Source organism: Zea mays, chromosome 1, assembly GCF_902167145.1.
Source record: "Zea mays cultivar B73 chromosome 1, Zm-B73-REFERENCE-NAM-5.0, whole genome shotgun sequence".
Taxonomy (NCBI): domain Eukaryota; kingdom Viridiplantae; phylum Streptophyta; class Magnoliopsida; order Poales; family Poaceae; genus Zea; species Zea mays.
The window spans coordinates 208,578,151-208,710,828 of record NC_050096.1 but is presented as its reverse complement, the minus strand read 5'-3'; the positions used below and the strand labels follow the sequence as shown (position 1 = coordinate 208,710,828).

At 48.7% G+C, this 132,678-nt stretch overlaps 1 protein-coding gene and 1 pseudogene across 1 annotated transcript; both read left to right on the top strand.

Moving 5' to 3' along the window:
- The first annotated feature begins 42,104 nt into the window (after positions 1-42,104).
- LOC100276784 (polcalcin Phl p 7) lies at positions 42,105-42,904 on the top strand. Its single transcript, XM_008666338.2, has one exon. It carries the CDS (start codon positions 42,295-42,297, stop codon positions 42,535-42,537), a length of 243 nt encoding a protein of 80 aa, XP_008664560.1. The 5' UTR covers positions 42,105-42,294; the 3' UTR covers positions 42,538-42,904.
- A 796-nt stretch (positions 42,905-43,700) lies between these two features.
- Positions 43,701-123,980, top strand: LOC103645227 (uncharacterized; annotated as a pseudogene).
- Positions 123,981-132,678: the final 8,698 nt, after the last annotated feature.

Genomic DNA, 132,678 nt, shown 5'->3' with positions numbered 1-132,678 from the left:
GTATTAAAAAGATAATAAAATTTTGACATATACTTACCCTTAAACAGATATCAAGATAGCTAAACCATTCTGGTTTGGACAGCAGCACAGCTGACTTTGAAATTCCATAGCTCCCAAATGACGCGACCGAAATCGGAGTATAAAGCACCCTATAGAAAGCTCATATATATGTACTACAAGAGACTCCATGGTGACTAGAAAAGATTAGGTCCCTAAGACATGTAAAAATAGGCCACAAAATTATAACTTGTCATTGTAAAATTTTAATCTAACGAATCTGACAGCAAAATTTAGATGAGCATAACTTGAGCTATACATTCACGAAATAGAATGTTTAAATATTCGCTGGAAATATAATGAAAAGTTATTCAAATCCTTCAAGTACGTTGTTTCCAGATTTTTGCTTCAAAAGCCATCAACAACCTCGACCTACTACTGTAGAAAACTGAAACTCAAAACTAGTCCGAGCTGAACCGGTCATCCAACTTCAGAACCTGATAACATTCTGTGTATTCAACGAAAAAACTGCAAGTGAACACTCAGTAGAAAGGTCATGAAATTATCTACAACCGTTGAGCATGGTCTAAATCTGGACCAATTGACACCAGATCAAACATGAATAACAAAGTTGTTGTATAGTTAAGCTGACAACCTAGCACAACAACACTAATTTGATGATATCTCCCTAACCAATCATCGGAATCGAGTGAAATCAAAACTGCTTGAAAGATAAGAACTACGTATACAACTTTTGTATTCAAACCAGAACCAAAATTCACACATCTATCTTGCTTATTCTTCAGAAAAAGATGATAGGTCCATCCTGCTATTACTAACAACTATGTTGTAATAGAAAGTCTTCCAGACCACTTATCCAAACATGGGGCTTAAGCCATCCTTGGAAAGGCCAAAAATCCCACTACACAACACTCCATAAGAGTCAGGATCGAGTCTGCCTCTAAGAAATTTTAAATTGTGTCGCAAAACTCGAAGTGATGCTGCAATACAGGCTGAAACTAATTTTTTGACAGGATGAGACACCCAAATTCAGAATCCCATAACTTCCACAAATTTCAATGAAAATCTGTAAATAGATACTCATTGTAAAGCTCATGAAATCCTCTACATCCTTTTCAGTTATGGGTTCCCCTGAATCGGATTCTAAAACACTCAAAAGAGCTCCACATTGCAGCTGCTCAATTGAAATTTCTGTTAAACCGAACTGTGACAGAAACTGCTGTTGAATTCGAAATTTCATAACTCAAGATTTACAGAACGAAAAAGTTATGTAGATATTAATTCGAAAGATATTGAAGAGCTCTACAGCTTTCGTTATAGCGAGATTATTGCTACTAGTAAGATAAAGGTTATGGCAAACGAACAAAACACAAAGATGTTCGCGTAATTGTGTACCAATTGAAATCGGAAACTGCTATCTCCCATGGATACGATCAGAATCCCCATGCCCTAGCCCTCTGCCGCACTAGGGCACCAAGCCAGTGGTGACCCTGCCAGCTCGCAACAACATATCAGGTGAGGTGTGCAGTCACACATCCACACACAAGCGACACAAGACAAGATAGTGATCCCTACCCACTATTATATGGCCATAGAATGATATGGATCACTAGGCACAATCATACAGGGGGGCACGAGCAGAGCAGAGGTGGGATTAGCTCCGATAAACTCACGTGGTTTCCCAAGACATGTAGAAGATCTTCCACACCAGCAAATAGAGAACCAGGGAGAAATGGCAGCGACAGGATAAACAAAATAACAATCCGGGAATTAGGGCTAGGAAGCCCCGACACCCTTTTGTATTGTGACCTAATATAGCAATCCAATGATCCCAAAAGAAACACACAAACGTGACATGTTCGTACACTAAATCAAACATATGAATAGCCAAACACATGTGTCTCGACGAGATCTACGCATCCACGGTCCTCGATCAGTCATCGGAGCAATGGTTAAAGAAGTCAATTTTTGTCCACTTCAGCCATTTTAAAATATGTTTTAAAATTTTTTTGGGATATTACACGAGGAATCTACTCGAGTGGATTCCCTCGGTTCGCCCGGCCCCGCCTCTTTAGCTCCACCTCGCCCGACCCTGGGCTTGGTTCCTCAGGGTTCATTCGGGGGTAGGTGCTACTAGGGTAGATAGTTCCATTACCCTCCTACTGACCGGTGGTCCCCGGTAGTCTAGAGGTCTTTCTCCCATGCTCTCTCTAATCGGTGAGCCTCAGGGTCTAGGGATATTTTCCTCGACAGTAGCCCTCGAGCCCCCTAGGGGGGAGTGTCTCTCCTTGGGGGCTTTTTCAGGTCAGGCGAAGTTCATGCTTTTGCCCCTTGATTTTTGCACTTTCAGGTGCGTCGGGCCTGAGCCCCGAGGGATGGTAAGATTCATAAGGCTCGTCATTGGGCTTCCAAGGGCCAGTTGGGTGTTATAAGTAGAGGCTTCATTCACTTTCTTTCTTCATTGACATCGTCATGCGCCTCTTTATTTTTCTCGAAACGGCACCCTATCGGAAGGCTGTCCTGCCCAAACCCTTTGGCGATCCTCAGCTCGTCATGGATCCCGTCAAGCGTCCTGCCACAGAGTGTCCTCACTAGGGCTGGCCCAAGAGCCGTCCAACACGAGAAGGGTAGACAGTTTCTTGGGAGCTTCAATTTTTTTCATTGTCTTTTCCGAGGATGGGTAGTGTTTTCCTATGACTTTTTTCGATCAACGTACTTCAGGGTGCACCGGGTCTATCGCCCATTAACATTATAAACGGTTCCTACGGGTGGCCTTGCCATACCATGCTCTATCACTTTTGTCAAAAGTCGAGTGATCTCCTTTCGGCTCCTCATGGATGCAAGCAAACGTCCAGTGGGGAACCTTCCCCAGCGCTAAGACCTCTTAGGCAGCGCTAAGACGGAGTTCAAGAACTGTCAAATAGAAGGCTTTCTTGAGGATGTGGGCGTCAAGCATGAGTTCTCTTCTCCCTACACACCTCAACAAAATGGTGTAGTGGAGAGGAAGAATAGAACTCTATTGGACATGGCGAGGACCATGCTTGATGAGTACAAGACTCCGGACCGGTTTTGGCCTGAGGCGATTAACCCCGCCTGCTACTCCAACAACCGGCTCTACCTTCACCGAATCCTCAAGAAAACATCAAACGAACTCCTCACCGGTAAAAAGCCCAATGTTTCATATTTTAGAGTCTTTGGTAGCAAATGTTTTATTCTTGTTAAAAGAGGTAGAAAATCTAAATTTGCTCCTAAGGCTGTAGAAGGTTTTACTTGGTTATGACTCAAACACAAGGGCATATAGAGTCTTCAACAAATCCACTGGATTAGTTGAGGTTTCTTGTGACATTGTGTTTGATGAGATTAATGGCTCCCAAATGGAGCAAGTTGATCTTGATGAGCTAGATGATGAAGAGGCTCCATGCGTCGCGCTAAGGAACATGTCCATTGGGGATGTGTGTCCTAAGGAATCCGAAGAGCCTACACAAGCATAAGATCAATCGTCATCTTCCATGCAAGCATCTCCACCAACTCAAGATGAGGACCAGGCTCAAGATGATGAAAATGAAGATCAAGAGGATGAGCCACCTCAAGAGGAGGACAATGATCAAGGGGGAGATGAAGTTGATCAAGACAAGGAAGATGATCAAGAAGTTTAGGGTCAAAGACCGCCACACCTAAGAGTCCACCAAGCAATTCAAAGAGATCAACCTGTCAACTCCATCCTTGGTGACATACATAAGGGGGTAACTACCAGATCTTGAGTTGCTCATTTTTGTGAACATTACTCTTTTGTCTCCTCTATTGAGCCATACAGGGTAGAGGATGCACTAAGAGATTCGGATTGGGTGTTGGCAATGCAAGAGGAGCTCAACAACTTCACGAGGAATGAGGTATGACATTTAGTTCAATGTCCTAATCAAAATGTTGTAGGTACCAAGTGGGTATTCCGCAACAAGCAAGATGAGCATGGTGTGGTGACAAGGAACAAAGCCTGACTTGTGGCCAAAGGTTATTCACAAGTCGAAGGTTTGGACTTTGGTGAAACCTATGCACCCGTAGCTAGGCTTGAGTCAATTCGTATATTACTTGCCTATGCTACTTACCATGGCTTTAAGCTTTATCAAATAGATGTGAAAAGTGTCTTCCTCAATGGACCAATCAAGGAAGAGGTCTATGTTGAGCAACCTCCCGGCTTTGAAGATAGTGGGTACCCTAACCATGTGTATAAACTCTCAAAGGCGCTTTATTGGCTTAAGCAAGCCCCAAGAGCATGGTATAAATGCCTGCGAAATTTTCTTATCACTAATGGCTTTAAAGTCGGAAAAGCCGATCCTACTCTCTTTACTAAAACTGTTTCAAAAGATTTGTTTGTATGCCAAATTTATGTTGATGATATCATATTTGGGTCTACTAACAAATCTACTTGTGAAGAGTTTAGTAGGATCATGATTCAGAAATTCGAGATGTCTATGATGGGGGAGTTGAAGTATTTCCTAGGATTTCAAGTCAAACAACTCCAAGACGGCACCTTCATCAGCCAAACAAAGTACATTCAAGACATACTTAACAAGTTTGGAATGAAGGATGCCAAGCCCATCAAGACACCCATGGGATCAAACGGGCATCTCGACCTCGACACGGGAGGTAAGTCCGTAGATCAAAAGGTATACCGGTTGATGATAGGATCTTTACTCTACTTATGTGCATCTCGACCGGATATTATGCTTTCAGTATGCATGTGTGCAAGGTTCCAAGCCGATCCTATGGAAGTTCACCTTAGGACCGTAAAAAGAATCATGAGATATTTAGTTTACACTCCTAAGTTTGGACTTTGGTACCCCAAGGGATCCACTTTTGATTTAATAGGATATTCCGATGCCGATTGGGCAGGGTGTAAAATTGATAGGAAGAGCACACCAGAGACTTGTCAGTTTCTGGGAAGATCCCTGGTGTCTTGGGCTTTTGAGAGCACCTAGAGGGGGGGGGGTGAATAGGTGATCCTATAAAATTCAACACTAAATTCCAACAACCTTGATTATAAAAATATTAGTGTGGGTTAATCAAGTCAATGAGACAAGCTCTTGCGAACACAGACAATTAAAGGAGGAACAATCACAAGGGACACGCGATTTTATCCAGTGGTTCGGCCAAGTAACACTTGCCTACTTCCACGTTGTGGCGTCCCAATGGACGAGGGTTGCACTCAACCCCTTTCAGGTGATCCAATGATCGACTTGAATACCACGACTTTTCTTCCTTATATCTTTTCCCGTTTGTGAGGAATCTCCACAAGTTGGAGCCTCTCGCCCTTACAAGATTGATCACAAAGAAAGCACAAGAGTAAGGTTGGGAAGAGCAACGCACACAAGACTAAAAATGCAGCACACCAACGCACACAAGTGAAGACTTGAGCTCAAATGACACATAGGGAGTTCTCGACTCGAATGGAGCTCAAATCTCTAACACAACAAAGCGAATGCGCGGGAGCAGAGTCTGGATGCCTTAGAATGATTAGTGAAAGCTTGGTTGACTCCTCCATGCGCCTAGGGGTCCCTTATATAGCCCCAAGGCAGCTAGGAGTCGTTGGAGGCCAACAAGGAAGGCCACCTTGCCTTCTATCGGGTGGCGCACCGGACAGTCTGGTGCACCACCGAACAGTCACTGTAGTCACTGTAGATTCGTGGCAGTTGGCGCACCGGACACTGTCCGGTGCACACCGGACAGTCCGGTGCCTCTTGTCGACCGTTGGCGCGGGCCACGCGTCGCCCACGGATTGCGAGGCCGACCGTTGCGCTGGCGACCGTTGGCTCACCGGACAGTCTGGTGCACCACCGAACAGTCCGGTGAATTATAGCCGTACGCGCACCGATTTTTCCCGAGAGTGGCCTGTTCGCCCGATGCCAGCCTGGCGCACCGGACACTGTCCAGTGTGCCAGACTGAGCTGGACTTTGGCTGCACCAAGCCAAGTCATTTGCAATTCTTTTCTTCTCACTGTTTCTAGCACTTAGATAAAACATATTAGTACTTAAAAACTATGTACTAAGTCTAGAAACATACCTTCTCTTTGATTTGCACTTCTCTCTTCATTTAGCACATAAGAACTTATTTAAATGAGTTGGGCACTTAATCACCAAAACATAATAGAAATTTCCCAAGGGCACATTTCCCTTTCAATCTCCCCCTTTTTGGTGATTTATGCCAACACATCCAAAAGCAACTAAAAGAAGTGCAACATCATTGCAATTGAGAACAAAATTGTATTTGCACAAATTTTGACATATTTGGATCATTCTTTGCCACCACTTGGTTTGTTTTTGCAAATCAAATTCATTTTCCTATCTCTAAGTCAAACACACTTGTTTAGGCACAAAGAGAGATATTCCAATGGAAAAATTTGACCAAGTGCCAAAAACTCCCCCTTTTTACCATAATCATAAATTCTCCCACACAAGAGACTAAATTTTGCAATAAGAGTATTTTGGACAAATCAAAAATTCTAACTCTACTATTTTCAAAATTCTCAAGTGGTAGCTGATCCATTTGCTTTGGCCTTAATTTCTCCCCCTTTGGCATCAAGCACCAAAACGGGATCATTTTTGGCCCTTTAACCCCATTGCCTCACCAAAAATGTCAATTAAGAACAAAATGCAATAAGAGCATAAGAATGAACTTGGAGGTGAGTACACTAATACCGGAGTGTAGTGGAAGTCTTTGCATGGTCCAAGTTCACCTTTCTCTTTCAATGCACCTTTGAGACTACATCAAGTAACTCAAACACAAGGGTTAGTCTCAAAGGGTCAAGTTGTAGCACTTCTCCCCCTAAATATGTGCATCATTCACACATGGACTTGTGAGGTCCGAGGATCCCTTGCACAACTTGAGCACCATAAATAAGCAACAAATTTAATAGATGCATAAAGTAACATGATCAAAGGCATAAAACACATGTATGTTATAGATCAATCCAAGTTACGCGAATATAAGACATTTAGCTCACTACGCAACCTACAAAAGGTTTTCTCATCTAATGGCTTGGTAAAGATATCAGCTAGCTGGTTCTCGGTGCTAATATGGAAAACCTCGATATCTCCCTTTTGCTGGTGGTCTCTCAGAAAGTGATGTCGGATGTCTATGTGCTTAGTGCGGCTGTGTTCAACAGGATTATCTGTCATGCGGATTGCACTCTCATTGTCACATAGGAGTGGGACTTTGCTCTGATTGTAGCCAAAGTCTCAGAGGGTTTGCCTCATCCAAAGTAGTTGCGCGCAACACTGTCCTGCGACAACATACTCGGCCTCAGCGGTGGATAGGGCAATGAAGGTTTGTTTCTTTGAGCTCCAAGACACCAGGGACCTTCCTATGAATTAGCACGTCCCTGATGTACTCTTCCTATCAACCTTGCATCCAGCATAATCGGAGTCTAAATATCCAATTAAGTAAAAGGTAGACCCCTTTGGATACCAGATCCCAAAGCAAGGCATAGAAACTAAATATCTAAGAATCCGCTTAACGGCCACAAGGTGACATTCCCTTGGGTCGGATTGATATCTAGCACACATGCATACGCTAAGCATAATATCTGGTCTACTAGCACATAAATAAAGTAATGACCCTATCATAGACCGGTATGCCTTTTGATCAACAGACTTACCTCCTTTGTTGAGGTCGACATGTCCATCGATTCCCATAGGTGTCTTCCCGGGCTTGGCGTCCTTCATCCCAAACCGCTTGAGAAGATCTTGAGTGTACTTCGTTTGGGAGATGAAGGTGCCATCCTTGAGTTGCTTCACTTGGAACCCAAGGAAGTAGTTCAACTCGCCCATCATTGACATTTCAAACTTTTGAGTCATCACCCTGCTAAACTCCTCACAAGACTTTTGGTTAGTAGAACCAAATATTATGTCATCGACATAAATTTGGCACACAAAAATATCACCGTCACAAGTCTTAGTGAAAAGAGTGGGATCGGCTTTCCCAACCTTGAAAGAATTAGCAATTAAGAAATCTCTAAGGCATTCATACCATGCTCTTGGGGCTTGCTTAAGTCCATAGAGCACCTTAGAGAGCTTAAACACTTGGTTAGGGTACCTGTCATCCTCAAAGCCAGGGAGTTGTTCCCCGTACACCTCCTCCTTGATTGGCCCGTTGAGGAAAGCGCTCTTCACATCCATTTGAAACAACCTGAAAGAGTGGTGAGCGGTATAGGCTAATAATATTCTAATAGACTCTACCCTAGCCACAGGAGCAAAAGTCTCCTCGAAATCCAAACCTGCGACTTGGGCATAACCTTTTGCCACAAGTCGAGCCTTATTTCTTGTCACCACCCCATGCTCGTCTTGTTTGTTGCGGAACACCCACTTGGTTCCCACAACGTTTTGCTTAGGACGCGGCACCAGGCTCCAAACTTCATTTCTCTTGAAGTTGTTGAGCTCTTCCTGCATGGCCAACACCCAGTCCGGATCTTGCAAGGCCTCTTCTACCCTGAAAGGCTCAATAGAAGAGACAAACGAGTAATGCTCACAAAAGTTAGCTAATCTTGAGCGAGTAGTTACTCCCTTGCTTATGTCACCCAGAATTTGGTCATCGGGGTGATTCCTTTGAATCGTTGCTTGGACTTGAGTTGGAGGGGCCAGTGGTGCTTCTTCCTCCAAAACTTGTTCTTCTTGTGCTCCCCCTTGATCACACGCCTCTTCTTGAGGAACCTGTCCATCATCTTGAGTAGGGGGATGCACCATTGTTGAGGAAGAAGGTTGATCTTGCTCTTGTTGTTCCTGTGGTCGCACATCTCTAATCGCCATGGTGCGTATTGCGGCCGTTGGAACATCATCTTCATCTATGTCATCAAGATCAACTTGCTCTCTTGGAGAGCCATTAGTCTCATGAAATACAACGTCGCTAGAGACTTCAACCAAACCCGATGATTTGTTGAAGACTCTATACGCCTTTGTATTTGAGTCATACCCTAGTAAAAACCCTTCTACAGCTTTGGGGGCAAATTTGGAATGTCTACCTTTCTTCACCAAAATGTAGCATTTGCTCCCAAATACACGAAAGTAAGAGACATTGGGTTTGTTACCGGTAAGGAGTTCATAGGAGGTCTTCTTGAGGAGACGATGCAGATAGAGCCGGTTTATGGCGTGGCAAGCTGTGTTCACAGCTTCCGACCAAAACCGCTCGGGCATCTTGAACTCTCCAAGCATCGTCCTCGCCATGTTGATAAGCGTCCTGTTCTTCCTTTCTACCACATCGTTTTGCTGTGGTGTGTTGGGAGCGAAGAACTCATGCTTGACACCTTCCTCCTCAAGATACTCCTCAACTTGTAAGTTCTTGAACTCGGACCCGTTGTCGCTCCTTATCTTTTTCACCTTGAGCTCAAATTCGTTTTGAGCCCTCCTTAGAAAGCGCTTTAGGGTCCCTTGGGTTTCTGATTTATCCTGTAAAAAGAACACCCAAGTGAAGCGGGAAAAGTCATCTACAATTACAAGACCATACTTACTTCCCCCGATGCTAAGGTAGGCGACGGGTCCGAAGAGGTCCATGTGAAGAAGCTCCAGAGGTCTTGATGTTGTCATCACATTCTTGTTGTGATGAGTGCTTCCCACATGTTTCCCTGCCTGACAAGCTGCACAAGGTCTGTCTTTCTCGAAACAGACATTGGTTAGTCCTAACACATGTTCTCCCTTTAGAAGTTTATGAAGGTTCTTCATCCCAACATGTGCTAGACGGCGATGCCACAACCAGCCCATGCTAGTCTTAACTATTAAGCATGCATCTAGATCGGCCTCCTCCTTCGAAAAATCAACTAAGTAGAGTTTGTCGTCTAATACACCCTTAAACGCTAATGAACCATCACTCCTTCTAAAGATAGAGACATCTATATTTGTAAATAGACAATTATAACCCATGTTACATAATTGACTCACAGACAATAAGTTGTACCCGAGCGATTCAACAAAGAACACATTGGAGATAGAATGCTCGAATGTAATGGCTATCTTTCCCAATCCTTTAACCTTGCCTTGGTTCCCATCTCCAAAGATGATCGAATCCTGGGAATCCTTGTTCTTGACGTAGGAGGTGAACATCTTCTTCTCCCCCATCATGTGGTTTGTGCATCCGCTGTCGATAATCCAGCTTGAGCCCCCGGATGCATAAACCTGCAAGGTAATTTACACTTGGGTTTTAGGTACCCAACTCTTGTTGGGTCCTACAAGGTTAGTCATAATAGCCTTTGGAACCCAAATACAAGTCTTATCTCCCTTGCATTTGGATCCCAACTTCCTAGCAACTACTTTTTCATTCTTACAAAAAATTGCAAAAGAAGTATTGCAAGCATGGTAAATAGTAGAAGGTTCATTACATACTCTCCTAGGCACATGATGCACAATATGATTTCTCCTAGGCTTACTTCTACCATGCACAAAAGTAGAGCTAGAAGCAAACATAGCATGTGAATTAAACGCATCATAACTCCTATTATCATGAGCATTTCTAGAAAATTTTCTATCATAAATGTAAGCATGACATTTTTTAGGACTACTAGTCATAGGAGCCTTCCCTTTCTCCTTGTTGAGAACCGGAGCCTTTTGGCTTGTTAAGTTCTTGGTTTCCTTTCGAAAACCAAGTCCATTCTTAATAAAGGGGTGTCTACCAACAGTATAGGCATCCCTAGCAAATTTTAATTGATCAAAATTATTTTTGCAAGTCTTAAGTTGAGCATTAAGACTTGCCACCTCATCATTTAATTTTATAATAGACATAAGGTGTTCATCACAAGCATCAACATCAAAATCCTTACATCTATTACAAATACTAATATGCTCTACACATGAACTAGATTTATTTGCTTCCTCTAGCTTAGCATTTAAATCATCATTTACATTCTTTAAACTAGACACAGTTTCATGGCAAGCAGATAACTCAGAAGATAGCATTTCATTTCTCTTAATTTCTAGAGCAAGAGATTTTTGAACACTAATAACCTTATCATGCTCTTCATACAAAATATCCTCTTTCTTTTCTAAAAGTCTATCCTTTTCATTTAAAGCATCAATTAATTTATTGATCTTTTCTACCTTAGCTCTATCTAAACCTTTGAACAAGCTAGAGTAATCTACTTCATCATCACTAGAAGTAGAGTACTTGGGGGAATCTCGACCACTTACCTTCTTCTCCTTGGCCATGAGGCAAGTGTGGCGTTCGTTAGGGAAGAGCGAAGACTTGTTGAAGGCCGAGGTTGCCAGTCCTTCATCGTCGGAGTCGGATGAAGAGCAGTCTGAATCTCATTCTTTGCCAAGATGAGCCTCGCCTTTCGCCTTCTTATAGCTTTTCTTCTTCTCCTTCTTCCCATGTCTTTCTTCCCCTGGTCATTTTCATTATCGGGACATTGAGCAATAAAATGACCGGTCTTACCGCATTTGAAGCAGGAGCGCTTTCCCTTTGTCTTATTCTTGTTGGGGTACTCCTTGCGTCCTTTTAGTGCGGTCTTGAAGCGCTTGATGATAAGCGCCATCTCATCTTCATTGAGGCCCGCAGCCTCCACTTGTGCCACCTTGCTTGGTCGTCTCCCTGTTGCTGGTTGCTTTAAGGGCAATGGTTTGAGGCTCGTGGACGGGTAGAGGACCGTTTAGAGCATCGTCCACATATCGAGCCTCCTTCGCCATCATGCGCCCGCTCACAAACTTCCCAAGGATCTCCTCGAGCGTCATCTTGGTGTACCTGGGATTCTCACGAATAAGGTTGACAAGATGGGGGTCAATTACCATAAATGACCTTAGCATTAGTCGGACGACGTCGTGGTCCGTCCATCTTGTGCTTCCATAGCTCCTAATCTTGTTGACCAAGGTCTTGAGCCTGTTGTATGTTTGTGTTGGCTCCTCTCCCCTAATCATCGCGAACCTTCCCAGCTCGCCTTCCACCAACTCCATTTTGGTGATCATGGTGGCATCGTTTCCCTCATGTGATATCTTGAGGGTATCCCAAATTTGCTTGGCATTGTCCAAGCCGCTCACCTTGTTGTATTCATCTCTGCATAAAGATGCTAGCAAAACAGTGGTAGCTTGTGCATTCTTATAAATGTGCTCATTAATAAACACAGGGTTATCGGTACTGTCGAAATGCATTCCATTTTCAACTATCTCCCAAATACTAGGATGGAGAGAAAATAAGTGACTACGCATTTTGTGACTCCAAAAAGAGTAGTCCTCTCCATCAAAGTGTGGAGGTTTACCAAGAGGAATTGAAAGCAAATGAGCATTGGAATTGAAAGGAATACGGGAATAATCAAATGAATAATTTTGATTAACCGTTTTCTTCTTTGAAGAGGAGTCGTCGTCGTCGTGTGGTGAAGAAGACAAGGCATCACTGTCGTAGTAGATGATCTTCTTGATGCGCCTCTTCTTCTTTCCATCTCTTTTCTTATGACTCAAGCATGAGTCGGTTGGCTTGTTGTCTCTAGGCTCGTTGAGGAAGGACTCATTTTTCCTTGTCGTTGACCACCATCCTCTTTCCCTTAGGATCCATCTCTTCGGGCGATTAGTCCCTTACGTGAAGAGAACGGCTCCGATACCAATTGAGAGCACCTAGAGGGGGGGTGAATAGGTGATCCTGTAAAATTCAACACTAAATTCCAACAACCTTGATTATAAAAATATTAGTGCGGGTTAATCAAGTCAATGAGACGAGCTCTTGCGAACACAGACAATTAAAGGAGGAACAATCACAAGAGACACGCGATTTTATCCCGTGGTTCAGCCAAGTAACACTTGTCTACTTCCACGTCGTGGTGTCCCAATGGACGAGGGTTGCACTCAACCCCTTTCAAGTGATCCAATGGTCGACTTGAATACCACGACTTTTCTTCCTTATATCTTTTCCCGTTTGCGAGGAATCTCCACAAGTTGGAGCCTCTCGCTCTTACAAGATTGATCACAAAGAAAGCACAAGAGTAAGGTTGGGAAGAGCAACGCACACAAGACTCAAAAATGCAGCACACCAACGCACACAAGTGAAGACTTGAGCTCAAATGACACATAGGGAGTTCTTGACTCGAATGGAGCTCAAATCTCTAACACAACAAAGCGAATGCGCGGGAGCAGAGTCTGGATGCCTTAGAATGATTAGTGAAAGCTTGGTTGACTCCTCCATGCGCCTAGGGGTCCCTTATATAGCCCCAAGGCAGCTAGGAGCCGTTGGAGGCCAACAAGGAAGGCCATCCTTGCCTTCTGTCGGGTGGCGCACCGGACAGTCACTATAGACGGTCCGGTGCCGATCTCCTTCCTATTCTTGCGCAGACGACCGTTGTAGATTCATGGCAGTTGGCGCACCGGACACTGTCTGGTGCCTCCTGTCGACCGTTAGCACGGGCCACGCGTCGCCCGCGGATTGCGCGGCCGACCGTTGCGCTGGCGACCGTTGGCTCACCGGACAGTCCAGTGCACCACCGGACAGTCCGGTGAATTATAGCCGTACGCCGCCGATTTTTCCCGAGAGTGGCCTATTCGCCGGTTGCTGGCCTGGCGCACCGGACACTGTCCGGTGCACCACCGGATAGTCCGGTGTGCCAGACCGAGCTGGACTTTGGCTGCACCAAGCCAAGTCATTTTCAATTCTTTTCTTCTTTTCTTCTCACTGTTTCTAGCACTTAGATAAAACATATTAGTACTTAAAAACTATGTACTAAGTCTAGAAACATACCTTGTCTTTGATTTGCACTTCTCTCTTCATTTAGCACATAAGAACTTATTTAAATGAGTTGGGCACTTAATCACCAAAACATAATAGAAATTGCCCAAGGGCACATTTCCCTTTTAGCTTCAAAGAAACAAAACTCCGTAGCTCTTTCTACCGTCGAAGCCGAGTACATTGCCGCAGGCCATTGCTGTGCGCAAGTACTTTGGATGAGGCAAACCCTCAGGGACTATGGCTACAAATTGAGTAAAGTCCCTCTCTTATGTGATAATGAGAGTGCAATCCGCATGGCGGATAATCCCGTTGAACACAGCCGCACTAAGCACATAGACATTCGGTATCACTTTCTGAGGGATCACCAACAAAGAGGGAATATCAAGATCACTTATGTTAGCACCAAAGAACAATTAGCCGATATCTTTACCAAACCATTAGATGAGAAAACCTTTAGCAAACTTAGGAATGAGCTAAATATACTTGATTCTCAGAACTTTGATTGAAACTTTGCACAAATAGCTCATTTATATACCTTTGATCAATCTCTTTCACGACTACGACTAATGTATTTTCAAGTGTATTTCTATGCTAAGTCGTAGATTGAAAGGGAAATGGAGTGTCCGACGAAGACAAGGCTTCCACTCCACTCTACCGGTATCTTTTATCCTTCGTCATCACTCCACACCTCTCTTCGATTGGTATAATCCTTCACTCTTATTTACTTGTACCAATGGGGAGAAAAGTTTAAAGGGCTCTCAAAAGTCTCCGTTTTTGGCGACTAATGCCAAAGGGGGAGAAATATTAAGCCCAAAGCAAAAGGACCGCACCACCACCTTTCGAAAATTTGTAATTGATATATTTCAAAATGTTATGTTTACCTTCAATTGGTATATTTTCAAAATTAGCATCTAAGCTACATACTTCCAATCAATATCTATTAAAACCCTCTGAAAGATAAGAGGAGAATTTCATTCAGGGGGAGTTTTGTTTAGTCAAAGGAAAAGCATTTGAAACAAGGGGAGAAAATTTCAAATCTTGAAAATGCTTCTCGCAATCTTATTCATATACCATTGACTATTTGCAAAAAGATTTTGAAAAGACTTTCCAAAAGAATTTGCGAAAAAAAACAAGTGGTGCAAGCGTGGTCCAAAATGTTAAATGAAAGAAAGCAATCCATGCATATCTAGTGAAAGCATAAATTGGTTTAATTCTAAGTAACCTATGCACTTACCTTATGCAAACTAGTTCAATTCTGCACTTATATATTTGCTTTGGTTTGTGTTGGCATCAATCACTAAAAAGGGGGAGATTGAAAGGGAAATAGGGTTAACCTTTTCCAGTATTAATTTTGGTGGTTGAATGCCCAACACAAATATTGGACTAACTAGTGTGTTCTAGATTATATATTCTATAAAGGTTCAACACAAACCAATAAAAGATCAAAGTTAGAGTTCAAATACAAAGGAGAGCAAAGGAATTGAGAGTGCCCTAGTCTGGCGCACCGGACTGTCCGGTGCACCAGAACCGTACAATAATGAACCAGCCACTCTCGGGTTTCAACCAGCGCGCTCCGCTATAATTCACCGGAACACCAGCGGAGCAACGGCTACTTCGCATAACGATCGCCTGCAAAAGCTGAAGATTCAGATGAACAGTGCGCAACAGTGCGCGACAGGTCACAGCCGCCCGTCAGAGGCGCACCGGACTGTCCGGTGCCACTAGAGGACAAAGCCTCCAACGGTCAGATGCTCCCGAACCCTAACGGTTGGGTGATGTGGCTGGCACACCGGACTGTCTGGTGCGCCCATCGATAGTAGCCTGCCCCAACGGTCCTTTAGTGGTTGAGGGCTATAAATACCCCCCAACCACCTCCACTCCAAGGATCCAAGTTTCCAGCACTTCACATTCAATACAAGAGCTAGTGCATTCACTCCTAGACACAAATCAAAAGAATCAAAGCCTCTCAAGTGCCAAAATTCATTCCACTCACCTAGTGACTTGAGAGAGAGTTTGTTCATGTTCTTTGCACTCTTGTTTCTTGGATCGCTTTCTTCTTCCTCATTGTTGTTCTCAAGTGACTTGTAATCAAGGCAAGAGACACCAAGTGTGTGGAGGTCCTTGCGGGGTCTAAGTGACCCGTTTGATTAAGGAGAAAGCTCACTCAGTCTATGTGACCGTTTGAGAGAGGGAAAGGGTTGAAAGAGACCCGGTCTTTGTGACCACCTCAACGGGGACTAGGTTCTTTAGAACCGAACCTCAGTAAAACAAATCACCGTGTTCATCCACTTTATTTCTTGGTTGTTTTGTTTTCCCCTCTCTTTCGGACTCGGATTTAATTCTAACGCTAACCCCGGCTTGTAGTGTGTGCTTAAGTTTATAATTTTCAGATTTCGCCTATCCACCCCCCTCTAGGCGACTTTCAGCGGGTTAGTGGTGTATTTCTCCTTTTGGAGATTTCTCTTGGCTATTTTGACCCCCTCAATTTTCTACATTTTTCCCAAAGTTGGAGCTAGAGGTGTCGGGCCTTCGTGAGGGTGCGGATAGGGTCACTGCCCTTGTCCATGCCCAAGGCGCTGACCGAGAAGAGCACCTTCTCGACGTCTCAAATCGGGTTCGTCAAGCTGTCCACCGTGGTGTTCGTCGTGGCATTGCCGGTGCCCTGGTTTTCGTCCATTTTATGTTGGGCCTAGCTTGGCGTCGGCGACCTATCAGAGGATGTCACTAGTGATGCTCTAGAGGACATGGAGGATGATTTCGGTATATCCACATGGTCGTTGTTGACCTCCTTCCGTTGAAGGATGATATCAACGGTTCCCCTTAGTCAGGGCGTGACCATAGGTCACCATGATTGCAGGATTACCCGGACATGTCCTCGGTCTTGAGCCTTGTAATGCCTAAGTGCCTTTTGTCACTTATTTTGGCTATATATCGGGGGACCCACCCTTTCCCTTTCCCCTTTGAAAGATACAGGTGACGCCTAAGAGGGGCGGGGGTGAATTAGTACTTCTAAAACTTTCTCTAAACTAGGCCACAAATAAATCCCTAGAGTAAAACTATGCAATTAATCAAACTGGAATGTGCAAACTAGGTTTTGTCTAAGTGTTTGCTATCTCTACCGTAATGGCTAAGTTTCAATCTACAACAATATAAGTATAAAATACAAATGCGGAAGCTAAAGAGCGAGGTAGAGATGCAAACTCTCGTGGATGACGCTAGTATTTTTACCAAGGTATCCGGAACCACGCAAGGTCCCGATTAATCCTCGTTGGTGCCCCTATGCAAAGGGAAGCCCACTCGAGGGCCAAGCACCTCGGTTGAGTAACTCTGTAGAGAGTTGCGGGCGTTCTCCACGCGCAAGTGGTGCTCCCCTTCCGGCGCCTCTCAGACACTCCCTGCTGTCTCCACTATTGAGCTTCCGGCCAAAACACCGCGGGCCTCGTTCCCTCCGGTACACGGTGGCGGCCGTGACACAAACGCGGTTGTCACGGTCTCGCAAGACTCTCGCCCCACTGGTTACAATTACAATGGCTTGCGCAAGAGCTGAGGGGTTGTGTGGTTTATCTAAACTCACTCAACTAACTAGGGTTCACCTAGAGCAAGCGCTAAAGTGGTCTAACTAACCTAAGCACTTCACAAACCACATACGCTAATCACCGAGTGATTCTATTAAGCACTTGGGTGTATGAGCACTTGAGAATGTCTACTATATCCCTTAGTATGTTGCGTGGGCTCCCACACCTTGGAATGGCCGGTTGGGGGTGTATTTATAGCCCCAACACAAAACTAGTCGTTGGAGAAAAGTTGCTGCTTTCTGCGGCACAACGGACCGTCCAGTGCCCCTGTCTGGTGCTCCTAGCCGTTGGACTGATAGGGTAGGTGACCGTTGGCGCGCAGGCTTTTTACACCAGACAGTCTGGTGCCTTCTCTCCACCAATGCACCTGGAACTAGCCATTGGGTTACTATTCCCTAGTGCACCGGACAGTCTGGCATGTGGCACCGGACAGTCCGATGCCTTCGCACGGACAGTTTGCCTGGCAACACTTGCTTCGTTTCTTGGACTTCAGGTGATCTTCATAATGTCTTCTTTTGAGGTGTTGCTTTCCTCAATGACTTGGTCCAAGTAACTTTAGCATCCTATGAACTACAAACATAAACACTAGCAAACACATTAGTCCATAGGTTATGTTGATCATCAAACACCAAAACACCTCTTTGTTTACCCTCCTACAGAACGGTGGTCCCAGGTAGTTCGGAGGTCTTTCTCCCATGCTCTCTCTAACCGGTGGGCATCAAGGGCCTGAGGATCTTTTCCATAGAGTGGCGTCATCGTTGTGAGTCTAGTATTCACTCTTGGCACACTGTTGCAAGCTAGAGCATACCCTAAGGCTATGGATACCACACCAAGGTGGCCCCTCGACGTCATCCTCTATGGCCAATACCTTTGGAGGCTAGCAACAGAATTGAAGTCAAGTTGGAGGCCCATTCTATGTCAAGTTCGAGTTATTCCCAAAATCTAGGATCAACCTACAATAAAATGGATTGCCCAAATTCATATGTGATAGTCACCTAGAGGGGGTGAATAGGTGACGCCTGAAAATCACAGCTTAAATAAATACTTGTTCCAAATTATTAAGTGTTAGTACAAAACTAGATCAAGTCAGAGTGAGAAGGAGGAGAGGTAGAGCACTTGATTTCTATCACAAGATTGTGGAATTAGCTTGAGCAATATCACAAGTGAAAACTAGAGAATAGAGAGGAAGAATAAATCACAAAAAATCAAGCACAAGAGACAAGGTGATTTTATCATGTGGTTCGATCAAGCCTCAAATGCTTGCCTACTCCATGTTGTGGTGTCCCAATAGACAAGGGTTGCACTCAATCCCTCTCAAGCGATCCAATGATCAACTTGAGTGTCACGGTTCTTCCTTATATCTTTCTGTTTGCAAGGATCTCCATAACTTGGAGTCTCTTGTGGGCGTACACAGTTTGATGAGAGTTACACTCTAGAACAACAAGTGGGAGAGTAAGAACACAAACAAGAGTAGCAAAACAACAACACAAAGCCACAACACGAACGCAAAATAGCAGAATAACACTATCTCTCTAAAATTGTTGCTCAGATTGCTTCGATGTGTCTCTCAAATGCATATGAGTGAAGTACTAGTTCTTGATATACTTGGTTTTCCTTGGAGGTCGAAATGGAGGTATATTTATAGCCTTAAGGGTCCATATGGTCGTTGTACCATCCTCTAGAAAGTTGTTGAAGTTCTGCTCTCGGCTAGCGCACCGGACCGGAAACATGGATAGGTCCTCCGAGATCCTGACTGACGACTCCAAAACGAGCTAGCACTGAACCTGTCCAATCCACCACTGGACCTCCACGTGTCCGCCTCCCATTGAAGTAACCGTTGGGCACCGAAGTAGCCATTACCGCATGGTCCGGTGGTGCACCGGACCACTACTGTAGATAGTTTAGTGAAATTTATAATTAAAATTCCTAATACCCAGCAGTTCATCATACGGGCGGTCCGGTGCACACGGAGCCGGTCTGGTGTGCCAAGCTACAGAAGCCTCCTATAACCTTCTTTGGCAAAGCGGTTCGGTGGCACACGAACCCGGTCCGGTGCACCACAGAACCCTGAGTTGAAGTCCTTTTTGGACCAAACTTGTCCAAATCGACTTAGATTTTCTTAGGAGCTATTCTATGACTTAGACAAACATATTTAGAATATATTTGACATGCTTAGTCATAAGTCCATACCTTTAGCTCATCTCCCTTGTAATTTTCCGTTTCGAATCAAACTCAAGCCAAATCCACTTTTTGCTAGAAACTGAGTTAGTGGTCAAATCAAAGTGCTAGAAACATCCAAATAGGTAAATGCAACATATTTAGAGGTTCAAACCTCATAGTTTTACCCTTTTACCAAATATTGCACTTCCAGATCTTCGCTAAGCTCAGTTGAACTTTCCTTCACTCAATTTGCTTCAATTAAACCTCTGCTCATTGACTTATCCAGTAGTTAGTCCAAAGTGTTGTGTTGGAAATCACCAAAACAATATGGAAATGACTTATTTGTCCATTCCCCTTTCAATATGAACTCCATTTCTAACGACCAACCTATAGATGGAAAGATAATTTCATAAGCTAATTGATGTCTTTGACAATTCCTTAGACTATTTAATCAGTATTAGTGATCCATGTTAGGATTTGGGTTTTGGTTAAGACCAATCAATTTTTGAACAATTGCCATAATCATACTATCGGCGTTTCGACCCCGGGGGGTCCCTGCACCGACGAGTAAATTTGTCGTTGCACGTCCCAGTCCAGATGGGTTGGCGCGAGATGGAACACAAGGGAGAAACGTGGCTCGTGTTATCCCGCGCCAGGGGGGTGTGCTCGTAGTAGGGGTTACAAGCGTTCGCAAGAGAGAGAGAGTGAGCCTGTTCGTTAGCTCGTTCTCCCGCGCGACACCCTCGCATGAAGGCCCTGGACCTCCCTTTTATAGATGCAAGGAGAGGGTCCAGATGTACAGGGGGGTGTAGCTAGGCACTAACGTGTCTGGTAGGGAAGTGCCTGAGCCCTGTGTACATGCCAACGTGGATGTCGGAGAAGTGCTTGAGCCCTGCGTAGGCGATAACGTGGCCGTCGGAGAAGTGCTTGAGCCCTATAGAAGCACATCTGTCGGTGCTGCTGGGATCTTGCTCACGTCTCCTTGCTTCCGTAGGGGGCTGAGAACCACCGTCCTCACGGACGCATGCGGGGAGCCATCATTACTTGTCACCGGGGCGAGCCAGATGGGACGTCGGTCTTGTTCCCCCGTAGCCTGAGCTAGCTAGGGGTAGGGTAATGATGTATCCCCCGTGGCGCGGTCGGTCCGAGCCCAAGGTCGGGCGAGGCGGAGACTTCTCCTGAGGCCGAGGCCGGGGTTGGGTGAGGACGCGATTCCTCCCGAGGCCAAGGTTGAGGCTAAGCCCTGGGGTTGGGCGAGGCGGAGACCACCTTCCAAGGCTGAGGTTGAGGCCGAGCCCTAGGTCGGGCGAGGCGGAGACCACCTTCCGAGGCCGAGGTTGAGGCCGAGCCCTGGGGTCAGGCGAGGCGGAGACCACCTTCCGAGGCTGAGGCCTAAGGTCGGGCGAGGCGGAGCTTCCTATTGCGCCCGAGGCTGAACTTGGCTGTTGTCAGCCTCACCCTAGTGGGTGGCACAGCAGTCGAAGCGGGGCGAGCGGCACTGTTTTCCTGTCAGGTCGATCAGCGAAAGGGCGAAGTGACTGCGGTCACTTCGACCTTGCCGACTGAGGCACGTGTGTCAGGATAAGGTGTCAGGCGATCCTCGCATTGAATGCGCCTACGATACGGTCGGCTGGAGAGGCGATTTGGCCAAGGTTGCTTCTCGATGAAGCCTGCTCGAGTTGGTCCTCGGGCGTGCCGAGGGTGCGCCCACTGCCTGAGGAGGCCCTCGGGCGAGACGTAACTTCGTCCAGGACTACAATTCCCGCCCGAGGCTAGGCTCGGGCGAGGCGAGATCGTGTCCCTTGGGTAGACGAAGACTTGACCTGAATCGTGCCCATCAGTCTCTGCAGCTTGTGCTGATGGCGGTTACCAGCCGTGTTTAGGAGTGTTGGGGGTACCCCTAATTACGGTACCCGACAGTAGCCCCGAGCCTCAAAGGTAGTGTTGGTACTCGCTTGGAGGCTTTGCCGCACTTTTTTGCAAGGGGACCGACCTTTCTTGGTTATACTTTGTTCCGGTGGGTGCGCGCGAGCGCACCCGCCGGGTGTAGCCCCTGAGGCCTCGGAGGAGTGGTTTGACTCCTCTAAGGTCTTAATGCCTGTCGTCATGCCTTGGCCGGCCTGGTTGTTCCCTCATGCGACCTGATTGTAGCTCGGGTGCATGGTCAGGTTCCAAGTTTTTAGGCTGGTTTGTTGACGCTGTCAACGGTTTGGCCGTAGCCGGGTTGCGAGAGCAGCCCCCGAGCCTCTGCACGGAGCGAGAGGATGATCAAGGACTGTCTCGACTTTTATTATACGCCCCTTTGTCGCCTTTCTGCAAGGAGGAAGGGGGGAAAGCGCCATGTTGCCCTCGGAGGGCGTCGAACATGGTGTCTCCAGTGAGTTGCTAACGGGTGATCCGAGTGGACGCCCATGCCCTGTTCGATAAGGGTCGGCTAGTGGCCCAGAGGCGCGCTCCAAAAGTACATGCAGGTGATTTGTCGGACCCGGACCCGTTCGATAGGGTCCGAGGGCTCGATGCCTACCTCTGGTGGGATTCCGTTACAAAATCGCTCCTGCTGGTCTCGGAAATGTCCTAGGGTACCTCGGGAGCGTAGCCCGAGCCTCGGCCATGTAACGGACGTACCCAGAGTCATCCCTCACTCTGCGTGCTCTGGGGCGGCTGTCGAACCCTTTCGAGGGGCCAGCCTTCGAACCCCTGATCAGTAGTGAGCGCGGAGCCCGAGTGCTCTGAGGCGGCTGTCGAACCCTTCCGAGGGGCTAGCCTTCGAACCCCTGATCAGTAGTGGGCACGGAGCCCGAGCGCTGCGGCTGTCGAACCCTTCCGAGGGGCCAGCCTTCAAACCCCTGATCAATAATGAGCTTGAAGCCCGAGTGCTCTGGGGCGGCTGTCGAACCCTTCCGAGGGGCCAGCCTTCGAACCCCTGATCAGTAGGAGGGCTCGGGGCCCGCTTCCTTCGTGGAGAAGGATCCCTTTCAAAATATCCCCTTTTCCAGTCCCTGTAGCAAGAGAGAGAAAGGGGAAGAGGAAAAGGATATGAATTTAAACAGTGTAACACACCTTTTTTGATGCGGTCATCATGGCGGAGGTGAAATGACGCCCGCTTCGCCTGCCAAAGGTGTTGCTTGCCCTGCCGAGAAGTTAATGCGACGAGACGGGCGATTCGCGGGGCGGCCGCATGCGCGGGCCGTTCGAGGAACGGAACATGGGTGCGTCGTCTTCACGCTGCGGGAGAGGGCTCCCCTGCCGCTTCAGGAGGGGACGCAAGCCTACACGCGATTTGACCACTGCTTCCGCTCGTCTGCTGCCGCCATTACTGCCGGTCCACTTTTGGCCACATCAACCGCCGCGCCTCCTCCCACCGCTGACTGACCCGTGATCGTTGTGCTCGATTGGCGCTGTTGGGCCACCCGGAGTTTGTTGTCCCCCAGGCCCTCTGGTGTGGAGGTTGTTCACACCCGCGGGAATGGAACCGGAGTCCCGTTTGTAATGGCACCCTGAACATGGGTGTTTGTTCATTGTGGCTGTCGAGGCCTGAACATCTGGGTATTTGAGTGTAATACCATGTTTCTTCCTCATTTCGAGCACTAGGACTCGCCTGTCGGCTAGCTGAACCGCTTAACCGAGCATGAGTTGCCTCGCGTGGAAGGTGACGAGTGAGGTATCCGTATCCCGGAGGCGTAGGAGTCCCTCGGCTTGGTCGGCCTTACCGCTCAAGGCTTCTCCTGCTCAGTTTTAGAACCTTCGGAGGCTCTACGATGAGCCGAAGCTGGAGGCAGCGGTGCCGGCGTGGACAGAGGCGGAGTTGGCTTCGAAAAGAGGCTTCGTCGACCCGGGAGCATGTGGCTTCCCTGGCCGAGGAGGTGCAGCAGCGGCAGCTGGAGCTTGGCCAGGTCGTCCACTAGCGAGACCAACCCCGGAGTCACGCTGCCGAGGCCGTGAGCCGGGCTGAGGTCCTCGGGGGACAACTGGCTGAGGCTACGGAGCGGCCAGCCGAGGCGTCCGCTCGGGCCGGAACCCTAGCGGAGAACTTTGACCGTGAGGGCCCGAGCGTGGTGCTGGCGTCCTCCCTTGGGGTGGAAATCCTTCCGCCCGTATCGCCGTCCGAGGCTGGGCCAGGTTCCGCCGAGGGTGGAAACGACGCTGAGGGTGCTGCTGCTCCCTCTGCCGACGTCTGAACCTACAGGAACGGTTTGTCTGTAGTATGCGTATGTTTTTTACGGCCGCTGGGGCCTAAACATTTTAACGCCGGATTATAAAGCTGCGTTTTCTTTCCTCTTGCTTCGAGTATCAGGACTTGTTCATCGGTAGCAGAATCGCTTATCCGAGCGAGAGTTACTTTTTGCGGAAGGTGATGAGTGTGGTATCCGTATCCCGGAGGCATAGGAGTCCCTCGGCTCGGTCGGCCTTGCCGCTTACGTGCACTCTTACTCGTTCGCAGGATTCTGTTATCGATATAGTCGTGAAGGCACGAAAGTCGTTCTGGCAGAAAAGTTTTCAAGCATTAGGACTTGTTCGGCAGCACGATCCCTCGTTCGAGCGTGAGTTACTTTTCGCGGAAGGTGATGAGTGAGGTATCCGTATCCCGGAGGCGTAGGAGTACCTCGGCTCGGTCGGCCTTGCCGCTTACGTGTACTCTCGTTGTTTTTAGGACCCCGCTATCGAAGCAGCTGAAACGGTACGAAAGACGTTCTGGCAAAAGACTTTTTCGAGGAAAATTTTAACGCAGAGGGGGTTCCCCCCTTCTAGCCCCCGAGGGAGGGTCGGGCTTTGCCGAGGCAAGGCTGACCCTTCCTTGACGATTAGACTTTATTTGTGTATGTAAAGAGAACGAGGAATATGAATGGCTTGAAACATCTTAAGGGTAGAAGCGACGTAGCTTTTGGATGCTCCAAGCGTTGCTGTAGACCTCGCCTTGATCGTTGGCCAGCTTGTATGTTCTGGGCTTCAAAATCTTGGCGATGATGAACGGCCCTTCCCAGGGAGGGGTAAGCTTGTGGCGCCCTCGGGCGTCTTGCGCAGCCGAAGTACCAAGTCTCCCACCTGGAAGCCTCGGGGCCGAACCCCTCGGGCGTGGTAGTGTCGCAGAGACTGCTGATATCGCGCCGAGTGTAGTAAGGCCACGTCCCGAGCCTCTTCCAGCTGGTCCAGTGAATCTTCTCGGGTGGTCTGGTTGCTTCGGTCGTCGTACACCTTTGTCCTCGGGGAACCGTATTCTAAGTCTGTGGGTAAGATAGCCTCGGCCCCATAGACTAGAAAGAAACAACGAGAAACCCGTGGCTCGGCTCGGCGTCATCCTCAGACTCCAGACCACCGAGGGTAGCTCCTTCATCCACCGCTTGCCAAACTTGTTGAGGTCGTTGTAGATCTTCGGTTTAAGTCCCTGCAGAATCATACCGTTGGCACGCTCCACCTGCCCATTCGTCATGGGGTGAGCTACGGCGGCCCAGTACACACGGATGTGGTGGTCCTCGCAGAAGTCTAGGAACTTCTTCCTAGTGAACTGTGTGCCATTGTCGGTGATGATGGAGTTTGGGACCCCAAAGCAATGGATGATGTTTGTGAAGAACGCCACCGCCTGCTCGGACCTGATGCTGGTTAGGGGTCGGACCTCGATCCACTTGGAGAATTTGTCGATGGCAACCAGCAGGTGCGAGAAGCCCCTAGGTGCCTTCTGCAAGGGACCGACGAGGTCCAGACCCCATACTGCAAACGGCCAGGTGATGGGTATTGTCTGCAGGGCCTGAGCGGGCAGGTGCGTCTGTCTCGCGTAGAATTGACACCCTTGGCAAGAGCGTACAATCCTAGTGGCGTTGGCCACCGCGGTCGGCCAGTAGAAACCTTGTTGGAAGGCGTTTCCCACGAGGGCTCGAGGTGCTGCATGGTGACCGCAAGCCCCCGAGTGTATTTCTTGCAACAGCCCCTGTCCTTCGGCGATGGATATGCATCGTTGGAGGATGCCTGAGGGGCTGTGGTGGTAGAGCTCCTTTTCATCACCCAGTAAGACAAACGACTTGGCGCGCCGCGCCAGTTGCCGAGCTTCGGCCTTGTCGAGGGGTAGCTTTCCTTGGAGGAGATATTCCAGGTACGAGGTCTGCCATTTCGGGTTTGGCGTGACCCCATTCCGCTCCCCCTCGACACGCAGGGCCTCACCTTCGTCGGCCGAGGGTACCTCAGGCGTGTCGTCGATCTTGACGGAGGGTTGATGTATGTCTCTGTAGAAGACGTCAGGGGGAACCGTTGTCCGCCCCGAGGCTATTTTCGCCAGCTCATCCGCAGTCTCGTTGTACCATCGAGTGATGTGGTTGAGCTCTAGCCCGTAGAACTTGTCTTCCAGGCGTCGAACTTCGTCGCAGTAGGCCTCCATCTTCCGGTCGCGGCAGTGGGAGTTCTTCATGACTTGGTCAATGACAAGCTGTGAGTCGCCGCGAGCGTCGAGGCGCCGAACCTCTACCTCGACGGCGATGCGCAACCCATTAACCAGAGCCTCGTACTCGGCCACGTTGTTTGACGCTGGGAAATGGAGGCGCAGCACGTAGCGGAGATGTTTCCCGAGGGGTGAGATGTAGAGCAGGCCAGCACCTGCTCCCGTTTTCATCAGCGACCCATCGAAGTACATGGTCCAAAGTTCCGGTTGGATCGGAGCTGTTGGCAATTGGGTGTCGACCCATTCAGCCACGAAGTCCGCCAAGACTTGGGACTTTATGGCCTTCCGAGGAGCGAACGAGATTGTCTCGCCCATGAGCTCCACTGCCCACTTTGCTATCCTACCCGAGGCCTCTCGGCACTGGATGATCTCCCCCAGGGGGAAGGATGACACCACAGTCACCGGATGAGACTCAAAGTAGTGTCGCAACTTTCGCCGCGTCAGAATTACCGCGTACAGTAGCTTCTGAATTTGCGGGTAGCGGAACTTGGTCTCGGATAGCACTTCACTGATGAAGTAGACTGGCCTCTGGACGAGCAGCGCATGCCCTTCTTCTCGTCTCTCAACTACAATCGCGGCGCTGACCACCTGAGTGGTTGCGGCTACGTAGATCAAGAGGGCTTCTCCCGCAGCGGGGGGCACCAAGATGGGCGCATTTGTAAGGAGCGCCTTTAAGTTTTTGAGGGCTTCCTCGGCCTCGGGGGTCCAAGTGAAGCGCTCGGCCTTCCTTAAGAGGTGGTACAAGGGTAGGCCTTTTTCGCCGAGGCGCGAGATGAAGCGGCTCAGAGCCGCCAGGCATCCCATGACCCTTTGTACTCCTTTCGAATCTTTGATAGGCCCCATGTTGGTGATGGCCGCGATTTTCTCCAGGTTGGCCTCGATGCCCCGCTCGGAGACGATGAACCCCAGGAGCATGCCTCGGGGGACTCCGAAGACACACTTCTCGGGATTGAGCTTCACGCCCTTCGCTATCAGACACTTGAATGTCGTTTCAAGGTCGGAGAGGAGGTCGGAGGCTTTCCTCGTCTTGACAACGATGTCATCGACATAAGCCTCCACCGTTCGGCCGATGTGCTCTCCGAACACGTGGTTCATGCACCTTTGGTATGTTGCACCTGCATTCCTCAAGCCAAATGGCATAGTAGTATAACAGTACATGCCAAAAGGTGTGATGAAAGAAGTCGCGAGCTGGTCGGACTCTTTCATCTTGATTTGGTGATAACCTGAATAGGCGTCGAGGAATGACAGGGTTTCGCACCCAGCAGTGGAGTCCACAATTTGATCGATGCGAGGCAGAGGGTAGGGAACCTTCGGACATGCTTTGTTTAGACCAGTGTAGTCTACGCACATCCTCCACTTCCCACCTTTCTTTTTCACAAGCACAGGGTTAGCTAACCATTCGGGATGGAATACCTCTTTGATGAACCCTGCAGCCATGAGCTTGTGGATCTCCACGCCTATGGCTCTGCGCTTTTCTTCGTCGAAACGGCACAGAGGCTGTTTCACGGGTCGGGCACCGGCTCGGATATCCAGTGAGTGCTCGGCAACATCCCTCGGTATGCCGGGCATGTCCGAGGGACTCCACGCAAAAACTTCGGCGTTTGCGCGGAGAAAGTCGATGAGCACTGCTTCCTATTTGGGGTCGAGCTCGGAGCCGATCCGGACTTGCTTGCAGGCGTCGTTGCTGGGTCAAGAGGGCCGGACTTAACCGCCTCAGCCGGTTCGAAGTTGCCGCCGTGGCGCTTCGCATCAGGCACCTCCTTGGAGAGGCACTCCAGGTCGGCGATGAGGGCCTCGGACTCGACGAGGGCCTCAGCATACTCCACGCACTCCATGTCGCATTCGTACGCGTGTCGGTACGTGGATCCAACGGTGATGACCCCGTTGGGGCCTGGCATCTTGAGCTTGAGGTACGTGTAGTTGGGGACGGCCATGAACTTGGCGTAGCACGGTCTCCCCAGCACCGCGTGGTAGGTCCCTCGGAACCCGACCACCTCGAACGTGAGGGTTTCCTTTCAGAAGTTGGAGGGAGTTCCGAAGTAGACAGGCAGATCGAGTTGTCCAAGGGGGAGTACACGCTTCCCGGGGATGATCCCGTGAAAGGGCGCCGCACCAGCCCGGATCGTGGACAGATCGATCCCCAAGAGCCCGAGGGTCTCGGCGTAGATGATGTTGAGGCTGCTGCCTCCGTCCATGAGGACCTTGGTGAGCCTGGCGTTGCCGATGACAGGATCGACAATGAGCGGGTACCTTCCTGGGCTCGGCACGCAGTCGGGGTGGTCGCCTTGGTCGAAGGTGATGGGCTTGTCGGACCAGTCTAGGTAGACTGGTGCCGCCACCTTCACCGAGCAGACCTCCCGGCGCTCCTGCTTTTGGTGCCGAGTCGAGGCGTTCGCCACTTGCCCACCGTAGATCATGAAGCAGCCGTGGACCTCGGGGAACTCCTCTTCCTTGTCGCCCTCTTTCTTGTTGTTGCCTTGGCCTTTGCCGTCTTCCGCCGGGGGCCCGACCTTATGGAAGTAGTGCCGAAGCATGACGCATTCCTCAAGGGTGTGCTTGACGGGACCCTGGTGATAGGGGCACAACTCCTTGAGCATCTTGTCGAACAGGTTGGCCCCTCTAGGAGGCCTCCGAGGGTTCCTATGCCCGGCAGCAGCGACAAGATCTGCGTCGGCGGCGTCGCGCTTCGCTTGCGACTTCTTCTTGGCCTTCTTCTTCGTGCCCCGCTGGGCGGACGCCTCGGGGACGTCTTCCTGCTGCCGTCCCTGAGGCTGCTTGTCCTTCCGAAAGATGGCTTCGACCGCCTCCTGACCAGAGGCGAACTTGGTGGCGATGTCCATCAACTCGCTCGCCTTGGTGGGAGTCTTGCGGTCCAGTTTGCTCACCAGGTCGCGGCAAGTGGTGCCGGCGAGGAACGCCCCAATGACATCCGAGTTAGTGATGTTGGGCAGCTCGGTGCGCAGCTTCGAAAACCGCCGGATGTACTCTCGCAGGGATTCCCCTGGCTACTGGCGGCAGCTTCGGAGATCCCAGGAGTTCCCAAGGCGCACGTTGAAAGTCGCCTAGAGGGGGGGTGAATAGGGCGAAACTGAAATTTACAAATATAAACACAACTACAAGCCGGGTTAGCGTTAGAAATATAATCGAGTCCGCAAGAGAGGGTGCAAAACAAATCGCGAGCGAATAAGGAGTGTGACACGCGGATTTGTTTTACCAAGGTTCGGTTCTCGCAAACCTACTCCCCGTTGAGGAGGCCACAAAGGCCGGGTCTCTTTCAACCCTTCCCTCTCTCAAACGGTCCCTCGGACCGAGTGAGCTTCTTCTTCTCAAATCACTTGGGAATCAAACTTCCCGCAAGGACCACCACACGATTGGTGTCTCTTGCCTCAATTACAAGTGAGTGTTTGATCACAAGAAAGAATGTCAAAGAAAAGAAGCGATCCAAGCGCAAGAGCTCAAATGAACACTACAAATCACTCTCTCTAGTCACTAAGGCTTTGTGTGGAGTTGGGAGAGGATTTGATCTCTTTTGGTGTGCTTTGCAATGAATGCTAGCTCTTGTATAGTGGTTGGAAGCTGGAAAACTTGGATGTCTTGAATGTGGGGTGGTTGGGGGTATTTATAGCCCCAACCACCAAACTAGCCGTTTGGTGAGGCTGTCTGTTCGATGGCGCACCGGACAGTCCGGTGCACACCGGACATGTCTGGTGCGACAGCCACGTCACCAAAGCCGTTGGGATTCGACCGTTGGAGCTCTGACACTGGGCCCGCCTTGATGTCCGGTGGCGCACCGGACATGAACTGTAGATTGTCCGGTGCGCCTGTTCCCGCGTGCCTGACGACTGTGCGCTTCTGGCGCGCATTAAATGCGTCGCAGGTAGCCGTTGGCGCCGAAATAGTCGTTGCCTCGCTGTTGCACCGGACAGTCCGGTGTACACCGGACAGTCCGGTGAATTTTAGCAAAGCAGCTGAAGTGAATTCCCGAGGCTGGCGAGTTCCGGAGGCCGCTCTTCCTTGGAGCACCGGACATGTCCGGTGTAAACCGGACAGTCCGGTGAATTATAGTGGAGTTGCCTCTGGAATTTCCCGAAGGTGACGAGTTTGAAGTTGGAGTCCTCTGGTGCACCGGACATGTCCGGTGGCACACCGGACAGTCCGGTGCGCCAAACCAGAGGTGCCTTCGGTTGTCCCTTGGCTCTTTTGTCGAACCCAACACTTGGTCCTTTTTATTGGCTAAGTATGAACCTTTGGCACCTGTATAACTTATACACTAGAGCAAACTAGTTAGTCCAATATTTGTGTTGGGCAATTCAACCACCAAAATTAATTAGGGACTAGGTGTAAGCCTAATTCCCTTTCAATCTCCCCCTTTTTGGTGATTGATGCCAACACAAACCAAAGCAAATATAAAAGTGCATAATTGAACTAGTTTGCATAATGTAAGTGCAAAGGTTGCTTGGAATTGAGCCAATATAAATACTTACAAGATATGCATGGATTGTTTCTTTATAATTAACATTTTGGACCACGCTTGCACCACATGTTTTGTTTTTGCAAATTCTTTTTGTAAATTCTTTTCAAAGTCCTTTTGCGAATAGTCAAAGGTAAATGAATAAGATTTTGCTAAGCATTTTCAAGTTTTGAAATTTTCTCCCCTTTTTCAAATGCTTTTCCTTTGACTAAACAAAACTCCCCCTCAATCAATTCTCCTCTTAGTGTTCAAGAGGGTTCTAAGATATCAAGTTTTGAAAATACTACTTGCTCCCCCTTTAGAACACAAAGAGATACCAATTTGAAATTTACCAATTGAAAATCATTAATTTGAAAAATTAGGGTGGTGGTGCGGTCCTTTTGCTTTGGGCTCATACTTTCTCCCCCTTTGGCATGAATCGCCAAAAACGGAATCATTAGAGCCCATCGAAGTACTTTCTCCTCCTTTGGTCATAAATGAGTGAAGATTATAACCAAGACGGAGAGTGATGTGGAGCGACGGTGAAGGATGATTAGTAGAGTGGAGTGGAAGCCTTCGTCTTTGCCGAAGACTTCAATTCCCTTTCAAAGGTTATATACACTTGATTTGAAATACACTTGAAAACACATTAGTCATAGCATATATAAAAGAGACATGATCAAAGGTATACTTGTGTGCTATGTGTGCAAGCTAGCAAAAGAAATTCCTAGAATCAAGAATATTGAGCTCATGCCTAAGTTTGGTAAAAGATTGTTCATCAAGTGGCTTGGTAAACATATCGGCTAATTGATCTTTAGTATTAATATATGAAATCTCGATATCCCCCTTTTGTTGGTGATCTCTAAGAAAATGATACCGAATGGCTATGTGTTTAGTGCGGCTATGCTCAACGGGATTATCCGCCATGCGGATTGCACTCTCATTATCACATAGAAGAGGAACTTTGGTTAATTTGTAACCATAGTCCCGCAGGGTTTGCCTCATCCAAAGTAATTGCGCGCAACAATGGCCTGCGGCAATGTACTCGGCTTCGGCGGTAGAAAGAGCGACCGAATTTTGCTTCTTTGAAGCCCAAGACACCAAGGATCTTCCCAAGAACTGGCAAGTCCCCGATGTGCTCTTCCTATTGATTTTACACCCCGCCCAATCGGCATCCGAATAACCAATCAAATCAAATGTGGATCCCCGAGGGTACCAAAGCCCAAACTTAGGAGTATAAGCCAAATATCTCAAGATTCGTTTTACGGCCGTAAGGTGTGATTCCTTAGGGTCGGCTTGGAATCTTGCACACATGCATACGGAAAGCATAATGTCTGGTCGAGATGCACATAAATAAAGCAATGAACCAATCATTGACCGGTATACCTTTTGATCCACGGACTTACCTCCCGTGTCGAGGTCGAGATGCCCATTTGTTCCCATGGGTGTTTTGATGGGCTTGGCATCCTTCATTCCAAACTTGGTTAGAATATCTTGAGTGTACTTCGTTTGGCAAATGAATGTGCCCTCTTGGAGTTGCTTGACTTGGAATCCTAGAAAAATACTTCAACTCCCCCATCATAGACATCTCGAATTTCTGTGTCATGATCCTACTAAATTCTTCACAAGTAGATTCGTTAGTAGACCCAAATATGATATCATCAACATAAATTTGGCATACAAACAAATCATTGTCAAGAGTCTTAGTGAATAAAGTAGGATCGGCCTTGCCGACTTTGAAGCCATTAGTAATGAGGAAATCTCTAAGGCATTCATACCATGCTCTTGGGGCTTGCTTGAGCCCATAAAGCGCCTTAGAGAGCCTATAGACATGGTTAGGGTACTCACTATCTTCAAAGCCGGGAGGTTGCTCAACATAGACTTCCTCCTTGATTGGTCCGTTGAGGAAGGCACTCTTCACGTCCATTTGATAAAGCTTGAAGCCATGGTAAGTAGCATAGGCCAATAATATACGAATTGACTCAAGCCTAGCTACGGGTGCATAGGTTTCACCAAAATCCAAACCTTCGACTTGTGAATACCCCTTGGCCACGAGTCGAGCTTTGTTCCTAGTCACCACACCATGCTCATCTTGCTTGTTGCGGAAGACCCACTTGGTTCCTACAACATTTTGGTTAGGACGTGGAACTAAATGTCATACCTCGTTCCTCGTGAAGTTGTTGAGCTCCTCTTGCATCGCCATCACCCAATCCGAATCTTGGAGTGCTTCCTCTACCCTGTGTGGCTCAATAGAGGAAACAAAAGAGTAAGGTTCACAAAAATGTGCAACACGAGATCTAGTGGTTACCCCCTTATGAATGTCGCCGAGGATGGTGTCGACGGGGTGATCTCTTTGAATTGCTTGGTGGACTCTTGGGTGTGGCGGTCTTGGTTGATCATCCCCCTTGTCTTGATCATTTGCATCTCCCCCTTGATCATTGATGTCATCTTGAGATGGCTCATTTCTTTGATCTTCTCCTTCATCAACTTGAGCCTCGTCCTTATTTTGGGTTGGTGGAGATGCTTGCGTGGAGGAGGATGGTTGATCTTGTGCATGTGGAGGCTCTTCGGATTCTTTAGGACACACATCCCCAATAGACATGTTCCTTAGCGCGATGCACAGAGCCTGTTCTTCACCTATCTCATCAAGATCAACTTGCTCTACTTGAGAGCCGTTAGTCTCATCAAACACAACGTCACAAGAAACTTCAACTAGTCCTAAGGACTTGTTAAAGACTCTATATGCCATTGTGTTTGAATCATATCCTAGTAAAAAGCCTTCTACAGTTTTAGGAGCAAATTTAGATTTTCTACCTCTCTTAACAAGAATAAAGCATTTGCTACCAAAAACTCTAAAATATGAAATATTTGGCTTTTTACCGGTTAGGAGTTCATAGGATGTCTTCTTGAGGATTCGGTGTAGATATAACCGGTTGATGGCGTAGCAGGCGGTGTTGACCGCCTCGGCCCAAAACCGATCCGATGTCTTGTACTCATCAAGCATGGTTCTTGCCATGTCCAATAGAGTTCGATTCTTCCTCTCCACTACACCATTTTGTTGTGGCGTGTAGGGAGAAGAGAACTCATGCTTGATGCCCTCCTCCTCAAGGAAGCCTTCAATTTGAGAGTTCTTGAACTCCGTCACGTTGTCGCTTCTAATTTTCTTGATCCTTAAGTCAAACTCATTTTGAGCCCGTCTCAAGAATCCCTTTAGGGTCTCTTGGGTATGAGATTTTTCCTGCAAAAAGAACACCCAAGTGAAGCGAGAATAATCATCCACAATAACTAGACAGTACTTACTCCCGCTGATGCTTATATAAGCGATCGGGCCGAATAGGTCCATGTGTAGGAGCTCCAGTGGCCTGTCACTAGTCATGATGTTCTTGTGTGGATGATGAGTGCCAACTTGCTTCCCGGCTTGGCATGCGCTACAAATCCTGTCTTTCTCAAAATGAACATCTGTTAGTCCCAAAATGTGCTCTCCCTTTAGAAGCTTATGAAGATTCTTCATTCTAACATGGGCTAGTCGGCGGTGCCAGAGCCAACCCAAGTTAGTCTTAGCAACCAAGCAAGTGTTGAGTTCAGCTCTATCAAAATCTACCAAGTATAGCTGACCCTCTAACACTCCCTTGAATGCTATTGAATCATCACTTCTTCTAAAGACAGTAACACCTACATCAGTAAATAGACAGTTGTAACCCATTTGACATAATTGAGATACGGAAAGCAAATTGTAATCCAAAGAATCTACAAGAAAAACATTGGAAATAGTATGGTCAGGTGATATAGCAATTTTACCCAATCCTTTGACCAAACCTTGATTTCCATCCCCGAATGTGATAGCTCGTTGGGGATCTTGGTTTTTCTTATATGAGGAGAACATCTTCTTCTCCCCTGTCATGTGATTTGTGCACCCGCTGTCGAGTATCCAACTTGAGCCCCCGGATGCATAAACCTACAAAACAATTTTAGTTCTTGATTTTAGGTACCCAAACGGTTTTGGGTCCTTTGGCATTAGAAACAAGAACTTTGGGTACCCAAACACAAGTCTTGGAGCCCTTGTGTTTGCCCCCAACAAACTTGGCAACTACCTTGCCGGATTTGTTAGTAAGCACATAAGATGCATCAAAAGTTTTAAATGAAATAGCATGATCATTTGATGCATTAGGAGTTTTCTTTCTAGGCAACTTGGCACGGGTTGGTTGCCTAGAGCTAGATGTCTCACCCTTATACATAAAAGCATGGTTAGGGCCAGAGTGAGACTTCCTAGAATGAGTTCTCCTAATTTTGCTCTCGGGATAACCGGCAGGGTACAAAATGTAACCCTCGTTATCCTGAGGCATGGGAGCCTTGCCCTTAACAAAATTAGACAATCTTTTAGGAGGGGCACTAAGTTTGACATTGTCTCCCCTTTGGTAGCCAATGCCATCCTTGATGCCAGGGCGTCTCCCATTATAGAGCATACTTCTAGCAAATTTAAACTTTTCATTTTCTAAGTTATGCTCGGCAATTTTAGCATCTAATTTTGCTATATGATCATTTTGTTGTTTAATTAAGACCATGTGATCATGAATAGCATTGATATCAACATCTCTACATCTATCACAAATAGACATATGCTCAACGGTAGATGTAGAGGGTTTGCAAGAATTAAGTTCAACAATCTTAGCATGTAATATATCATTTTTATCTCTAAGATCGGAAATTGTAACATTGCAAACATCAAAATCTTTAGCCTTAGCAATCAATTTCTCATTCTCATTTCTAAGGCTAGCAAGAGAGATATTCAATTCATCAATCCTAGCAAGTAAATCAACATTATCACTTCTAGGATTGGAAATTGAAACATTACAAACATGTGAATCAACCTTAGCCAACAAATTTGCATTCTCATTTCTAAGGTTGTCAATGGTCTCATGGCAAGTGCTTAGCTCACTAGACAATTTTTCACATTTTTCAATTTCAAGAGCGTAAGCATTTTTAACCTTAACATGCTTCTTATTTTCCTTGATTAGGAAGTCCTCTTGGGAGTCCAAGAGATCATCCTTTTCATGGATGGCACTAATTAGCTCATTTAGTTTTTCTTTTTGTTGCATGTTTAGGTCGGCAAAAAGGGTACGCAAATTATTCTCCTCATCACTAGCATTATCATCACTAGAGGATTCATATTTAGTGGAGGATTTAGATTTAACCTTCTTCCTTTTGCCGTCCTTTGCCATGAGGCACTTGTGGCCGACGTTGGGGAAGAGGAGTCCCTTGGTGACGGCGATGTTGGCGGCGTCCTCGTCAGAGGAGGACTCGGTGGAGCTCTCGTCGGAGTCCCACTCCCGGCAAACATGGGCATCGCCGCCCTTCTTCTTGTAGTACTTCTTCTTTTCTCTCCTCTTTCCCTTCTTGTCATCGCCCCTGTCACTGTCACTAGACATAGGACATTTTGCAATAAAATGACCGGGCTTACCACACTTGTAGCAAACCTTCTTGGAACGGGATTTGTAATCCTTCCCCTTCTGTTGCTTGAGGATTTGCCGAAAGCTTTTGATGATTAAGGCCATCTCCTCATTGTCGAGCTTGGAGGCGTCAATTGGTTGTCTACTCGGTGTAGACTCCTCCTTCTTCTCCTCCGTCGCCTTAAAGGCCACCGGTTGTGCCTCGGACGTGGAGGGTTCATCAAGCTCGTTGATCTTCTTTGAGCCTTTAATCATACATTCAAAGCTCACAAAATTCCCGATTACTTCCTCGGGAGTCATTAGTGTATATCTAGGATTACCACGAATTAATTGAACTTGAGTAGGGTTAAGAAAAATAAGTGATCTCAAAATAACCTTAACCACCTCGTGGTCGTCCCACTTCTTGCTCCCGAGGTTGCGCACTTGGTTCACCAAGGTTTTGAGCCGGTTGTACATATCTTGTGGCTCCTCCCCTTGGCGAAGACGAAAACGACCGAGCTCCCCCTCGATCGTTTCCCGCTTGGTGATCTTGGTGAGTTCATCACCCTCGTGCGCGGTCTTGAGTAGGTCCCAAATCTCCTTTGCATTCTTCAACCCTTGCACTTTGTTGTATTCCTCCTTGCTTAGAGAGGCGAGGAGTATGGTTGTAGCTTGAGAGTTGAAGTGCTCGATTTGGGCCACTTCGTCCGTATCGTAGTCTTCATCCCCTACGGATGGTACCTGTGCTCCCAACTCAACAACATTCCATATACTTTTGTGGAGTGAGGTTAGATGAAATTTCATTAAATCACTCCACCTTGCATAATCTTCGCCATCAAAGGTTAGCGGTTTGCCTAATGGAACGGAAAGTAATGGAGTAGGTCTAGATGTACGAGGATAGTTTAAGGGGATCTTACTAAACTTCTTGCGCTCTTGGCGCTTAGAAGTTACGGACGGCGCATCGGAGTCGGAGGTGGATGTTGATGAAGTGTCGGTCTCGTAGTAGACCACCTTCCTCATCCTCTTGTGATTGTCGCCTTTCCGATGTGGCTTGTGGGAAGAAGATTTCTCCTTCTTCTCCCTGTGGTGAGAAGAGGAGGATCTTTTCTCCTTCCGTTTGGAGGAGTCCTTTTTCTTCTCCTTCCTCTTGGTGCGGGACTCTTCCGTTGAAGTGCTCCCTTGGCTCGTAGTGGGCTTGTCGCCGGTCTCCATCTCCCTCTTGGTGTGATCTCCCGACATCACTTCGAGCGGTTAGGCTCTAATGAAGCATCATGCTCTGATACCAATTGAAAGTCGCCTAAAGGGGGGGGGTGAATAGGGCGAAACTGAAATTTACAAATATAAACACAACTACAAGCCGGGTTAGCGTTAGAAATATAATCGAGTCCGCAAGAGAGGGTGCAAAACAAATCGCGAGCGAATAAGGAGTGTGACACGCGGATTTGTTTTACCGAGGTTCGGTTCTCGCAAACCTACTCCCCGTTGAGGAGGCCACAAAGGCCGGGTCTCTTTCAACCCTTCCCTCTCTCAAACGGTCCCTCGGACCGAGTGAGCTTCTTCTTCTCAAATCACTTGGGAATCAAACTTCCCGCAAGGACCACCACACGATTGGTGTCTCTTGCCTCAATTACAAGTGAGTGTTTGATCACAAGAAAGAATGTCAAAGAAAAGAAGCGATCCAAGCGCAAGAGCTCAAATGAACACTACAAATCACTCTCTCTAGTCACTAAGGCTTTGTGTGGAGTTGGGAGAGGATTTGATCTCTTTTGGTGTGCTTTGCAATGAATGCTAGCTCTTGTATAGTGGTTGGAAGCTGGAAAACTTGGATGTCTTGAATGTGGGGTGGTTGGGGGTATTTATAGCCCCAACCACCAAACTAGCCGTTTGGTGAGGCTGTCTGTTCGATGGCGCACCGGACAGTCCGGTGCACACCGGACATGTCCGGTGCGACAGCCACGTCACCAAAGCCGTTGGGATTCGACCGTTGGAGCTCTGACACTGGGCCCGCCTTGATGTCCGGTGGCGCACCGGACATGAACTGTAGATTGTCCGGTGCGCCTGTTCCCGCGTGCCTGACGACTGTGCGCTTCTGGCGCGCATTAAATGCGTCGCAGGTAGCCGTTGGCGCCGAAATAGCCGTTGCCTCGCTGTTGCACCGGATAGTCCGGTGTACACCGGACAGTCCGGTGAATTTTAGCGAAGCAGCTGAAGTGAATTCCCGAGGCTGGCGAGTTCTGGAGGCCGCTCTTCCTTGGAGCACCGGACATGTCCGGTGTACACCGGACAGTCCGGTGAATTATAGTGGAGTTGCCTCTGGAATTTCCCGAAGGTGACGAGTTTGAAGTTGGAGTCCTCTGGTGCACCGGACATGTCCGGTGGCACACCGGACAGTCCGGTGCGCCAAACCAGAGGTGCCTTCGGTTGTCCCTTGGCTCTTTTGTCGAACCCAACACTTGGTCCTTTTTATTGGCTAAGTATGAACCTTTGGCACCTGTATAACTTATACACTAGAGCAAACTAGTTAGTCCAATATTTGTGTTGGGCAATTCAGCCACCAAAATTAATTAGGGACTAGGTGTAAGCCCTGGGGTTGGGTGAGGACGCGATTCCTCCCGAGGCCAAGGTTGAGGCTAAGCCCTGGGGTCGGGCGAGGCGGAGACCACCTTCCAAGGCTGAGGTTGAGGCCGAGCCCTGGGTCGGGCGAGGCGGAGACCACCTTCCGAGGCCGAGGTTGAGGCCGAGCCCTGGGGTCAGGCGAGGCGGAGACCACCTTCCGAGGCCGAGGCCTAAGGTCGGGCGAGGCGGAGCTTCCTGTTGCGCCCGAGGCTGAACTTGGATGTTGCAACTTCTAAGTAATCTGTATTTGTTTCATTGTTGTTGCAATTTATATATTTATTTCTAAATTGTATTGTGCTTGCAGGACTTGGATCAACAAATCATTCACAGGCACATGACACTCCATTCACCGGGAGGTGAAAGGGGTTCTTGGTAATCTTGTTTGTCTCCACATGACACTCAATGGCGAGTATGTCCCCGACACCACTTGGGAGAACTACCGTTATGGTGTCCGTAGAGAGTTTGGCAGCACACAGACATTAATTTGAATGCGATTTGCGACTATGAATTTAAATGTGGGAGCACTATATGTGAATAGGAATGTGGTTTGTGAATGTGAATGTAAATGTGGGTTGTGAATGCGAATGTGAATTAATTATATGTGGATGTGGTTGGTATGTATTGATTTTCTATATAAACCTGATATGAATATAATCTCTTATGTTTTGAATTGTAAGAATTAAAAATAAACAGAGAGGATGTTGACCTTTCTGCTAGTTTTTATTTCCCAGAGCCTTCTTATTTCCAACGGCTTGCCACGGGGTTGTCGGACATATCTGTGTAATGTCTGACAACTCTCTAGTAGCCGTCGGATTTAAAGCTACCCTATTTTTCGAAGGCCACAAAGAAACCATCAGACGTTATGTAGTTATGTTCGACGACCCTGAGGCAGGTCACGAAAATATGTGAGGTGGGACCCACATAAGACTGTCCGAGTCGTTAACCATATTAATTGACAACAATTGCTAACGACCCTTGGGATTTATTTATTTCCAATGGCGATTGTCGGAAATAAAACTATTTTCGATCGTCTGAGGGGTGGCTACCATCGGAATTAAGCCCTTGACCATCAAAAATAAACTATTTCTGATGATTGAAGATTTATTTTCGATGGCTTTGACCGTTGGAAATTTTATGGTTTCCTATTGTTCTAGGTGTCAATCGTGGTGAACAGACTCGGACATGGTATGGGGGTTGACCAAATTGCTTATTTGGGTATTTTGGCGAGCAACAATATAGGGACCTAAGAATCTCCAATAGTTCCCAATAAAAAGGTTCCTAAATACAACACTCGGCAGAGGGCTCTTTGCCGAGTGTCACAAATACAACGCTCGGCAAAGAGCTCTTTGCCGAGTGTTTTTTCTCCAACACTAGGCAAAGACAATTTAAAAATCATATTTTAAAGTAGTAAATTAATTCAAATGAAAAAGTTTTTAACTACAAATTTGTATAACTCATCATGATGTACAATTTATATATTGAATATTTCTTCATATGACAAAATAAAAATAAATTTGTTCATAAAACCTATATCTCTCTCGTAGTTTATGAAACTACGAGAGAGACGTATAGAATTTGTGCATATTGTTAGAACCATCATGTGAGATAAACAAATGACCAAACAACTAAAATAAACTTTGTAGATTTTGAGAAGTTATAGAAGATTATAGTTGACAACTTTTTCATTTGAAGTCATATTGTCAACGAAAACTACGTCTGAATTAAAAAATTTAAAAGTTGAATTTTGAAAACGACTTCGAAAGAAAAAACCACCAACATGAAAGTTGTAGGTATTGAAGAGTTATGAAACTTTGTAGTTGACAATGTTTTGGTTTGAAATCATCTTGTTATGCAAAACTATGTTTGAATTTTAAAATTTGAATTTTTCAAACTATCTCTGATGGAAAAACCACCAAAATAAAAGTTGTAGGTCTTGAAATGTAATGAAACTTTGTAGTTGATAATTTTTTGATTTGAAATCATCTTATCATTGAAAAACTCGTGTGAAGTTTTTAAATTTAAAATTCAAATTTTGTAAACGTCTCGGATGTAGAAACTATTAAAATAAAACTTGTAGATCTCAAAAAGTTATGCAACTTTATAGTTGGTCACATTTTCAAATGAACTCATTTAGTTCCTTAAATAATCAAATTACTCTCGATTTGTTATAATACATGGGGAATGAAAACGTAATATAGACATAATTGATGTAGTAGTGTAATGGTATAGGAGGGTATGCGTCAGAGAGAGATTGCGAGTTCAAATCTCACCATTTACAAAACATATAAATTTGATTTAATTTAAAATAATAGTGAAAAATGAAAGGGTTGGAGAGTTGTTCCTAAAATTTTAAAAAATGTTTTGCTGTTTTTTTTTAATTTTTTCGATTCTTAATTTGCCGAGGGTTTTTCTTTGCCGAGTGCTTTTTGACACTCGGCAAAGATGTGTCCGAAAAAAGTACTCGGCAAAGAACCCTTTGCCGATGAAATATTTGTCGAGTGTTTTTTGCCGAGTGTCACTCGGCAAAGACTTTGCCGAGTGTCACTCGGCAAAGACTTTGCCGAGTGTAAAATAGTCTTTGCCGAGTGTCTTAGACACTCGGCAAAGAGTGCGATTCCAGTAGTGATTATTGGAGTTTGTTAATATTTCCTAAACCAAAATATAGGATACATTTTTGGCAACATTCGAGATATTATGAATAAACATTTTTATTGTCTAAAGGCTTGTTTGATTAGAGTTGGATTAAAGGGAATTGGAGAAGATTAAACCCTTTACTATTCAAAATTATATAGGAAAGAATTTAATCCCCTAAACCCCTCCGACCTCGAGAAATTTGCTATTTTGCCACTCTCAAATTTGGTTGCCTGTTATTATGCCATCCCGTGTCTATGACTGGTGGGACCGTCTATGTCTATGATTTGTGGGTCCGATGGCATACTGGCGAAGCCCACAAATGATAATGGCAAAATTGCCAATGGCTCTCCGACCTCCCTACAATCGAACAAACAATTTTGCCGGGTGGGCGTGCACGACTTGATGGAGTCGGAGCCTCGGTGGGCTGCAAGTGAGTCATGGGCCTCTTGTGCGTTTGCGCTTCTCGCTTCATGGTCCGTGACTTTCCACGGGTACACATATGGGCCCTACCATGGCTCTCTTATCAACTGGGCCTCGAAGCCTAGTTAGTTGATGGCTTGCATAATTGCATTGCATAATTGCGCTTCTCCCTACCATGTGCCTGTTTGTTTCGGCTTCTGACAGCTTCTGGCCACCAAAAGCTGCTGCGGACTGCCAAACGCTCTGCTTTTCAGTCAGCTTCTATAAAATTCGTTGGGGCAAAAACCATCCAAAATCAATATAAACACATAATCGGTTGAGTCGTTGTAATAGTTGGAATCCGTCACTTTCTAGATATTGAACCCTATGAACAACTTTATCTTCCTCCACACGTAATCGTAATGATACTCAGATTCTTTCCACAGCCAAATTCCCCCACAGCCAAATTTTCAGAAAAGCTGGTCAGAAAAAAGCTGAACCAAACAGGCCCATGGTCTCCTCTGCTCCGTCCGGCTGAGCGATTCTTCCGGTGGGAGAGCTGCAGCTGTTGCATGGCGATGGATGGCAGCGAGGTGGTCCAAGAATTTCTCCCCGGCATGTCCTCTCCTCCAGACCTCCACCGATGCAGCAGGCTCCTGGTAGAGCTAACTAAATCGGGGACCCCTTCTCAAGTTTTCATCACTATATATGCAGCAGATACCTAGAAGAGCACGACCGAGCTAGGAGAAGCGCGAACGCCGTGCATGCGCAGACGTTGAGGTCGAGGGACACGGTATCTCTGAGCTTCATCGGAGAGCGACCCGCCACCGCCACGCTTGGCCGCAAGCCGAGAAGAGTGCCGGGCCGGGAGACCGGACGATTATTGATCCGTAGCAGATTCGCTAATGGCGGAGACGGCGGACATGGAGCGGATCTTCAAGCGGTTCGACACCAACGGCGACGGTAAGATCTCGCTGTCGGAGCTGACGGAGGCGCTACGGACGCTGGGGTCCACCTCTGCCGACGAGGTGCAGCGCATGATGGCCGAGATCGACACCGACGGCGACGGCTGTATCGACTTCAACGAGTTCATCACCTTCTGCAACGCCAACCCGGGGCTCATGAAGGACGTCGCAAAGGTCTTCTGATCCATTACATCTTCGTCCAACCTGCTTATATATACACACACACGTACCATTCAGCTCCAACATATGATTTCGATCGGCTTGCCTGCCTCGCCGGGCTTAATGCTGTCTTTCGCCTTCCTATAAGCACTAAGCTACTATTAGGATTTTGTTTTATTTAACTTTTTTTTGTCTCCAATCTAATATATGTGGACTTCTTTTTTTATTCATTTTTCCCTATTTTGGTTCGATCGGATAAGTATTTCTATGTAATTAATTAATTCATTGGAGATAAGCGATCCATCTCCTTGTAATTCGTAAACGAAGTACTGTATTTCAAGGGGAATGGTGTGCTTATTTTTACAATCAATTAATTTACTACTTCCTCTCATATATACTAGCAAAGTGTTCATACACAGTTGTTTGAGTATATAGTATAAAAACACAAAGACATAATTGTTCTGTTATGAATATGGTTTTGAGGCAAACAACCACGGTTTGACAATTTAAAATGTTTCTGTTGAGGCACAACGAGGGTGGAAACTAGAAAACATGTTTTTTTATTTTCTTATTTTGTTTCTGATTCGATGATTAGGAAACATTTCTTATATGATATGAAGTCATTGCTCGATCCCACCAAATGGCATTTGCTGGCTTGAGCCGCTCGCGTCGTCCCGCAGTGGCGACTCGGGCGGAACCCGCGCCCATGTCGCCCAAACCCGCCGGCCCCCTCCGCCACCCTCGCTGCCGCCTAAGCACGCTGCCGGGAAGCCCACACCGGTGAAGGCGGCGACGGGGCTCACGTCAGTATCCCTTCATCAGTCACTGGAGGTCAGGCAGAGCATGTTCGAGGAGATGCAGCAGACAATGAAGCTACAAGAGTCGCAAGCCAAGCACCAGGATTTATGGGCCAAAATGAGCTAAATAGTTGCTAGGCCGGCCTGTGTGCCGTGAGTATAATATATAAGCCAAACTTGGCGCAGAGAAGGGACATGAATGAACCAGACTCTGAACACTACAATCCACTATCGTCTACCTATTCTTCGCCTCTATTCCTCTTCTCTGTGTTGTCTCTCTGTATCTCTCCACTCCTGCTATTCTATTAGTGATCTGTGAGAATCGCTAATAATTGGTATCAGAGCTCCACCGATTCTCGTATCCCATCGTTCCTCAGCCGAAAAACATCCATGGCGTCTCCTTCATCTGTCAATACTCAACTCATTCAAGCGCTGGCGCTTCAGACACGTGCCCTCCTCTCGGAGTTGGACAAGCGTCTCGACTCCAAGTGGGGGACCAAATGGGAATCCCGTGTTGGAGCGATCGAATCGCGTTCCGCCGATTCGACTCATGCCATGTCCGATTTCTCCTCTGCTCTTCGATCCAACGTGGAATCACACCTCATAGCAGCTGACGCCGCCACCAACTCTAAGCTTCTCCAGATCGAAGCTGAGCTGGACCCTTGCGTGTCGGCGCTTGAATCCTCAGAGCATGCCCTCGATCTGTGGTGTCCTCGCGTGGATTCATCGATCGAGGGGTCCATGCTTCGGTGGATTTTATCCGCACTGAGGTGTCCAAGATGGGGATCCTGTGGAACCGCGACGTGCGCGTCGACAGCTTCGCCAAGCCGGGCATGCTCGGAGCACACGGATCGGTGGGGTGCTTCGACGCGTCCGCCAGCGCGCCGTCCATCTCAGCCTCGGTCATCGCCGACAACTGGGGCAGGTTCTTCGACGACGGCGAGCAGTACTGCGCGGCGCTGGACGTGCTGCCCAACAACATCCACCCGGACCTCCTCAACTCATCCGCGCGTCACAGCCACAACCATCTCTTCGTCCTCAACCCCGTGGCCACCCAGGATTCCTATGTCGAGGAGGCCATGTCCGCGATGGAAGCAGCCGCGGACGCGGGGGATCCCGCGAGGCTCGACCAGCCCTCGCCGTCCCCTTCCCTACTCATCACCGGGAACCTGCTGCCGCCCTCCCTCGCGATACCGCTGCTGCAAGCTGAGGTCGTGGACAAGCAGTACCGCGCCGCGATGAGTCCAGCGCCTCCTCTTCCCGTCGTCGACGAGCTGTACTGCGACGACGCTGCGGGGGTGATGTCCTTGGGCTCGAGCTCGTTCAAGGTGCTCAACCGAATGGCCGAGAGCGCGAGAGCCGATGATCTGGTGGTGAACACGTTAGAGGAGATGGAAAGCGGCTCGACGACACTTCTCGCAGAGGCGACGGGCAAAAAGGTGATCACCGTCAGGTCCGTCTCGCTCTGCCGCTCACCAAGTCTCGACCCTCAGTCCATGTCGTGTGATGCGAGGCGATGCATGGCGTGGCTAGATGCCAAGGCGCCCAAGTCTGTGGTGTACGTGAGCTTCGGCAGTGCCAGGCTCATGCCACCCATTCAGCTCGTGCAGCTCGGCATGGCGTTTGCCTCATGCCCCTCGCCTGTGCTCTGGCTCATTAAGGACACTGACTCCTTGCCCAACAACGTCAAGGATTGGATACGGGAGAACATCGATGCACACGACATCGCAGGAAGCAAGTGCCTGGTGGTGCGCGGTTGGGCGCTACAGGTGGCCATCCTGGCCCATTTAGCCAGTGGCGGCTTCATGGCGCTCTGTGGATGGGGCTCCACTCTGGAGGCTGTTGCAGCCGGTCTGCCCATGGCTACCTGGCCCTTTTTCGCTGAGCAATTTATCAACGTGCATCTCATCGTGGACGTGCTTGGTATTGGATTGTCCGTCGGTGTGATGAAGCCAACTGAAAATGTTTTGACTGCCAGTAACATGGGTGGTGCTGTTGTGACAATATATGCTCCTGCTTTTTGGTCCTGCCTAAGAAGCTTCACACTTGGAATCCATGGTCAGATAGTTGGGGTTCTATGTTTTCCATTTCTGGTTATTCAACTGAATAGCAGTATAGCTGTCCAGCAAAGGTTCTTGTGGGATCCAGTGGTGATCAGTGTTGCTTACTGAATCTGTTTATTCATGGCTTGGGGGACTTGCAGATGCAACAAGCTAGTCTGTCTTTTGTCACGAAGACAGGATGGCAGGTGATTATCCTTTCCTTGCTGCTACTCCAATGGGACAAGCCAAACCTTCAGGGTCTTAACAAACCCAAGTGCATTCAGCGTGGCTTCCGTCGATGCTATGTACATGCTTGTCCAAGCAGGCGGTCTGACTGGCTTCCATCGGCCGAGTTTTGGTATAATAACTCATTCCATTCTGCTATCGGTCGATCTCCTTTTGAGGCCTTATATGGTTATGCACCTCGCCATTTCGATATTACTTCATGTGATGGTCCATCCGCTGACCTAAATGCATTCTTGCAAGAAAAACTGGTTATGACCAAACTGTTACAACATCTTTTGCGCATCAAGCAACGGATGAAGCCTATGGCTGATAAGCACTGCACTGAGTGTGAATTTGCTATTGGAGATCTGAAGGCCGTGGGTGCTAACGTCCAGGTATCTCCGTTGCTGCCTGCCACTGACTCTGCTTGGCACATTCCTGAACAGATATTGGAGCGGCATCTGGTCGTCCCAACCTTCCTCGTTGGTGACATGGGAAGACTTGGAAGCACTCAAGCACACCTTTCCTCAGACTCCAGCTTGGGGGCAAGCTGGTTCTCATGGAGGGGGGAATGTCAGTATCCCTTCATCAGTCACTGGAGGTCAGGCAGAGCATGTTCGAGGAGATGCAGCAGACAATGAAGCTACAAGAGTCGCAAACCAAGCACTAGGGTTTATGGGCCAAAATGAGCTAAATAGTTGCTAGGCCGGCCTGCGTGCCGTGAGTATAATATATAAGCCAAACTTGGCGCAGAGAAGGGACATGAATGTACCAGACTCTGAACACTACTATCCACTATCGTCTACCTGTTCTTCGCCTCTATTCCTCTTCTCTGTGTTGTCTCTTTGTATCTCTCCACTCCTACTATTCTATTAGTGATCTGTGAGAATCGCTAACAACTCAGCTCAGTTCTCTCATGCCGCTTCGCTCCTCCACCTCTCTCTCTTCCATTCTTGCTCTGGTCTGTCATTCCCCGTCGCCAGGGCCTCGCCGACGGCCAGATCAGGCGACCGTAGGGTGGGTCCGACTCGGCCGTGGGTGGATTTGGTGTGCCGCCGCTGAAAGGGAATTAGGGTTACACCTTTTTCCTAATTGATTTTGGTGATTGAATTGCCCAACACAAATAATTGGACTAACTAGTTTGCTCCCCAGTTTATAAGTTTTACAGGTGCCAAAGGTTCACAATAAGCCAATAAAAAGACCAAGAAAGGGTTCAAACAATAAGAGCAAAAGACATCCCAAAAGGCACCCTGGTCTGGCGCACCGGACTGTCCGGTGTGCCACCGGACAGTGTCCGGTGCACTAGGGAACTCGAAGCTGAACTTGCCACCTTCGGGAAAATGGGAGGCCGCTCCGCTATAATTCACCGGACTGTCCGGTGTGTCAGCGGAGCAACGACTACTTCACGCCAACAGTCGACTGCAACCGCATTCAATGCGCTACAGTGCGCGCCAGAGTCAGAGCACACGCAGTTGGTGCACCGGACAGTCTACAGGACCTGTCCGGTGCACCACCGGACAGCCCAGAGGCCCCTCCAGTCAGAGCTCCAACGGTCAGAACCCAATTGTCGGCTGACGTGGCTGGCGCACCGGACAGTGTCCGGTGGCGCACCGGACTGTCCGGTGCGCCATGCGACAGCAGCCTTCCAACGACCACTTTTTGGTGGTTGGGGCTATAAATACCCCAACCACCCCACATTCAATGGCATCCAAGTTTTCCACCTTAAACACATTACAAGAGCTATAGCATTCAATTCTAGACACAACCAAAGAGATCAAATCCTCTCCCAAGTCCGGAATCACTCCAAATCAAATAGTGACTAGAGAGAATGTCATTTGTGTTCATTTGAGCTCTTGCACTTGGATTGCTTCTTTTCTTTCTAATTCTTCTTCTGATCAAACTCAATTGTAACCAAGGCAAGAGACACCAATTGTGTGGTGGTCCTTGCGGGAACTTTGTGTTCCGTTTGATTGAGAAGAGAAGCTCACTCGGTCTAAGTGATCGTTTGAGAGAGGGAAAGGGTTGAAAGAGACCCGGTCTTTGTGACCACCTCAACGGGGAGTAGGTTTGCAAGAACCGAACCTCGGTAAAACAAATCCTTGTGTCTCACTCTTTATATGCTTAAGATTTGTTTTTCACCCTCTCTCTTGGACTCGTTCTTATTTCTAACGCTAACCCGGCTTGTAGTTGTGCTTAAGTTTATAAATTTTAGATTCGCCCTATTCACCCCCCCTCTAGGCGACTTTCAATTGGTATCAGAGCCTGGTGCTTCATTAGAGTCTAACCGCTCGAAGTGATGTCGGGAGCATCCACCAAGAGGGATCTCGGGACTGGCGACAAGTCCGCAAGCTCGGGGAGAACACACTCAAGGGAGTCCGCCCACAAGCACAAGGAGGAATCCTCTTCCTCCATCAAGTCCCATCGGATGGGTGACAAGAAGAAGAAGATGAAGAAGGTGGTCTACTACGAGACCGACTCTTCGTCACCCTCCACCTCCGGCTCGGAATCGGCCTCCACTACTTCAAAGTGCCATGAGCGCAAGAAGTATAGTAAGATGCCCCTTCGCTATCCTCGCATTTCTAGACACACTCCATTACTTTCCGTTCCATTAGGCAAACCACCTATGTTTGAAGGTGAATATTATTCTATGTGGAGTGATAAAATGAGGCATCACCTAACCTCACTCCACAAAAGCATATGAGATATTGTTGAGTATGGAGTGCAGGTACCAAAGAAGGGAGATAAGGATTACGACTCGGAGGAGGTCGAACAAATCCATCACTTCAACTCCCAAGCCACAACTATACTCCTCGCCTCTCTAAGTCGAGAGGATTATAATAAGGTGCAAGGGCTGAAGAGCGCAAAGGAGATTTGGGACGTGCTAAAGACCGCGCACGAAGGAGACGAGGTGACCAAGATCACCAAGCGGGAGACGATCGAGGGGGAGCTCGGTCGCTTCCGGCTTCGCCAAGGGGAAGAGCCACAAGAAATGTACAACCGACTCAAGACCTTGGTAAACCAAGTGCGCAACCTCGGGAGCAAAAAATGGAATGACCATGAAATGGTTAAGGTTATTCTAAGATCACTCGTTTTCCTTAACCCTACGCAAGTTCAATTAATTCATGGTAATCCTAGATATACACTAATGTCTCCCGAGGAAGTAATAGGAAACTTTGTGAGCTTTGAGTTGATGATCAAAGGCTCAAAGAAAATTATCGAGCACGACAGCCCCTCCACGCCCGAAGCACAACCGGTCGCATTCAAGGCGACGACGGAGAAGAAGGAGGAATCTACATCAAGTAGACTACCCATCGACGCCTCCAAGCTCGACAATGAGGAAATGGCGCTCATCATCAAGAGCTTCCGCCAAATCCTCAAGCAAAGGAGGGGGAAGGATTACAAGCCCCGCTCCAAGAAAGTTTGCTACAAGTGTGGTAAGCCCGATCATTTTATTGCAAAATGTCCACTATCTAGTGACAGTGACAGGGGCGACGACAAGAAGGGAAAGAGGAGAGAAAAGAAGAGGTACCGCAAGAAGAGGGGCGGCGATGCTCATGTGTGCCGCGAGTGGAACTCCGACGAGAGCTCCTCCGACTCCTCCTCCGACGAGGACGCCGCCAACATTGCCGTCACCAAAGGGCTCCTCTTCCCCAACGTCGGCCACAAGTGCCTCATGGCGAAGGACGGCAAAAGGAAGAAGGTAAAATCAAGATCCTCCACTAAATATGCTTCCTCTAGTGATGAAGATAATTCTAGTGAAAATGAGGAGGATAACTTGCGCACCCTTTTTGCCAACCTAAATATGCAACAAAAAGAAAAATTAAATGAATTAATTAGTGCTATTCATGAGAAGGATGAACTCTTGGACACCCAAGAGGACTTCCTAATTAAGGAAAATAACAAGCATGTTAAAGTTAAAAATGCTTACGCTCTAGAAGTAGAAAAATGTGAAAAACTATCTAGTGAGCTAAGCACTTGCCATGATACTATTGTCAACCTTAGAAATGAGAATGCTAAATTAATTGCTAAGGTTGATTCAAATGCTTGTAATGATTCAATTCTCAATCTTAGTGATGATAATGCTAATTTGCTTGCTAAGATTGAAAAGTTGAATGACTCACTTGCTAGCCTTAGGATTGAAAATTAAGAATTGATTGCTAAGGCTAAAGAATTAGATGTTTGCAATTCCGATCTTAGAGATAAGAATGAAATTCTACGTGCTAAGATTGTTGAACTTAATTCTTGCAAACCCTCTACATCTACCATTGAGCATGTTACTATTTGCACTATATGTAGAGATGTTAATATTGATGCTATTCATGATCACATGACTTTAATTAAACAACAAAACGATCATATAGCAAAATTAGATGCTAAAATTGTCGAGCATGAGATAGATAATGAAAAATTTAAATTTGCTCGTAGTATACTCTATAGTGGGAGACGCCCTGGCATCAAGGATGGCATTGGATTCCAAAAGGGAGACAATGTAATACTCAAATTTGTAAATCATATGATAAGAGAATAATTTCTGTATCTATATGTGCGTACCATCTCTAGTTACTATCACATGTGAATAAACACCATCAAAAGGGGATTAAATCACCAATAATCCCTAAATAAATCATGCATCATGCTGAGTTTTATATGTTTGTGCATTAAATAAAACAATAAGGATAACAATAATAAGATAATAATTACTAGAAGTTGAATTAAACCCTAAATTGAAATTAGGGTTTGAAAATAAGAAAAAAAGAGAAGGGATATGAAAATATAAATAATAAATTTAAATAAATATCCTCAAACTTATTACTTTTATTGCACAAATATAGTTTGTGAATGAAGAGCCACCAAGTTTGAATTTAAATTTGAATTTAACTTGAGATTCAAATAAAAGAAAAAAATAGAAATGAAAAAGAAAAGAAAGGAAAATGGGAAAACGCCGCTTGGGCCAAATCACCACACTCGGGCCCATTTCTCCTGCGTGGCCCAGTTCACCATTTGGCGTGCTCGGCCCACAACTGGCGTCCGCATGATGGTGCCGACACAAAGGGCCCACCAGACAGCCAACTTGGGGATCTCGCTTCTCGCTGCGACCACTGATCCGCTGGCCCCACTTGCAGACTTTCACCCGCTCACTACCTCTCCGCTGTCACTGGCGCGCGGGACCGCATTGACTGGGCGACTTCTTCCCACAACGGCGTCGCCACAGATCGGGGGAAACCGGCCAAGAACCTCGGCAACAACCCCGTGAACCCGCCGCCGAATTCTGCGGGAAGCCAACCCACGTTACCCCTCGCCCTCCTCTATAACCCTGTCGCGTTTGCATAGGAAAACTCCTTGCGGTCACCGCGTATGCCTAGAAGCTCCAAAGCACTAGGGAAGAAAGCCGACCACGGGTGCTGCTGCGCAAGCAACTCGGCGGGGGAAGGAAAGTGAGGCGGGGTTCACCGTCGCCCTCAGTGCGTGGGCGCCGTTTGTGCGTGGCCGATTCCAGTGGCGGAGGACACCGAAGAATCAAGATATGACTGCTAGCTGCTGGCCGTGCTGGAACTTGATGCAATGCGCGCGCATGTGTGCGATGCGATACACATGTGGAGGCGGTGAGCGCAATTTAGGTGGCGATGCGCTGGTGGCGGCGCGTTGCGGATGCAATGGCGGCGAGCACAAGCGTGGCGCGGAGGCAGAGGGTGGCTGATAGCCTAGTATGCAATACGATGTAGAGGCGTGTAGGGTTCTTCACTTGTTTTGCTGGATTAGACCATGTAATTTAGGTATGGCTTAGGCCATAGTGAGCCATAATAGGCGCTTTGTCACTGGCTGATTCCTCACCAGGCAGGGACTTCGCCACCGAAACAGATCACGACGCTGGGTCCTCGGGTGAGTAGCCACCTCGGACTCACCTCCTTTTCTCCATTCTGTGGTTTTTGTGCGGTCCGTCGAGGAGCGGTAGCCTGAGCGGAGTTTAGGTGCGGACCGAGATTGGTGCGCCGCCGGAGAACGGCGGTGCCGTGTACTGGTCCGGGCGGTGTGCTCGCCGGTTGACCAACTGGAGAGAGAGAGTACTGGGGTGGGCACGGCGTATGTACATGGGCGGCGTGAGGTTGAAGACGCCAGGGCGTCCGTGGATTAGAAAATAGACGGTCGAGATCAGATACCTCTTCGCCAGCGCGATCCGTGCCGTTGGCGTTAGATCAAAGGGTGGCGATTAGATCGCGGACTCGGTGAATGTGGATCGTGGATCACGGATCCAACTGCCCAGATTGCGTGCAGGTTCAATGTAATGTAGGTCTACGCTGGGTCGTCGAGTCCCGATCGGACGGTCCTGGGCCCGCGATACCCCTTCGGCCGATACAAATTGCATATGAGCCCCTGCCTTCTTGTTTAAACAACCCGCGGTCCGGGGGAACAGTACACTGTGTCTAGGGAATTCTTGTAGAACAGTCCCTACACTTTACAGAAAACAGAGCGCAGTCCAGAGAATGTTAAAGTCTGGAAAAGAAATTGGAAATGAGTTTTTAATATGAAAACAATTCCTAGAATTGGTATAATTCATATAAAATGCATATTAGCTCCAAATTGACCCATTCCAATTTCTGTAATTTTATAATATTATTGTTATCCATTAGTGCCTCTGTTTTGGCATGAAAGACTCATTTAAATTTATCTAATACTTAATCTTGTATTAAATACGCAAAACCTTGGAAAATTCATAACTTAAAATCTATAACTCCAAAATTAATGATTCTAGTTCCTATGAGTTTATTTTAATGTCTAGATTTTTATTGTGTATTTTATTTATAGGTTTGGTGTGATGTTAATTTTTGATATACTATGTATGTATTGTGTTGATGGGAGTAGACGAGCAAGCTACTGCGGACCCTGAGGTTCAGCAAGTAGAAGTAGCTGAGCAGGAGCTCATTGAAGGCAAGTTGTGCCCTTGATCACTTCTTTTACCTAGTCATGTTCTTATTAATCATAATGATCTACATAGGTTAATTTTGATGGGACCCAATAGGTTACCCTAGATTTTGACTATCTTTATACCTTGTTTCACCACTGGTTTTACTACTAATTTTTTGGGTAGTATATGCTATCGCTTTATGTGGATTTGGGTATAAAGATATTTATCACTCATTGTTATACCTTTTTATTATCTGTTTATTATTATTATTCATGATAAGATCATTATGTTAATGGGAACATGGAGAACCACCCGGGAAAACAGTGCTACCACAAGGGTATAATGGGACGCCCTTGGCTGATTAACTAGGAAAGCTAGTGGATGACTACCTTACCCGAAAGGGGCAAGGGTAGTAGGGGAGTGGTCAGTGTAGGGAGGTCCTTGGGTTGATTTTGCTGCGATGGCGGTCAGGCGAGGGATTCCTGCTCTGGAGCTTCCTATAAACTGTAGCGGGTTTTCTGAAGCTAGTGGAACTTTGTAAAGGCCTCGTAGTGGTACCCTGCCTCGCTTCCTTGGTAGAGGTGTATGGGGTCTGATCAACTCCGTGGCAAATGGGTAACATGACTTGTGGGTAAAGATGCGCAACCTCTGCAGAGTGTAAAACTGGTATACTAGCCGTGCTCACGGTCATGAGCGGCTCAGACACTCACATGATTAATTTATGGAACTTAAACTTAATCTGTCATTTCATTGCATTTGGGATTATTTTATTATTACTTTTACTTATTATTATAATGGTTTGGTATTTACTTACACTTAGTAACTGCTAATAAAATTTTGACCAACTTAAAAGCAATGCTCAGCTTCAGCCTTATATCATTGATCAGCCTTACACTTCATGAACTCCCACCTTTGGTGAGTTTATGCCACATTATTCCCCATAACTTGTTGAGCGATGAACATGTGTGAGCTCACTCTTGCTGCCTCACACCCCCCCCACAGGAGAAGAACATGTGGTAGAAGAGGAGCAGCCTAACTCGGAGGCTTTCGACTTGATCTAGGTGGCGTCTCCCAGTCAGCTTTCTGGCGCCAAGGATAGATTTTAGATCCTGCGATATTTATCTCTTATTTTGTAAGACTTCCGCTATGTAATAAAGTACTCTGATTATATTGTGACATTTATCTCTGTACACTCTGTTATTATATATGTTGTCTTCTTTGGCGCATGTATGAGATGCACCCGGCTTTGTCCCTTAAAGCCCGGGTGTGACAGAAGTGGTATCAGAGGAAATATTGACTGTAGGACAAAACCTAGATAGAAATGGACAAAATCCTTACCTCCTTACCTTATTCTGATTCTTTCTATACTTATCTTGATCCTGTCTCACCTTCTACTGTTCTACTCTGATCATTCTTACCTTTTCGACTCTGAGACAAGATGGATTTCACACCTTGGAATCCTACACTTATGATCTTTTTAAGAGATAGGAGACCTAAGACAAAAATTAAAACTATTTTCTTTATTTAAAAATGTTGGTTGATTGTTCTGATGATCAATGCCTGATTTGTTTCTTTGATTGATTGAAATAGTATAGACGGGCATCTTAGCATGTACCACCATAAGGTAATGAATTAGCTTTAGTAGGCGACACACTTAGCTAATAAATCCCCCAAAGTAACATGCTTCATAATTACATGCCTTGTCTACAATCCTTTCTTTCTTACCCTATGTGAAAGGGAAATGTGCCCTTGGGCCATTTCTAAGTATTTTGGTGATTGAGTGCCAACACAAGTACTTAAATGTGAATTCATGCTTATGGATGGACAAAGTGCAAAACAAGAGCAAAGGTATGTTTCTAAGTCTTAGTACATTGGTTTTGTGTACTAATATACTTGTCTAAGTATTAGAAACAGAAAGAAGAAGAAAAGAGAAGAGTTGGCTGTGTACAGCCAAAAGGCTGTTTCGGTCTGGGGCACCGGACTGTCCGGTGGTGCACCGGACAGTGTCCGGTGCGCCAGGCTGCCTCGAGCGAAGTGACCGCTCTCGGGAATTTGCCGACGGCGTACGGCTAAAATTCACCGGACTGTCCGGTGTGCACCGGACTGTCCGATGAGCCAACGGTCGGCCGGGCCAATGGTCGGCCGCGGAATCTGCGCGCGACACGTGGCCGGGCCAACGGTCGGAAGGGGGCACCGGACTGTCCGGTGTGCATCGGACATGTCCGGTGCGCCAACGGCTCCCAGATCTGCAACGGTCGGCTGCGCCATTTTGGGAAAGAAATCGGGCACCGGACTGTCCGGTACGCCCGATGACAGAAGGCAAGAATGGCCTTCCAGAATTGCTCTCAACGGCTCCTAGCTGCCTTGGGACTATAAAAGGGACCCCTAGGCGCATGGAGGAGTACACCAAGCAACCTAAGAGCATTCTTGATCATCCACACTCAGTCTTTGCGCATTCGTTTGTCATTCTCAGTGATTCGAGCTCCGTTCTAGTGAGAACCTTGAGATAGTCTTTTGAGCTCGATTCTTGGCCGTGTGTGTGCGCATTTTGTTGTGGATTTGTGTGTGTTGCTTCCCTTCCTTACTCCGTGATTCTTTGTGAACATCAAAAGTGTAAGGGCGAGAGGCTCCAAGTTGTGGAGATTCCTCGCAAACGCGATAAGAAAAGAAAAGCATAACACTGTGGTATTCAAGTTGATCATTGGATCACTTGAGAGGAGTTGAGTGCAACTCTCGTCCGTTGGGACGCCACAACGTGGAGTAGGCAAGTTTTGTACTTGGCCGAACCACGGGATAAACCACTGTGTCTTCTCTGTGTTGAACTCCTTGTGGTTATCGTATTGTGCAAGATCTTCTCTTTAGCCACTTGGCATTAACTGTGCTAACGCTTAATCAAAGTTTTGTGGCTTAAGTTTTTAAGTTTTACAGGATCACCTATTCACCCCCCTCTAGGTGCTCTCAATTGGTATCAGAGCCATTCTCTTCAAGAAGAGGGACTAACCGCCCGAAGAGATGGATCCTAAGGGCAAGGGGATAGTGATCAACGATAAGGAGAAGCAGTCTTTCATCAACGAGCCCAAAGATGACAAGCCTACCGACTCCGGCTCGGGTCATAGACGAAAGGAAGGGAAGAAGAAGAAGACAAGGCGCATCAAGGAGATCGTCTACTACAACGACAGCGATGAGTCTACTTCTTCCCAAAAGGACGACGACCACAACGACTACGAGAGAAGGAAACCGGTTAATTCGAACTTTTCCTTTGACTACTCTCGTATTCCGCAAAGTTCAAATTCACATTTGCTCTCCATTCCACTCGGCAAGCCCCCACACTTTGATGGGGAGGACTACGGATTTTGGAGCCACAAAATGCGTAGTCACCTATTCTCTCTCCATCCTAGTATATGGGAGATTGTAGATAGTGGAATGCACTTTGATAGTTCGGATAGTCCTATATTCATTAATGAGCAAATCCATAAGAATGCACAAGCTACTACTGTTCTTCTAGCTTCATTGTGCAGGGATGAATATAACAAAGTGAGCGGCTTGGATAACGCCAAGCAGATCTGGGACACCCTCAAGATTTCTCATGAGGGAAATGACGTTACCTTGCTCACCAAAATGGAGTTGGTGGAGGGCGAGCTTGGACGGTTCGCGATGATAAGGGGCAAGGAGCCGACCCAAACATACAACCGGCTCAAGACCCTTATCAACAAAATAAGGAGCTACGGGAGCACGCGATGGACGGACCACGACGTCGTCCGCCTAATGCTAAGGTCATTTACCGTTCTTGATCCTCATTTGGTGAACAATATTCGTGAAAATCCCAGGTACACCAAGATGTCGCCCGAAGGAGTTCTTGGGAAATTCGTTAGCGGGCGAATGATGATCAAGGAGGCAAGGTACGTGGACGACGCCTTGAATGGTCCGATCAACGAGCCGCAACCCCTTGCTCTCAAGGCAACACGAAGCAAGGAGGCGCTACCTAGCAAGGTGGCACAGATTGAGGCGGCCAGACTTAATGATGAAGAGATGGCTCTCATCATCAAAAGATTCAAGACGGTGCTTAAAGGTCGCAAGGGACAGCCAAGCAAGACCAAAGCCAAGGGGAAGCGCTCATGCTTCAAATGCGGTAAGCTTGGTCATTTTATTGCTAACTGTCCCGACAATGATAGTGATCAGGATCAAGGAAACAAGAGGGAGAAAAAGAAGAACTACAAGAAGGCAAAAGGCGAGGCTCATCTTGGCAAGGAGTGGGATTCGGACTGCTCTTCGTCCGACTCCGACAATGAAGGACTCGCCGCCACCGCCTTCAACAAGTCATCCCTCTTCCCCAACGAGCGTCACACTTGCCTCATGGCAAGGGAGAAGAAAGTAAGCACTCACAATACTAGTACTTATGCTTCTTCAAGTGAGGATGAGTCTAGTGATGATGATGAGATAGATTACTCATGCTTATTCAAGGGATTAGATAGAACCAAGGTAGACAAAATTAATGAATTAATTGATGCCTTGAATGATAGGAATATACTTTTAGAAAAGCAAGAGGATTTGTTGTATGAAGAACATGATAAATTTGTAGAAGCACAGAAATCTCTTGCTCTAGAAATTAAGAGGAATGAAATGCTCTCTAGTGAATTATCTTCTTATCATGAAACTATTGCTAAGTTAAAAGGTTTTAATGATGATTTAAATGCTAAACTAGAAGTAGCTAGTAAATCTAAGTCTTGTGTAGAAATTGTTGAAACTTGTAATAGGTGTAAAGATTTTGACTTTGATGCTTGTAGTGATCATTTAGTTTCAATTTCCAAATTAAATGAGGAATTAGCTAGTCTTAATGCCCAACTTAAGACTAGCAAGAATGAATTTGACAAGCTAAAATTTGCAAGGGATGCCTACACGATTGGTAGACACCCCTCAATTAAGGATGGACTTGGCTACAAGAGGGAAGCCAAGAACTTGACAAGCCATAAGGCTCCCATCTCCGCCAAGGAGAAAGGGAAGGCCCCTATGGCTAGTAGTGTGCAAAAGAATCATGCTTTTATGTACCATGATAGGAGACAATCTAGAAATGCTTATAGGAGTTGTAATGCATATAATGCCTTTGATTCTCATGCCATGTTTGCTTCTAGTTCTTCTTATGTGCATGAGAGAAATGTTGGTAGGAGAAATATTGTTCATAATATGTCTAGGAGAAATGCTATTCATCATGTGCCTAGAAAGAATATTATTCATGCTCCTAGGAAAGTAGTGAATGAACCTTCTACAATTTATTGTGCTTTAAATGCTTCCTTTGCTATTTGTAGAAAGGATAGGAAAATAGTTGCTAGGAAGTTAGGGGCAAAATGCAAGGGAGACAAAACTTGCATTTGGGTCCCTAAGGATATTTGCACTAACCTTGTAGGACCCAACATGAGTTGGGTACCTAAGACCCAAGCCTAAATTTGCCTTGCAGGTTTATGCATCTGGGGGTTCAAGCTGGATTATCGACAGCGGATGCACAAACCATATGACGGGGAAGAAGAAGATGTTCACCTCCTACGTCAAGAATAAGGATTCCCAAGATTCAATTATATTCGGTGATGGGAATCAAGGCAAGGTAAAAGGGTTAGGTAAAATTGCAATTTCTAATGAACACTCTATCTCCAATGTGTTTTTAGTTGAGTCTCTTGGTTACAATTTGCTATCTGTTAGTCAACTATGCAATATGGGATATAATTGTCTTTTTACAAATGTAGATGTGTCTGTCTTTAGAAGAAGTGATGGTTCACTAGCCTTTAAGGGTGTATTAGACGGCAAGCTTTACTTAGTTGATTTTGCAAAAGAAGAGGCCGGTCTGGATGCATGCTTAATTGCTAAGACTAGCATGGGCTGGCTGTGGCATCGCCGCTTAGCACATGTGGGGATGAAGAACCTTCACAAGCTTCTAAAGGGAGAACACGTGATAGGTTTGGCTAACGTACAATTCGAAAAAGATAGACCTTGTGCAACTTGTCAGGCAGGTAAACAGGTGGGAGGAGCGCATCATAGCAAGAATGTGATGACCACATCAAGACCCCTGGAGCTGCTACATATGGACCTCTTCGGACCCGTCGCCTATCTAAGCATAGGAGGAAGTAAGTATGGTTTAGTTATTGTTGATGACTTTTCCCGCTTCACTTGGGTGTTCTTTTTGCAGGATAAGTCTGAAACCCAAGGGACCCTCAAGCGCTTCCTCAAGAAAGCTCAAAATGAGTTTGAGCTCAAGGTGAAGAAGATAAGGAGCGACAACGGGTCTGAGTTCAAGAACCTTCAAGTGGAGGAGTTCCTTGAGGAGGAAGGGATCAAGCACGAGTTCTCCGCTCCCTACACACCACAGCAAAATGGTGTGGTAGAGAGGAAGAATAGGACGCTAATCGATATGGCGAGGACGATGCTTGGAGAATTCAAGACCCCCGAGCGTTTTTGGTCGGAAGCCGTGAACACGGCTTGCCACGCCATCAACAGGGTCTACCTTCATCGCCTCCTCAAGAAGACTTCGTATGAGCTACTAACCGGTAACAAACCCAATGTATCTTACTTTCGTGTATTTGGGAGCAGGTGCTACATTCTAGTGAAGAAGGGTAGAAATTCTAAATTTGCTCCCAAAGCTGTAGAAGGGTTTTTGTTAGGTTATGACTCAAATACAAAGGCGTATAGAGTCTTCAACAAATCATCGGGTTTGGTTGAAGTCTCTAGCGACGTTGTATTTGATGAGACTAATGCCTCTCCAAGAGAGCAAGTTGTTGATTATGATGATGTAGATGAAGAAGATGTTCCGACGGTCGCTATACGAACCATGGCGATTGGAGAAGTGCGGCCACAGGAACAAGATGAACGAGATCAACCTTCTTCCTCAACAACGGTGCATCCCCCAACTCAAGACGATGAACAGGTTCATCAAAAGGAGGCGTGTGATCAAGGGGGAGGACAAGATGATCACGTGATGGAGGAAGAAGCGCAACCGGCACCTCCAACCCAAGTTCGAGCGGTGATTCAAAGGGATCATCCCGTCGACCAAATTTTGGGTGACATTAGCAAGGGAGTAACTACTCGATCTCGAATAGTTAATTTTTGTGAGCATTACTCCTTTGTCTCTTCTATTGAGCCTTTCAGGGTAGAGGAGGCCTTGCTAGATCCGGATTGGGTATTGGCCATGCAGGAGGAACTCAACAACTTCAAGCGCAATGAAGTTTGGACACTGGTGCCTCGTCCCAAGCAAAATGTTGTGGGAACCAAGTGGGTGTTCCGCAACAAACAGTACGAGCACGGGGTGGTGACGAGGAACAAGGCTCGACTTGTGGCAAAAGGTTATGCCCAAGTCGCAGGTTTGGACTTTGAGGAGACGTTTGCTCCTATGGCTAGGCTAGAATCAATTCGTATCTTGCTAGCATATGCCGCTCACCATTCTTTCAGGTTGTACCAAATGGATGTGAAGAGCGCTTTCCTCAATGGGCCAATCAAGGAGGAGGTGTACGTGGAGCAACCCCCTGGCTTCGAGGATGAACGGTACCCCGACCACGTGTGTAAGCTCTTTAAGGCGCTCTATGGACTTAAGCAAGCCCCAAGAGCATGGTATGAATGCCTTAGAGACTTCTTAATTGCTAATGCTTTCAATGTTGGGAAAGCCGATCCAACTCTTTTTACTAAGACTTGCGACAGTGATCTTTTTGTGTGCCAAATTTATGTCGATGACATAATATTTGGTTCTACTAACCAAAAGTCTTGTGAAGAGTTTAGCAGGGTTATGATGCAGAATTTCGAGATGTCGATGATGGGCGAGTTGAACTACTTCCTTGGGTTTCAAGTGAAGCAACTCAAGGACAGCACCTTCATCTCCCAAACAAAGTACACGCAAGACTTGCTGAAGCGGTTTGGGATGAAGGACGCCAAGCCCGCAAAGACTCCGATGGGGACCGACGGACACACCAACCTCAACAAAGGAGGTAAGTCCGTTGATCAAACAGCATACCGGTCAATGATAGGGTCCTTACTTTATTTATGTGCTAGTAGACCAGATATTATGCTTAGCGTATGCATGTGTGCTAGATTTCAATCCGATCCTAAGGAGTGTCACTTAGTGGCGGTGAAGCGAATTCTTAGATATTTGGTTGCTACGCCTTGCTTCGGGCTCTGGTATCCAAAGGGGTCTACCTTTGACTTGGTTGGATACTCAGATTCCGACTATGCTGGATGTAAGGTCGATAGGAAGAGTACATCAGGGACGTGCCAATTCTTAGGAAGGTCCCTGGTGTCGTGGAACTCTAAGAAACAAACCTCCGTTGCCCTATCCACCGCTGAGGCCGAGTATGTTGCCGCAGGGCAGTGTTGCGCGCAACTACTTTGGATGAGGCAAACCCTTCGAGACTTTGGCTACAATCTGAGCAAAGTCCCACTCCTATGTGACAATGAGAGTGCTATCCGCATGGCGGAAAATCCTATTGAACACAGCCGCACAAAGCACATTGACATCCGGCATCACTTTTTGAGAGACCACCAACAAAAGGGAGATATCGAAGTGTTTCATGTTAGCACCGAGAACCAGCTAGCCGATATCTTTACCAAGCCTCTAGATGAGAAGACCTTTTGCAGGCTGCGTAGTGAGCTAAATGTCTTAGATTCGCGGAACTTGGATTAAAATTGTAGCATACATGTGTTTATGTCCTTGATCATGTTCATTCTGCATTTTGTTGCTTATTGTGGTGCTCAAGTTGTACAAACATTCCCCGGACCTCACAAGTCCTTGTGTAAGTGATGCACATATTTAGGGGGAGTTGTGCTACAACTTGACCCTTTGAGACTAACCATATGCTTGAGTTTGGTTGTTTTAGTCTCCAAGGAGGATTGAAAGGGAAAAGGTGGACTTGGACCATGCAAGACTTCCACTGCACTCCGATGAAAAGAGTAACTTTTCCAAGTTCATCTTTAAACTCTTATTGCCTATTTTGCTCTTAATTGAAGAATTTGGTGAGGCAATGGGGTTACAGGGCCAAGATTGATCCCGTTTTGGTGCTTGATGCCAAAGGGGGAGAAAATAAAGGCCAAAGCAATAGATGGATCAGCTACCACTTGAGAAATTTTGAAAATAGTAGAATAGAGCTTTTGGTTTGTCAAAACTCTTGCATTGTCTCTTTTGTCAAAAGTTGGCCTCTTGTGGGGAGAAGTGTTGATTATGGGAAATAGGGGGAGTTTTTGAAATCTTTGATCAATCTCTTTTGGAATGACTCTTTATGCTTCAACATGTATGTTTGACTTAGAGATAGAGATTTGAGTTTGATTTGCAAAAAACAAACCAAGTGGTGGCAAAGGATGATCCATATATGCCAAAAATGAATCAAAATAAATTTGAGTTTTATTTGAAGTGATTTTGCACTTATTCTAGTTGCTTTATGTTGTGTTGGCATAAATCACCAAAAAGGGGGAGATTGAAAGGGAAATGTGCCCTTGGGCCATTTCTAAGTATTTTGGTGATTGAGTGCCAACACAAGTACTTAAATGTGAATTCATGCTTATGGATGGACAAAGTGCAAAACAAGAGCAAAGGTATGTTTCTAAGTCTTAGTACATTGGTTTTGTGTACTAATATACTTGTCTAAGTATTAGAAACAGAAAGAAGAAGAAAAGAGAAGAGTTGGCTGTGTACAGCCAAAAGGCTGTTTCGGTCTGGGGCACCGGACTGTCCGGTGGTGCACCGGACAGTGTCCGGTGCGCCAGGCTGCCTCGAGCGAAGTGACCGCTCTCGGGAATTTGCCGACGGCGTACGGCTAAAATTCACCGGACTGTCCGGTGTGCACCGGACTGTCCGGTGAGCCAACGGTCGGCCGCGGAATCTGCGCGCGACACGTGGCCGGGCCAACGGTCGGAAGGGGGCACCGGACTGTCCGGTGTGCACCGGACATGTCCGGTGTGCACCGGACATGTCCGGTGCGCCAACGGCTCCCAGATCTGCAACGGTCGGCTGCGCCATTTTGGGAAGGAAATCGGGCACCGGACAGTGTCCGGTGTGCACCGGACTGTCCGGTGCGCCCGATGACAGAAGGCAAGAATGGCCTTCCAGAATTGCTCTCAACGGCTCCTAGCTGCCTTGGGACTATAAAAGGGACCCCTAGGCGCATGGAGGAGTACACCAAGCAACTTAAGAGCATTCTTGATCATCCACACTCAGTCTTTGCGCATTCGTTTGTCATTCTCAGTGATTCGAGCTCCGTTCTAGTGAGAACCTTGAGATAGTCTTTTGAGCTCGATTCTTGGCCGTGTGTGTGCGCATTTTGCTGTGGATTTGTGTGTGTTGCTTCCCTTCCTTACTCCGTGATTCTTTGTGAACATCAAAAGTGTAAGGGCGAGAGGCTCCAAGTTGTGGAGATTCCTCGCAAACGCGATAAGAAAAGAAAAGCATAACACTGTGGTATTCAAGTTGATCATTGGATCACTTGAGAGGAGTTGAGTGCAACTCTCGTCCGTTGGGACGCCACAACGTGGAGTAGGCAAGTTTTGTACTTGGCCGAACCATGGGATAAACCACTGTGTCTTCTCTGTGTTGAACTCCTTGTGGTTATCGTATTGTGCAAGATCTTCTCTTTAGCCACTTGGCATTAACTGTGCTAACGCTTAATCAAAGTTTTGTGGCTTAAGTTTTTAAGTTTTACAGGATCACCTATTCACCCCCCCCTCTAGGTGCTCTCACTATGTTCCTAACCCAGATGGGCTACCCCTATAGTGTTAGAAGAGAGCACTATAGACGTGATCCTTGGTATGTCATGGTTAAGAAAGGCAAAGGCAGTATATACACCGTGCTAAGGGAACCGTAAAACTCACCAGTTCCAAAGGACAAAGATTTGAAGTTGAAGTTGCAGTAACTACCACCATTAGACTAGCAGCATTCTTATTAGATGAGAAGTTGGTGAGTGACAACATCCGTGCAATTAGGGATTTTCCGGATGTCTTTCCAGAGGAGTTACCAGGGATGCCACCAGATAGGGAAGTTGAGTTTGTCACAGATCTCTTACCTGGGACTGCTCTTACTTCCAAACGACCATACATGATGTCTGTAGAAGATTTAAAGGAATTAAAGAAGCAGTTAACAGAGTTACAAGAGGCTGGATACATTCGTCCGAGTTCCTCACCTTGGGGAGCGCCGGTTCTATTTGTACAAAAGAAGGATGGATCACAGCGGATGTGTGTGGATTATAAGTCCCTTAATGATGTTACTGTGAAGAACAAGTATCCATTACCCCGCATAGAGGATTTATTTGATCAGATGAGAGGTGCTAGGGTATTCTCGAAGATTGATCTCCGATCAGGATACCATCAAATGAAGATTAGACCATCGGATATTCCCAAGACGGCTTTCTCGACACGATATGGATTATGTGAGTTTACTGTTATGTCGTTTGGATTAACCAATGCACCAGCTTATTTTATAAATTGATGAATAAGGTGTTTATGGAGTATTTGGACAAATTCGTCGTGGTGTTTATTGACGATATTCTTATCTATTCTAAGAGTGAAAGTGATCATGAGGAGCATCTGAGGTTGGTGCTACAGAAGCTACGCGATAATCAACTCTACGCCAAGTTTAGCAAGTGCGAGTTTTGGATTGACAAGGTGCCATTCCTGGGACATATTATGTCTAATGGAGGAATAGTAGTGGATCCTGCTAAAGTGAAGGAGATAATGGAATGGAGTGTGCCCACTACCATCACTGAGATTCGGAGTTTCTTGGGGCTTGCAGGATATTATCGGAGATTTATTGAAGGATTCTCTAAGATTGCCAAGCCTATGTGAAAGGGAAATGTGCTCTTGGGCCATTTCTAAGTATTTTGGTGATTAAGTGTCCAACACAAGTGCCTAAGTGTTAAATTGTGCAAAGGACTCAAAAAGTGCAAATCAAGAGAAAAGGTATGTTTCTAGACTTGGTACATTGATTTGAAGACTAATATATTGTGTCTAAGTGCTAGAAACAGGAGAAATTGTTTTGAAGAAAAGTTGGCTAAGTACAGCCAAAATGCAGCTCAGTCTGGGTGCACCGGACTGTCCGGTGCGCCAAGCTGGCTCTGGCGAACTGGCTGCTCTCGGGACTTCGACGGCGGCGTACGGCTATAAATCACCGGACTGTCCGGTGGTGCACCGGACTGTCCGGTGAGCCAACTGTCAGCCGGGCCAACGGTCGGCCGCGGAATCCGCGCGTGACGCGTGGCAAGAGCCAACGGTCAGATGGGGCACCGGACTGTCCGGTGTGCACCGGATAGTGTCCGGTGCGCCAACGGCTCTGAACCGCCAACGGTCGGCTTCGCCAAAGAAGGAAAGAAATCCGCACCGGACAGTGTCCGGTGGTGCACCGGACTGTCCGGTGCGCCAGGCGACAGAAGGCAAGAATTGCCTTCTTGAAATGCTCTCAACGGCTCCTAGCTGCCTTAGGGCTATAAAAGGGACCCCTAGGCGCATGGAGGAGTACACCAAGCATTCTCTAAGCATTCCTAAGCACCAATACTTCGATTCCAAGCATTTGATTCTTTGTGATAGCAACTAGAGCTCCATTTGAGTTGTGAACTCACCGGGTTGTGTTGTGAGCTCTTGTTGTGACTTGTGTGCGTGTTGGTACTCTGATTTCGTGTCTTGTGTGCGTTGCTCATCCCTCCCTTACTCCGTGCTTCTTTGTGAACTTCAAAGTGTAAGGGCGAGAGGCTCCAAGTTGTGGAGATTCCTCGCAAGCGGGATATAGTGAAGTGAAAGCCAAACACCGTGGTATTCAAGTGGGTCTTTGGACCGCTTGAAAGGGGTTGATTGCAACCCTCGTCCGTTGGGACGCCACAACATGGAGTAGGCAAGTGTTGGACTTGGCCGAACCACGGGATAAACCATCGTGCCATCTCTGTGTTGATCTCTTTGTGGTTATCGTGTTGTGCAAGTTATCCTCTCTAGGCACTTGGCTTATTCGTGCTAACTCCTAATCAAGTTTTGCGGATTAAGTTTCAAGTTTTTACAGGATCACCTATTCACCCCCCCTCTAGGTGCTCTCAATTGGTATCAGAGTCGTTCTCTTCAAGAAAGGGACTAATCACCCGAAGAGATGGATCCTAAGGGCAAGGGGATGGTGGTCAACGATAAGGAGAAGGAGTCCTTTGTCAATGATCCAAAGGAGGACAAGCCTACTAACTCGGGATCGAGCCACAAAATAAAAGATGGGAGGAAGAAGAAAACAAGGCACATCAAAGAGATAGTCTACTACGACAGCGATGAATCCTCTTCTTCCAAAAAGGACGACGACTACGACTATGAGAAAAAGAAGACGATTAATACAAACTTCTCTTTTGATTATTCTTGTATTCCTCAAAGTACCAATGCTCATTTACTCTCCATTCCACTTGGTAAACCTCCTCATTTTGATGGAGAGGACTACGGATTTTGGAGTCACAAAATGCGTAGTCACTTGTTCTCTCTTCACCCTAGTATATGGGAGATAGTAGAGAGTGAAATGAAATTTGATAGCTCGGATAGTCCTTTGTTTATCAATGAACAGATTCATAAAAATGCACAAGCTACTACTGTGTTGTTAGCCTCATTGTGCAGGGACGAGTACCATAAGGTGAGCGGCTTGGACAATGCCAAGCAGATCTGGGACACCCTCAAGATCTCACATGAGGGGAACAACGTCACCATGCTCACCAAGATGGAGTTGGTGGAAGGCGAACTCGGGAGATTCACGATGATAAGAGGGGAGGAGCCAACCCAGACGTACAACAGGCTCAAGACCCTCGTCAACAAGATAAGGAGCTATGGAAGCACGCGATGGACGGACCACGACGTCGTCCGCCTAATGCTAAGGTCCTTTACTGTACTTGATCCACATCTGGTAAACAATATTCGTGAAAATCCTAGGTACACCAAGATGTCGCCCGAAGAAATTCTTGGGAAATTTGTAAGCGGGCGGATGATGATCAAGGAGGCGAGATACGTGGATGATGCATTAAATGGCCCAATCCACGAGCCTCAAACCGTTGCTCTCAAAGCGACAAGGAGCAAGGAGGCACTACCTAGCAAGGTGGCGCAAGTTGAGGCGGCCGGGCTTAATGAGGAAGAAATGGCCCTTATCATCAAGCGGTTCAAGACGGCGCTAAAGGGTCGCAAGGAGCACCCCAACAAGAACAAGACGAAGGGGAAGCGCTCCTGCTTCAAATGTGGTAAGATTGGTCATTTTATCGCTAATTGTCCCGATAATGATAGTGACCAGGAAAAGAAGAGTGGAAAGTGGGAAAAGAAGAAGAACTACAAGAAGGTGAAGGGCGAGGCACATCTTGGAAAGGAGTGGGATTCAGATTGCTCCTCGTCCGACTCCGACAACGAAGGACTCACCGCCACCGCCTTCAACAAGTCATCCCTCTTCCCCAACGAGCATCACACATGCCTCATGGCAAAGGAGAAGAAGGTATGTACTCGAAACAATACTACTTATGCTTCTTCAAGCGAGGATGAGTCTAGTGATGATGATGAAATAGACTATTCATGCTTATTCAAGGGCTTAGATAGAACTAAGATTGATAAGATTAATGAATTAATTGATGCTTTGAATGATAAGAATAGATTACTAGAAAAACAAGAGGACCTTTTATATGAAGAGCATGATAAATTTGTTAGTGCACAAAATTCTCTTGCTCTAGAAGTTAAAAGGAATGAAATGCTTTCTTGTGAACTATCTACTTGTCATGAAACCATTTCTACTTTAAAAGGTGTTAATGATGATTTAAATGCTAAACTAGAAGTAGCAAATAAATCTAACTCTTGTGTAGAACATGTTATGATTTGCAATAGGTGCAAAGATTTTAATGTTGATGCTTGTAGTGAACACCTAGTTTGCATTTCTAAATTAAATGATGAAGTGGCTAGTCTTAATGCCCAACTTAAGACTAGCAAGAGTGAATTTGACAAGCTAAAATTTGCAAGGGATGCCTACACGATTGGTAGACACCCCTCAATTAAGGATGGTCTTGGCTTCAAGAGGGAAGTCAAGAACTTAACAAGCCATAAGGCTTCCATCTCCGCCAAGGAGAAAGGGAAGGCCCCTATGGCTATTAGTGCTCAAAAGAACCATGCCTTCATGTATCATGATAGGAGACATTCTAGAAATGTTTATAGAAGTTATGATGCTTTTGATTCTCATGCTGTTGGAACTTGCTCTCAGCAGCAAGGAGGCCAACAAGGATGAACAGTAGTGACAACAGGGATACGTGCTCGGGGGCAAATAGCTCTGTTAATGTCTAGCCTCTCACGGGCACTGTGTGGGGGTATTTATAGGTATCTGAGTGCCCAGCGCCTCGTGTTAAGGACGCATGTGCCCTCGGACACCTAGTTTATCCCTAGAATATTCCCATAAAGCAGGGTTACAAGCTGTACTTACAAGAATGCCTTTACAAACTAGGCCCGTAACACAACGGCGGTCACGCGGGGCCCGTTACAATGGGCCAGATCACACGTGGGCCTCAGAGCAGGACGAGGCCGTGCCGCGGGGAGACGTCACCGCAGGCCTTCGTCTGGTGCTGAATGAAGCGAAGGGTGTCCCTGCCCGTTTTGTCTTCGTCAAACCAGCGACTGCAGCGAAAGGCGACGAGCGAAGGGTGGCGTCTCTGCCTTCGCCCCAACATTTGCCCTCCGAGGGACCAGTTCGACAAAGTCACCTGGTGCCGAAGACGTCGCTAGATGGCGGAGACGCTGCCCTCGCTCGAAGTGGTTCCGCGGGGGTTTTTGATGTGACCGTTGATGGATGGCGTACTGTTGGATTGCGGGTTTCCCGAAGCGTCGCGCCCTGTCGGATTGCGGGTTTCCCGAAGAGCCGCGCCCTGCCTATAAAAGGGGGCGGGGGTCGGCGCTGTTTGAACTTTGCCTTCCGCGCTCCGTAAAAACCCTAGCCTCCCGCCGTCTTGCTGCTCTTCTTCTTCCGCTGCTCCTTTTGCTCGCCGGAGTGCTGGCTCGAGTGAAGCAAACCGCCCGCCGCCGCCGACGGTACGTAGCAATGCCGTCCTCTTCTTCTTCCTCCGACACCACGCCGCCGGCCGCCGCCTCGTCTGAGGAGACGTTGAGTAGCGTGATGGTGGAGGAGTTGCGCGCCGGCGACTCTATTGATTTTGGTGCGTCACGGATGACGTCAGCCCGCGTTGAAGATATGCAGCGGTTGGGCTACTTTGGCGGCAGAGTTGCTCGTGCTCCGGGGACGGAGGAAGTCCCCGAGCCGGAGGGTGAGTTGGTCGTTTTCGAGGCGTTCTTCGCCGCCGGTCTCCGCTTGCCTGCGCACCGGTTTGTCGGCGAAGTCCTGCGTAGATTCAATGTTCAGATACATCAGCTGACACCGAATGCCATGGTGGCGCTGGCGAAGTATGTCTGGGCGACGACTTCGTATGGCGGGCAGCCGTCTGTTGAAGTTTTTGCGAAGAATTATTGTTTGCATTGGCAGAAGAGGATGGTTGGGGACGGAGTTGCCCAGTTCGGGTCATGCACATTCACGCCGAAGACCGGCAAGACCACAATGCCAGTAGTGGAGTTGGTTCCGTGCGCCCGCAACAAGTGGGGCAATTGGAATGAATTTTGGTTTTATGTTGCGGAGGGTACTGTCGAAGGCCATAAAGGACTCCCCGTGTCTGAGATGTGCTCTCATTATTATTCTGCGTATCCGCCTTTTGAAGTGGCAGAAGAGGATGCAGACGAAGGGGCCCTCCGATGCGCTGCCGGTCAGAGCAGTGGGCGTGATTTAGTTGAAGAGTTCGTGGCGTACGGGGTCTGGCCCTTGGCGCACGGCTGGGCGCTGGGCGAAGTGTGCCCTCGCCAGATGCCTTTTCACGGAGGACGGGTGGTGCGAAGTCCTGCCTTCGCACTGAACTTGCGAAATCGTGACCCGGCCGCCTTTGTGCGTGATGCGGAGGACTTGGCGGTGCGGCTCGTGGGACGTTACGTGCCGAGGACTGAAGGCCAGCGTAGCTTTGATATCCGCGGGTCAAATGAGCGCTTGAACAGGGTCTTCGAATTAAATCAATTGCCGTACGACGGCTATCCTGGTCAAGACGAAGCGGACCGCCGTGGGAAGAAACCGGCGGTGGAGACTGGAGGCGACCCTGCGCTGGCGGCCGCCCCTCCTCAAAAAAGAGAAAATTAGGTACTGTGATGGGGGGACTTGGGGTGTCTGATAGTTTTGCTAGAGAGTTAATGAGGACGTGTGCGGCCCCGGGGGAAAGGATGTCTTCGCCCGAGCTCCGGGAGTCTTCGGCTCGGATGCTGAGGGTTACCGGGGGTTGCTGGCCGAAAAATGTTCCTATCCCCTGCGCGGCTGAGGAGGACTGTTTTACATCTCGTATGGTTCATCGGTGGAGAGTTTTTCCTTACGGGCGAAATATCGGTGCTGTTGTGTGGACAGTGATGGACAAGGATCGCCAAGGGGCGGCGCAAAAACGCCAGGCGACTGTCAGGATTCACGAAGCTCGGCCGAAAAAGCAGCGGGGAACTGCGAAGGCTGCGGCCTCCGGCGGAGGCAAGCCGCCGCTGGCGGTGAAGGCGGGCGCCTCTGCGCCTAGCAAGGCGCCGGAGGCAGCGGCGGGCGCCGGAGGCTCCAAGTCAACGAAGGTGGCGCCCCCGGCTAGCGGAGTGGCGGAGGCTTCGAAGGCGGCCCGAGCGCTGCCGTTGGCGGGCAAACGTGTTGCCGACTTCGGCACCGACATTACTGTGGATGACTATCTTGGTGGTAAGTCGCTGGTCTATTATTGTTTTTTTTTAATTTGTGGATGCGTTGCAGGGCCGGACGAGGGCCAGCTTGCTATAGTTGCGCCTGGCGCGGCGATCGCGACGGCCGCCAAGGCGCCGAAGGCGGGGGGCGAGGCGCTTGGCGCCGGAGGCGAGGTGTCGGTCCTCGCGCTGGTCAGGGACGAGGCAGGCGCGGCGACCCGCCGGCTGAAGGTGGCGACGGAGGCGCTGAGTCAGGCGACGGAGGCGCTGAGTCAGGTCCGTTGAGCCATACTCTCTCCTCCACCTCTTTTGGGGCGACGGTCTTACGTACTGCGTCGCGGCCCTGCAGGTGGCTGACTTCGCCAGCCGTACTGCGTCGGAGGCCCTCACGGCAGCTGTGTCTGCCGAAGTCGAGAGACTTCGGACACAACATGCTGACGCTGTCCGTGAGAAGTCGGCCTCCGACAGCAAGTGCCGTAAGCTGACGGACAGGGTGGCCGCCCTGGAGAGGGAGAAGGCTGACCTCCGGCGCCAACTGGCGGCGGAGAGGAGGGAAGCTAACGAGGCCGTCGCCAAGGGGCAGGCTGCGCAGGCGGAGGCCAAGCTGGCGCGGGCGGAGGGCAATCTTGCCAAGGAGCTCGCCGAACATCTGCAGGAGCGGCTCACCGCCCTGGAGAGCCGCGCTAAGGAGGCCGAGGCCGCAACGCATGCGGAGGCCGAACGGACGCGCACGCAGCTTATGGATACATATCGTGAGCTGGGTGCGCGGACCGGTGACTTCGAAGTGCCGGACCGAGAGTCCGGGCTTCGCTGTCTACAATGGGTGCAGGAGGAGCTGCTGGAACTTCCCGCCGTCGTGGGGGGGTTGATGTCGTACGCCTCCCTGGTCACCTGCGAGGGGGCGATGAACGCGCTCTCCCGCGAAGGGTGCCGGCACTTCGAGGCCTTCGACCAGGCGGATGAAGATTTTGATCGAGATATCTATAAGGTCGAAGACCCCGTGGTGAAGGAATCCGCCGGGGCCCTCTATGACCGGATGTGGGGTCTGTACGGTCGTGAGGTGGTCAGGGAGCGGGCCGAGGCTGCGAGGGCTCAGGTAACGTCGTTTGTTTGGCGTTTGCTGTATGCGGGCTGTGCGTGTGTTTGCTGAATCTGTGTGTCTTGTTCTAGGCGGAGCGCGGCGAGCGGGTGGACGACTTCGGGGCCCTGAACAGCGCGCTGCCGGACCCGGAGCTGACCCTCGCGGAGGCTGCGACTGGAGTCGCCCTGAAACAACCCTGGAGACTGCGGAAGACACGCCGGGCGTCCCCACCTCTGCTGTGGCCGGCGAAGGCCTGCCCCCAAAGGTGGCCGAAGGCGCGCCTGACGCCCCCGCAGCTGCTGCGCCGAGCGCTGAAGATTCCGCGGCGGTGGTAGCGGAAGCAGCGGCGGAGGCGACAGCGGAGGCTCCCGCAGCGGCAGGGCCTTCGCAGGTGGCGTAGTGGGTGTTTAGGGTTGGGGACTTTTTGGATGTTGTACTGAACTTTGGTTGCTGCGCAGGTTCGAGAGTTTGGGCCTGCGCACGCAACCGCTACTACTGAGTTTTTGGCGGCTTCGACCGCGGAAGGTGGAAATGAATATGGTGGGTCTGTATCTGAGTTTTTTGATTTTACTGACTCTGGGAGCTCGGTTGAGTGGAGTGAGGAGTCGTCGGAGGAGGACTTGGATTATTTCGCGGCCTTGGACGTGGCTGCGGCGGAGGCTTCGCCACACGCTGCGGACGCGCCAGACGTGCCGGGTCCTAGCACCGGGCGCCGACGACGAAGGGCGGTTGCAAAGCGTAGGGTTAGCGCGGAGGAAGGGGCTCGGCTTCGCGTGAGTAGGGTTGGTCGGCAGGAACTGTTGTCTTTGCCGGCCGCCGCGAGCACAGGGGAGGGGGAACTGCGAAGTCTTTTTGCGGGTGAGGAGCTTAGGATAATGTTATTTAATTATAGGGAGATGGGGATTATTCCTAAGGTGGAGCCGATGTAGAGTGTGGTGCCCTCGCTTGCCTGTGCCTGCGAGGGCGCTGTGTACTTTGTGTGGCATGGTTGGCTATGCTGTGCTGGTGTGATTATAGTCGGTCTTAGCGCGGATGGTTTGATGCTGTCGCTTCTGCTTTTGCTGTACTGGTTTGACCGCGCCCTGAGGCGGCTTCTGCGCGGAGTCTTTGTGAGAGACATCGGAATTTCTCGCACTTGTTGTGCTAAGTCCGGCTGCACCCTTAGGCGACTTCTGCGCGGATGGTCTTCGCGATAGACGTCGGAATTTTTCGCACTTGTTGTGCTAAGTCCGGCTGCACCCTTAGGCGACTTCTGCGCGGATAGTCTTCGCGATAGACGTCGGAATTTTTCGCACTTGTTGTGCTAAGTCCGGCTGCACCCTTAGGCGACTTCTGCGCGGATAGTCTTCGCGATAGACGTCGGAATTTTTCGCACTTGTTGTGCTAAGTCCGGCTGCACCCTTAGGCGACTTCTGCGCGGATAGTCTTCGCGATAGACGTCGGAATTTTTCGCACTTGTTGTGCTAAGTCCGGCTGCACCCTTAGGCGACTTCTGCGCGGATAGTCTTCGCGATAGACATCGGAATTTTTTCGCACTTGTTGTGCTAAGTCCGGCTGCACCCTTAGGGGCCTTCTGCGCGGACTTGTCGCACGCGAGGGTGGCTAGCGCTTAGCCTCGCGGTGACTTCGAATTGGTCGAATGCCGAAGACCGGTGTTGCGGTCTTCTTTCGACACATGTTTTTGCGGGGGATTTTTCTCACATATATTACATGGCTCCGCCTCGTTAAAAACCTCACCCCCCGGGAGGAAAAGAGTGCGGGCCGGTACAAGAGTGTTTGCGGTGAATTACAAGGGCGAAATCAGCCCTAAGTGGATCAAACAAAAAATTTGCGAAGGTTGTCGATGTTCTAGGAGTGCTCCAGGTCCTCGCCATTTGGCGTTGTGAGCCTGTAGGCGCTGGGGGAAGCTTTTGTTTTGACTATGAAGGGGCCCTCCCACTTGGGCTCCAACTTGCCCTTGGACTCCGTCCGAGCTGTTCGGATGAGTACGAGGTCCCCCTCGCTGAACTCCCTCGGGATGACTGCGTGGTCGCGCCATGCTTTGGTCTGGGCTTGGTATTTGTTTAGGGCCTGTAGGGCGAAGACCCGGTCTCCGTCAATGAGATCTTTTGAAGTTGGCTCGTCCACGTCAGGGACGGCTGACGGAACTGTACGCGGGGACCCATGCTTTATTTCTTGCGGGGTCATTGCCTCCGATCCGTATAGAAGGCGGAAAGGAGTGAACCCGGTCGCCCTGCACTCAGTTGTGTTTAGCGCCCAGACTGCCTCCGGTAACAAATCGGTCCATCTGCCTTTTTTTTCATCGAGGAGCATCTTCTTGACAGCTGTGAAGATTTTCCCATTGGCACGCTCCACGACCCCGTTGGACTGCGGATGATAGACTGAAGTGAAGGCAAGCTTGGTGCCGATGGAGAAACAAAAATCCTTGAAATCTTGGCTGTCAAACTGCTTGCCGTTGTCGACTGTTAGCTCGGACGGCACTCCGAAGCGGCAAACAACGTTCTGCCAAAAGAATTTTTGGGCAGTCTTTGATGTGATTGTGGAAACAGCCCTCGCTTCAATCCATTTGGTGAAGTATTCGACGGCTACGAAGGCGAACTTAAGGTTCCCCTGAGCGGTGGGCAGGGGCCCGACAATGTCCAGGCCCCAGCGCTGGAGAGGCCATGTATGGGCGATCAGCTTTGTGTATTGCGAGGGGTTGCCTAACCGAGGAGAGAACTTCTGGCAGGCTTCGCAGGACCTTGTGACTCGATTTGCGGCGCAGATCATTGCAGGCCAGTAAAACCCTTGTCGGATCACCTTGGCAGCCAGGGCCCTTGGCCCTGCGTGCGAGCCGCACGTGCCACTGTGGACTTCGCGTAGGATCTGCATGCCTTCGGTTTCGGTGATGCATTTGAGCATTGGCTGACTGACCCCTTTCTTGTATAGTTGGCCCTCGATCAGAGCGAAGTCCCGGCTTCGATGTCTGAGGCGCTTTGCCTCACTGACGTCGGCTGGATGATAGTACCCCTGTAGGAACAGGGTTATTGGTGCCCTCCAGTCTTCGGTCATGATTAGGTTGACTATACGGTGGCCTTCGCTATCATTAGTTATCTAGAGCCCTTCGGGGCTCCGGACGGCTGGCGTGCCGATGGTGTGGAAAAACACGTCGGAGGGCAGGGGCTCGCCCCTGGCGGCGGCCTTGGCTAAGGCATCGGCCTCCTCGTTCCTGGCCCTATCCACATGCTGCAGGGTGAATCCCTTGAATTGTCTCTCGAGACTTCGGATAGCCGCGAGGTATTGCATGAGGGCGGGGTCTTTTGCTGCATAGTCTTTCTCGACCTGTCCGGCAACTATCTTGGAGTCTGTCTTGATGATACATGTGGTGACTCCGAGGGCCCTTAGCTTGCGGAGGCCGAGGATAACCGCTTCATACTCTGCTATATTGTTTGTACATTTGTCGGATTCCAGAGCGAAATTGAGGCATGCTGCATATCTGTGCTTGACTCCGGCTGGTGAGGTGACGACTGCAGCGACGCCTGCCCCCGCATGGCACCATGCACCGTCGCAATGGATGGTCCAGATCTGCTCTGTGGACGGGTCCGGCTGTGTTGCTGGCCCAGTCCAGTCGACGACGAAGTCTGCCAGGACTTGCGACTTGATGGCTGTCCTGGGCTCGAAGCTGATGTGGTAGCCGGAGAGTTCGGCTGCCCACTTGGCAATCCTCACCGATGCCTCCGGGTTTCTGAATAGTTCGCCGAGCCCTCTGTCAGAGGTGACTCGGACCTTGAATGCTTCAAAGTAATGGCGCAGTTTGCGCGAGGACATGACAACTGCGTAGGCGATCTTCTCCAGCTCTGTCATGTTGCATTTGGACGGTGTCAGGACTTCGGAGACATAGTAAACAGGGCACTGTCTGACTGCGCCTTCGAATGACTGCTCCTGCACTAGTGCCGCGCTGACCGCGTGCGGCGAAGCCGCGACATAGAGCAATAGGGGGAGCGAGGAGTCGGGGCTGGTGAGGATGGCCAGCTCCGACAGGTACTGTTTGAGTGAGGCGAAGGCCGCTGCTTGCTCCGGTCCCCAGGCGAAGTCTTTCGCGCCGCGGAGTGTTTTGAGGAAGGGGAGACTTCGCTCAGCGGACCTGGAGATGAATCTGTTGAGAGCGGCCAGTCTGCCTATCAGACGCTGGACGTCCCTGACGGACTGCGGAGGCGACATGTCGACGATGGCCTGGATCTTGGTTGGGTTGGCCTCGATGCCGCGGTGTGACACCAAGTAACCCAATATCTTGCCCTGGCGAACACCGAAGACGCACTTTTCCGGGTTCAGGCGGAGTCGTGCATCTCGCATGTTCGCGAATGTCTCGGCGAGGTCGGCGAGGTGGTCCTCCTTATTCTTGCTGGCGACGACGATGTCGTCCACATATGTAAATATGTTTCTACCGACCTGCCCTTCGAGTACTGTTCTGGTGAGTCTGGAGAAAGTGGACCCCGCATTCTTGAGTCCCTCCGGCATCCTGATGAAGCAATAAGTGCCGAAGGGTGTTATAAAGCTGGTGCTAGCCTTGTCTTCCTCCTTCATGTATATCTGGTGATAGCCGGAGAAGCAGTCGAGGAGTGACATGACCTCGCATCCGGCCCCGCTATCGACTATTTTGTCGATCCGCGGCAACGGGAAATTGTCCTTCGGGCAGGCCTTATTGAGACTGGTGAAGTCTATGCACATTCGCCATTTCCCGCTTTTTTTCTGCACCATTACGACATTGGAGAGCCACGTGGGGTAAGCCACTGGCTCGATGAATTTAGCTTCTAGGAGGCGGTGCACTTCCGCCTTGGCGGCCTCTGTCTTTTCGTCGGACATTTTGCGGAGCCTTTGCTTTTTTGGTCGCACCGAAGGGTCAATTCCCAAGCTGTGCTCAATTATGGATCGGCTGACTCCGACCAGGTCTAGGGCGGACCAGGCGAAGACATCTTTATTCTTGGCCAGGCAGCAGAGAAGCTTCGCTTCTTCATGTGACGTGAGGTCTTCGCTGATAGTGATTGTCTGCTTGGGCGTGGCCTGATCAAGGGGAACAGTCTTGGTTCAGTCTTGGCTCTGCAACTGTGCCTTCTCGTGCTGCTTGTCGGTTGGGCTGGCGGGCGCGGGGACCTCGCGCTGGGTCGAGAGGCAGTGTACGTTCCTCTGACCAGGCACGAAGTCCCGCTCTATGTTGCGCGCCGTCTGCTGGTTGCCGTAGATCGTGATAGCGCCTAGCGGACCTGGTATCTTCATACATAGGTACAGTCCGTGGATGGCAGCTTTGAACTTATTGATGGAGCCCCGGCCCATGATGGCGTTGTACGGATATACCATGTCGACAATGTCGAAGGTTACTTGCTCACTTCGGGCATTGGGTGCTACACCGAAGGAGAGGGGAAGCTCTATTTTGCCAACGGGAAAGGTGCCCTTGCCGCCGAAGCCATACAACGGATTGTCCGAAGGCTTGAGCAGACTGTGGCTTATACCCATGCGGTCGAAGGCATGGAGGAAGATGATGTCCGCCTGGCTGCCGTTGTCGACTAGGACTTTGTGTAGGTCCCAGCCTGCCACGCTGCAATTGATGACCATAGCGTCGATGTGGGGGGCGCTGCGCAGGTCGATGTCTCGTGCATCGAAGGTTAGCGGTATGTGGGACCACTTCGTCTGCACGACTGGGCCGGTGACCGCGACATGGTTGATGCTGCGGTAGTGGTCCCGCTTCTGCCGCTTGGTGTCGAAGTCAGTGCTGGACCCCCCTGTTATCATGTGAATGACTCCGCGATATGGTTGATCGGCGAAGTCTTCCTGCTTTGGGGGCATGGGGGATGTTTTGGTGTTGCTGGTGTGGTGGTGGGGGTGGAGGAGGTACGATTTGTACTTCCTGATGGTGTTGGTAAGCGTGGTGCGGTGGATGCGGAGCGGGAGCGTGGATATATGGTGGGGGGGGGTGGTTGGTAATTATGCGCGACAATTCTAGGATTGTCGGCTGGCTGCGCCCGCGCCATTCTGTCTCTGGTGGCCTTCGTTTCGGGGCAGTCTTTGGTTTGGTGGGCGCAGTCTTTGCCGTGGAAAAGGCAGTAGAACCGGCGCGGCGGCTGCGCGCGCCCTCGGCCCCTGCCGCGAGTTCCGTTTCCGCGGCCCTGGGGGGATATTCCTGGCGACGAGGGGGGTCAGCAGCAGGCTGCTGGTTGGCGATGTTGTGTACTTGCTGTTGACTGCGGCCATCTCGACCGGAGTCTGGTTGCGGAGTCCTCGTCCACGTGCGGCTGGACTGCGGGGCATCTTTGGGCTTCCGCTGCGACTCAATCTTGCACTGGTGGAGCTCTTCGGATTTGGCATATTTTTCAAAGAGCTGATATAGCTCCTGGAGGTTTTTGGGTGGATCTCTGATACAATGACTGTAGAGGACGCCGGCACGAAGGCCACTGACGGCGTAGTGGATAGCGATCTGATCATCGACGGAGGGCAGCTGTGACTTGAGTGTTAGGAATTTGCGGTAGTACTCCCGCAGAGTCTCCTTTTCCAACTGCTTGCAAAGCGAGAGCTCGGCCAGGGCGTCGGTGTCTGGGCGGTACCCTTGGAAGTTGAGCAGGAACTTGTCTCTGAGACTTCTCCATGAATCAATGGACAGCGGAGGCAATCTGGTGAACCAGGTGAGTGCTGGGCCCTCTAGGGCGATGATGAAAGACTTCGCCATTGTGGCGTCGTCCCCTCCGGCGGATGCAACGGCGACTTGATAACTCATTATGTACTGTGCCGGATCGGTGCTGCCGTTGTACTTGGGATATGCCCCTGCTCGGAAGTTAGCTGGCCAGGGCGTCACTTGCAGGTGTGGCGCCAGGGGACTTCGCTCATCGAGGTAGTTGACCCCTTGGAATGGCGCGCCGTGCTGGAAGGCGTAGTCATGTTGGGGGAAACGCGGGTTCTCCTGCTGCGCCCGGTGTTGCAGGTGTGGGCCATGCTGCAGGCCGAGGTGGCCTTCGCGCGTGTCCTCCGGTTGCGCGCGCTGCTGGAGGGGTGGCTCTTGCTGTAGACCGAGGTGGCCTTCGCGCTGCATCAGCGCGATCTCGCGCTCGAGGTCTTGGGCCTTCTGCTCCTCGTCGCGTATCATCTGCCGCACCTTGGCTAGTGCGGACACACGTTGGCGCTTGGCTTCCAGTATCTCTTTCTGCCTCTGGAGATTGCGGTTCTTGAGGCGCAGGGCGCGCAGCTGTAACTGTTCTTCTGTTGAGACGCCGAGGACCTCGCCGTCCTCGGTGAGATCCGCGCCCTCCACTGGGGCGAGGCCTGGGGGCGGCTGCGATTGTCCTTCGGGCCCGCAGGTGCGGAAGGTGTCGTCTTCGCAGGTGCGGGGAATGTTGTCTTCAGTGGGCTCTTGGTGGGTGGATTGGGTGAGGGCGAGGGCCTTGCCCTTTCTTGCGGCCAGCAATGCTGCCTTCGCAGCCTCGTCAGCCTTCGGGTTAGCTCTCTTGGGTGCCATCGCGGGTGGTCTTGTCGTGGCACGAACGGTGGGCACCAAATGTTGGAACTTGCTCTCAGCAGCAAGGAGGCCAACAAGGATGAACAGTAGTGACAACAGGGATACGTGCTCGGGGGCAAATAGCTCTGTTAATGTCTAGCCTCTCACGGGCACTGTGTGGGGGTATTTATAGGTATCTGAGTGCCCAGCGCCTCGTGTTAAGGACGCATGTGCCCTCGGACACCTAGTTTATCCCCAGAATATTCCCATAAAGCAGGGTTACAAGCTGTACTTACAAGAATGCCTTTACAAACTAGGCCTGTAACACAACGGCGGTCACGCGGGGCCCGTTACAATGGGCCAGATCACACGTGGGCCTCAGAGCAGGACGAGGCCGTGCCGCGGGGAGACGTCACCGCAGGCCTTCGTCTGGTGCTGAATGAAGCGAAGGGTGTCCCTGCCCGTTTTGTCTTCGTCAAACCAGCGACTGCAGCGAAAGGCGACGAGCGAAGGGTGGCGTCTCTGCCTTCGCCCCAACACATGCCATGGTTGCTTCTAGTTCTTCTATTATGCATGATAGAAATTTAGCTACGAAAAATGTTATTAATCATATGCCTAGAAGAAATGTTGTTCATGTTTCTAGGAAAACAATAAAGGAACCCTCTACAATTTATCATGCTTGCAATGCTACATTCGCGATTTGTAGAAAGGATAGGAAAGTGATTGCTAGGAAACTAGGGGCAAAATGCAAGGGAGATAAAACTTGCATTTGGATCCCTAAGGATATTGTCACTAACCTTGTAGGACCCATCAAGAGTTGGGTACCTAAGACCCAAGCCTAAATTTGCCTTGCAGGTTTATGCATCCGGGGGATCAAGCTGGATTATCGACAGCGGATGCACAAACCACATGACGGGGGAGAAGAAGATGTTCACCTCCTACGTCAAGAATAAAGATTCCCAAGATTCAATCATATTTGGTGACGGGAATCAAGGCAAGGTTAAAGGCTTAGGCAAGATTGGAATCTCAAATGAGCACTCTATTTCTAACGTATTCTTAGTAGAGTCGCTTGGATATAATTTGTTATCCGTAAGTCAATTATGTAATATGGGATATAATTGTCTATTCACAAATGTAGATGTGTCTGTCTTAAGAAGAAGTGATGGTTCATTAGCTTTTAAGGGTGTATTAGACGACAAACTCTATTTAGTTGATTTTGCAAAAGAGGAGGCCGGTCTAGATGCATGCTTAATTGCTAAGACTAGCATGGGCTGGCTGTGGCATCGCCGCTTAGCACATGTGGGAATGAAGAACCTTCACAAGCTTCTAAAGGGAGAACACGTAATAGGTCTAACAAATGTTACTTTTGAAAAAGATAGACCTTGTGCAGCTTGTTAAGCAGGGAAACAGGTGGGAAGCTCTCATCATGCCAAAAATGTGATGACAACATCAAGACCCCTAGAGTTACTTCATATGGACCTCTTCGGACCCGTCGCCTATCTAAGCATAGGAGGAAGTAAGTATGGCCTTGTTATAGTTGATGATTTTTCCCGCTTCACTTGGGTATTCTTTTTGCAGGATAAGTCTGAAACCCAAGGGACCCTCAAGCGCTTCCTAAGGAGAGCTCAAAACGAGTTTGAGCTCAAGGTGAAGAAGATAAGGAGCGACAATGGGTCCGAATTCAAGAACCTTCAAGTGGAGGAGTATCTTGAGGAGGAAGGGATCAAGCATGAGTTCTCCGCTCCCTACACACCACAGCAAAATGGCGTGGTAGAGAGGAAGAACATGACGCTACTAGACATGGCGAGGACGATGCTTGAAGAGTTCAAGACCCCCGAGCGCTTTTGGTCGGAAGCCTTGAACACGGCTTGCCACGCCATCAACCAAGTCTACCTTCATCGCCTCCTCAAGAAGACTTCATATGAGCTACTAATCGATAACAAACCCATTGTTTCGTATTTCCGAGTTTTTGGGAGTAAATGCTACATTCTAGTGAAGAAGGGTAGAAATTCCAAATTTACTCTCAAAGCGGTAGAAGGGTTTTTGTTAGGTTATGACTCAAATACAAAGGCGTATAGGGTCTTCAACAAATCATTGGGTTTGATTGAAGTCTCTAGCGACGTTGTATTTGATGAGACTAATGGCTCTCCAAGAGAGCAAGTTGTTGATCTTGATGATGTAGATGAAGAAGACGTTTCGACGGCCGCAATACGCACCATGACGATTGGAGATGTGCGGCCACAGGAACAAAATGAGCAAGATCAGCCTTCTTCCTCAACAATGGTGCATCCCCCAACGCAAGACGATGAACAGGTTCAAGAAGAGGCGTGTGATCAAGGGGGAGCACAAGATGATCATGAAATAGTTGAAGAAACACAACCGGCACCGCCAACTCAAGTCTGAGCGATGATTCAAAGGGATCATCCCGCCGACCAGATTTTGGGTGACATTAGCAAGGGAGTAACTACTCGGTCTCGATTAGTTAATTTTTGTGAGCATTACTCCTTTGTCTCTTCTATTGAGCCTTTCAGGGTAGAGGAGGCCTTGCTAGATCCGGACTTGGTGTTGGCCATGCAAGAGGAGCTCAACAACTTCAAGAGAAATGAAGTTTGGACACTGGTGCCTCGTCCCAAGCAAAATGTTGTGGGAACAAAGTGGGTGTTCCACAACAAACAAGACGAGCACGGGGTGGTGACAAGGAACAAGGCACGACTTGTGGCAAAAGGTTATGCCCAAGTCGCAGGTTTGGACTTTGAGGAGACTTTTGCTCCTGTGGCTAGGCTAGAGTCCATTCGTATTTTGCTAGCATATGCCGCTCACCATTCTTTCAGGTTGTTCCAAATGGATGTGAAGAGCGCTTTCCTCAACGGGCCAATCAAGGAGGAGGTGTACGTGGAGCAACCCCCTGGCTTCGAGGATGAACGGTACCCCGACCACGTGTGTAAGCTCTCTAAGGCGCTCTATGGAGTTAAGCAAGCCCCAAGAACATGGTATGAATGCCTTAGAGACTTTTTAATTGCTAATGCTTTCAAGGTTGGGAAAGCCGATCCAACTCTTTTTACTAAGACATGTGATGGTGATCTTTTTGTGTGCCAAATTTATGTCGATGACATAATATTTGGTTATACTAACCAAAAGTCTTGTGAAGAGTTTAGCAGGGTGATGACTCAAAAGTTTGAGATGTCGATGATGAGCGAGTTAAGCTATTTCCTTGGGTTCCAAGTGAGGCAACTCAAGGATGGGACCTTCATCTCCCAAACTAAGTACACGCAAGACTTGATCAAGCGGTTTGGGATGAAGGACGCCAAGCCCGCAAAGACTCCAATGGGAACCGATGGACACACTGACCTCAACAAAGGAGGTAAGTCCGTTGATCAAAAGGCATACCGGTCTATGATAGGGTCTTTACTTTATTTATGTGCTAGTAGACCGGATATTATGCTTAGCGTATGCATGTGTGCTAGATTTCAATCCGATCCAAGGGAATGTCACTTAGTGGCGGTGAAGCAAATTCTTAGATATTTAGTCGCTATGCCTTGCTTCGGGATCTTGTATCCAAAGGGGTCTACCTTTGACCTAATTGGATATTCAGACTCCGACTATGCTGGATGTAAGGTCGATAGGAAGAGTACATCGGGGACGTGCCAATTCTTAGGAAGGTCCCTGGTGTCGTGGAACTCTAAGAAACAAACCTCCGTTGCCCTATCCACTGCTGAGGCCAAGTATGTTGCCGCAGGACAGTGTTGTGCGCAACTACTTTGGATGAGGCAAACCCTCAGGGACTTTGGCTACAATCTGAGCAAAGTCCCACTCCTATGTGATAAAGAGAGTGCTATCCGCATAGCGGATAATCCTGTTGAACACAGCCGCACAAAGCACATTGACATCCGGCATCACTTTTTGAGGGATCACCAGCAAAAGGGAGATATCGAAGTGTTTCATGTTAGCACCGAGAACCAGCTAGCCGATATCTTTACCAAGCCTCTAGATGAGAAGACCTTTTGCAGGCTGCGTAGTGAGCTAAATGTCTTAGATTCGCGGAACTTGGATTGATTTATAGCATACATGTGTTTTATGCCTTGATCATGTTCCTTAAGCATTTTGTTGTTTATTTATGGTGCTCAAGTTGTACAAGCACTCCCCGGACCTTACAAGTCCATTTGCAAGTGATGCACAACTTTAGGGGGAGATGTGCTACAACTTGACCCTTTGAGACTAACTGTGTGCTTGAGTTTGCTTAATTTAGTCTCAAATGAGGTTTGAAAGGGAAAAGGTGGACTTGGACCATGCAAGACTTCCACTGCACTCCGATGAAAGAGTAACTTATTCCAAGTTCATCTTTGTACTCTTATTGCCTTTTTTACTCTTAGTTGAAGATTTTGGTGAGGAAATGGGGTTAAAGGGCCAAAATTGATCTCGTTTTGGTGCTTGATGCCAAAGGGGGAGAAAATAAGGCCAAAGCAAGAAATGGATCAGCTACCACTTGAGAATTTTGAAAATAGTAGAATAGAGCTTTTGCTTTGTCAAAATCCTCTTATTGTCTCTTTTTGTCAAAAGTTGGTCTCTTGTGGGGAGAATGTTTGATTATGGGAAAAAGGGGGAGTTTATGAATCTTTGATCAATTTCTCGTGGAATACCTCTCTTTATGTCTCTACAAGTGAATTTGACTTAGAGATAGGAAATTGAGTTTGATTTACAAAAACAAACCAAGTGGTGGCAAAGAATGATCCAAATATGCCAAATATGATTCAAAACAAATTTGAGTTTTCATTTGCATTGATGTTGCACTTCTTTTAGTTGCTTTTTATTGTGTTGGCATAAATCACCAAAAAGGGGGAGATTGAAAGGGAAATGTGCTCTTGGGCCATTTCTAAGTATTTTGGTGATTAAGTGTCCAACACAAGTGCCTAAGTGTTAAATTGTGCAAAGGACTCAAAAAGTGCAAATCAAGAGAAAAGGTATGTTTCTAGACTTGGTACATTGATTTGAAGACTAATGTATTGTGTCTAAGTGCTAGAAACAGGAGAAATTGTTTTGAAGAAAAGTTGGCTAAGTACAGCCAAAATGCAGCTCGGTCTGGGTGCACCGGACTGTCCGATGGTGCACCGGACATTGTCCGGTGCGCCAGGTTGGCTCTGGCGAACTGGCTGCTCTCGGGACTTCGACGGCGGCGTACGGCTATAAATCACCGGACTGTCCGGTGGTGCACCGGACTGTCCGGTGAGCCAACTGCCAGTCGGGCCAACGGTCGGCCGCGGAATCCGCGCGTGACGCGTGGCAAGAGCCAACGGTCAGATGGGGCACCGGACTGTCCGGTGTGCACCGGAGAGTGTCCGGTGCGCCAACGACTCTGAACCGCCAACGGTCGGCTTCGCCAAAGAAGGAAAGAAATCCGCACCGGACAGTGTCCGGTGGTGCACCGGACTGTCTGGTGCGCCAGGCGACAGAAGGCAAGAATTGCCTTCTTGAAATGCTCTCAACGGCTCCTAGCTGCCTTGGGGCTATAAAAGGGACCCCTAGGCGCATGGAGGAGTACACCAAGCATTCTCTAAGCATTTCTAAGCACCAAGACTTCGATTCCGCGCATTTGATTCTTTGTGATAGCAACTAGAGCTCCATTTGAGTTGTGAACTCACCGGGTTGTGTTGTGAGCTCTTGTTGTGACTTGTGTGCGTGTTGGTACTCTGATTTCGTGTCTTGTGTGTGTTGCTCATCCCTCCCTTACTCCGTGCTTCTTTGTGAACTTCAAAGTGTAAGGGCGAGAGGCTCCAAGTTGTGGAGATTCCTCGCAAGCGGGATATAGTGAAGTGAAAGCCAAACACCATGGTATTCAAGTGGGTCTTTGGATCGCTTGAAAGGGGTTGATTGCAACCCTCGTCCATTGGGACGCCACAACGTGGAGTAGGCAAGTGTTGGACTTGGCCGAACCACGGGATAAACCACCGTGCCATCTCTGTGTTGATCTCCTTGTGGTTATCGTGTTGTGCAAGTTCTCCTCTCTAGCCACTTGGCTTATTCGTGCTAACTCCTAATCAAGTTTTGCGGATTAAGTTTCAAGTTTTTACAGGATCACCTATTCACCCCCCCTCTAGGTGCTCTCACTATGACCTCGCTTCTGGAGAAAGGAAAAGAATTTAAGTGGGACGAGAAGTGCCAAGAAAGCTTTGATCAGTTAAAGAAGAGATTGATGTCACCACCAGTGTTGGTTATGCCAGATCTATTGAAGGCATTTGACATTTATTGTGATGCATGTGGCCAAGGATTAGGATGTGTGCTCATGCAAGAAGGACATGTGATCGCTTATGCATATCGTTAGTTGCGGAAACATGAATTGAACTACCCCACTCATGATTTAGAATTGGCAGCCGTCGTGCATGCACTTAAGATTTGGAGACATTACATTATGGGAACTAAGTGCCAAGTATACACAGATCATAAGAGTTTGAAGTACATATTCACTCAGAAGGATCTCAACCTTAGGCAACGTCATTGGTTGGAGCTCATTAAGGATTATGATTTGGAGATTCACTATCACTCGGGCAAGGCAAATTTGGTTGCAGATGCCTTGAGTCGGAAGGAACACGTTCATTTCGCTATTGTTGTCCAGCTACCTGATGAACTAGCAAAAGATTTTGAGAGGCTCAACCTGGGAATTGTTACACATACGGAAGAAGTTACCATTGAATTGGAACCTACCTTGGAGCAAGAAATTCGTAAAGGTCAGATTGGTGATGCTAAGATTCAGGAGATCAAGGATCTGATAACAGAGGGTTGAGGTCCAGAGTTCACGGAGGATGAGCAAGGTACTATATGGTTCAAGGACCAGATATGTGTTCCGGAGATTGATAGCCTTCGTGAGACTATACTAAAGGAAGCCCATGACTCAGATTATTCTATTCATCCTGGGAGTACTAAGATGTATCAGGATTTGAAGCAAAAGTACTGGTGGTATGGATTGAAAAGAGATGTTGTTGCTCATGTGGCTAAGTGTGATGTGTGTCAAAGAGTCAAGGCCGAACATCAAAGACCAGCTGGACTATTGCACCCGCTTAAGATACCCGAGTGGAAATGAGAAGAAATTGGTATGGATTTCATTGTCGGACTACCCCGCACTCCGGCAGGATATGACTATATTTGGGTAATTGTGGACAGATTGACAAAAGTGGCTCATTTCATACCGGTGAGGACAAATTACACGGGAGCCAAGCTAGCAGAATTGTATATGACTCGGATAGTTTGTCTACATGGGGTACCTAAGAAGATCGTGTCTGAACGAGGATCACAGTTTACTTCTCGATTTTGGAAGAAGTTGCATGAGAGCTTGGATACACAGTTGAATTTTAGTTCAGCCTACCATCCTCAGACTAATGGACAGACTGGAAGGACTAATCAAGTATTGGAGGACGTGTTGAGAGCTTCTGCCCTTCAGCATGGTAGTGGTTGGGACAAGAGTCTACCTTATGTTGAGTTCTCATATAATAATAGTTACCAGGCCAGTCTGAAGATGTCACCGTTCGAGGCTCTATATGGTAGGAAGTGCAGGACTCCTCTATATTAGGACCAGAATGGAGGAAGATAGATCTTTGGACCTGAACTTATTCAAGAGGCAGAAGAACAAGTCTGTATAATCAGGGAGAACCTGAGGGTAGCTCAGACCAGGCAAAAGAGCTACGATGATAATAGAAGAAGACCACTGGAGTTTGAGGAAGGTGATCATGTGTACCTCAAGGTGTCACCACTTCGTGGAACGAGGAGATTTAAAGTCAAAGGCAAATTGTTCCCTCACTTTATTGGACCATTCAGAGTTTTTAGGTGAGTTGGAGAGGTGGCCTATCAACTCGAATTACCTGAGCATCTGGCGGATGTACATGATGTTTCAATGTATCACAGTTGAAGAAATGTCTCAGGGTACCTGAAGAGCAGCTACCTGGAAGACCTTAGTGTTCAAGATGATCTGACTTATGCTGAGTACCCGATCAAGATTCTTGATACACCGACTTGTGTCACGAGAAATAAGTTGTTAAAGATGTGCAAAGTGCAATGGAGTCACCATGGAGAAGATGAAGCTACTTCGGAGAGAGAAGAAGAACTTCGCACAGATTTTCCTCATCTATTCCCTAGATCTTCCTAAATCTCGAGGACGAGATTCTTGTTAAGGGGGGTAGGATTTGTAATACTCAAATTTGTAAATCATATGATAAGAGAATAATTTCTTTATCTATATGTGCGTACCATCTCTAGTTACTATCACATGTGAATAAACACCATCAAAAGGGGATTAAATCACCAATAATCCCTAAATAAATCATGCATCATGCTTAGTTTTATATGTTTGTGCATTAAATAAAACAATAAGGATAACAATAATAAGATAATAATTACTAGAAGTTGAATTAAACCCTAAATTTAAATTAGGGTTTGAAAATAAGAAAAAAAGAGAAGGGATATGAAAATATAAATAATATATTTAAATAAATATCCTCAAACTTATTACTTTTATTGCGCAAATATAGTTTGTGAATGAAGAGCCACCAAGTTTGAATTTAAATTTGAATTTAACTTGAGATTCAAATAAAAGAAAAAAATAGAAATGAAAAAGAAAAGAAAGGAAAATGGGAAAACGCCGCTTGGGCCAAATCACCACACTCGGGCCCATTTCTCCTGCGTGGCCCAGTTCACCATTTGGCGTGCTCGACCCACAACTGGCGTTCGCATGATGGTGCCGACACAAAGGGCCCACCAGACAGCCACCTTGGGGATCTCGCTTCTCGCTGCGACCACTGATCCGCTGGCCCCATTGGCAGACTTTCACCCGCTCACTACCTCTTCGCTGTCACTAGCGCGCGGGACCGCGTTGACTGGGCAACTTCTTCCCACAACGGCTTCGCCGCGGATCGGGGGAAACCGGCCGAGAACCTCGGCAACAACCCCGTGAACCCGCCGCCGAATTCTGCGGGAAGCCAACCCACGTTACCCCTCGCCCTCCTCTATAACCCTGTCGCGTTTGCATAGGAAAACTCCTTGCGGTCACCGCGTATGCCTAGAAGCTCCAAAGCACCAGGGAAGAAAGCCAACCACGGGTGCTGTTGCGCAAGCAACTCGGCGGGGGAAGGAAAGTGAGGCGGGGTTCACCGTCGCCCTCAGTGCGTGGGTGCCGTTCGTGCGTGGTCGATTCCAGTGGCGGAGGACACCGAAGAATCAAGATATGGCTGCTAGCTGCTGGCCGTGCTGGAACTTGATGCAATGCGCGCGCATGTGTGCGATGCGATACACATGTGGAGGCGGTGAGCGCAATTTAGGTGGCGATGCGCCGTGGCGGCGCGTTGCGGATGCAATGGCAGCGAGCACAAGCGTGGCGCGGAGGCAGAGGGTGGCTGATAGCCTAGTATGCAATACGATGTAGAGGCGTGTAGGGTCTTCACTTGTTTTGCTGGATTAGACCATGCAATTTAGGTATGGCTTAGGCCATAGTGAGCCATAATAGGCGCTCCGTCACTGGCCGATTCCTCACCAGGCAGGGACTTCGCCACCGAAACAGATCACGACGCTGGGACCTCGGGTGAGTAGCCACCTAGGACTCACCTCCTTTTCTCCATTCTGTGGTTTTTGTGCGGTCCGTCGAGGAGCGGTAGCCTGAACGGAGTTTAGGTGCAGACCGAGATTGGTGCGCCGCCGGAGAACGACGGTGCCGTGTACTGGTCCGGGCGGTGTGCTCGTCGGTTGACCAACGGGAGAGAGAGAGAGTACTGGGGTGGGCACGGCGTCTGTACATGGGCGGCGTGAGGTTGAAGACGCCAGGGTGTCCGTGGATTAGAAAATAGACGGTCGAGATCATATACCTCTTCGCCAACGCGATTCGTGCCGTTGGCGTTAGATCAAAGGGTGGCGATTAGATCGCGGACTCGGTGAATGTGGATCGTGGATCACGGATCACGGATCCAACTGCCCAGATCACGTGCAGGTTCAATGTAATGTAGGTCTAATCTGGGTCGTCGAGTCCCGATCGGACGGTCCTGGGCCCGCGATACCCCTTCGGCCGATACAAATTGCATATGAGCCCCTGCCTTCTTGTTTAAACGACCCGCGGTCCGGGGGAACAGTACACTGTGTCTAGGGAATTCTTGTAGAACAGTCCCTGCACTTTACAGAAAACAGAGCGCAGTCCAGAGAATGTTAAAGTCTGGAAAAGAAATTGGAAATGAGTTTTTAATATGAAAAGAATTCCTAGAATTGGTATAATTCATATAAAATGCATATTAGCTCCAAATTGACCCATTCCAATTTCTGTAATTTTATAATATTATTGTTATCCATTAGTGCCTCTGTTTTGGCATAAAAGACTCATTTAAATTTATCTAATACTTAATCTTGTATTAAATACGTAAAACCTTGGAAAATTCATAACTTAAAATCTATAACTCCAAAATTAATGATTCTAGTTCCTATGAGCTTATTTTAATGTCTAGATTTTTATTGTGTATTTTATTTATATGTTTGGTGTGATGTTAATTTTTGCTATACTATGTATGTATTGTGTTGATGCGAGTAGACGAGCAAGCTACTGCGGACCCTGAGGTTCAGCAAGTAGAAGTAGCTGAGCAGGAGCTCATTGAAGGCAAGTTGTGCCCTTGATCACTTCTTTTACCCAGTCATGTTCTTATTAATCATAATGATCTGCATAGGTTAATTTTGATGGGACCCAATAGGTTACCCTAGATTTTGACTATCTTTATACCTTGTTTCACCACTGGTTTTACTACTAATTTTTTGGGTAGTATATGCTATCGCTTTATGTGGATTTGGGTATAAAGATATTTATCACTCATTGTTATACCTTTTTATTATCTGTTTATTATTATTATTCATGATAAGATTATTATGTTAATGGGAACATGGAGAACCACCCGGGAAAACAGTGCTACCACAAGGGTATAATGGGACGCCCTTGGCTGATTAACTAGGAAAGCTAGTGGATGACTACCTTACCCGAAAGGGGCAAGGGCAGTAGGGGAGTGGTCAGTGTAGGGAGGTCCTTGGGTTGATTTTGCTGTGATGGCGGTAAGGCGAGGGATTCCTGCTCTAGAGCTTCCTATAAACTGTAGCGGGTTTTCTGAAGCTAGTGGAACTTTGTAAAGGCCTCGTAGTGGTACCCTGCCTCGCTTCCTTGGTAGAGTTGTATGGGGTCTGATCAACTCCTTGGCAAATGGGTAACACGACTTGTGGGTAAAGATGCGCAACCTCTGCAGAGTGTAAAACTGGTATACTAGCCGTGCTCACGGTCATGAGCGGCTCGGACACTCACATGATTAATTTATGGAACTTAAACTTAATCTGTCATTTCATTGCATTTGGGATTATTTTATTATTACTTTTACTTCTTATTATAATGGTTTGGTATTTACTTACACTTAGTAACTGCTAATAAAATTTTGACCAACTTAAAAGCAATGCTCAGCTTCAGCCTTATATCATTGATCAGCCTTACACTTCATGAACTCCCACCTTTGGTGAGTTTATGCCACATTATTCCCCATAACTTGTTGAGCGATGAACATGTGTGAGCTCAATCTTGCTGCCTCACACCCCCCATAGGAGAAGAACATGTGGTAGAAGAGGAGCAGCCTAACTCGGAGGCTTTCGACTTGATCTAGGTGGCGTCTCCCAGTCAGCTTTCTGGCGCCAAGGATAGATTTTAGATCCTGCGATATTTATCTCTTATTTTGTAAGACTTCCGCTATGTAATAAAGTACTCTGATTATATTGTGACATTTATCTTTATACACTCTGTTATTATATATGTTGTCTTCTTTGGCGCATGTATGAGATGCACCCGGCTTTGTCCCTTAAAGCCCGGGTGTGACAGACAATGTCAAACTTAATGCCCCTTCTAAAAAATTGTCTAACTTTGTTAAGGGCAAGGCTCCCATGCCTCAGGATAACGAGGGTTACATTTTATACCCTGTCGGTTATCCCAAGAGCAAAATTAGGAGAATTCATTCTAGAAAGTCTCATTCTGGCCCTAATCATGCTTTTATGTATAAGTGTGAGACATCTAGTTCTAGGCAATCAACCCATGCTAGATTGCCTAAAAAGAAAACTCCTGCTGCATCAAATGATCATAACATTTCATTTAAAACTTTTGATGCATCTTATGTGCTAACCAACAAATCAGGCAGGTAGTTGCCAAGTATGTTGGGGATAAACACAAGGGCACCAAGACTTGTGTTTGGGTACCCAAAGTTCTTGTATCTAAAGCCAAAGGACCCAAAACCGTTTGGGTACCTAAAATCAAGAACTAAACTTGTTTTGTAGGTTTATGCATCCGGGGGCTCAAGTTGGATCATCGATAGCGGGTGCACAAACCATATGACAGGGGAGAAGAAGATGTTCTCCTCCTACGAGAAAAACCAAGATCCCCAACGAGCTATCACATTCGGGGATGGAAATCAAGGTTTGGTCAAAGGATTGGGTAAAATTGTTATATCTCCTGACCACTCCATTTCCAATGTTTTTCTTGTAGATTCTTTATATTACAACTTGCTTTCAGTTTCGCAATTATGCAAAATGGGTTACAACTGTCTCTTTACGGATACAGGTGTTACTGTCTTTAGAAGAAGTGATGATTCAATAGCATTTAAGGGAGTGTTAGAGGGTCAGCTATACTTGGTAGATTTTGATAGAGCTGAACTCGACACTTGCTTAATTGCTAAGACTAACATGGGCAGGCTCTGGCATCGCCGACTAGCACATGTTGGAATGAAGAATCTTCACAAGCTTCTAAAGGGAGAACACATTTTGGGACTAACAAATGTTCATTTTGAGAAAGACAGGGTTTGTAGCGCATGTTAGGCAGGGAAGCAAGTTGGCGTTCATCATCCACACAAGAACATCATGACGACTGACAGGCCACTCGAGCTCCTACACATGGACCTATTCGGCCTGATAGCTTACATAAGCATTGGCGGGAGTAAGTACTGTCTAGTTATTGTGGATGATTATTCTCGCTTCACTTGGGTGTTCTTTTTGCAGGAAAAATCTCATACCCAAGAGACCTTAAAGGGATTCTTGAGACGGGCTCAAAATGAGTTCGGCTTAAGGATCAAAAAGATTAGAAGCGACAACGGGACGGAGTTCAAGAACTTTCAAATTGAAGGCTTCCTTGAGGAGGAGGGCATCAAGCATGAGTTCTCTTCTCCCTACACCCCACAACAAAATGGTGTAGTGGAGAGGAAGAATAGAACTCTTTTGGACATGGCAAGGACCATGCTTGATGAGTACAAAACTTCGGATTGGTTTTGGGCGGAGGCGGTCAACACCGCTTGCTACTCCATCAACTGGTTGTATCTACACCGAATCCTCAAGAAGACATCATACGAACTCCTAACCGGTAAAAAGCCAATGTTTCATATTTTAGAGTCTTTGGTAGCAAATGCTTTATTCTTGTTAAAAGAGGTAGAAAATCCAAATTTGCTCCTAAGGCTGTAGAAGGCTTTTTACTAGGATATGATTCAAACACAAGGGCATATAGAGTCTTTAACAAGTCCTCTAGGCTAGTTGAAGTTTCTTGTGACATTGTGTTTGATGAGACTAACGACTCTCAAGTAGAGCAAGTTGATCTTGATGAGCTAGGTGATGAATAGTGTCGGCGTTTCGAGACAGGGGGGTCCCTAAGCCGACGAGTGAGTGTGCTGCGTGCCCCAGCCCAGATGGGTCGAGCGCGTGGGCGAGCGCGAAGGGGGGAGAGGCGAGGCGGCCGGAGCCGAGCGTGAGAGAGGTGGAAGTCCCGCGGCCTTCGTGTTCGTCCCGCGCCCAGGTCAGGTGCGCTTGCAGTAGGGGGGTTACAAGCGTCCACGCGGGTGAGGGAAGCGAGCGGCCCCAAGAGAGCGCCTGTCCCGTCCTCGGTCCCGCGCGGCCAACCTTCTCTGAGAAGGCCCTGGTCCTTCCTTTTATAGTCGTAAGGAGAGGATCCAGGTGTACAATGGGGATGTAGTAGAGTGCTACGTGTCTAGCGGAGGGAGAGCTAGCGCCCTAGGTACATGCCAATGTGGCAGCCGGAGAGATCTGGGCACCCTGCTGGCGTGATGTCGTGGCTGTTGGAGGTGCGGCGGAGCCTGATGGAGGGACAGCTGTTGGAGCGGTCGAGTCCCTGCTGACGTTGTCCTGCTTCCGTAAGAGAGCTAGGGGCCGCCGTCGTCATAGAGCTTGTGGAGCGCCATCATTGCCTCTCTGGCGGAGCTGGCCGGATGAGACGCCGGTCTTGTTCTCCGTGACCCGAGTCGATTCGGGGTGGGATGATGATGGCGCCTCCTGTTGACGTGGCGGTCTGTGCCCTAGGCAGGGCGACGTGGGGTTTCCTCCGAAGCCGAGGTTGAGTCTGCCTTCTGTTGCCGTGGCCGAGCCCGAGCCAAGGGGTCGGTCGAGGCAGAAGTCGTTCGGCCGAGGCCAGGGCGGAGTCCGAGCCCTGGGGTCGGGCGAGGCGGAGTTTCGTCGTCTTCCGGGTCTTAGCCCGAGTCCGAGCCCTGGGGTCAGGCGGAGCGGAGTTCGCCGTCTTCCGGGTCTTAGCCCGAGTCCGAGCCCTGGGGTCGGGCGGAGCGGAGTTCGCCGTCTTCCGGGTCTTAGCCCGAGTCCGAGCCCTGGGGTCGGGCGGAGCGGAGTTCGCCGTCTTCCGGGTCTTAGCCCGAGTCCGAGCCCTGGGGTCGGGCGGAGCGGAGTTCGCCGTCTTCCGGGTCTTAGCCCGAGTCCGAGCCCTGGGGTCGGGCGGACCGGAGTTCGCCGTCTTCCGGGTCTTAGCCCGAGTCCGAGCTCTGGGGTCGGGCGGAGCGGAGTTCGCCGTGGCGCCTTTGGCGAGGCCTGACTGCCTGTCAGACTTACTCTGTCGAGTGGCGCTGCAGTCGGAGTGGCGCAGGCGGCGCTGTCCTTCTGTCAGACTGGCCAGTGGAGCGGTGGAGTGACGGCGGTCACCTCGGCTCTGCCGGAGGCGCGTGTCAGGATAGAGGTGTCAGGCCTCCTGTGCGTTAAATGCCCCTGCAATTTGGTCAGTCGGTGTGGTGATTTAGTCAAGGTTGCTTCTGAGCGAAGCCAAGGCCTTGGGCGAGCCGGTGATGTGTCCGCCATAAAAAGGGGGCCTCGGGCGAGACGGAAGTCTCTCGAGGTCGGCTGCCTTCGGCCGAGGCTAGGCTCGGGTGAAGCGTGATCGAGTCACTCGTGTGGACTGATCCCTGACTTAATCGTGCCCATCAGGCCTTCTCAGCTTTATGCTGATGGGGGTTACCAGCTGAGAATTAGGCGTCTTGAGGGTACCCCTAATTATGGTCCCCGACAGTAGCCCCCGAGCCTCGAAGGGAGTGTTAGCACTCGCTTGGAGGCTTTTGTCGCACTTTTTTGCAAGGGGACCAGCCTTTCTCGGTTGCATTTCGTTCCGGTGAGCGCACCCGCCGGGTGTAGCCCCCGAGGCCTCGGAGGAGTGGTTACACTCCTTCGAGGTCTTAATACTTTGGCTGGTCTGGTCGTTCCCTCATGCGAACTGGCCGTAGCCCGGGTGCACGGTCGGGGCCCAAGCTCTCGGGCTGGTATGTTGACGCTGTCAACGATTTGGCCGGAGCCGGTTTTTGCGAGAGCAGCCCCCGAGCCTCTGCACAGGGCGAGAGGACGATCAGGGACAGACTCGGCTTTTTACATACGCCCCTACGTCGCCTTTCCGCAAGGAGGAGGGGGGGAGTACGCCATGTTACCCTCGATGGGCACCGAACATGGTGTCTCCGGTGAGCTGCAAGCGGGTAATCCGAGTGGACGTCCGTGCCCCGTTCGTTGGGGGTCGGCTAGGGGCCCAGAGGCACGCCCAAAAGTACCTGCGGGTGATTTGCCGGACCCTGTCCCCTGGCGACGGGGTCCGAGGGCTCGATGCCTCCCTCCGATGGGATTCCGTTACAAGATCGTTCCCGCTGGTCTCGGAAATGTCCTAGGGTACCTCGGGAGCGCAGCCCGAGCCTCGGTTATGTATCGAACGTACCCCTGGTCATCCCTCGCTCGATGTCTGAGGCGACTGTGAACCCTTCGGGGGCCAGCCTTCGAACCCCTGATCAGTAATGGGCGCGGAGCCCGAGTAGCCTGAGGCGGCCATGGAGCCCTTCGGGGGGCTGGCCTTCGAACCCCTGACCAGTAGTGGGTGTCGGGCCCACGCGATCTGAGGCGACTGTTGAACCCTCGGGGGGCCAGCCTTCGAACCCCTGATCAGTAATGGGGGGCTCGGAGCCCGGTTCCTTCGCGGAGAAGGATCCCTTTCGGGGTATCCCCCTTTCCCGGTCCCTGTTGCAAGAGATAGAGAAAGAGGAAAACAGAAAAGGATACGAATTCGGACGACGTGGCGTACCTTTTCTGAAGCGGTTATTACGGCGAAGGTGAAGCGTCGCGCGCTCCTCCCGCCAGAGGCGCCGCGTGTCCTGCCGTGGAGTTAATGCGACAGGGCGAGTGGTCGGCGGGGCGGCCGTTACGCGTGTGCGAGCCGTTTCGAGGAACGGCTGTGCCGCTTCGCGTTTTTTGAATCCTATGTCCGGTCCAGGCGGCGTGCTGGAAACGGTTTTGCCCTGGCCTTCATATACTCGAGAGGGGGCCCGGTGACGGTTCTTCACTCTGCTCCCTTCTTTTTCCTTCAGGTTTTCGCTACCCGGGAAACTTTAGCCGGAGGAGAGAGAAACCGCCTTCCCTGCCCCCCGCGCCGCCATCTTCTCCATCTTGGTGATGGCGGACCGAGTGACTATAATCCCCCCGCGCGACCCGTGGCCCTTCTCCACGGTGACGGCGAGTGATCTGGAGGAGCTGGTCGGCGAAGGTTTACTCCGCCCCCTCACCGACAAGCAGCGGCCGGAGTGGATTCCTCCCGTGGGTGGAGCCGCTCCGTCCCCACCGCCGGGGTATGTTGTGAGCTTCGTCTCCTTCCATGAGCGGGGATTTGGTGCGCCGGCGGGCCGCTTTATGCGGGCCATCTTATTCCACTACGGGGTGGAGTTGCACAACCTTTCCCCCAACTCTATCTCGCAGGCCGCTATTTTCGTAGCGCTATGCAAAGGGTACTTGGGGATTGCTCCCCATTGGGATTTGTGGACTTACTTCTTCCTCGCCGAGCCTTTCGCCTTGTCGACGGGGGAGAGGAGGATCCGTGCAGCGGTGCGGGCCGGCGGCTGCATTCTCTTGTTGAGGCAGTCGCGGGCGTCGCAGTACATTCCTGCCATTCTCGCGTCTTCGAACAAGGGGTGGCAGCGCCGGTGGTTCTACCTCCCGAACGACGGTGAGTTGCTCCCACCATTTTCCCAGCGAGTAGTTACAGCTGCCACCGACGCCTGGCGCCACGGGACCCCGCACGAGAGGCAGAAAAATCTCGAGCCCCTTCTCCAGGCCCTGAAGGAGTTGCGGGAGGGGGGACTTACTGCTGCGGGAGTGATCGCCGCCATTCACCGTCGGAGGGTGCTCCCATTGGCGGAGCGGCGGCTGTCGCTCTGGGAGATGACCCCGGAAGCCGACTGGGAGGGCTCACGAATGTCCCCTGATCCTCTCCCTTTCGACGCCCTCCAATGGCGGGTGTCGGCCGCGATGGGGAAGCCGGACCCCCACGCATACTCCCAGCTTCGGATGCGCCCCGATCAGGGGTGCGTGACTTTGGTGAGCGTTTGCTCCTCCCTTCTTCGTATGTCTTGTTGCTCCAGGTCCTTATGATCGGGTTCCTTTCTCCCCTCCTTTTAGGATGTGGGGTGTCACAAACCCTCCCTGCCACGGGTCCCGGAGGACGCGGTGGACCGTGCAGCGCGGCGGGTTGCCGCGGAGGAGAAGAAGAAAAAGAAGGACGCGGAGAAGGCCCGGGCTCGTGAGCGGAGGCGGGCTCGGGACGCCTTGGAGAAGCGCCGCCGCCAGCAGGAGAGGGACGGACTCCCGAGGGAGCCGTCGCCGGAGACGCCTGACGACGATGATGACGACGATGATGATGATGATGACGGCATGGCCGCTCGTCTCGGCCTCAGCCTCGGCCTGGGGTATGGCCAAGAGCCGTCGAGCCAGCCCCCGAGCGAACCGACTCCGTCAGCCCCCGAAGTCGGGGCGTCGGGCTCCCGACCCGAGGCGCGGGGGCGAACCGAGAGGCCACCTGACCCCTCCGCTGAAGTAGTTCCGGAGGTCCAGACCAAGGCGTCTGTTTCCCAGAGGCCGCCGCTTGTGCCGGTAGCGGACGAGAGTGACCCTCAGGTCGTCGCTGCCGTGCCCGGGGAACCTGTCTCCCAGGCGCCCCAAGCGCCGGCGAAGCGGACCTCGGCGGCCGTTTCGAGAGCCGGGATCCAAGAAGGCTCTCCCCAGGCGCGGTGGATCATGGCCCGGAGTGGGTGAGTACCTCAGAATGTCTTCGTCTTGGCCTCCCATTCGTATGTTTTGGTTGTGATCCCCTTCCTTTTTTATCCAGCAAGCGAAGTCACGGCCAGACCGACCTGGCACCCCGGAAGGCCCTCAAGACGGCGCCGAACTGTGCGGCCAGCGCCATTCGACCGACCCTCTCGCAGGGTACCCCGACATCGGGGGTTCGGGCGTCGCCAATCTCGGAGGAGCGGGCTCCCGAGGCCGGCTCTTCAGCCGAGGCGGCGATCGTGGTTGAGGAGGCGGCTGACGCCCACGCGGCTCTGAGTTCGCCTGTCGTGCCGGTCATGCCGGCGTCTGCCACCGTCGAGGCTGCCGCCGTCCTTGTCGAAGGGTGTCCAGCCGCCGCCAGCGCTGGGATGGCTGATGCGTCGGTGCCCAAGACCCCAGAAGAGGTGGGCGCGGTCGCGCAATCTGTCCAGCCGGGCGACAGCCTCCTCGCTGTGCGGCGGAGCCCCGAGGCCCGGCGCCCGTTGCTCCGATTCCAGACCCGCGAGGCCTCGGACCCCGTCTTCGTTCTCGATGATGAGCAGGAGGACCAGTCCTGGGGTGAGCTCCGCGAGCACGCAGAGGCGACGGTGGGGTCGCTCCGGGCGTCGCTGGAGGTTTTCTGCAGAGACGTCCCCAAAATCCTCCAGGTAGCGGTTTCGGGCGTCCCTTTCTTCCTTCTGTGTAATACTCGCTGTAACGCCCTGTTTCCCTTTCCCAGGATCTGACGGACCGGAGCGCCGCTAAGTCGTCGTTCATCCGCCGTGAGGTTGATGTCTGGGGCTCGCTGCGATCCCTGAGGTCTTCGCTCGCCGGGGCTACCACGCGCCTTTCTCAGCAAGATGCCAAGGTGGCGGATCTCCAGCTGCTATGCGCCGACCTGAGAGCCGAGGCGGCAGCGGCGCGTGCGGAGGCGCAACAGCAGCGATCGGAGCTCGCCCGGGTCGTCGAGGAACGGAACCGACTTCAAGACCGGGCCGCCGAGGCCGAAAGCCGAGCCGAGGCCCTCGCGGCTGACTTAGCTGCGACCCAAGTCGCGGCCTCGGAGCACCGTGCCCGAGCCGGGAGTACGTCTTGGTCCTCCCTAGTTCTTTTTCTTGTCCGTTTCCCTTGCTTGTGCTTGAGGTATTTCTCCTGGCTACTTGCAGAGCTTGAGTCCGCCCTTGATGAGTCCGCCAAGGCGCTTGCTGAGGCGCTTGCCGGGGCCGCCGAGCAGAGGGAGGCGGACCTTGCGGCCATGTCCGAGGCCGTCTCGGACTTTTACCGTGCCCTCGGCTCTGATGACGTCCCTTCAGGAAGCTCCCCTCAGAGCCGCCTTCGAGGCTTGGGTGGTCACGCCCGCGGCAGAGTCCGCGAAGCGCTACACCATGGCGTCAGGCGGGCCTTCGCCGTGCTCGCTTCTCACTATGTTGTGGATCTGGAGTGGGTTAGTGAGGGGTACTGTCTTCCTGACGAAGACGATGCTGCTCTGGCGGAGGTGCAGCGGCTTGACGCGGTTGCCGCCGGCCCGAGCGCGGTGCTGGCGACTACCTTTGAGGCGGAGGTCCTTCCTCCTGCGGCGTCACCGGAGGTCGAGATGGACCCCACCGATGGCGGGGGTGGAGTTGAAGGCGCGGCTCCTTCCCAAGGCGGCACCTGATTCTCGCTTGAACAGTTTCTTGTTGAACGTGTGTCTCACCACGGCCGCTGAGGCCTGAACACTTTTGTCTTTCTTGCATGGAGTCGTACTCTCCTCTCTTTCCGTCTGCATGTTCGTCCTAGCTCGTCGATAATAGAGTGGCTTCTCGAGTTGGACCATTCTTCGTGGCAGGTGATGAGTGAGGTATCCCTAACCCGGAGGTACGGGAGTTCCTCGGCTCAATCGGCCTTGCCATTTTCATGAACCCGCGTTCGCTCCTCGAGACCCGGCTTCTGACATAGCCAGGAGAACGTAGCTGGGAGAACGCAAGAGGCCCCCCTTTTTTGATTTAAAAAGATCTTGACGCAGAGGGGTTCCCCCTTTTTAGCCCCCGAGGGAGGGTCGGGCTCCGCCATGGCGAGGCCGACCCTTCCTTAATGATCGAGGCGCAGAGGCTGCCTGACGGATCGGGCCCCGGCCCGAACATCCAGCGAGTGCTCGGCGACATCCCTCAGTATGCCGGGCATGTCCGAGGGACTCCACGCAAAGACGTCGGCGTTTGCGCGGAGAAAGTCGACGAGCACTGCTTCCTATTTGGGGTCGGGCCCGGAACCGATCCGGATCTGCTTGGTGGTGTTGCCACTGGGGTCGAGGGGGACGGCCTTGACCGTCTCTACTGGCTCGAAGTTGCCGGCATGGCGCTTCACGTCTGGGACCTCCTTGGAGAGGTTCTCCAGGTCGGCGATGAGGGCCTCGGACTCGGCGAGGGCCTCGGCGTACTCCACGCACTCCACGTCGCATTCGAACGCGTGTTTGTACGTGGGGCCGACGGTGATGACCCCGTTGGGGCCCGGCATCTTGAGCTTCAGGTAGGTGTAGTTGGGGACGGCCATGAACTTCGCGTAGCATGGCCTCCCTAACACGGCGTGGTAGGTTCCTCGGAACCCGACCACTTCGAACGTCAGGGTCTCCCTTCGGAAGTTGGAGGGTGTCCCGAAGCAGACTGGGAGATCGAGTCGCCCGAGGGGCTGGACGCGCTTCCCAGGGATGATCCCGTGGAAGGGCGCAGCGCCTGCTCGGACGGAGGACGGATCGACGCGCAGAAGCTTGAGGGTCTCGGCGTAGATGATGTTGAGGCAGCTGCCCCCGTCCATCAGGACCTTGGTGAGCCTGACATCGCCGACAACGGGGTCGACGACGAGCGGGTATTTCCCCGGGCTCGGCACATGGTCGGGGTGGTCGGCCCGGTCGAAAGTGATGGGCTTGTCGGACCAGTCTAGGTAGACTGGCGCCACCACCTTCGCCGAGCAGACCTCCCGGCGCTCTTGCTTGCGGTGCCGAGCCGAGGTATTCGCCGCATGCCTTCCATAGATCATGAAGCAGTCGCGGACCTCGGGGAACCCCCCTGCTGGGTGTTCTTCGTTCTTGTCGTCGTCGTGGGCCCTGCCACCCTCGGTGGGTGGCCCGGCCCTGTGGAAATGACGCCGAAGCATAATGCACTCCTCGAGGGTGTGCTTGACGGGCCCCTGATGGTAGGGGCACGGCTCCTTGAGCATCTTGTCGAAGAGGTTTGCACCTCCGGGGGGCTTCCGAGGGTTCTTATACTCGGCGGCGGCGACAAGGTCCGCGTCTGCGGCGTCGCGTTTCGATTGCGACTTCTTCTTGCCTTTCTTCTTGGCGCCGCACGGAGCAGACGCCTCGGGAGCTTCTTCCGACGGGCGGCCCTGGGGCTGCTTGTCCTTTCGGAAGATAGCCTCGACCGCCTCCTGGCCGGAGGCGAACTTGGTGGCGATGTCCATCAGCTCGCTCGCCCTGGTGGGGGTTTTGCGACCCAGCTTGCTCACCAGGTCGCGGCAAGTGGTGCCGGCGAGGAATGCGCCGATGACATCCGAGTCGGTGATGTTGGGCAGCTCGGTGCGCTGCTTCGAGAATCGCCGGATGTAGTCCCGGAGCGACTCCCCCGGCTGTTGCTGGCAGCTTCGAAGGTCCCAGGAGTTCCCGGGGCGCACGTATGTGCCCTGGAAATTGCCAGCGAAGGCTTGGACCAAGTCGTCCCAGTTGGAAATCTGCCCCGGAGGCAGGTGCTCCAACCAGGCGCGAGCAGTGTCGGAGAGGAACAGGGGGAGGTTGCGGATGACGAGGTTGTCGTCGTCCGTTCCGCCCAGTTGGCAGGCAAGGCGGTAGTCCGCGAGCCACAGTTCCGGTCTCGTTTCCCCCGAGTACTTTGTGATAGTAGTCGGGGGTCGGAACCGGGTCGGGAATGGCGCCCGTCGGATGGCCCGACTGAAGGCCTGCGGACCGGGTGGTTCGGGCGAAGGACTCCGATCCTCCCCGCTGTCGTAGCGCCCCCCACGCCTGGGGTGGTAGCCTCGGCGCACCCTTTCGTCGAGGTGAGCCCGACGGTCGCGTCGATGGTGCTCGTTGCCGAGGTGGCCCGGGGCCGCAGGCGCGGTGTTGCGCGTGCGCCCGGTGTAGACCGAGGCCTCCCGCATGAATCGGGAAGTCGCGGCATGAGGTTCCGAGGGATATCCTTGCCTCCGGGATGCAGTGCTCTCGGCCCGCCGGGCCGCAGCGCCTTCCAGGAGATTCTTGAGTTCTCCCTGGATTCGCCGCCCCTCGGTGGTTGACGGCTCCGGCATCGCGCGGATGAGCATCGCTGCGGTCGCCAGGTTCTGACCGACCCCGCTGGATGCGGGCGGCGGCCTGATCCTGACGTCGTTGGCGACGCGGTGCTGGAGACCTTGGGGCAGATGACGTATTTCTCCGGCCAGGGGTTGGCCCACCCATGCCTGTCCGGCGTCCCGACGGATCGGCTCAAGCGCCCCTGTTCCCTCGTTGAGCCTGGCCTGCGCCTCGCGGACTTGCTCGAGTTGTGGGTCGTAACCCCCCGCCGGAGCGGGGACCACAGCTAGCTCCCGTGGGATGTCGGCGCGAGGCACCGGCCTAGGGAGATCACCATCCTCCGGCATGCCAAGATGGTTGCCTTCGGTGGGATCCCCTAGCTCGATGTGGAAACATTCGCGGCTTGGGCCGCAGCTCTCGTCACCGAGGCTGCGGCTTCCATCGGAACGGTCGGATAGACAGTAGTCACATGCGGTCATGAAGTCCCGCATGGCACTGGGGTTGCCATGTCTAGAGAAATCCCAACCGATGCTGGGATCGTCATCTTCCTCGGACCCGGAGGGCCCGTAGGTCGAGACGTCCGTCAGTCGGTCCCAAGGCGACCGCATACAGAACCTCAGTGGGGTTGCACTCGCCTCAATGAGAGCGCCCGCCAAAACGAGGTCGTTTGGCGGGTTGAGGCCGAGTCGAAATGACGCAAGATGGGAGTTAGTCGTTACCTTTTGGTCGACGTGGAGCGACGTAGTCACATCGGGGACTGGTTGCGCCGTCATCTCTGGTTCGAGGGCGACGTCCTGCAGGCTTTCCGCGAGCGCGCCGGCGTCGTCTTCTTGCTCGGGGTCAGCGTGCCGCGGGGGGACGGCGCTTGCCTCCGTCTCGAACGCGAGGTCGACGTCCGGCGTGCCTTCCGTCGGGGCGTCGGGGGCGTCGATTCGCTCGACGGCCGGCGAAGCGTGGCCTCCCGTCTGGCCTTGACGGCCCCGCCTCCTCCTCCGTTGGCGGGGGAGAGAACGGAGCGAGCCCGAATGTTGCTCTTCCACCACGCGGGGTAGACGTTGTTGATTCCGCCGCCGGCGGGCGGGTTGTCGGCCGCCATTGTCGTAGTCGCGCGGCGGTGGAAGAAGTGTCATGTCGTAGCTGCCGTCGAAGGACATGAACTCAAGAGTCCCGAAACGAAGCACCGTCCCGGGCCGGAGAGGTTGCTGGAGACTGCCCATCTGGAGCTTGACGGGGAGCTGTTCGTCAGCACGCAGCAGGCCCCTACCTGGCGCGCCAACTGTCGGCGTTTCGAGACAGGGGGGTCCCTAAGCCGACGAGTGAGTGTGCTGCGTGCCCCAGCCCAGATGGGTCGAGCGCGTGGGCGAGCGCGAAGGGGGGAGAGGCGAGGCGGCCGGAGCCGAGCGTGAGAGAGGTGGAAGTCCCGCGGCCTTCGTGTTCGTCCCGCGCCCAGGTCAGGTGCGCTTGCAGTAGGGGGGTTACAAGCGTCCACGCGGGTGAGGGAAGCGAGCGGCCCCAAGAGAGCGCCTGTCCCGTCCTCGGTCCTGCGCGGCCAACCTTCTCTGAGAAGGCCCTGGTCCTTCCTTTTATAGTCGTAAGGAGAGGATCCAGGTGTACAATGGGGATGTAGCAGAGTGCTACGTGTCTAGCGGAGGGAGAGCTAGCGCCCTAGGTACATGCCAATGTGGCAGCCGGAGAGATCTGGGCACCCTGCTGGCGTGATGTCGTGGCTGTTGGAGGTGCGGCGGAGCCTGATGGAGGGACAGCTGTTGGAGCGGTCGAGTCCCTGCTGACGTTGTCCTGCTTCCGTAAGAGAGCTAGGGGCCGCCGTCGTCATAGAGCTTGTGGAGCGCCATCATTGCCTCTCTGGCGGAGCTGGCCGGATGAGACGCCGGTCTTGTTCTCCGTGACCCGAGTCGATTCGGGGTGGGATGATGATGGCGCCTCCTGTTGACGTGGCGGTCTGTGCCCTAGGCAGGGCGACGTGGGGTTTCCTCCGAAGCCAAGGTTGAGTCTGCCTTCCGTTGCCGTGGCCGAGCCCGAGCCAAGGGGTCGGTCGAGGCGGAAGTCGTTCGGCCGAGGCCAGGGCGGAGTCCGAGCCCTGGGGTCGGGCGAGGCGGAGTTTCGTCGTCTTCCGGGTCTTAGCCCGAGTCCGAGCCCTGGGGTCGGGCGGAGCGGAGTTCGCCGTCTTCCGGGTCTTAGCCCGAGTCCGAGCCCTGGGGTCGGGCGGAGCGGAGTTCGCCGTCTTCCGGGTCTTAGCCCGAGTCCGAGCCCTGGGGTCGGGCGGAGCGGAGTTCGCCGTCTTCCGGGTCTTAGCCCGAGTCCAAGCCCTGGGGTCGGGCGGAGCGGAGTTCGCCGTCTTCCGGGTCTTAGCCCGAGTCCGAGCCCTGGGGTCGGGCGGAGCGGAGTTCGCCGTCTTCCGGGTCTTAGCCCGAGTCCGAGCCCTGGGGTCGGGCGGAGCGGAGTTCACCGTGGCGCCTTTGGCGAGGCCTGACTGCCTGTCAGACTTACTCTGCCGAGTGGCGCTGCAGTCGGAGTGGCGCAGGCGGCGCTGTCCTTCTGTCAGACTGGCCAGTGGAGCGGTGGAGTGACGGCGGTCACCTCGGCTCTGCCGGAGGCGCGTGTCAGGATAGAGGTGTCAGGCCTCCTGTGCGTTAAATGCCCCTGCAATTTGGTCAGTCGGTGTGGTGATTTAGTCAAGGTTGCTTCTGAGCGAAGCCAAGGCCTTGGGCGAGCCGGTGATGTGTCCGCCATAAAAAGGGGGCCTCGGGCGAGACGGAAGTCTCTCGAGGTCGGCTGCCTTCGGCCGAGGCTAGGCTCAGGTGAAGCGTGATCGAGTCACTCGTGTGGACTGATCCCTGACTTAATCGTGCCCATCAGGCCTTCTCAGCTTTATGCTGATGGGGGTTACCAGCTGAGAATTAGGCGTCTTGAGGGTACCCCTAATTATGGTCCCCGACAAATAGGCTCCATGCGTCACAATAAGGAACATGTCCATTGGGGATGTGTGTCCTAAGGAATCCGAAGAGTCTCCAAATGTACAAGATCAACCATCTTCCTCAATACAAGCATCTCCACCAACTCAAGATGAGGATGAGGCTCAAAATGATGAAGGACAAGATCAAGGAATTGAGCCACCTCAAGAGGAGAGCAATGATCAAGGAGGAGATGCCCATGATCAAGATGAGGAAGATGAACAAGTTCCAAAACCGCCACACCCAAGAGTGAGAGCACCTAGAGGGGGGGGGTGAATAGGTGATCCTGTAAAACTTAAAACTTAACACCACAAACTTGATTAAGAGTTAGTATAATGAAATCAAGTGAGTAGAGAGGAGAACTCTTGTGAAGCACAATAGACACAATAAGGACAAGCACAAGAGACACGAGGATTTATCCCGTGGTTCGGCCAAGTACAAAACTTGCCTATTCCACGTTGTGGCGTCCCAACGGACGAGAGTTGCACTCAACTCCTCTCAAGTGATCCAAAGATCAACTTGAATACCACGGTGTTCTTCTTTACTTTGCTCTTTTCCCGTTTGCGAGGAATCTCGGTCATGAACATCGTAAGGTGCTGCTCTTCGTGAATCCCAGCATACCCCAGGTTGGGATGGGTAGGCCCACCACTTCACTTTTTCACTTTCACTTAGGCCCGGGCCAAGTCAGTGGGGGGACCCTGTCGGGCTCCTTCCCCCCCAAAACAAACTGTACGTGGGAGTTTCCCTTCATACGGCTCGAATCATTCTCAGATGCCCCGAGAGGCATCTTTTCTTATGATCTGGTGGTTCACACGCGCGCAAACGAGCACCGGCCGCAACAGCAAGGAACTATGACCAATAGAGTCAGACACAGAGTGCCATACTTCTTTGAACTTGGAGTCTCTCGCCCTTACAATAAGAATCAATATGAAGCACAAGAGTAAGGGAGGGAAGCAACACACTCAAATCCACAGCAGATACGCACACACAAGATCAAGACTTGAGCTCAAGACAATATCTCGAGGTTCTCACTAGAACGGAGCTCAAATCACTAAGAATGTCGAACAAGTGCGCAAGAATGAAGTGTGAGTGATCAACAATGCTCAAGGAATGCTTGGTGTACTCTTCCATGCGCCTAGGGGTCCCTTTTATAGCCCCAAGGCAGCTAGGAGCCGTTGAGAGCATTTCAAGAAGGCAATTCTTACCTTCTATCGCCTGGCGCACCGGACAGTCCGGTGCACCACCGGACACTGTCCGGTGCGGATCTCTTTCCTTATTTGGCGAAGCCGACCGTTGCAGATTCCTAGCCGTTGGCGCACCGGACACTGTCCGGTGCACACCGGACAGTCCGGTGCCCCCTTCTGACCGTTGGCTCTGCCACGCGTCGCGCGCGGATTCCGCGGCCGACCGTTGCCCCGGCTGACTGTTGGCTCACCGGACAGTCCGGTGCTCCACCGGACAGTCCGGTGATTTATAGCCGTACACCGTTAATTGCTTCCCGAGAGCAGCCAGTTGACAGTCGCCGGCCTGGCGCACCGGACACTGTCCGGTGCACCCAGATCGAGCTGTCTTTGCCTGAACAAAGCCATCTCTTTTCCAACTTGATTTCTCCTGTTTCCAGCACTTTAGACACAATACATTAGTCTCCAAAACAATATACTAAGTCTTAGAAACATACCTTTTTACTTGATTTGCACTTTGTCCACCACTTTGCATAGATTAACATAAGTCCACTTGTGTTGGCACTCAATCACCAAAATACTTAGAAATGGCCCAAGGGCACATTTCCCTTTCAATCTCTCCCTTTTTGGTGATTTATGCCAACACAATAAAAAGCAACTAAAGGAAGTGCAACATCAATACAAATGAGAACTCAAAATTGTTTTGACTCAATTTTGGCATATATGGATCATTCTTTGCCACCACTTTGTTTGTTTTTGCAAATCAAACTCAATTTCTTATCTCTAAGTCAAACACACTTGTTGAGGCATAAAGAGAGTTGTTCAAATACAAATTGATTCAAAGATTTCAAAAACTCCCCCTTTTTCCCATAATCAAATATTCTCCCCACAAGAGACCAACTTTTGACAATAAGAGACAACAAAGAGTATTTTGACAAGCAAAAACTCTAACTCTACTTTTTTCAAAATTCTCAAGTGGTAGCTGATCCATTTCTTGCTTTGGCCTTATTTTCTCCCCCTTTGGCATCAAGCACCAAAACGGGATCAATTTTGGCCCTTTAACCCCATTGCCTCACCAAAATCTTCAACTAAGAGTAAAAAGGCAATAAGAGTACATATATGAACTTGGAATTAGTTACTCTTTCATCGAAGTGCAGTGGAAGTCTTGCATTGTCCAAGTCCACCTTTTCCCTTTCAAACCTCCTTTGAGACTAAGTTAAGCAACCTCAAGCACACAGTTAGTCTCAAAGGGTCAAGTTGTAGCACAGCTCCCCCTACATATTTGCATCACTTGCAATTGGACTTGTGAGATCCAGGGAGTGCTTGTACAACTTGAGCACCATAAGTAAACAACAAAATGCATTAAGGAACATGATCAAGGCATAAAACACATGTATGCTATAGATCAATCCAGGTTCCGCGAATCTAAGACATTTAGCTCACTACGCAGCTTGCAAAAGGTCGACTCATCTAGAGACTTGGTAAAGATATCGGCTAGCTGGTTCTCGGTGCTAACATGAAACACTTCGATATCTCCCTTTTGCTGGTGGTCTCTCAAAAAGTGATGCCGGATGTCAATGTGCTTTGTGCGGCTGTGTTCAACAGGATTATCCGCCATGCGGATAGCACTCTCATTATCACATAGGAGTGGGACTTTGCTCAGATTGTAGCCAAAGTCCCGGAGGGTTTGCCTCATCCAAAGTAGTTGCGTGCAACACTGTCCTGTGGCAACATACTCGGCCTCAGCGGTGGATAGGGCAACGGAGGTTTGTTTCTTAGAGCTCCACGACACCAGGAACCTTCCTAAGAATTGGCACGTCCCCGATGTACTCTTCCTATCGACCTTACATCTAGCATAGTCGGAGTCTGAATATCCAATCAAGTCAAAGGTAGACCCCTTTGGACACCAGATCCCGAAGCAAGGCGTAGCGACTAAATATCTAAAAATTCGCTTTACGGCCACTAAGTGACACTCCCTTGGATCAGATTGAAATCTAGCATACATGCAAACGCTAAGCATAATATCCGGTCTACTAGCACATAAATAAAGTAAGGACCCTATCATAGACCGGTATGCCTTTTGATCAACGGACTTACCTCCTTTGTTGAGGTCGGTGTGTCCGTCGGTTCCCATTGGAGTCTTTGCGGGCTTGGCGTCCTTCATCCCAAACCGCTTGATCAAGTCTTGCGTGTACTTCGTTTGGGAGATGAAGGTCCCATCCTTGAGTTGCTTCACTTGGAACCCAAGGAAATAGCTTAGCTCGCCCATCATCGACATCTCAACTTTTGAGTCATCACCCTGCTAAACTCTTCACAAGACTTTTGGTTAGTAAAACCAAATATTATGTCATCGACATAAATTTGGCACACAAAAAGATCACCATCACAATTCTTAGTAAAAAGAGTTGGATCAGCTTTCCCAACCTTGAAAGCATTAGTAATTAAAAAGTCTCTAAGGCATTCATACCATGCTCTTGGGGCTTGCTTAAGTCCATAGAGCGCCTTAGAGAGCTTACACACGTGGTCGGGGTACCGTTCATCCTCAAAGCCAGGGGGTTGCTCCACGTACACCTCCTCCTTGATTGGCCCGTTGAGGAAAGCGCTCTTCACATCCATTTGGAACAACCTGAAAGAATGGTGAGTAGCATAGGCTAACAATATGCGAATTGACTCTAGCCTAGCCACAGGAGCAAAAGTCTCCTCAAAGTCCAAACCTGCGACTTGGGCATACCCTTTTGCCACAAGTCGTGCCTTGTTCCTTGTCACCACTCCGTGCTCGTCTTGTTTGTTGCAGAACACCCACTTGGTTCCCACAACATTTTGCTTGGGACGAGGCACCAGTGTCCAAACTTCATTTCTCTTGAAGTTGTTGAGCTCCTCTTGCATGGCCAACACCCAGTCCGGATCTAGTAAGGCCTCTTCTACCCTGAAAGGCTCAATAGAAGAGACAAAGGAGTAATGCTCACAAAAATTAACTAATCTTGAACGAGTAGTTACTCCCTTGCTTATGTCACCCAATATTTGGTCGACTGGATGATTCCTTTGAATCGACGCTCGAACTTGGGTTGGAGGTGCCGGTTGAGCTTCTTCCTCCATTAAATGATCATCTTGTGCTCCCCCTTGATCACACACCTCCTCTTGATGAACTTGTTCATCTTCTTGAGTTGGGGGATGCACCATTGTTGAGGAAGAAGGTTGATCTTGCTCCTTTTGTTCCAGTGGCCTCACATCTCCAATCGCCATTTTGCGCATTGCGGCCGTTGGTATGTCTTCTTCATCTACATCATCAAGATAAACAACTTGCTCTCTTGGAGAGCCATTAGTCTCATCAAATACAACGTTGCTAGAGACTTCAACCAAACCCGATGATTTGTTGAAGACCCTATACGCCTTTGTATTTGAGTCATAACCTAACAAAAACCCTTCTACAGCTTTGGGAGCAAACTTAGAATTTCTACCTTTCTTCACTAGAATATAACATTTGCTCCCAAATACACGAAAGTACGATACATTGGGTTTGTTACCGGTTAGTAGCTCATATGAAGTCTTCTTGAGGAGGCGATGAAGATAGACCCGGTTTATGGCGTGGCAAGCCGTGCTCACGGCTTCCGTCCAAAATCGTTCGGGCGTCTTGAATTCACCAAGCATCGTCCTTGCCATGTCTAGTAGCGTCATGTTCTTCCTCTCTACCACACCATTTTGCTGTGGTGTGTAGGGAGCGGAGAACTCGTTCTTGATTCCTTCCTCCTCAAGATACTCCTCCACTTGAAGGTTCTTGAACTCGGACCCATTGTCGCTTCTTATCTTCTTCACCTTGAGCTCAAACTCATTTTGAGCTTCCTTAGGAAGCGCTTGAGGGTCCCTTGGGTTTCAGATTTATCCTGCAAAAAGAATACCCAAGTGAAGCGGGAAAAATCATCAACTATAACAAGACCATACTTACTTCCTCCTATACTTAGATAGGCGACGGGTCCGAAGAGGTCCATAGGAAGTAACTCCAGGGGTCTTGATGTAGTCATCACATTTTTGGCATGATGAGAGCTTCCCACCTGTTTACCTGCTTGACAAGCTGCACAAGGTCTATCTTTTTCGAAAGTTACATTATTTAGACCTATCACGTGTTCTCCCTTTAGAAGCTTGTGAAGGTTCTTCATTCCCACATGTGCTAAACGACGATGCCACAGCCAGCCCATGCTAGTCTTAGCAATTAAGCATGCATCTAGACCAGCCTCCTCTTTTGCAAAATCAACTAAATAAAGTTTGTCGTCTAGTACACCCTTAAAAGCTAATGAACCGTCACTTCTTCTAAAGACAGACACATCTACATTGGTGAATAAACAGTTATATCCCATATTACACAGTTGACTTACAGACAACAAGTTATATCTAAGTGACTCAACTAAGAACACATTCGAAATAGAGTGCTCGGATGAAATAGCAATTTTTCCTAACCCTTTCACCTTGCCTTGGTTCCCATCACCGAATATGATTGAATCTTGGGGATCCTTGTTCTTGACGTAGGAAGAGAACATCCTCTTTTCCCCCGTCATGTGGTTTGTGCATCCACTGTCGATAATCCAGCTTGAGCCCCCGGATGCATAAACCTGCAAGGCAAATTTAGGCTTGGGTCTTAGGTACCCAACTCATGTTGGGTCCTACAAGGTTAGTTACAATGGTCTTAGGGACCCAAATGCAAGTCTTGTCTCCCTTACATTTGGCCCCTAATTTCCTAGCAATTACCTTCTTATCCTTTCTACAAATAGCAAAGGAAGCATTGCAAGCATAATAAATTGTAGAAGGTTCATTCATTACTTTCCTAGGAACATGAACAATATTTCTTCTAGGCATAGCATTTTTCCTAGCCAAATTTCTATGATGCATAGAAGAACTAGAAGCAAACATTGCATTTGAATCATAAGCATGTGAAACAACATCATTGCAACTCCTATCATGATGAACATTCCTAGAATATCTCCTATCATGGTATAAGAAAGCATGGTTCTTTTGAATACTATTTGCCATAGGGGCCTTCCCTTTCTCCTTGATGGAGATGGAAGCCTTATGGCTTGTTAAGTTCTTGACTTCCCTCTTGAAGCCAAGACCATCCTTAATTGAGGGGTGTCTACCAACCCTGTAGGCATCCCTTGCAAATTTTAGTTTATCAAAATCATTTTTGCTAGTCCTAAGTTGGGCATTAAGACTAGCCACTTCATCATTCAATTTAGAAATTGAAACTAGGTGTTCACTACAAGCATCAATATTAAAATCTTTACACCTATTGCAAATTGCAACATGTTCTACACAAGATGTTGATCTATTGGCTATTTCTAACTTAGCATTCAAATCATCATTTATGCTCTTTAAGCTAGAAATAGAGTCATGGCATGTAGACAATTCACAAGAGAGCATTTCATTTCTTTTAATTTCTAACGCAAGGGAGTTTTGTGCCTCTACAAACTTATCATGCTCATCATATAAGAGATCCTCTTGCTTTTCTAACAATCTATTCTTATCATTCAAAGCATCAATCAATTCATTTATTTTATCAATCTTAGTTCTATCTAGGCCCTTGAATAAACTAGCATAGTCTATTTCATCATTATCACTAGACTCATCCTCACTAGAAGAAGCATAAGTGGATTTTCGAGAGTTTACCTTCTTCTCCTTTGCCATGAGGCAGGTGTGATGCTCATTGGGGAAGAGGGACGCTTTGTTGAAGGCGGTGGCGGCGAGTCCTTCGTTGTCGGAGTCGGACGACGAACAATCTGAGTCCCACTCCTTTCCAAGGTGTGCCTCGCCCTTAGCTTTCTTGTAAGCCTTCTTCTTTTCCCTCTTGTTCCCTTGTTCCTGGTCACTATCATTATCGGGACAATTAGCGATAAAATGACCAATCTTACCACATATGAAGCATGAGCGCTTCCCCTTTGTCTTGGTCTTGTTGGGATGCTCCTTGCGACCCCTTAGCGTCGTCTTGAAGTGCTTGATGATGAGGGCCATCTCTTCCTCATTGAGTCCCGCCGCCTCAACTTGTGCCACCTTGCTAGGTAGCGCCTCCTTGCTCATCATCCGCCCGCTCACGAACTTTCCGAGTATCTCCTCGGGCGTCATCTTGGTGTACCTAGGATTTTCACGAATATTGTTCACAAGATGCGGATCAAGAACAGTAAAAGACCTTAGCATTAGGCGGACGACGTCGTGGTCCGTCCATCGCGTGCTTCCATAGCTCCTTATTTTGTTGACGAGGGTCTTGAGCCGATTGTACGTTTGGGTTGGCTCCTCGCCCCTAATCATTGTGAATCTCCCAAGTTCGCCCTCCAATAACTCCATCTTGGTGAGCATGGTGACGTCATTTCCCTCATGAGAGATCTTGAGGGTGTCCCAAATTTTCTTGGCGTTATCCAAGCCGCTCACCTTATGGTATTCATCCCTGCACAAGGATGCTAGAAGAACAGTAGTAGCTTGTGCATTTTTGTGAATTTGCTCATTGATAAATGTGGGACTATCAGTACTATCAAATTGCATTCCACTCTCTACTATCTCCCATATGCTTGGATGGAGAGAGAACAAGTGACTACACATTTTGTGACTCCAAAATCCGTAGTCCTCTCCATCAAAGTGAGGAGGTTTACCAAGTGGAATGGAGAGTAAATGAGCATTTGTATTTTGCGGAATTCTAGAATAATCAAAAGAAAAGTTTGAATTGACCGTTTTCTTTTTCTCGTAGTTGTCGTCGTCCTTTTGGGAAGAAGAGGACTCGTCGCTGTCGTCGTAGTAGACGATCTCCTTGATGTGCCTTGTTTTCTTCTTCTTCCCGTCTTTTCTTTTGTGGCTTGAGCCCGAGTCAGTAGGCTTGTCATCTTTTGGATCATTGACGAAGGACTCCTTCTCCTTATCATTGACCACCATCCCCTTGCCCCTAGGATCCATCTCTTCGGGCGATTAGTCCCTTTCTTGAAGAGAACGGCTCTGATACCAATTGAGAGCACCTAGAGGGGGGTGAATAGGTGATCCTGTAAAACTTAAAACTTAACACCACAAACTTGATTAAGAGTTAGTATAATGAAATCAAGTGAGTAGAGAGGAGAACTCTTGTGAAGCACAATAGACACAATAAGGACAAGCACAAGAGACACGAGGATTTATCCCGTGGTTCGGCCAAGTACAAAACTTGCCTACTCCACGTTGTGGCGTCCCAACGGACGAGAGTTGCACTCAACTCCTCTCAAGTGATCCAAAGATCAACTTGAATACCACGGTGTTCTTCTTTACTTTGCTCTTTTCCCGTTTGTGAGGAATCTCGGTCATGAACATCGTAAGGTGCTGCTCTTCGTGAGATATTTAGTTCATACTCCTAAGTTTGGGCTTTGGTATCCTAGGGGATCCACATTTGATTTAATTGGTTATTCGGATGCCGATTGGGCGGGGTGTAAAATCAATAGAAAGAGCACATCGGGGACTTGCCAGTTCTTGGGAAGATCCTTGGTGTCTTGGGCTTCAAAGAAGCAAAATTCTGTAGCTCTTTCTACCGCCGAAGCCGAGTATATTGCCGCAGGTCATTGTTGCGCGCAACTACTTTGGATGAGGCAAACCCTTAGGGACTACGGTTACAAATTAACCAAAGTTCCTCTTCTATGTGATAATGAGAGTGCAATCCGCATGGCGGATAATCCCGTTGAGCATAGTCGCACTAAACACATAGCCATTCGGTATCACTTTTTAAGGGATCACCAACAAAAGGGAGATATCGAGATTTCTTACATTAATACTAAAGATCAATTAGCCGATATCTTTACCAAGCCACTTGATGAACAAACTTTTAACAAACTTAGGCATGAGCTAAATATTCTTGATTCTAGGAACTTCTTTTGTTGATGTGCACACATAGCTCATTTATATACCTTTGATCATGTCTCTTTCAAACCAAGTCATAAGTGTATTTAAAGGGAATTGGAGTCTTCGGCGAAGACAAAGGCTTCCACTCCATAACTCATCCTTCGCTGTCACTCCAAGCAACTCTCCGTTTTTGGGGAGAAAGCTTGAGCACCAAGCAAAAGAACTCTGTCTTTGGTGTAATCTTCACTCATTTATTTATGACCAAAGGGGGAGAGAGTAATTCCAAGGGCTCAAATGACTCCGTTTTTGGCGATTCATGCCAAAGGGGGAGAGAGTAATAGAGCCCAAAGCAAAAGGACCGCACCACCACCTAATTTTAAAAAGAGTTTTTCAATTGGTATGATTCTCAATTGATAAATTTTCAATTGGTATCTTATTGTGTTCAAAAGGGGGAGAAAGTAGTATTTCAAAATTGATATATCAAAACCCTCTTGAACACTAAGAGGAGAATTTCATTTATGGGGAGTTTTGTTTAAGTCAAAGGAAAAGCATTTGAAACAGGGGGAGAAAATTTCAAATATTGAAAATGCTTCGCAAAAAAAAATCTTATTCACTTACCTTTGACTATTTGCAAAAGAACTTTGAAGAGGATTTACAAAAGAATTTGCAAAAACAAAACATATGGTGCAAGTGTGGTCCAAAATGTTAAAAATGAAGAAACAATCCATGCATATCTTATAAGTATTTATATTGGCTCAATTCCAAGCAACCTTTGCACTTACATTATGCAAGCTAGTTCAATTATGTACTTCTATACTTGCTTTGGTTTGTGTTGGCATCAATCACCAAAAAGGGGGAGATTGAAAGGGAATTAGGCTTACACCTATTTCCTAAATGATTTTGGTGGTTGAATTGCCCAACACAAATAAATTGGACTAACTAGTTTGCTCTAGTGAACAAGTTATACAGGTGCCAAAGGTTCACACTTAGCCAATAAAAAGTCCAAGTATTGGGTTCAACAAAAGAGCAAAGGGATAACCGAAGGCACCCTCTGGTCTGGCGCACCGGACTGTCCGGTGCACCACCGGACAGTGTCCGGTGCACCAGAGGACTCTAAGTCGAACTCATCACCTTCGGGAAAATCCAGAGGCGCTCCGCTATAATTCACCGGACTGTCCGGTGTACACCGGACAGTGTCCGGTGCTCCAAGGAAGAGCGGCTCTGGAACTCGTCAGCTTCGGGAATTCGTAACGGCTAGTCCGCTATAATTCACCGGACATGTCCGGTGTACACCGGACTGTCCAGTGTGACATCGAAGCAACGGCTACTTCGGCGCCAACGGCTACCTGCAGCGCATTAAATGCGCGCCAGCGCGCGCAGAAGTCAGGCACGCCCATACTGGCGCACCGGACACTCTACAGTACATGTCCGGTGCGCCATCGGACATCCAGGCGGGCCCAGAAGACAGAGCTCCAACGGTCGGAACCCAACGGCTTTGGTGACGTGGCTGGCGCACCGGACATGTCCGGTGTGCACCGGACTGTCCGGTGCACCATGCGACAGATAGCCCCACCAAACAGCTAGTTTGGTGGTTGGGGCTATAAATACCCCAACCACCCCACATTCAAGTCATCCAAGTTTTTCCACTTCAACTACTTACAAGAGCTCTAGCATTCAATTCTAGACACACCCAAGTGATCAAATCCTCTCCAAATTCCACACAACGCCCTAGTGATTAGTGAGAGAGATTTGCTTGTGTTCTTTCGAGCTCTTGCACTTGGATTGCTTTCTTCTTTCTTTGATTCTTCATTGCGATCAAACTCACTTGTAATTGAGGCAAGAGACACCAATCTTGTGGTCGTCCTTGTGGAAACTTTGTGTTCCAAGTCATTGAGAAGAAAAAGCTCACTCGGTCCGAGGGACCGTTTGAGAGAGGGAAAGGGTTGAAAGAGACTCGGTCTTTGTGACCACCTCAATGGGGAGTAGGTTTGCGAGAACCGAACCTCGGTAAAACAAATCCACGTGTCACACTCCTTATTCGCTTGCGATTTGTTTTGCACCCTCTCTTGCGGACTCGATTATATTTCTAACGCTAACCCGGCTTGTAGTTGTGATTATTTTTGAGAATTTCAGTTTCGCCCTATTCACCCCCCCTCTAGGCGACTTTCAATTGGTATCAGAGCCCGGTGCTTCATTAGAGCCTAACCGCTCAAAGTGATGTCGGGAGATCATGCCAAGAAGGAGATGGAGACCGGCGAAAAGCCCACTACAAGCAACGAGAAAACCCTATCGGGAGAGTCCCGCAACAAGGAGAAGAGGAAGGAAAAGAAGAAGGAGAAGAAGACTTCTTCCCACAAGTCGCATCGGAGTGGCGACAAAATAAAGAAGATGAGGAAGGTGGTCTACTACGAGACCGACACTTCATCACCTTCTACCTCCGGCTCCGACGCGCCCTCCATAACTTCTAAGCACCATGAGCGCAAGAAGTTTAGTAAGATCCCCTTACATTATCCTCGTACCTCTAGACATACTCCATTACTTTCTGTTCCATTAGGCAAACCGCCAATCTTTGACGGTGAAGATTATGCTAGGTGGAGTGATTTAATGAAATTTCATCTAACCTCACTCCACAAAAGTATATGGAATGTTGTTGAGTTTGGAGCACAGGTACCATCCGTAGGGGATGAGGATTATGATGAAGACGAGGTGGCCCAAATCGAACACTTCAACTCCCAAGCCACAACCATACTCCTCGCCTCTCTAAGTAGGGAGGAGTACAACAAGGTGCAAGGACTAAAAAGTGCCAAGGAAGTTTGGGACGTGCTCAAGACGGCGCACGAGGGTGATGAACTCACCAAGATCACCAAGCGGGAAATGATCGAGGGGGAGCTCGGTCGCTTCCGTCTTCGCCAAGGGGAGGAGCCACAAGATATGTACAACCGGCTCAAGACCTTGGTGAATCAAGTGCGCAACCTCGGGAGCAAAAAGTGGGATGACCACGAGGTGGTTAAGGTTATTCTAAGATCTCTTATTTTCCTTAACCCTACTCAAGTACAATTAATTCGTGGCAATCCAAGATATACACTAATGACTCCCGAGGAAGTAATCGGGAATTTTGTGAGCTTTGAATTTATGATCAAGGGCTCACGAAAGATCAACGAGCTTGATGGCCCCTCCACGTCCGAGGCACAACCGGTCGCATTTAAGGCGACGAAGGAGAAGAAGGAGGAGTCTACACCAAGTAGACAACCAATCGATGCCTCCAAGCTCGACAACGAGGAGATGGCGCTTGTCATCAAGAGCTTCCGCCAAATCCTCAAACAAAGGAGGGGGAAGGACTACAAACCCCGCTTCAAGAAAGTGTGTTACAAATGTGGTAAGGCCGGTCATTTTATTGCAAAATGTCCTATATCTAGTGACAGTGACAGGGGCGACGACAAGAAGGGGAGAAGAAAGGAGAAGAAGAGATACTACAAAAAGAAGGGCGGCGATGCCCATGTTTGTCGGGAGTGGGACTCCGACGAAAGCTCTAGCGACTCCTCCGACGACGAGGATGCCGCCAACATCGCCATCACCAAGGGACTTCTCTTCCCCAACATCGGCCACAAGTGCCTCATGGCAAAGGACGGCAAAAAGAAGAAGGTTAAATCTAAATCCTCCACTAGATATGAATCCTCTAGCGATGAAAATGCTAGTGATGAGGAAGATAACTTGCGCACTCTTTTTGCAAACTTAAACATGCAACAAAAGGAGAAATTAAATGAATTGATTAGTGCCATCCATGAGAAGGATGATCTCTTGGACTCCCAAGAGGACTTTCTAATCAAGGAAAACAAAAGGCATGTTAAAGTTAAAAATGCTTATGCTCTAGAAGTTGAGAAATGTGAAAAATTATCTAGTGAGCTAAGCACTTGCCATGAGACTATAGACAACCTTAGAAATGAGAATTCTAATTTGTTAACTAAGGTTGATTCTATTGCTTGTAATGTTTCAATTCCCAATCTTAGAAATAATAATGATGATTTGCTTACTAAGATTGAAGAATTGAATTTATCTCTTGTTAGCCTCAGGAATGAAAATGAAAAATTAATTGCTAAGGCTAAAGACTTTGATGTTTGCAATACTACTATTTTCGACCTTAGAACTAAGAATGATATATTGCATGCTAAGGTTGTAGAATTAAAATCTTGCAAACCCTCTACATCTACCGTTGAGCACACTTCTATTTGTACTAGATGTAGAGATGTTGATGTTAATGCTATACATGATCACATGGCTTTAATTAAACAACAAAATGATCATATAGCAAAATTAGATGCTAAAATTGCCGAGCATAACTTAGAAAATGAGAAATTTAAATTTGCTAGAAGTATGCTCTATAGTGGGAGACGCTCTGGCATCAAGGATGGCATTGGCTTCCAACAGGGAGGCAATGTCAAACTTAATGCCCCTCCTAAGAAACTGTCTAATTTTGTTAAGGGCAAGGCTCCCATGCCTCAAGATAACGAGGGTTACATTTTGTACCCTGCCGGCTATCCTGAGGACAAAATTAGGAGAATTCATTCTAGGAAGTCTCACTCTGGCCCTAACCATGCTTTCATGTATAAGGGTGAGACATCTAGCTCTAGGCAACCAACCCGTGCTAAGTTGCCTAAGAAGAAAACTCCTAGTGCATCAAATGAACATAACTTTTCATTTAAAACTTTTGATGCATCTTACGTTCTGACTAACAAATCTGGCAAAGTAGTTGCCAAATATGTTGGGGCAAGCACAAGGGGTCAAAGAATTGTGTTTGGGTACCCAAAGTTCTTGTATCTAATGCCAAAGGACCCAAAACCATTTGGGTACCTAAAGTCAAGAACTAAACATGTTTTGTAGGTTTATGCATCCGGGGGCTCAAGTTGGATCATCGACAGCGGGTGCACAAACCACATGACAGGGGAGAAGAAGATGTTCTCCTCCTATGAGAAAAACCAAGATCCCCAACAAGCTATTACATTCGGGGATGGAAATCAAGGTTTGGTCAAAGGTCTTGGTAAAATAGCTATATCTCCTGACCATTCCATTTCCAATGTTTTTCTTGTTGATTCTTTAGATTACAATTTGCTTTCCGTTTCTCAATTATGTCAAATGGGCTACAACTGTCTTTTTACTGATGTAGGTGTCACTGTCTTTAGAAGAAGTGATGATTCAATAGCATTTAAGGGAGTGTTAGAGGGTCAGCTATACTTGGTAGATTTTGATAGAGCTGAACTCGACACTTGCTTAATTGCTAAGACTAACATGGGCTGGCTCTGGCATCGCCGACTAGCACATGTTGGGATGAAGAATCTTCATAAGCTTCTAAAGGGAGAACACATTTTAGGATTAACAAATGTTCATTTTGAGAAAGACAGGATTTGTCGCGCATGCCAAGCAGGGAAGCAAGTTGGCGCCCATCATCCACACAAGAACATCATGACGACCGACAGGCCACTGGAGCTCCTACACATGGACCTATTCGGCCCGATCGCTTACATAAGCATCGGCGGGAGTAAGTATTGTCTAGTTATTGTGGATGATTATTCTCGCTTCACTTGGGTGTTCTTTTTGCAGGAAAAATCTCACACCCAAGAGACCTTAAAGGGATTCTTGAGACGGGCTCAAAATGAGTTCGGCTTGAGGATCAAGAAAATTAGAAGCGACAATGGGACGGAGTTCAAGAACTCTCAAATTGAAGGCTTCCTTGAGGAGGAGGGCATCAAGCATGAGTTCTCCTCTCCCTACACGCCACAACAAAATGGTGTAGTGGAGAGGAAGAATAGAACTCTATTGGACATGGCAAGAACCATGCTTGATGAATACAAGACTTCGGATCGGTTTTGGGCTGAGGCGGTCAACACCGCCTGCTATGCCATCAACCGGTTATATCTACACCGAATCCTCAAGAAGACATCTTATGAACTCCTGACCGGTAAAAAGCCCAACATTTCATATTTTAGAGTCTTTGGTAGCAAATGCTTTATACTTGTTAAAAGAGGTAGAAAATCTAAATTTTCTCCTAAGACTGTAGAAGGCTTTTTACTAGGATATGATTCAAACACAAGGGCATATAGAGTCTTTAACAAGTCCTCTGGACAAGTTGAAGTTTCTTGTGACGTTGTGTTTGATGAGACTAACGGCTCTCAAGTAGAGCAAGTTGATCTTGATGAGATAGGTGATGAAGAGGCTCCGTGCATCGCACTAAGGAACATGTCCATTGGGGATGTGTGTCCTAAGGAATCCGAAGAGCCTCCAAATGCACAAGATCAACCACCCTCCTCCACGCAAGCATCTCCACCAACTCAAAATGAGGATGAGGCTCAAGTTGATGAAGGAGAAGATCAAGCAAATGAGCCACCTCAAGATGACGGCAATGATCAAGGCGGAGATGCAAATGATCAAGAAAAGGAGGATGAAGAACAAAGGCCGCCACACCCAAGAGTCCACCAAGCAATCCAACGAGATCACCCCGTCGACACCATCCTCGACGACATTCATAAGGGAGTAACCACTAGATCTCGTGTTGCACATTTTTGTGAGCATTACTCTTTTGTTTCCTCTATTGAGCCACACAGGGTAGAGGAAGCACTTCAAGATTCAGATTTGGTGGTGGCAATGCAAGAGGAGCTCAACAACTTCACTAGGAATGAGGTATGGCATTTAGTTCCACGTCCTAATCAAAATGTTGTAGGAACCAAATGGGTCTTCCGCAACAAGCAAGACGAGCATGGTGTGGTGACAAGGAACAAAGCCCGACTTGTGGCCAAGGGATACTCCCAAGTCGAAGGAAACCTATGCACCCGTAGCTAGGCTTGAGTCAATTCGCATATTATTGGCCTATGCTACTTACCATGGCTTTAAGCTTTACCAAATGGACGTGAAAAGTGCCTTCCTCAATGGACCAATCAAGGAAGAGGTCTATGTTGAGCAACCTCCCGGCTTTGAAGACAGTGAGTACCCTAACAATGTGTATAAACTCTCTAAGGCGCTTTATGGGCTTAAGCAAGCCCCAAGAGCATGGTATGAATGCCTTAGAGATTTCCTTATCACTAATGGATTCAAAGTCGGCAAGGCCGATCCTACTTTGTTCACTAAAACTCTTGAAAATGACTTGTTTGTATGCCAAATTTATGTTGATGATATTATATTTGGGTCTACTAACGAGTCTACATGTGAAGAGTTTAGTAGGATCATGACACAAAAGTTCGAGATGTCTATGATGGGGGAGTTGAAGTATTTCTTAGGATTTCAAGTAAAGCAACTCCAAGAGGGCACCTTCCTAAGCCAAACGAAGTATACTCAAGATATTCTAAGCAAGTTTGGAATGAAGGATGCTAAACCCATCAAGACACCCATGGGAACTAATGGGCATCTCGACCTCGACACGGAAGGTAAGTCCGTGGATCAAAAGGAATACCGGTCGATGATATGCTCTTTACTCTATTTATGTGCATCTCGACCGGATATTATGCTTTCCGTATGCATGTGTGCAAGATTCCAAGCCGACCCTAAGGAAGCTCACCTTAAGGTCGTAAAACGAATCTTGAGATATTTAGTTCATACTCCTAAGTTTGGGCTTTGGTATCCTAGGGGATCCACATTTGATTTAATTGGTTATTCGGATGCCGATTGGGTGGGGTGTAAAATCAATAGAAAGAGCACATCGGGGACTTGCCAGTTCTTGGGAAGATCCTTGGTGTCTTGGGCTTCAAAGAAGCAAAATTCCGTAGCTCTTTCTACCGCCGAAGCCGAGTATATTGCCGCAGGTCATTGTTGCGCGCAACTACTTTGGATGAGGCAAACCCTTAGGGACTACGGTTACAAATTAACCAAAGTTCCTCTTCTATGTGATAATGAGAGTGCAATCTGCATGGCGGATAATCCCGTTGAGCATAGCCGCACTAAACACATAGCCATTCGGTATCACTTTTTAAGGGATCACCAACAAAAGGGAGATATCGAGATTTCTTACATTAATACTAAAGATCAATTAGCCGATATCTTTACCAAGCCACTTGATGAACAAACTTTTAACAAACTTAGGCATGAGCTAAATATTCTTGATTCTAGGAACTTCTTTTGTTGATGTGCACACATAGCTCATTTATATACCTTTGATCATGTCTCTTTCAAACCAAGTCATAAGTGTATTGAAAGGGAATTGGAGTCTTCGACGAAGACAAAGGCTTCCACTCCATAACTCATCCTTCGCCGTCACTCCAAGCAACTCTCCGTTTTTGGGGAGAAAGCTTGAGCACCAAGCAAAAGAACTCCGTCTTTGGTGTAATCTTCACTCATTTATTTATGACCAAAGGGGGAGAGAGTAATTCCAAGGGCTCAAATGACTCCGTTTTTGGCGATTCATGCCAAAGGGGGAGAGAGTAATAGAGCCCAAAGCAAAAGGACCGCACCACCACCTAATTTTAAAAAGAGTTTTTCAATTGGTATGATTCTCAATTGATAAATTTTCAATTGGTATCTTATTGTGTTCAAAAGGGGGAGAAAGTAGTATTTCAAAATTGATATATCAAAACCCTCTTGAACACTAAGAGGAGAATTTCATTTAGGGGGAGTTTTGTTTAAGTCAAAGGAAAAGCATTTGAAACAGGGGGAGAAAATTTCAAATATTGAAAATGCTTCGCAAAAAAAAATCTTATTCACTTACCTTTGACTATTTGCAAAAGAACTTTGAAGAGGATTTACAAAAGAATTTGCAAAAACAAAACATATGGTGCAAGTGTGGTCCAAAATGTTAAAAATGAAGAAACAATCCATGCATATCTTATAAGTATTTATATTGGCTCAATTCCAAGCAACCTTTGCACTTACATTATGCAAGCTAGTTCAATTATGTACTTCTATACTTGCTTTGGTTTGTGTTGGCATCAATCACCAAAAAGGGGGAGATTGAAAGGGAATTAGGCTTACACCTATTTCCTAAATGATTTTGGTGGTTGAATTGCCCAACACAAATAAATTGGACTAACTAGTTTGCTCTAATGAACAAGTTATACAGGTGCCAAAGGTTCACACTTAGCCAATAAAAAGTCCAAGTATTGGGTTCAACAAAAGAGCAAAGGGATAACCGAAGGCACCCTCTGGTCTGGCGCACCGGACTGTCCGGTGTGCCACCGGACAGTGTCCGGTGCACCACCGGACAGTGTCCGGTGCACCACCGGACAGTGTCCGGTGCACCACTGGACAGTGTCCGGTGCACCAGAGGACTCTAAGTCGAACTCATCACCTTCGGGAAACTCCAGAGGCGCTCCGCTATAATTCACCGGACTGTCCGGTGTACACCGGACTATGTCCGGTGCTCCAAGGAAGAGCGGCTCTGGAACTCGTCAGCTTCGGGAATTCGTAACGGCTAGTCCGCTATAATTCACCGGACATGTCCGGTGTACACCGGACTGTCCAGTGTGACATCGAAGCAACGGCTACTTCGGCGCCAACGGCTACCTGCAGCGCATTAAATGCGCGCCAGCACGCGCAGAAGTCAGGCACGCCCATACTGGCGCACCGGACACTCTACAGTACATGTCCGGTGCGCCATCGGACATCCAGGCGGGCCCAGAAGACAGAGCTCCAACGGTCGGAACCCAACGGCTTTGGTGACGTGGCTGGCGCACCAGACATGTCCGGTGCACCATGCGACAGACAGCCCCACCAAACGGCTAGTTTGGTGGTTGGGGCTATAAATACTCCAACCACCCCACATTCAAGTCATCCAAGTTTTTCCACTTCAACTACTTACAAGAGCTCTAGCATTCAATTCTAGACACACCCAAGTGATCAAATCCTCTCCAAATTTCACACAACGCCCTAGTGATTAGTGAGAGAGATTTGCTTGTGTTCTTTCGAGCTCTTGCACTTGGATTGCTTTCTTCTTTCTTTGATTCTTCATTGCGATCAAACTCACTTGTAATTGAGGCAAGAGACACCAATCTTGTGGTGGTCCTTGTGGGAACTTTGTGTTCCAAGTGATTGAGAAGAAAAAGCTCACTCGGTCCGAGGGACCGTTTGAGAGAGGGAAAGGGTTGAAAGAGACCCGGTCTTTGTGACCACCTCAACGGGGAGTAGGTTTGCAAGAACCGAACCTCGGTAAAACAAATCCACGTGTCACACTCCTTATTCGCTTGCGATTTGTTTTGCACCCTCTCTTGCGGACTCGATTATATTTCTAACGCTAACCCGGCTTGTAGTTGTGATTATTTTTTAGAATTTCAGTTTCGCCCTATTCACCCCCCCTCTAGGCGACTTTCAGTTTGCAAGAACTGAACCTCGGTAAAACAAATCCTTGTGTCTCACTCTTTATTTGCTTAAGATTTTGTTTTTCACCCTCTCTCTTGAACTCGTTCTTATTTCTAACGCTAACCCGGCTTGTAGTTATGCTTAAGTTTATAAATTTCATATTCGCCCTATTCACTCCCCCCTCTAGGCGACTTTCAGCCGTGATTTCCAGTCTTCCCTTGGCCATTGGCTGATGCCGTTGTTGGTTTTCGCCTTAGCAGCGTGTGGGCGTGCGGGGTGCCCCTCTGCTCGCCGGCGTGGCGACGCTCCACGGCGCGTGTGCTCGGGACGTACCTGCTGTGGGGCTCGGGGTTCTCACCTAGACCTGACATGTGCTGGCGCTGGCCCCTATGCGTCGCGTCTAACCTTAGATAAGTGTGACAGAAAATATGTAGTAATTTGTGATGCCTTAGACGTACAATCAAACTTGCTCCGCTTCTTTTGCGCCACCGTATGAATTGTGTGTGGTAGGGGCGAAGCCAGGCAACAAGTTTATTGGGGTCATTTCCATTAATCATCATCTAAATACTTTAGTTAATAGTACATTTGTATAAGATTTACCAAGTTTTATAGGGGTTAACTGACCCAATAAGACCACGCAGCTCCGCCCCTTTGGAACACTATTTCCATCATAACTGAAGTATTCCTTTTCTTATACTAGAACAATAGATGCAACATTTGGAATTCAGAGTGACAAGAATGGGTTAAAATTTCACTAGGTGGAACATCCTTTCTCTACATATGGCCATAAAGCCCATGGCCTATGACTCATGTCCTATTGTTTTGGTCCAGCCTAGATATGGTATTGATGAGTTCGAGCCGAGCCTATTTTTCTAGCTCAAGAAAAAAGAGAGCCAGCTTGGCTCGGCTCGTGAGCGGACTCGTGCATCGATCCAACAACAATTTATTATATAAAATTATAATTAGCATATAGTGTAAGTACTAAATAGATGATTAGTTTATGTTTTTTGAGATTACTATACAAAAGTAACCTATTTTCTAAATTATATTAGTAATATATTTATTTTACTAATCTTAAATATGTTACTACATTATTTTTAAGATTTATATTATATTTTGGAGAGCGAGTTAACGCTTATGGTCGGACTTCTTAGCTTGGCAACTCGACAGCGAGTCGGAGGGCTCGGCTCGGCTCGTTTTCACCCTAGGCTTGATGGTCGTCTTGTCATACCTAAGCTGTTGTCCCATCACAACGTTCTAGCCTAGCGTTGTCTGAATACCGGCCGGCCGGCTTGATACGACCTCCTATCTTGTACCTTGGCTCCTACATATATCTATCACCTTTGTTCTGTGTATTCTCTTCTCCGGGTTGTCATTCTTCACCTAGTCACCTCCTACGTCTCCCCTGAGCTCGATCCTGCATTGGTATCACTTCTATGAGCTCCTTCCTAGGACACCTGCTCCCCTCCCTTAATCCCAAGCAGCCATAGTAGGCTAAAGTAGCGGTGGCGACACTATATATGTATTATGTATAGGTCATGTCACCCTGGCCTGGCAAAGATGTTGCAATGCCATGCGTGGGCTGAAGGCATGCATAACCCATGAGTAGGCATGATACCACGTGATCTGCTATTAGAGTGTGTCGGTCCAATCCTTATTGCTATATATGTGCCTCAATGGGCTCGGACAATGTCGAGACATACCGTTCATTTGGCCATCTAAATGAAATCTCAGGGTCCATACTAGAGAATCTCTTGTTGTCGTACAAACTAGAAATAAAAACAGTCATATATATTTACAAAAAATTTAACCACACTAGTATTTGAACCTAAGAGGCCGCGCCGTCTGGCAACACTTTAGGGAGCAATTTTTTTTCAAGAAAATCGCTCCTCAGCTAAACGTAGGAATATGTACGGTTCTCTGTTTGAATCGAACAGGAATTATTTCTCTTTTTACGCTGGAACTTAGGAAGCAAAGAAGTTGCTCCTTACCAGTGGCGGAGCTAGGATCTCACCGAGTGTAGGGCCGTAGAAGACTGTTATTGCAGCCCTGTTTGCTCGTGGCCATATCGGACACCCACTACAGTAAACTGACGAATATTCGACAGTCACTTTATCTCCGACGGCTTCCTACGAGGCCGTCGGATATAATCTTATGTCCGACGGCCACCATGGGCTCTCGGAAATATCAACTTATCTCGGACGGCTATGTACGAGGCCGTCGGACATAAGATTATATCCGACGGCTGGCAGCGTAGCCGTCGGATATAATCTTATGTCCGACGGCCTCGTTAATAGCCGTCGGAGATAAAGTTTTTTAACACGGTCCCGGCCCGGCGCGCGGTTCATTTTCACGCGCGCTCGCCTTCTCTCTTCTCTGTCTCTGCCCGCCGCCGTCGACGCCCAGCCCGCCGTCGACGCTCGCCGCCGCCGCCGTCGACGCCTCGCCCACCGTCGACGCCCACCGCCCCGCCCGCCCGCCGTCGACGCCTGCCGCCATCCGCCGGCCGCGGCCCTGCTCGCCCCGTCGCCCACACCGCCGGTGTAAGGTATTTAATATATTAATACAAAATATTAATATATTATTTTGTATATATTAATATTGTTTTGTAGTTTCCAATGTTGTTATTTAATAGTTAGTATGTTAAATAATGTTTATCTTATTATATCCGAGGGCCTAAATTTGATTATATGGCGAAATTTGATTATGTAATTAATTTAGTTTGTTTTCGTTTAATTAGTGGTGCTTAGATAATTTTAAATTTTAATTTCCGAGGGTAATTATTATGCCCTCGGAAATAAGGTCATTTTATATGATTTGTCACCCATGATAATGTTATGTAGTGGTGTCTATATAATTTAAATTATTAATTTCTGAGGGTAATTATTATGCCCTCGGAAATAAGGTTATTTTATATGATTTAGGGTCCCGTTAAATTATTTTCCTTGTATTAGTGTGGTTTATTAGATTAGAGGCATGATTAACTTAACTAATCAAGTTAACATCTCGTATCTAGTATGGAGGAGGATCGTCGATGGATGTATGAAGGTTGGAAGAAAAGAGGTGCTCTATCAAGTGAGTGGGTTGCCAAGACTGACGCGTTTCTCGACCGTGCTTTTGCTCGGTCAGAGACTGGAACCGATGTTAGGTGCCCTTGTACCAAGTGTCGGAACATTTATTTCCTTGACAGGAGGACTATGTCGATAGATCTTTGCAAGAACGGTTATATGCCAGGCTATGAGGTGTGGGTGCACCACGGTGAGGACCCACCTCCTTGTATTGTATCAGAAGTTCAGTCACATGAAGAGGAGGACTACGATAGGATGGAAGAGATGCTTGACGATGTACGCCATGAGCTTCTAACCGTCGATTCGGAGAACCTTGGTCAACACACCGAGTATGAGGATCCAGCTACACCTGAGGTTCAGAAGTTCTTTGAGCTCCTTAAAGCTTCCGAAGAGCCGTTGCATGAGCACACAAAAGTGACCGTCCTTGTATTTGTGACTCGACTTATGGCTATTAAGTCTAAGTTTGCATTCTCAAACAACTGCTACAAGGAGCTTTTGAACTTGATCAGTGATATACTTCCGGAGAATCACAAGATGCCAAAGGACATGTATCAGTCCAAAAAGTTGTTATCTGGGCTCGGTATGGACTACAAAAAATCGATGTCTGTGATAATAATTGTATGCTTTTCTGGAAGGAGACCGCGGGTGAGAAGAAGTGTACTGTTTGTGGTGAGCGTAGATTCGTTGAGGTTGAAAATGACGATGGTTTGACCGTGACTACGAAGATTGCACGTAAGCAGCTTCGTTACATGCCTCTTATACCTCGGTTGAAACGTTTGTTCATCTCTAAGAATACAGCCAGACACATGAGGTGGCACAAAGAAGGGGTACGTGAGAATCCAAATGTCATGGTGCACCCAGCTGATACAGATGCATGGAAGGCACTAGATGCTTTTGATTCCAGCTTTGCTAATGAAGTGCGGAATGTCCGCTTCGGTTTGGCAACAGATGGTTTCTCGCCATTCAATCTAACTGCAATGTCCTACTCATGTTGGCCCGTCTTTGCTGTTCCATACAACCTTCCACCAGCTCTTTGCATGAAATATGAATTTATTTTCTTGTGTCTTGTAATACCTGGTCCGGATCATCCTGGAACAAAGATCGATGTGATGATGAGACCCCTGATTGAAGAATTGAAAATTTTGTGGGAAGGAGTAGAGGCGTACGATTGTTACAAGAAACAGAAGTTCAACCTGAGAGCCGCATTTTTATGGTCTATTCATAATTTTATGGCTTATGGTATCTTTGCTGGATGGAGTTTTCATGGGATTATGACATGTCCGATATGCGTTGAAGACACTTTATGCTTTCGACTAAAGTTTGGTGGAAAGATATGTTACTTCGATTGCCATAGATGTTTTTTGCCAGAGGATCACCCGTTCAGGTTCGATAGGAACGCTTTTAAAAAGGACACGATTGTGACGAGGGGACCACCCAAGCGTCTAAGTGGTCCAGAGATTCTCGCGAGACTTAATGATTTGAAACTAAACGAACATGGAAATCGTTTTGAAGGTTATGGAACCGAGCATAATTGGACTCACAAATGTGGTCTATGGGAACTCCCTTATATGAAAGCCTTGATTCTAATGCATAACATTGATGTCATGCACCAGGAACGAAATATGGGTGAAAGCATTATCAGCACTTGCATGAATATCACTGACAAAACAAAAGACAACCCTAAGGCTAGGAAAGACTTGGCCTTAATATGTAGAAGACCAACTATGGAGATAGGAGAGAATCAGAAGAAGCCACGTGCTCCTTTCAGTATTAAACCTAAAAGGAAGAAACAATTGATGAAATGGTTGAAAAACTTAAAGTTCCGAGATGGTTACGCCGTGGGTTTTAGAAGGTCGGTGAATTTGAAGACGGGCAAGTTTTCTGGGTTGAAGAGTCATGACTACCACATAATAATGGAAAGACTCCTTCCTGTTATGTTTCGTGGTTTTGTAAAAAATGATGTCTGGAAAGCATTAGCGGAGCTAAGCTACTTTTATAGACATCTTTGTGCTAAAGAAATAAAGAAAGAGATGATGGAGAAGCTTGAGCAACAAATACCGATTTTGGTATGCAAACTTGAAAAAATATTTCCACCAGGTTTCTTCAATCCGATGCAACATCTACTTGTTCACCTACCATACGAAGCTAAGGTAGGAGGTCCTGTGCAATATAGATGGATGTATCACATCGAAAGGACACTAAAGAAGCTACGTGCAATGGTTGGTAATAAGAGACGAGTTGAAGGGTGCATCGCTTAAGAATTCAAATACAAAGAGATAGCATCGTTCACGTGCCTGTACTTTGCAGAGGAACACAATGTCAATGCCCCTACGTTGCGGTATCATGTCGACGAGCCCCCTATCAGTGATATTGAAATTTTTCAATGGAGGGGCAAAACTGTAGGACCCATCACAACATATTGTTTCACCAACGACGAATGGAAGACTGCTTTACTCTACATGTATAACAACATGGAAGATATGAGTCAGTTTCTCCTGTAAGTGTAAACTTTATTTTAGTCATTGCCGCTAGAATTTTTGTTGTGATACTAAAAGGTTTGTTTCCTTGTACTAACAGGGAATTTGATTCTCAAAATTGCATCTCTGGCTGTGAATGTGACCAGATTCGTCGAGAGGGAAAAGATGGGGACTTAATTTCTTGTGTTGGTTTCGAGATTATGTAGATAAAAATGACAATATACACCCGGACCTTCGACAATTATCCCTAGGAGCAGTAACTGGCAGACGTTATGGTCGGTATGATGTCAATGGTTTTAGATTCCGTTCCACAAGGTTCGAAGATGATCATCCTCTAGCAGCCACGACAAATTCTGGAGTTGTAACTAGAGTTGTCGATGATGAAGGGAAGGTGACTAATTATTATGGAGTCATTAATGATATAATCGAGTACAAGTTTTTTGGAGATAAACAACTCAAAGTGGTGTTCTTCGATTGTGATTGGTTTTCTCCAAACTCAACGCGAGAAAATCAATATGGCATGGTGGAAGTCAAAGACAACGATAGATTAAAAGGCCACGACACTATAATCCTTGCCCACCAATGCGAGCAGGTGTATTATATGACATATCCATCTAAGAAAAAGGGTTTGGTTGATTGGAGGGTAGTGTACAAAGTTAATCCTCGTGAACGACTATATGCTCCTGGTGATGCTGGTTATGTTGAAAGTCAAATCGAGCACGAAGTGGGGGCTGCTGGGATTTTCCAAGACGAAGAACTTACAAGCACGTTTAATGTACAAACTGAAATGTTGGAAGAATCTTTATTAGGTGATCAAAATGATGTAGAGGTTCCTCCAAAACGAAAACGAGTGACGAGAAAGAAGAAAGCTACTTGGCGTCCATTAAATCGACGAAAGAAACTAGATCCTGATTTTGATTAGATTACGATTGACGAGTATGGATCATGATTTTATTGCATATTTTATGATTTTATTGCATATTTTATGATTTTGTTGCATATTTTATTGTCGATTTATGTACTAACTTGTTGTTGTTAAAATAGGATGTCAAAGAAAATGAAGTCTTTTGCACGTAGTTTGCTTGGGACGAGGAGTAGCTCGAGGAGCAGCTCGAGGGGTGAGGATTCAGTTTTTTAGGGCACAGGTTCTACCATGAGCAGACGGAGAGCGCTGGCAGAACATTTGCCTGCACAAGATGTAAGTTATTTGTTAAATTACATTATTTGAGTTACTTAATATTGTATGATGTAAGGTATTTGTTTCATAGGATGCTGAAATTGAGGAACCAGTGGTAGAGGATCATGCAAGAGATGATGTTGAAGATGATGGTGGAGATAATGTGGGAGATGATGCTGGAGACGATGCTGGTGGGGATTCTGGGGCTGGGGATTCTGGGGCTGGTGGAGATTCCGCAGCTGGGTCTGGAACTTCTCGAGTTAGGAGAACGAGGAAGCTGCATTTTGTTGGACCACCTCCAGAGCTTCCACCCGAATCTCGGGTTTTGATAAAGCCTAGTGGAAAGTGAGTGACATGTCTTTGCTTAAATGTTATTGAAAGTTATGTTTTAATTTCCACATTGTTTATACTATTGGCAGGACTTGGATCGACGACTCGTTCACAGGCACAGGACACTACAGGCAGGTGAACATGGTCCTTGGTAATCTTGTTCGTCTGCACTGGCCTGGTGTTGTGACTTTGCCTACTGGCGAGTCTGTCCCCGCCACCACTTGGGAGCATTATCGCTATGGTGTCTGTAGAACGTTTGGCAACACACAGGCACTAGTTTGGGATGTATTCTGGGTATGAATTATTTATACTATTTTAGTTATTCCATATATGTTTGCTTTTATGATAACACTAATTTTTTTTTTGCAGAAACGGTACAAGTTGCCGGACGATGGATCATATGATATGAACGCTCGTTACGTGTTTGAGTATAACGCGAACGATGTCGTTGCAGATGCAATGTACTATGCACGAATTCAGGCTATAAAGGCATGGTACAGAGCAAATGCTGATGATCGACCGATGCCAAATACCAAGGCCGAGTGGTCATCAATTTACTTGACGGAGGAGCAATACCTAGAGGTAAACAGGTTCTTGCCTCTCATATCGCACGAAGCCATGTATTTGCTTGCTTTATTTAAAAAATTTCATGTAGGTGTCGGTGCCGTGGATGGCCACCCGATCAGAGGGTTATCGGACATTGTGCAGATGGTGGGCTTCCCCTGAGTTTCGTGCCATTTCCGAAAGGAACAGGGGAAACCGTGGGACTGAGTCGTTCCACAACTATGGCGGTGATTGTCATGTGCGCTTGGCTAAGCGAATGGTAAGTCACAGTTTGTTGTAACTTTTGAATTACATAGAAATGTGTCATTGTAACTTTTATGTACAGGAAGTCAAATCCGGTCGTACGCTCACGGATGTGGAGGTATATATGCAAGGGCATAGGGGTTCTGATCCTCAGAATCCTGATGTGTTATGCACTCAGACGGCCACCGACCGTCTAGTGAGTTTTTGATAATCTATTATGTGTTTGATATTGTTTGCAAGGGCATAGGGGTTATGCACTTATATTTGATATTGTTTGCCTCCAGGCTTCGTATGGGCAGGAGATGGTTCAACGCCATGGGCAGGAGTACGATTGGAGGAGCCAACCAATCGACCCTCAGGCAGCATATGCTAGCGGAGGAGGACAAGCCCACGGACGGTGAGATTATTTGATTTGGATTTCAAAATTGTCATCATATGCTTGCGATTCAACTGAGGCATGAGTTACTATACTAAGTGCATGGTTCACTCTTGTAGGTTGGGTATTTTTGATTCTACGATTGATTCCAGAGAGCTGAGACGCCGTGGACGACAGTCCACATCGTCGTCTTCACAGTCGTCCCGTTCACGATCATCCGCCCACGACATAGAGATGGCAGTGTTGCGTCAACAGGTAGAGTACCATCAATCAGTCTTGAGGGAACAATTGGAGTACCAGAGGCAACAATCTGAGTACCAGAGGCAACAAGCCGAGTACCAGAAGAAGAGGGACGAGTATTATGCAAACCTCCAGGCCCAAAATCAAGCTCTTCTCTCGGTAAGCTGAAGTAACATTTTGTAGCTTATTTTGTAAAACACATGATGTGTATCTTATTTGCTCAACAATGACTTGTATATAATTTGTAGCAACTAGCCCAACAAGCGGGCGTCCCGATGCCCACTTATGGGATGCCGCCTCCGGACTTTGCACTTCCGATGCCAATGCTTGCGCCTCCACCTCCACCTCCGCCTCCGTCACAATTCCCTATGGTATGTACACATATGAGTGTGTGATATGTTCATAGATGTCTTATTTGTTTAAATGAAAAACTGAGTGGTTACAATTTCATGTGCGTGTGTTATAGGGATTTCAGACACCACCCGCTACAGTTGGAGCACCAGGAGACGGGTCTGGTCAAGACGACGCATCGCATTCGTGGGTGAATAACCTTTTCAACACGCATAGTCCAGCAGGAGGAGGTGG

Excerpts from the sequence above, each read along its gene's own strand:
- LOC100276784 (XM_008666338.2), top strand. The coding sequence starts at position 42,295 with ATGGCGGAGACGGCGGACATGGAGCGGATCTTCAAGCGGTTCGACACC.